The sequence below is a fragment of the Diplotaxodon limnothrissa genome, linkage group LG11 (genome assembly GCF_057381915.1).
Source record: "Diplotaxodon limnothrissa isolate DT_005_m linkage group LG11, D_limnothrissa_male_GT1.1, whole genome shotgun sequence".
Lineage (NCBI taxonomy): Eukaryota > Metazoa > Chordata > Actinopteri > Cichliformes > Cichlidae > Diplotaxodon > Diplotaxodon limnothrissa.
The window spans coordinates 20,068,669-20,187,109 of NC_140606.1; the positions used below are offsets into that span (position 1 = coordinate 20,068,669).

Genomic DNA, 118,441 nt, shown 5'->3' on the forward strand with positions numbered 1-118,441 from the left:
TAAAAATCAAAACCAACAGTTCTAGATGGGATACAAACCCATGTTTGTTTGTTTCTGTTTGTTTGTTTTTTTAGTTGGACTGTGTGTGAGATTAAATTTTTCTGATACATCATTATGATACCCATCATGTAAATATGAGTATGATACATGCTACCTCTACAGTTAAGGTGGGTCTCCCCAGCTCACAAACCACGACAGTCAAAGAAAGTTTGTTGGCATCTCCCTTCATTTTCATGTTCAAAAAGATGTCAAGCTTGCAAGCCAGTTCAGACATTCAGTTTAAGTTTGCTCCTACTCTTAAATAACACACTCTTGTGATCCATCCTTTTTTTTTATTTTTTATAATAGAGTACCTAAATTGTCAGCACTCTTGTTGCCATGCAAGATGGTTTGGACAAGCTGCTTATCAGAAAACCTACCCTCACGTTACAGAAACATTTCAGTAATTACTATTATTAAATCTAAACAGTGAGTAAACGTGGACGTAAAAAGCAAGTTTAAAAATAAAAACGTAAAAAACCAGCAACAGAACAGAAAATGGAAAGACAAAATATAACAGCGCATGTACAATTTTTCACTTAAAAACCAGTGACTCATAAGATAAAATAAGATAAAATGTATTTTAAAGGTTAAGGAAATTACTGAGTTACAGCAGCTACGATATGAATAGCCAAACTAGCTCAGGAAAAGAAATTTAACATCACAAAAAAGTTTTTAAAAATATAAAGAGCTCAATTGATCAAAATCTATTGCTAATCCAAGTATAACTGAATAAAGAGATCAGCAAGTAAAATCAAACAGGTTATCCATGTATTTACAGTCAGTCGATGTATTTAATTTTACATAAATCAAAACTGAATTCAACCAGAAACTACAATACAGATTAGAATTTACTTGACAAAAATGGACCCAATCCACCTGTAAAGCTATAAAGCCAAGTGCAGTCACACTGTGGTCCAGCTCCTGGAAATGCTGTGTTCCCTCTGGTCTTTATCACCTTACCTAGCTCAGGAACATGCTGGCATTTTTGGAGGTTTTAGTGTCCTGCCCAAAGGCACAAATAACCGGAGAAGCCAAAGATCAAACCACCAGGACTGGGGGACAGGAAAGAGAAAGAAAGAGAGGTTGGGAAGAAGAAGAAGAAGAATAGACGAGAAGAGGGCTAGAAAGAGAAAAGACACTGAAAATCTGCTTGATTAAACCACCAACTTTCCGACTAGTGGAATCACCTTCACATGTATGCACATGTATGCATGATTGTGTCTTGAAAACAGTGAGAAATGTTGGATGTAGACAAAGAAACATAACCTTGGAGTTATGCAGTGTTGTCTCAAGCATTGCGAGCTGCTCTGCATAAAGGAATGCACTAAAAGCCCAAAACCTAGGACCCTCACCAAAACCCAAGGTCAAATCTACAAGGTTGCTTGAGCTATTTTAAGTCATTACTCTGCTTCTCTCCTTCAAATCGGCACACATATAAAGGTCTTAAGTGACATTTTGCTCTGGGAGTCATGGCAACCATTTTACTCTCAACCCCACCATTACCACCTGAACATATCAGGGATGAGGCACAGAAAAGAAAAAGGCACCCGAGGGTGTGCTCTGTGTCTGTTGTTCCTCTGTGAAACATCCTTAAATTACTGGGACAGGTTAAGGCTGTTAGAAATACTTACTGACCTCAGAGAGCTAATGTTTGCAAGGAATTTGGCTGCTGTGAATCAACCCTCCCAGGTTAGAGATGTGGGGGCAGGAAGAGGAAAGGAGGAAAGTTGAAGCTCGTGAGTTGACCTCTACATGTGTGTCTGACTGTCCCCCTGGGAAAAGAAGAAGGCAGAGGACCTTTTGATGGCCTCCTACAGCCAGCTCTAGTCTTGCTGAGGACAATGAGCAATCAGGACTAAGTGTTGATGATTAGGGAGACACTCAGAGCACACCTGGCCTCCACTGAATCTACTGAACCCCCAAACAACAGACTCCAGCAACCCTTGAAGAACCATGTCTTCCTGTTCTTTCTAAAACTGAAAATAAAGCCTTTTCTTCTTGTTTCCCACTTCCACTTGCTAGTTTCAGACCTTTTTCAGAAAATAACTTTTAAGTTCTCTTACAAGTGGATACGACAAAAACTTGTGCTGGCATTATGATGTATGAGGTAAGGGATTTTGACAGCAATTACATAAACTTGCACTCGATAAAGTGTGTAGACATTTGCTCTTTCTTTCTCACTCCTAATTTATTTTGTCAGGAGGATGCTCAGTTTTAAATATTGATTTAATAAATATCACCTTGCTTAAAAGCATAACCAATAGGCGACGAAGGACCAACAGATCCACTAGATTCAACCAGATGTAATACAGCAGTCTATCTAAACTATGTATGTATTATTCTTGTGAAATAGTAGCTGTAATAATTTAATCCATAATGGAAAGAAAAAAACAAAAAGAAAGAAAGAAAATGAAATACATTCTTTCGGGTCGAGTGTAACCATATATGGATGGGTGGTAAACGCGAGAGACAAAACAAAGTCTAAATCACATACTTGTCATATATAGTGATACTTAGTTCTCTCATGGTATACAACCGGATATTCTTACAGCATCACTTTTCAAGGTGAAGGGCCCCACTACAACATGGCAAAATAGGGATGTATAAGAACCAACAAAACTCCAGGTTAGCAGATAAGTGGGCCCACACTGGCATAAGCCACAGGATCCACAAACACATTCATTAATGTGGAATCTAAAACTGGTGATTATGGATTTCTGTTGGACCACGCTGACTTTTCACGTCTCACTATCAAATCTGCTTGGTGAAGTTTAGAAACAGATCACATTTTTTTGATTTGTTTCACAGCTTTGATCATATATCTACTTGTAAATCCTTCCTACTGGCACCGGGCTTCTTCTTTTTCTTGGTAACAACCAAAGGGAAGCGCAAACAAACAAGATCAACAAGTTAAGAATGAGCTCTCCATCCTTAAACTTAACTTGAAAATATTTAGCTGTTTAATCTTTCTCATGTTTAATTGTTTGACACATGCTTGGCTCCATTTCTAAATGTCAGCCCTTGTGTGAGATCACTGACCTCCTATATTTGATTGGAATAGACCCTTTGATTTGTTGAAGGTGATATTTTGGGCTCTAGAAGCGGATTTATCTATGTGATATTTTTTTTAATTTTTTTTTATACATTTTTAGATAATTAGCCTCTTTTTTAAGATGTACTCTCAGCAGTGTGAAAGACTCTGAAACAACATTGAGACCAGAATGGAATATTAACATTTTCCATTGAACATCAGACTAATGAAATTCTTTCATGGTTAGCAGCTCTTTAAAGCTACATGACCCTATGACACTCACATGTATTCAATAGCTGGGACCTGGATGTCTAGAATAAATTACTGCATTTAAATGAAGAAATAATGTCAAAAGATTGTTGTAAATGAACAGTTAAAATGCGGAATAAAGGCTGCCATAAAATACCAGTTCAGTGAAGGATGTCTGAATGTGGATTTAAGATAAATTAAATAAGTAATGTACAATCCTAATTGATGTAGCGTAACAAAAAAAAACTGACTTCAAAAAAAGCAACCTCTGCAACTGAGGGAAAAAAAATCCACAGTTGATCAAATATTAATCTTTGCTGCTCTAAAACATCCTCACCACCTTGTCTGGATGATAATTAGGTACACATTTTTGAAAATAAAACCCACAAAAAAAACACATTTCAATGGTGCTACAAAAATTTAAAAACAACATCATTGCAATCAAAACTGCTTTAGTGTTAAAAGCAGCTGTGGTGATTACCATATGGAAACAGCAGCGCATACAAAGACATTCCTGGGCTTTGATGTTAAAACAGAGGACACCATTGATGCTGCCGTGATTGTGACGCACTCATAATATGCTGCGTATGTTTCTCATCCCGTTGCAACTCTGTGGGATTAGGCCTACAAAGCTAGACACGTGGACGCATGCACACACACATACACAAAGATATACACATGCAACAGCCTTGCAACTCAGGGTTTCCCTAATCATGTTCCTTCCATGGGTCCCCCTGTCTTCATTAAAACGCAGACAAGAAAAGGGGGTGCAGACAGGAGCAGGGTGGCAAAGAAAGGCTGCTGAGACGGAGTCCTCCAGCCTGTCTGGTTAAGAGTGTGGGAGCGTGTGTGACGGTGTGTGTTTTTGGAGAGAAGGGGGTGTATGGGAATTGACTTTGGCATTAAACAACTTGATTGAAAGACACCCACCCACTCTTCTTCCCCGGCGCGAGGACCGGAGGGGCTGTTGAGCACTGAGGGACCCGCCACTACCACCGCAGCAATTTGCCGTCTGGGAGGCACAAAGGGGAGGTCAGAGGTCAAATAAGTGCAGTGAGACGGAGGTGCTTTCTCATGATAATGCACTCACAAACAACTCTGCATCATTCCAAGGCTGTTGGAGAAGAACAGCAGTGCACAGAACGTGGGGGACTCTCGAATATTATGCTGGCCTGATTATAAACGACACCTTTGAGGAATCTATGTGAAGTAACAGACAGCTCTACACCAAGTTAAGCAAGTGACACACGAGCGTGAATCACAGTTACATATTTAAAATCGGCGAAAATACCAGCCGCAGTTTATAGTGGAGGTGGGAAAAACACACTAACTTCACCCGGTCGTCAAAGCCAAGTTATTCGTTTAAACTTTGTTTATTTAATTTATTTAGGTGAGAATAATTATATCATAAGAGGAATAGGTAATACGCAGCAGTACAGTGGTCTTTCAAATACAGAAGGACTCAGAAAAAGAAATGCTTTAGTGGTAGCTGTAGATTTACTCACATGCTGTTACCATTATTCTCTCAAACCAAGCAGCAATACTGTGACCTCCAGATAGACTGCATAGTAAAGAGGACAGATGTGTCTTTATTGAAGTTATGTGGACCCTATCACAGTTTTAAAGACTAAAAATCACAACTTGATCTAATACTCCAGCAGTTTGGACAACTGGAAACTTTTCCTGAAACTTTTGTAGGGACTTTGCCTACATTTCAGCTACAGGCTTTTGGCTCAGCTCTGTTCTTCCTGGCTTTATCACCTCAAAGAACTTTAGACTGTATTATTGTAGGGTCTCTACCTTACAATATAAAGCACCTTGAAGCGACTGTTGTTGTGATTTAGCGCTACATAAATAGAATTGAATTGAATTAAATATTGCTGTGGACATACAAACATCTGAAGTAGTACTACTAGCTTAATTTTTGTTCATTAAAAAAATTGACTAGACTAATATTTCAAAAGCTGAAAAAATGCAACCTCTTAAAATCTATTGTATAACTGTTTTCAGTAGACACATCATTATGATAAAGTAAAACTATTGTCCACATCTGGAGACATTTTATTTCAGAAAATGCCGATTTAGAACACGTGACCCCGAGCACAGCCACTCACTTGGTGTTTATTTTCGGGACAGTTACTACTCTCTGTATTCTAGTCGTACTGGACTCAAACAGCTCAACCAGGAGACATCTAAAAAAGCTCAGGGCTAAAGTTCTTAACTAGTTTTCAGTGTAACGTTTATTCAGCACTCAAAGACAGGATTCACTTTAGTTTCTTGTTTGGTTTAGGCAACATGTAATTTAGTTGAGATATTAAAAAGATTTTGATTAAATGTAAATAAAAGTGGAGTTTTTTCCTCTATTAGACGCAACCACAATCTCTCACTAAAATAAACTAAGTGTTTCCAGTGCATTTGCATAACCATAAAAAGGTTACATAATGGTGTAATTTAAAGTGGATACTTTGGCTGAAAAATGTGTTTTTACTGATACATTCAGTGTGTGCTTTAATTTGCCTTATAGGTTAATAATGTTTCCCAATTACAGTGATAGAAAATGTAATTTTGTAGCAATTACATTTTCTTTAGGACATATTTGCGATTGCAGTTTAGTTCTATAGAAACATAAATTGTAGGGGACAAGTTTGAAAAGTGTTAGCAGATCCTTACTAATACTATCTATCTTGCCTGCGTGATCTATACTCTTTCCAGCATATATTTAACATTACAGTTACTCAGCAAATGGCAAATACATGAATGATATCATGATTACTACAGCATCATAATAAACCATTGCTCTTGGCTAGCTCAGTCTGTAAAAGCAGAAATAATTTTTCCAAAATTTTCCACTGCTTCTTAAAGACTCTGAGTGTAGCTCCTGGGACTAAAATACAAAAATACTTACAAGTGGTCCTAAATAAACACAAAGATGCAGCAAAGTCAAGGAGCTGATTCATCCCACCCCTGCACTTTTTCACACACAGAGAGACCTCCACCCTTTTGTTGTTGGCTGGCTGCCTCTCAGGAGGTGGCTGTGGGATTGGGCCTGACTACAGAACCTCCTTCCATCTTGCTCTGAGAGACAGGGAGGCCCCTCCACAAGCATACATGCAGTATTATATTTGCAGCCTGCCTTGTTGTCTGGGTGGAGAGGCTGTTCAGACAGAAGGGAGGAGGCACCTCAGGCCTCATTACAGGGATGTTCATTAAAGCTGTCTCGGGTGTCGACAAAGACTGAAAGCATACTCTCCATACCTGAATACTTGTGTCCATGCGTGCTCGTTTCATGACGTCTCTAGCAGAGGAAGGAAGACATCATTAGAATCAGCCCAAAAATGACAGTATAGGTTAATTGTTTGATGGCGGTTAAAACAACCAGTGTTTATTTATTAAGGTGACCTCTTGTGGTTGTGTGAATACGTACAGTACTTGTAAAATCTCCAAACCTTTCAAATAAGCGATTTCATGGTAACTCATTTCCTCACAACCATCCAATGGGATGAGAGAAGGATCTAACATGTGGTCAAAATTATGAAAGGGTCTGTTTATATCCAAACCATTATCTCCTTCTAAGACTAAACTAATTTAACGGCCCCCAAAATCAAAAAAGCTAATTAAAAAAATATCATAATATTAACTAAAAATAATATTGTTCTCACATGGGGCACATAGCCACCAGCAAAGTAAAAAACTGGTGATCATAGCCTTGAAGCTTGGAAAATGGATTACTCTGGGTTTATTTTGTTTGTTTGTTTTTTTGTTGTTCGCTGATGGTATGGTTTCTTTTTGTTCAGTGCAGTAATCTTCATGAATACAATAAAATACTTTTTAAAATACCGCTTCCCCGAATCCAAGATCTACAGGCTGATCGCACGTGTTTTCAGAGCTGTTGATCATGTTTTTTCTTTCTTCACAGTGTGACTGGTGTCATGCTAACATTTCAGCCAGGGGAGGATCCCCGAAAGAGCCTGCCAGGCACAGGCCCAAGGGCCTGAGGTTAAGAGATCCTTGGACAGTTCTTCTGTTGACATTTCCTTTTAGAAGTTTAATCAACCAGCTACAAAGAGGGACAAGATAACTATAGCTGCCTTTTTAACTGCCTCCTTTTAGCCTGGCAGTGCCGTACAAACGTGTAAATGCAAATTGACATTTCTCTTCAGTTTCCATCAAGAGCTGTTTTCACCAGATCAAAACGTATTTGGACACAATGGGCTCAACATACAACCACACAGTGCAATGCACCATCTGAATGATATAAAAATATATACACAGTTCAGCAGGCTGAGATTTTGGTAACAGAACAGTTACGATCAGCCTGGCATAAGCAGAGCAAGTGATTTGTTTTGAGGTACATAAACGCGGTTCTTTGAATCAGCGTCAATTAGGGTTATGTGGGAGGAGTGAAGGGCCTCTTACATATCTGTGCCCAAGATCCCATTGTCTCATAGGCTGTGCATGGTGCCAGCTAGATAAAGAGTATAAAGACTTTTTTTCTTTTTTATATGTTGTTAGCGTACAACAATACCTCATTGTGAGTTGTTTTAATAGGAAATAATACTGATTTTTTTTTAAGAAAAGAAGAAATATAAACATTTCAAATTTCATAAAAATAGCAGTTTGGGGGGGAGGGGGGGTGGAACTTAACTGACTGAAGACCACGCACTATAGAAAGTATACTGCTGCTACTAGGTTATATGGCCTTGTACAAAACACACTATTATTGTTATTATTATAATTTACTTATTTAATTAATTAATGTATTTATTTATACAGAATCGGTTTTGACTCATATTTACCTGATTTTGTCACACTAAAAGACTGCCATCCGTTCGTATTCACATGGGTCCTGTTTTAGCGGTTGTGGCATTCATATGTTGTGAGTCTCTTGAGTCTTTTTAAAGCGTGAACTAATCCAATAATAACCAGAAACACATTCGTTATGCTGATCACGACTCATCAGCAGCACCAACCTGCTCCATCATGCCTCCTTAGCTAAGACGACGGAGGGTCGTACTTTTTGCTTTTGTGGAAAGTTTAGCGTATAATGTTTTGCGCATTCATGACCGGAATTGACTGATTGGTTGATTGATTTCTTTCCCCCCCCCCCCCTGTGTTTGTTTATTTAGTTATGTCCTTGACCTTTATTCACTGAAACACTGAAGCCCAGAAGTGATTTGAAGAAGGCATTTAATTTTTATTTATCATTTCAAAATAAAGTACCCGAGACTTTTTATTTTGAAATAAACTTTTAAACGATAATAAGGATTAATTCCGTGTAGCAACCCAAATGTAAGTAGATCTCCAGCCTCCTCGTTTTATTCAGTCTTAATTCCTATTTTGCATCATCCGATAGCTCATGTGTTGGTATAATATGATATCGATACTTCAGAAATATAGTAGCAGGGTACTACAAGTATTAAGATTTTTTTTTTTAACTTAAATAGAGGAGAAAAAACTAAAAGTTTATCATAAATCAGCTGCTGGGATTATGAAAATTCATCTAGAAAAATGAGTTAACTCTGTCCTCTCTTAGGTTGGGAAATAAGTTTTTGTCCTCCATTTTTCAATCAGTAAATGTGCTTAAACTGAATTTGCGTCACATATTAATTTTTATGATGTTACAGTGACTGTAAAAGATGAAAAGATGAAAAATGAAGAAAATATACATTTTCCAATGAGAAAAAGATAAACTAGAAAATGATCATTTTTTATTAAGAATAATGATGAGTGAAATCTCCTGCTTCGGGCAACAGGAGTTTCAAGCAGCTCCTTGTGTACTAACAGAGCTGATCTGTGTGTCCTGTAATCTAATATGGCTGAAATAATCACAAAGATGTATTCAAATGTTCAAAAACGAAAAAGCGGGCCTTTATTTGTGATGGTCACCGGACAGGAGCTCTTCTCTCAGGGCCTTTTCTTTCTCTTTGCAGGCCCCGCACTCTCCCCATCTCTCTTTCTCTTGCCCTGTCTGCTGAGGGGTGTCTAATCAGGAAAGACAAGCGGCTGACGGAATGACGATGCTTAATTGGCATGGAGTCGTGGGAACGCGTAAACAAACAGCTGCCATTTTCATTTTGCTTGTTTCCCCCTCGTCCCTCTTCCTCATGAATAAAAGCCGCCGCAGAGAAGAAGTGGAACAGCAACCTGGCAGCTGCAGAGAGGCTGAACTGAAGGAACGAAAAAGAGAAGAAGAGGAGGAGGAGGCCCGGATTGGAGATTAGCTTCACTTTAATCCGCCCTCAACCTCTTCCAGTGATGGGAGGAAAAGAACACCGCACAGATATACCTTTCTGAACAACAGAAAAATCTCCTTTTTACATAAAGGGGAACACATTTCCAAGAAAAGTCCTGCATGTGATTATCCCTCTTTTATACAAGCACAGATATGCCCTGTAAGGAAACAAAATACCCCTCTTCCCCCCCCCAAAAAAAATCAAACATTTTTCTCAAGAGCCATAAATTGCTCCATATAAATATAGCGTATTGTCTGTCCTCATGGCGCTATATTCCTTTAATATCTCTGTTATAATGGGACACACAATTTAAGGTCATCTTTTTATACTACACATAAAGATTTTAATTGCTCAGACAACTTCAGTACACAAAAATTACTACAATAAATTAGAAAATAACTATAAAAGTTTAAAGATGCATAAATGAGGTATACATGAACAAAAATGCCAACTTTTCTTTCACAAAAAGAATGTTTTGTATGTTTTTTTATTTATGTATTTTTTACATTGAATACATTTTATTGGCTATTTAACTATAGTGTCCACCCAAAATCTGTCAATTGATTTATTTTGTGCCTGTGAATTGATCACACTAATAAACAACAGCCAAAATGATCCCATAACAGATCAAAATGTACAGAAAAAAGTGTACAACTTTAAAAAAGTTTACATATTACAACTGTTAGATTTAAAGTTCTGCATCAAAGGTAAGTAAGTACATTTTATAGTCCTACATAACTCTTAAAAACAAATATTTCAAAGTGCTGCATTGAAAATAAGAAAAACACCAGACTAATAACAGATGCAAGTGCATTTCACCAAAGAGATATGATGTAAGCCAAAAGACCAAAGAATCATATGAGAAAAATAAGGAATTTAAAAAAATATTTAAATATTATTGTTCATGGTAATGAAGGAACATGCTGACCAGTTCAGCAGTGGACCAAGTGAAGTTTTTAATTGTTCTATGCTCCTCAGGGACAATATATTTCTCTGTGGTATTCACTGGCAATTAGAAAAATAAGGTAGATCACCGATTTAAGTTTTCTTTGCATGACTTCTTGCTTCTGTGAACTGTTGTCCCTGATGTGAACTTTAGCCATTATAATGCAAACATATTAAACTTTACAAATAAATGCATGTTATCCTCCAGCACTGAATATATGAAAAGGACCTGTAAAGGTCTGACCTTCTATACATGTCTCTTTTCTGCTCTTCAAGCTTTAAATCACATTGGTCAGTTAAAGAAGAAACATGCATTATTCATCTGAGCAAAAGTCCACTAACATGTCCTGCTTACTTAAATTTATCAACATGAAACCAGCGATTGGAGACGTCTTCAAATTCATTATCTCCATTAACAATGCCATTCATTCGAATGGAAGCTGCCTGTTTCTTTTCATAATGTGTTTTGATGGAAATCCTGTAATTTCATCAACTTAACTGAACTCTGAATAAAGCCATAACCGCATATTAAAGTTAAAATGTCACATAAAGAATATTTTACCATCCATGTCTTCTGCGAGCCAAACTGACAACTGCACACTTATGGCACTAATTTATCTCTGAAACATGTTATTCAACAGTTAGTATAAATCTCCACATTAGCTGCTCTTCTTCTTTGAATACATTCTTATTAGCATTTCATTTTCAGCTATTTAATCCCCGCATATGTTCTATCAGAACGCCATATAGTGCCGAGCAGACATTAAGATTAAGCCTTGATTAAAAATGAGAATTAATTAATTCTTTTGAAGTTACACATGTTCTGATTGGCTTTTGTAGTGAAGCAAAACTTCATCCTGAAATGTGAGATCTGCTCTGACAGGGCTCTGCAAAGGTAGTACAAACAGGAGAGCAGTGCAATAACACAAATGTGATATGTAGACTGTATTTATAGAGAAAATCAAAGCAGAAAAGAGATATCCAAAGTTTCTCCTTGCTTAGCAGTTGATGCAGTTTTACACAGCTTGTCTATCTTTGATAGTGCCAGTTAATTAGCCCACTTAATATACACAAAAAGGGAGCTTGTGCAGTGGGATGGTCGAGTTAAAAGTCATCATGACTGATTCCTTTCTTTATTTTCTATCTGGATAAAATCAGAGCGAGAATCTGCACCTTCAGGGTTTGATTCTAATGTCTTAACAAGCTTAATGCATATCAAACTTATCTTCCTCAGCAGATGGGGTTTGCATAGCTTTTACTTTTCTGAACACTTAAACAGCTTCCAATATTTTGTTTGTAGTAGTTAGAAGTGTTTTACACAAAGAAATGTAACGCTTACAACATGCTGCATTTTCTATTACTTAATTTGTATATTACTATTACATGAAATTTCCCCTGTCAGAGGGGGCGATTAGAAATGTGACTGTATGTTTGGGATAAATGCTGTTTGGCTTGTCTTGTAGTGTACTATTCATCTCTGAAAAGGCTTATTGGTGGACATGAGAAATGTTTTTGAAAAGGAGTCCAATCAGTAAGCGAACTCCCACTGCTTGAAGCCAATGATAGGTGGGATGAACGGGGAGGGACCGTAAGCAGAGCTCTTCTTGTAAGGATTTAAGAGTTTGACGCACCTTTGATATGTTTCTTTAAATATAAGGGAGAATTTTCCTTTTTTTGTTTCCCGGAGTCGTATAATTGAGTACGGAAGCAGAAAGGGGACACCTCTGCAGAGACACAAATTACACCATTTGCAAAGCTGTGCTGTATTTTCTGCTCATAAGAACATGAGGTGGTGTTGGGGGTGCAATAGGAGAAGAAAAGCAACACGACCACAATTGGACCAATGAAGCATATCACGCGCATTCACTTTGCATTTGCCACTTCCTTCGAGACTTTTCTTTCTTTGATTTCTTTGATGCACTGCGGCACTCCTCACAAGCTAATAATAGACTTGTCCATCAACTGTCCCCACCCTTGGAGTTAATTGGCGTTGTGCAAAGGGAGCCAGTGTTGCTCTGAAGTCGGGCCATCATTAGATCAGTGGATGCTGACCATCCTCTGCTCACATACATCGCTCTGATCTGCACACGCTCCCCCATCTCTTTTTCACCACCCCACCTGCTCTCACAGCATGCCCCCACCCCTGCAGAGCTGACCCTCCCTTTTGCCATCCCGTGGTGTCTTCTGAGAAGGTCTTGAGAAGGCCGACCTGGCTCTTTTCACATCTTCGTCTCAGATGCTTCTGATCTGATCTCACTTTAACTAGATAGCTCTCTTACAGTACCCCCACACCCCCCTTCCCCCAAAAAGCTAGAAGAGGGTACTCATTCTGCAACGGCAGCTTGGTTTTACCTTCATAAAATTCTCTGAAAATGCTCAAATTTTTCCATTCAAAGTCTTATTGGATCACTTGTTTCTCTTATTCTATTCTCCTTCTTATCTTACATAAAATCTTTTGCCAGTTTGTTGAAATTACTCCCACATATTCTTACTGGTTTGGTATGACTGGCTACTTTTTTTTCTTTTTTTTCTTTTTTTTTACCATTTTTTTACCCTTTCATTGAAATGATTGATTAAAAAACGGATAGTTAGATTGATTTTTCTTCCCATGTTGAAAAGCAATGCTTACAGAAGTAGCCATGACATAAACACACTGACTGCCAAGTTCATGTGTGTGTGTGTCAGTGGGTGGGAGTGTAAACATGTGAACCTTTGGTGCACACAAATATACACAATGCATATGTGTGCCAGCAAGTATCGTCCTTGTTTTTGGCTTCTACTGTGATGTGTATGCACATCTCCAAAAGTGTGAATCTTCACTGGCGTTTCAGTGATTGATATTGGTGTTTTAGCAGGTTATGGTGGATCATTATTTAAACATAGAAGAGATGTGGTGGTGTCCACACAAAGGCAATGACTGGAGTAGTAAAACAAAACAAAACCCTCAGAAGAAAAACAGGAAAATGTGAGATTTTCATGGAGTGAAGAATTTGGACATCCAGCATAGGAATAAATTGTTTTTACAGTCGTTTATTTTATGATATTTTCTTTTTTACTCTCATTGGTTTATTTTTTGTTATTCGCCTGCCACTTTCATGAAAAGAAAGAAAGGAATTGAATCTATGCCAATAACAAGTATTTTATTTGTATTCAAAGCCTAAAATATCTTGCTTCTCTGTGCCATCGAGCTCCATTGTTGTCCAAAAGCACATTAAAAACACATCAGTGAACCATACTGTTGCATTGGGTGACATGATCCTTCATTACCATGAGAACGCACAAATCTTTTTCTATCCCACATGCACTGCGTTGCACAAAAACACTCCGTAGATCACTAAATGTTGATTAACGCACAGCTGATAAACCCAACAAATGTCTTTCTGAGAAATATGTCACAAAAACTGCAACAAAAATGATTTGGATTTTTTCTATGACAATATATAGATTTCTGTAGAAGATGTTGGTCTTTAGTAAAATAGTAACTATTACTGGCTATTAACATGTTGTTGGTCCCTGGAATTTCATTATTTGAATTTTATATGGCAACAAAAGAAGGGAATAAGATCAGTGTTTTATTCTTAATATGTGTGAATCTGTGGGGTTGTATTTAGATAGGCGGTTTTTTGAAAAGTTCCATAAGAAATGTGTTAATAAAAAAATTGTGCTGAATACAGAATGAAAAAATAATAATTCAGATCTTTGTTAGAACAAAACCTCTAACAGCTAATGCCTAAAATATTGGCACTAAACTTAAAAAGCCAGCAGTAGCTGAACCCTGCTACATACATGCAAGCCCCAATTTGTGCGTGCAAGAGAATAAATGTGTCCTTTTGGGAGTTTGTGTATGTATATGCACAGCAATGAGTTTCGAACACAAAACACTGCCTCATGCCCTCTTTGTCCCATCCTCCCCTGCCCTGGCAGCTCTCCCAAGATGCCCCTGCCCCCGGCTTCCTGCCTCTAATGGCCGTCTCTGTGTGCCATCTCGGGAAGCCTGACATCCCCTCCAGAGGCCGAGGGCCTGGCGTTAATGAAAGCCATTGACGGGCGAAGAAAGCCTCTTTTGTGGTGCCGGGGGCAGGCGTGGGCACCCGTTTGCTCAAACACAGCTTCCCCTCCGCACACACTGGGCCCACCGCTCAGAACTGAGTGCCAAGAGCGGAGATCGAAAGACAGGAGAAGCAAAGTGCCCCCTTACCAGGGAAATGGCAGAAAGCGATGGGTAAAGCCGAGGGAGAGAGGAAGGGAGGGGGAGTGCTGGTGAGAATGAGAGAGGGAGGGTGAAAATGACAGGGGGTTGCGTTGGCAAAGAAGGGGAAAGCAAAGAGGAAGGGATAGGTGGGGATAGGCCCGAGTGAGAAGAAAGGCCGAGAAAGAGCATTAGAGATTAGCCCAAGAAGACAAATTCAATTGGCGCATAGGAGGAATGAATAAAAAAGGGGAAATGGGGTACAAACCTCGCAACCAAACACAGAACACCAGAGAAAGGAAACCTGGAGAAAAGGGAAATTGAGCAGCAAAAACAAAGAAACGGAGGTTGGACTTGTCCATGTAAATGAAGCTGGGTGGCCTTGAAGGATAAAAAACAGTGGCAGGGTGCTGGAGGTCTCCCTCTGCCACTGTACAGCCTGTCAGCTTCTCACTAGCTCACACCCCTTTTGGTGATTTATAACACCTGAATTGTTCTCCTTTAACAGAGTTGTGAATGGGAGAGAAAGAAGAGAGCTGCCAGCATGCCAAACAGTCGCTCCATTATTGATAACCAAACTGATGTGTCCAGTTTGGATTTAACATCTGACGCTAAATCTGGGCTAACGGTTTTTGTTGTCAGGGAAATACTGTAAACTGGCACCCAGACGCTCAACAGAGATGCAGAGTTATAGTGTGTAATATTGGCTTCATTCAGTTCAAATCAAACCTGTGTTTGCTTGTACATTGCCTTGCAGGTGAGCTCCCTTCCTTGCTTCATTGTTGGCTGTGAAAAGCCTTCAGCAGAAATCTAAAATACACCTTTTTGATTACGTTTATTTAATGACACCTCAGGTTTGAATGCACATTTTGAGGTTTATGCATGGGGAAAAAAGAGCTTTTGTGCAGCTTTAAGCTTCTTTGACTCAACATCGCCACCTATTGGTTTGACATTCACCCCATCAGCCACCTCTTGTCTCCCTGCTGTGCAGCACACAGCCTACTGTATTGTTCAGGCCACTAATTCATCCCAACAGCCCCTGCTGCTAATTTCCAACCACTGGCAAAATGCCATTGGCAGAAGTGGCAGTGTGCACTGCCTGTATCCATGCGCCACCGTGGGAGAGCAGCAAGAAAGTAGTGCCATATTTGTCCCAGTATGTCATCTGTTTAACACGCCTGATTGGCTTTCACACCATAGCCTTCTAATTAATATGCAGTGGCCCCTCGCCCCGCCTCTCCTTGCCATGCCCTAAGACAAAAGCGTATTGTGTGAGCACCTCCTGTTTTAATTACGCTCAAAAGGGAGCTGTGTGAAGGTTTTCAGTGTGTGTTCGTGCTGCATTTATGAATGCATGAGCAGCACTTGTCCACTTGTTTGTGTATATGTGTGTGTACACACGGTATGAAAAAGTACAGTATGTGCACCAAGGGAATCATAAAACAAGCACATTCGTCGTCATGTCATCCTGCACGTATGCTCCTGCTTGTGTGTGTGCGTGAGTGTGTGTGCATACTAAAATGAGAAGAATTGCAATTCCATTGCTAGGGGAGGAGCTGCTGCTGTTCTCTCCCACAGGAGAGAAAAAAGTGTTGTTGCTTGTTGCTTTTATGCAAATAGGCATCCAATAAAGGTTTTTTGGGAGAGCCACAAAGAGGGTTTGTGATCGGAGCACTGGGGAGAATGGGAGAGGTTAGGAGGGGTTATGGGGAAAAGACAGGGACAAAATTCCCATCGGCGTACCCAGACCCATCATGTTACATCTCTTCTCTGACTTTCTTTTTCCTCCTCTTTCTTTTCATCCCTCTTTTCCTCACATCCATGACCCAGTTATTAATTTGGTTGAGATTAGTCACTCGTTAATTAACGCACCCCCCTCAAATCTTTTAGTCTTTCATTCTTTCCTTCTTTTGATTGTATCAGATTCTGGCTATTTTCTTTTCCCCTTTTTTGTCTTTTCGGTGATGAGAATGAGGTAATGCACGGTGTGAGGGGAGTAAGAGAAGAGGCTCCTCGATTCCATCAGGGAGCCTTTCCAACACAGATAGTGAACACTTTAAAATAGGATGGTCTGAACTACTGAATTTAAAATTTGATTTCATAGACAGCTGAGATCTGGACTGATTGCTTAGATCTTCAAACAAATTCACTGAATTTCATCCTGGAAAATGACACACAGAACACGTTTCCACCTCTAAAAAGACCTTGTCTTGTCTTTATTCTTTTGTAGCTCTAGGATTTAGTGAAATTGAGCTCAGGGGTCTCTAATATGAGGCATACAATAAGATATATGCAGTAGTATTGAATAAATCGAGTCTGCTGTGTAAACAATTAAACAGTGAATAGTATGACCAGGAGCAAGATTCAGCTTGGAAAATTTTAAATTTAAACCCCCAGAATCTAGCTGGGAATATGTGTGGTTTGGCAAAAGTCTCTGACATTGTCCTGATTCTTCTGATTCATGTATGGCTTCCTGTAAAGCGGTTGTCTTGATGTCTTCTTCAATTCTCATGAACCAGCATGTTTAGTTGGTAGATTATGTATCGTAGTATTTCCTTTTTGGTTAAGCATATAGATGATTAATATTTCAGGCACACCCTTATCAGTAAGAACTTAAAACATCTAAACATTCCAATAAGACAACATTTTTTCTGAAACCAAATACAAAACGTTCCCTATGGACATAGAAACAATATTGTTGTACGCTATATATGTATGTATGTATATATATATATATATATATATATATATATATATGTTTTATTGCTTAATTAAACTTTTTCCCAGTCATCTACTGTGTATATCCTGTGCGCAGTATTCAGATGACTGCTGTTCTTCCAACTGTCTCAAGCTCTTTAAATTCAGGTATTCAGTAGTTTTTATTAACATGTGGCCAAGTTTGAGGATCAAATGCTGAATACTGAGCGTCATGATAACTTTAGACCGAGACCTGAGGTCAGCATTATTTACTTATATTAGCTTTTTACTTTGTTGTTAAAAGTCAGGCACAATAAAATGTTTATTATCCAACAAGGTGATGTTATTGATAAGGTCTCAACAAGAACGTCTTTACAAAGGAATTTCATTTAGAAAGGGCAGGTAAAAATAAATAAATACAAGAGTTTCTTTTATATCTGGATTCATAAGGGCCCAAATTAACATTAAGCTCAATACTGTAAAAGCAGACAAAACCAGAGACGTGATGGGTTCTGCTGTTCATTCATACTGTCATCTCTCTCTCTCTCTGAGCTTTTCCTGCTCTGCCAGCTAAACTAGCGTGACTTCATAGCTGCTCTCAGCCCCTGGTCTGGACATGCTGAGCCACATGCTCCCTCAGTGGCTCACTCAATTAAAAGGCCACAAAGCCCCCAACCTCTCCGACCTCTGCCGACCCCCTTGTGTCACGTATGTCCACAATGCAGCACAGTGGGATGCGTGCGGTGGAAGTGGCTGATCTGGAGCAGAGGGCTCATGAGGGGGTTGGAGGTTTGTGGTGCTGGGGTTGGTCAGTCCGCTTTTGTTCCAGTGGTGTCCAGCTTGCCCCCCCCTTCACCCCTGGTGTCTTTCATAAGGAGTGTGTAATAACTGCCTTTGTTGGTTTTTCCTCTTGTAATGGGTCCAGTGGGAGGCCTTGTTAGTGCACAGGGTGCTAAGCCAGGGGACCTCGCAGGAACTCTGGGATTAGAGGCTGCCCCATTCTGCCCTAAATGTGATCCTTCTCTGTCAGAATGGTCATTCAACCAGTGGATGAATGTTATTCTTTAGATCTTCCTAATTGCAAAAGCCTTTTTTGTTCTATCTAAAGGTCTTACGTTTCAGTTTACTTAGTTATCTAAGGGAGAATTAAAGGCCCAGTACGCAGCCTGAGGAAGGATAAAGAGAAGTACGAGTTATAGAGTGGCACATCAATGATATACTGACCTCAAAGAAATGAAGTAATAGAGACTTGTGGAATGAGGTCATAAGAAAGCTGTTTAGTAGCAGTAGCAGAAATTGACTTGCTGTTTCTGTGGATTTGAGATAAGACTTGGATGCATTTTGGTGTTGATGGGGGAGGGGGAGGGGGTAATTCCAGCACTTGGGTCTTAGTTTTAAAACAACAAGAAACTTTGGTTTCAACCACTTTTTATGTTTGATAACATTTTTTTCTTTTTTTCATCTAAGCTTGCTTTAAAATGACTTAAATGCCTACTTTAATTGCATTTTAAATAGTTAGCAACACTCTCAACTCTAATATCTATAAAATGGTGTTGAATTGATACAGTTAATTTAATCGTAAAAACCAAGAGGATAATAGTATTAAAACAGTGCTAAACAATGCATCCCTAACAATTTGCAACACCTCTATTTTTGAATCAGTTGCTATTAAGTTGCAAGTGACACAGTGATTATAACATATATATCAGGTCTTTGAAGCTAATGATGGCTAAAATATTTATCTTGGTTGAGAAAATTTTAAAACACACTTCCCTTAATTTCCAAAATGCCCGGGGATAGGGTGAGATAGATAGCTACATGTGCCCTACAAATTCATGGTGAATTTCTAACCCATGTTTGTATGTAATTTGGGCCATTATGAGTTCAACAAATCTTGAATTTTGTTCAAGAGAGAATATCTTCAAATCAGTATTTGCTCATGCTGGACTTGACGGGAGGTCCAGGTGTGACGGGTTGCACTCTGCTTTCACACGCAGGATTTGTCGACCACAGGCAAGCTATAAAAGAGGCCCATATTTGAGGGGCCCGAAATTAACACTGCCTCTACTTTTGTTGATTTGGCATTCATACAGCTAGCCATTTTTCAGGGAGGAAATTCAAGTGAAGCACTCCCATGTACTTGTGAAGCACACTGAAGGCAATTTCCCCTCAGTCAAGAGGCTAAAACCCACTCAAACTGAACTACTTCCTGCATTTAGTCAACACCCCACCACCGACACTGCTGCTCCATCATCACCCTGCTTAGCTGGCATCAGTCATAACCTCTTACTGGGGCTCTGCTCTTTCCAGAATGGTGACAAGGAGGCTACAACAACAGCTTTGTTTCTGAACCTAAACCACAATCACAGACATAAATCTCAAATGTGCATTTAAGTTTAGTTTTTGCATTACATCCTATGGTTTGTTTTCCCCTGCGAAGATTTTAAGTTGTAACGCTCAAGCAAAAATGTTTTCTGTGGTGTGGTGATTATACACACAGCTGACAAGTGCTGATTGGAGAGCTGATATGGCTTTTGGGATGACTTCAAAATTATAAGTGTGTGTTAAATTAACATTGATGAGTGTACACTTCTAAATGTACCTACAAAGTGTTTATATTTGTACTTGTGAGTGCAAATCGCAGCAAGACGTTTGCTTTTGAGGGTCTCAGCAAAGGCCATAAGCAGATGGAATAATCATGCAATCAAAAGATTATCACTGTAAATTAAGAAGTTAGGTAACCAAAGTGCATGAAGTTTTGCACTTTTAGATTTTACTTTTTCACTCAGGATTCAGAATTCATCATGGAACAAAGAAAGCACTGCGGGTTATGAAGAGACTCATCTCTGTGCTTGTCGTGTTAGGCCTCAATGCAGTAGTGCTCAATATTGTTGATTTTAATACATAGACTAAAATACACTATTGTTATCAAAGTAAATGCACAACAGTGGTTTGAATTATATCCATCATTCACAGTTGCAGAGTTCCACAGGTTTCTGTACTGGGACCAATAGTTTTTACATTATACATGCTTCCTTGGACAGTATCATTAGGAAACAATGCATACACTTTCATTGTTTGCTGATGATGTCCAGCAATGTCTAGCTATGAACCCAGATGACAAAAATCAATTAATTTAATTGAAGGGTGTCTTAAAGACAAAAAGCCCTGGATGTCCCACTATTTTCTGACAAAACTGAGCTTCCTGTTCTTGGCCATAAATATATTACAAACATGATGTCTAACCAGGTACTTACTCTGCATAAAATTACTTTGGCTTCCAGCAACGCTGAGAAATCCTGGAATCATTTTTGTTCAAGATATGTCCTCCAGTGTTTACAAACAAATGTAGGTATCGCTAAAATTAGAAACATTGTGTGTCAGAGTTATGCTAAAGAACTAGTTCATGCATTCATTACTGCTAGGCTAAAGTATTGCAATTCATTATTATAAGGTTGTTCTAAAAGTTCCCTAAAAAGCCTGACAGAGATATACACTTCTCCCATACATGCTTCTCTTCATCATCATCATCATTACTGGCCAAGGTGGCTAGCAAAACGACACTCATCTTTTACGATGATGTCAATGAAGCTCATTTATTTGCTAATGCTAGCTGTGTTTCCACGCAAAGTGCAGATAACTGATCTCAGAGCAGTGAAAGCTGAGCCAGAGGCAGTTTGCCTTGCACACTTGTCTCCTATCAATTTACAGTCAAAGACAGGAGGTTTATCCACAACATGCATCTACAACCAACCAGAAAAATGCTACCTGCCAAGCAGCTTGCCCAGCTCTAATCACTGTTAACAGGAGACCGACACGCCCATACGACAGAGAGAGCGATAGTTCCTATGAGCGTGAAACACGTGCAGTTTCCAGTGACAATAGCTGACTGTGGCCACATGATGGCAGTATTTTAAAGGATGAACTTTATTGTAGCCCTGTCCGAGATAAGAGGAGAGAGAAATCAATTTACTTTGGTATGTTAATTTATGTCTGTTGTTAGATTTAGCAAGGCAAGTACTGCTTAACTTGCTTGTCCCAATGATTCAGAGAATTTGTAATTAAAGAATGGGAGGTAAAGCCAACAGCTATTAGGCCATTTCCTGTGACGCCAGCTCCCAGTTTGGATTAAAGAGACAGATATTCGTTATAATTTTCAGATTAAACTCAAAACTTTACTTTTTAAAAAAAACAAAAACAAACAACCTTATAGTTAGACCTGGATCAGATAACCCTAAACTATCCCTTGTTTTTCTGCTATAAACTGACCTGCTAACCTGAACCTGAATTTTTGTACAATTTTTGTATTTATTTTATTTTTTAAATTTACATTTAACTACACTGGATTTTACACTTTTACTGCTCTATACTTCTGGATGTATTCCAAATACCACATTATAAAATTATCAAACTCTGATGGCCTTGTTTGCGAAAAACATTTTGAATTTCATGAATTAATAATTTGTGGTTTGAGGTACATTTCATGCTATCCCTTCATAAATGATGTATTTTCTTATAAATCTTATCAGGGTCTGATATCCTGTCAGTGTGTCAGATCAATATAGCAGTGTAAGCCTTACCCCATTATGGCCTCCACAGGACTGCAAGCAGACTAAGGGCTCCCACAGGGGACCAGGAGATCCTGAGGGAGCCTATTAATCCATTATGTTCACCTCCAGAGCAGTGTTAAGGATAACAATCACATACGAGCCGGAGGCAGGGCCACAGGAGGCTACAGCTGCTTAGGATGACCCGTGTTGCCTGGGGGGACTGATCAGCATCATTCCCATGCTGTGTCTTGCCCAGTGACCACATGTAGAGAAGTACAGTTATAAGGTCAAGAGCATATTATTTGTAGAAATTTGGATGAGATGTTATACTGAAAAGTGAAAAATCATGTGTTTTTAAAATTATATTTTACTGCTATATCAGAAAAAGTTAATATATTTTAACAATTTTACCAAAAAAATTCCATCATCATAATAATTATAAAAATGAATGAAGACAAAGACCTAAAATGTCCCAAAAAAGGAGAAAATATGGCCTTTCCTGTCCAGGCTTTATTTAGATTTATTATATATTTATTTATATACCAGCTCCCTAAAGGATCTACTTTGGGCAGTAGAGATTTAGTATCACCATTTTTTTTTCTATTATAATGATAGCTTTTGTACAAGCTTGACAACCTCAAAGGATCTTTACTTTTTTTTTTTTTTTGTCATTGTCTTCAACATATTGCAGGTATGATGCCAAAGAAGCACATCACCAGAAGACATATTAGACAATAGAATAATTACCATAATCATGATTATTTTTCCTTGCATTTTAATTAGCCCTATGAAGCTCAATTAAGCTCTTCACTATAAGCGCCTATTCAGTAAACAGCTGTCCACCTGTCTTCTAGTTCTTGGGAAAAGGCTGTGGTGCCTGTTCACGCCAAGGAAACCATCACCAAACTGGGTGGGGGGTAAAACAAGGCCCCTGCAGCCTGTAAGGGGCCTCTTATATGAAGGGTGATTAATGCAATACAGTGGCAGGAAAACAACAGGGACATGGACTATATGCATGTATATAATCCAGACTGAAATTTGATGTGACTGATCAGAAAAAAAAAATTATAGATTGAATTTTGCTTGTTTAAACAAGCAAAAAGTGTTCTTGGCAAAGTTATCGGTTTGAAGAATACAATAAAATAAAATACATATATTAAAAAAGAATTAAATATTTTTTGTGAAATAGTATATAATATGTAACAATATGATCCAAAAAAATAAAAGTTCCACTATAGTGGACATAGTTATTATGATTGGAGCAAAGGAGGAAGTTGGGATGTGGTCAAACATTGGACTGGAGGTGGTCAGTTACCTATGTCACTTCTTGTCTAAAGCATGACATAAAGCATGTTGTTCTGTTTTACTTGTAATGTTCTAACTTGTTGGAATAAAATCAGGTAAAGTGGTTATGTTTCTAGATATAAACCATACTGCTGGAACATCCATACTAGCATCTCTTAAATGTATTGATGCATAAAATGAAGGCAGAAAAAAACCCCATTGTAGCTTCTGTTTGTATTCTTCTTTCCATTATTTGTAATAAACCTGTGTGTGGTTACCATCAATCAGTCCTGCAAAGAAAATATAAGGTTGCTATTTTTGTATATGTGCATTGTGAAAAGACACGCTGCATTAGGTACAAGGGTTCCTCATTGCATTCTAGAAAAAGAAACAAAGATGTGTACAAGTATATCTTAGGCACTGTAGACAAAGTTTGATAGTCACAAGGCAACATTTAAAAACTGATTAAAAACCATACAAATAAGAAGAACTCTGTTTTTTACATGATATACCATAATTATATTTATGGACAGTCATCTCAATGGACAAAACTGGATACCAATTGATAACTGATTCTACTGACTGGGGGCTGATGCAAGGGAATAAGTTATTACAGTATGTGTCCTTTTTTAAAAGTTCTTCATCACGATGCAAATCCTGTCAAGTCTTTGTTGCTGCCAACAATAAAACAAAGTTTGCACACATGCTTTGTTTTTGATAGCGTTTCTGCACTTCTTTAGTGGCATTAAGCACCTCTCATACAGAGGTGACCATGTCTTGTGAGGACACCTGCTTTCTTTGGTTGTTTCATCCTTGAAACAGAAACTGTGTAAATTACTTGTGAGAGACAAATCCCATATGAATTGAAAGCATTAACCCATCCTGTCATTATTGCTATGCAGTCATTAAGCCTTCAAGACAAAAGAACTAATGATGACTGGCCTTCATCATAATAAGCAGAGACTTGATTACATAGCTCCTTGCCTTCCTACCATATTCTATAAAATTACTAAATCTTATAAGAGGCTAAAGAGAGCCAGACCTTTCTATGTTTCATTCTGATGGCCATTTTTTGATTATGATGATCAATAACTGAATGCAATTTGTTTTTATCCCTATTGTTTTTGACCCCATTAACAAAAAAGTGCACCCACGTAGTCATAAATATTAAATGAGACACAATGCACATTTGAAATATTTATTTTGCCAAAAATATTACGATATTGCTTTTCAAAATTATTTAACTTCAGATGTAACCTTCCTTAGGTCAGTCTCGTAAATGTTAAAATGTGTGTCATACTAACCAAATAGATGTACATAACTATAAAAAACAACATATTGTTGAAGAATAATAGTGGTAATATGTAATGTTCTGAAGGTATTTTTTATTAGATGTCTGTCTTTGGTTTGGATTGTCTGTAAAACTTGTATTTTGTAACAATACTTTGCTTTAGGAAACAATTACAAAGCACCTCATTTGGAAATGCAGCCTTTCCGCAGGCCAGTAGCACACAGTGATGGAGCTCTAGATCGACATCTAGTGGTTGAAACTGTCTAGATTAAATGGACACGTGTTCTTTTTAGTTTTAGTTTTTTGGGGATTTTTTGAAAAGCAAAGATGTGAATAAAAATGTAAAGCCAGCACATTTTGACAAATTTACATTAACATTAGTACAACATAGGTAGCTTTATATATTTTCTTAGAAGGGTCTATAATCTCACAGTGTGTGTGCCTGGTTCTGTCTTTCTGTGTCTTTTTGTGTCTAGTTGAGCTTCTCAGTCTCCTCTGGCTTTGCGAACTCTTCTGTCTTCACAGTGGTCAACTGGCCCTCATGACCTTCCTCGTCCCCTGGTACCTGACAGATAGCAGGAGATTATTGAGTTTCCAGACTTACGATATCAACTGGTCTCAAACATCCTTCCATTTCCCACTATGTCACGATTCAAGGCACTCATTAGTAGCTGCTTCTTGGTTTAATGGTATTAATTGTCTACTGGTTCACTGTATCTAAATGTCAGATGGATTGCAAAAATGGAACAAATTCTTTTAAACGTGTGGTAATTCAAATATTCATATACACAAACTCAAAAGCACCAAGGGCAACACAAATCTAAATGACGTCAGCCCAAAGTAATCAGATTCTGTGTAATAAACCAGGCTGATCATAAATTGTAGTGGTGAATTTGCTCCACCTGGTGATTCAACAGCTTTACTAGCTATGAACATATAACCGTCTTTGACATCTGATTGTTGGTGAAACACTCCCATCTTGTGGCAAAATTAGGTACTGCTCTGTTTGCAGCAGGGAAGTCTGAATCTTAAACTCCACGTAGCCTGTAGTATAGTTGCAGTGTTTCTTTGGCTGTGGACAGATACAGAGTTTAGAAGTTTCTAAAAGCTTCTTTGAACTTACTTCCCAGTAGATGCTGTCCTCAAAACACGAGGCGTCAGAAGGAGCTCCATAGATGGGCAACTTCATAATGAAACCTAAACAAAAGATTATCTGTATTAATCTTTTTTTCTTAATTAAGATTTTTAAGAAGTTATTAAGATATAAGTTGAAAGCAAGGTTTTGGGTTTCTGCTGACTATTAAATTATAAATCTTGAGATATCGTTTACATAACATTTTTTGTTTTTTACTGATCTGGTACCTCACAGGTCACAAAAGTCCAGTAGATTGTATTTTATGTTTTGTATCAGGTACTTTAAAAGTACCTGATATTCAATCAAAGGAGTATTAAAAAAAAAAAAAACTAAAGGAGGGATGTGAACCTACCAACAAGAAGCCCTCCCACCAGGGCCATGCCTAAAGTGACAGCAAGGGAGATGGCCTGAATCCCGCCTTGGGAAGATGCGCTTCTCCCATCAGGTGCCACCATAGGGAACACGTCTTCCAAACTAAAATTGGCACAGAGGAAAAATATCAAGTAAGTTCACATTTAATTTATAGAATGGCTGGATGGATTTTTCACTCTAAAAATCGCACACCTCCACATCCAAAATATTTCCACCCCATTGCAATCCCCAACAATGAAAGGAGCAGGTTGAAGAAAGCCTTCAGTTTTCTGCATGATGATTTCTGATTTGTAAATCATCAAAAGAATGATTAATATGTGTATATGATTACATTTTATATATATATAACATTTTAAATCAAATATTTTTAATGTTCTTTTATATCCTGGTCTTGACAGTTCATAACTTAGAACATATGCTAAAGTACATATTTGTTTTGTATTTGTTCTTACAAAATTATGTTTCAAATTCAATTTTCACTCGTGTTCTTTGCCATATGCTCTCAACTCAGATCGCTTCAAGATGTTTATTGGTAGTGCTCCTTTTTTCTCTATACTAGTAGAAGTAAAAAATTAGATGTTGCTGTGTTCCTTTAAATCAACATTCTGTATTGTTATTTATGTTCTCCCTTATCTTTTATTGCAATATTCTTTGCGGGGGGAAAGGTCAACATAATATTTGACCTTACACCTTTTTCTTTTTTTCAAACAAATACAAAAAGAAATTTTTACCCGTCGCCATAAATCTCCTTGGTAGCCAGAGAAGCAGTGACCGCTCCCACAATAGCGCCCATAACACCGGGCATACCATGTAGGTTGTGAACCCCACAGGTGTCTTGGATCTTCAGCTTGCTCTCCAGGATGGGCTGATGGAGAGAAAACAAAATGAGAGGATTATGTGGCAGTGTTTGTTTTGTGGATGAAACTGTTTTGTGGATGAAACCCATTCAAGTTAATAATATTTTCAGTAAAAATGAATTCATTTTAGTGTTTTTTAACCCACTTTTTTAATAACCTGAAAACATAAATTAGCACATACATATTTTTGAAAAATTCACCAAAATTGTGTGTTTTAGCAACCAGTTTTTGTTTCTTTCCCTTCCACAAGTACATCACAGTTCCTTGTCTGATTTATTAAACATGAAAACTGAATCATCCTTACTGAGAGGTACTTGTAGCCCAGAACAGAGATGATACCAGCCAAGAAACCAACAATCATGGAGCCAAAAGGAGTCAGCATCATTTCTCCAGCTGTTCCTGCTGCCACTCCACCGGCCAGTGCAGCGTTTTGAATGTGGACCTAAAATAGTGACAGAAGGACTTTTAATAATGCATCACATAATGCAGAATGTAAAGATTTTAATATCTGTAGAAGAGACCTACAAAATAATAAATGAACAGATGAGACCATCAGACGTGAGCACCAAGAACTGTAAGATAATTCATCTTTCTCTAGCATACTGGTTTTGCACCACGTGCTAGTAAATAGGTGGACGATATTACAGACAAGCTGATTCCTTCCAGTGATTGGTTTGTCTTTACTGTCAGCAGGTTGTGTGGCATGTCTGTCCCCTTTGTCAATTTCACGAGCTGTTTATATTTCCCTCTTTGGTTTGATTCAAATCAGCACGGGAATGTCTCGCCTTGACTTCTTACTGTTAACGGATGGGCTTGACAACAAGCACATGTGACTAACTGACAGTGTCATCTTTGAGGAGGGAGTGTACCGTCAGCTGACACGTTTGTCAGTTTTTATCACAAGTGACTCTGTCGTGCCCCGGATCAGCTGACTTTGACATTGCTGACAGGAGGGAAAGACCTAGTTCTTTCATTACTTTGTCTTGACCACACCCTCCCTTCACCGTGTTAATACTGATTGTGCACTTCTTCTGACCTCTACAGATGTTAAGAATATTTTTAATTATATTTTTTATTCTTAAACCTTTACCCCATAAAGAAGACATTTGACAACCTCCCCTAAACCATTATAATAAGTTTCACACCTTAGTATGGATCAATAAAAATGTGGATTGATGTCCACTAGACTGCTTTCTGTGTTTTACTAAGGGTAGCTGCATAGGCAGAGACCACCCAGGCTAACTTCTAATGCAATCTCAGTTCCACATCTTTGTTCCAAAAGGAGGCCTGAAATATGACAGTTTAGAAATAAGCTTCAAGGGAAACTCCTATTAGGCTTTCAAGTGGTAAAGAGTTAAGGTGAATTGCTTTTTGAAGCTACAATTCAAGTCATAAATTATAATTTTGTATCCTCACCATGTCCAGTTTGCCATCATGAGCTGTGAGGGCAGACATGGCATAAGTAGACAGAGTGCAGGCTGCCAGGGAGTAGTAGGTGTTCAATGCTGTACGATGCTGATCGTCTCCGTGAGCTGTGATGGCAGAGTTGAAGCTGGGCCAGAACATCCACAGGTAGAGAGTACCTATTTACAACCAGTATAGAAAAGACAACATTTTAATATTTCATCAATACAGTAGTTTTGATTTAAATATACACTTTGAAACTACTCAAAATATAACTGTTCCTGTTTCAAATACTATAGAGTGTTTCTATGTGTTGTTATTTGGGTGATTACAGACAGTTCATGATAATAGCGCCTGGCAAGCACCTGGCAGCACAAGTGACCAAAGAGTTACTATTAAATTAGACAACTATACATATAATAAGGAACATTTAGTATTTGTATTTCACAGAAGTAGTTGCAGGTGTTTACCGATCATAGCAAACATATCAGAGTGGTAGACTGAGCTGTTCTTGTGTTTGCTCTTGTCCAGCCTGGGTCGGTACAAGACTCGAGCCACCATCAGGCCAAAGTAGGCTCCAAATGTGTGAATGGTCATCGAGCCACCAGCATCTCTGGTCTGGAACAGGCCAGGAGTAATAATGATGAAAATAGGTGACAATTCAGATATGCATTGTGCATTTTAGGCCAAAGTCTTCAGTCCCAGTCTTTAATTATGTAGTTAATGTTTTCATAATATGAATATCTTTATACAGTAACTTACTCCAAGAAGGCTCAGCAGGATGAACTCATTGACTGCAAACAGTGTGACCTCAAACACAGCCATAACAAGCAACTGGACAGGACTTGTTTTACCCAGAACAGCTCCAAATGAGATCAGCACAGAGCCGGTGCAGAAATCAGCGTTGATCATACTGAAAGAAACAAAAATGTAAAAAAAAAAAACCCCAAAAAACAATTGAATTCATTCAAAAAATGAATTTCAGAAACATAAACTTCACAGCACAAAGACAACATAACAAAATACAATGCATCTCTTCTAATCCACAGATTTATTTTGTAATTTGCATGATGTGACATATTTTGTAGCATTCCAGTTTTTCTCAGCATTTAGAAAACCTTTTCAGTATGTTCATACTCAAAACTACTCTTGCTACCTAGAGTGAATACCAATTTTTTGTTTTGTTTTGGGTTTTTTTGCATTCATCAAGTGATAAGAGTATTGACAGTTTACTACATCCAGGTAACCAAAGATGTATTCGGGCTGCTTTAAATGCAGGATATGCAATTGGTCACACAGTGAAGGTGAACAATATTTCTAGGAATTGCTTAACCATGAGGCATTAACACTGCAAAAGTAGTTAGCCACTCCTATAGTTTTGACAAAGAATATTCTGTCCCCCTTGTCATAAGAAAAGGCTAAAATAAGACCTTTATTGCCATTATTTTATAGTACACAATGTGCCAGTCTCACAGGCAGAAATCAAGACTAGCTCTAGAATAACAAATGAAACTGATTTGTTTGTACATGTATTTGCACGGGTTAAATTGTTTGCACTCGTGTTTATGATTGTAACTAAGAGGATTAAGCGTCAAGAAAAAATTCTATCCTTATCCTATGTATTTTGCATATTCTGTATGTGTTTGGGTGCACATTCATATATGCATGGTTATCCACATACCTCTCCACTCCAACGTGGATTTTGCCTCCATGCATACCATGGAAGAAACCCTGCATAAGTGTGGCCCACTGTAAGGCTAAAGCTGCAATCAGGAAATTGAAACCAACACTGCTGAAGCCATAACGCTGGAGGAAAGTCATGAGGAAACCGAAACCAATGAAGATCATTACGTGTACATCCTGGAAACCTGGAAAGTGTGGATGAAAAGAGTTAAAAAATGAGAAACCAAGTGGTGAAATAACGAAGTACCTATGGCATTTAAAACATTTTCCCCTCATGTTTTTTTTTAAATCAAACTACAATTAATTTTTTGTTGGTCAGAGGAATTCCAACAGCACTTCAGGGAGGATATCACTCGCTTGGATTGGTCTGGAATGTTTTCCTCAATAGCTACTCTCAACAAACTCACTCAATCATTGCCAGCGACACTATGACTCGAGGGCTTTGTAGTCTAGAAAAAAACACAAACTGAATGGCTACTTACATAAGCTTTGGTTAACTGGAACAACAGGTTAAGCTGTGAAACATCCTACTGATTCTTGGATCATCACTTTATCACTTGTATTGTGTGAAAAACTAGCTTTTGCGACAAGAGAGCATATGAAACTGAACTGTCTAAACTTGCACCCGGGTGTTTCCATGTATGTTTATCTATTTGTCTGATATTCCCAAACACAAAATTGCACTGTGCTTTGCCTGCTGTCACTATGGTAATGGTTAACTGGCAGGACCATGCAGAGGTGTTGTCTTCATTGCTGTTTTGGCCCAGATGCAGTTCTCAGTAGTTCCTAGTTGACGCCATACAGTAAAAGCAATAATACGCTTCACTGGGTTGAGTTAGATTCTATTATTTGGCTTCTGCTTAACCTTTAGTAATAACTATATAACCCAGCTTATTTGTATGTTTCCACATTGCATTGAATTCAAAACGCTAATATTGTCACTCATTTATTTATTTCTACTTTGGTTTAAAAAAAAGAAATAGTTCAGGTAAACTATTGCACAAGAGTTTGTTCAATAGCACAGTTCTCAACTATAGTTCCTCGGTTAGATCATTTCTGTTTTTTTTCCAAACCTACCCATGCAAGTGTTTTTCCAGTGAAACTTATATGTCACTGGTTTTCATAAGAGCATATTTCAGAGAAAGTCCACATTAGGTCTTCATTTTAACTATAAGTTGTGACCTGTGTGTTTGTCTTTCTGGAGGACAGTCCAGTAAAACACAGGCTTTGTACAGTGTAAACTTCTATGTTTACTGTACATTTTTTTTCCTAAGAATGAAATAAGGGTAAACCATGTAGGTTTTCCATACACACAGGTGAAGTTTTCTTTCATCTCCCAGGATATTGAGGGTGTCAGACTTCAATACACCACTATGAACCTTTTGTCTCTGCTTATTTTTCTTATTTTATGAATTTTAATCTATTAATCCTGTACTGTTTGAGGCAGAGCTGAAGAAAATAGTTGTTATTTGGTCAAAGCTTTGTTAAAAGTACAGTTTGTAATGTTTCATTTTGTCCTGCGACATTTCACATTGATTGATGTGTCAAAATGCAGTGGCTATGCTAACCAACTGATAACAGTCAAGTTATTAGTTTAGCTCACCAAACACATTTCCCACGTGTGGGACTAATAAAGGTGTATCGTCCAGTGCAAAATTAGAGGGTCATGTAATAACTACGTAAAAAAATATTGCTGACCTTGTGGCTTTATTAGTTCCTGTAATTCAGTTTTGAAGTCACATGTAACCTAATTCTGCTGCAGTGTTCTGAAAGGTGACTTACTAATAGGCCAGGGCAGGATCAACACCCAAGTTAGCTGCCTGCAGGTGGGAGGTGGCTTGTAAAGACGAGGGAATTCATCTCCCCAGATTCTCTTCGCAGAATGCTGTCTGATTTGTTAACACACGCCCAGCCTAACACAAAGCTCCATCTTAACGAATATGCCCAACTGCTAAGCTAGAACTTTGTGCTCCCTGACTTCTAAGAACTTCAGTGTTAAGTTTACCAATGTAAATGAAAGAAACAAAACGCCTATTTTCCATTATTAAGTCTACAACATTTCATTTTAGGTTCGGCTTAAAATATAATTCCTTCCTGGAAGTCCTATATATTGTCCTCTTGTGATAAGCAAAATGTGTATTTTATTATGGCTTCATGTTGATTAAATATAAATAAAATTAAATGCAATAAGAGTGGAAATACAATCATTTTAAGTTACTACTTAAAACTGACCACAAATCTATACTTTTATGTATCCAATGAGTGCCCCTATAAAAGTTTTTTGTTGTTGTTGTTTTTGCCACTACTGGGCAACGTAAATCACAAAGTTAACAAATAGCGAGGACAATGTTTTTGCCTGCATGCGACAGCAGTGGACTGGAAGACATTTCCATGAAATGTTCACTCATAATGAATAGGACTCTTCCAATTAGGGAAAAGAGAGCTGGTGAAATGCAATTCAGCAGATTTTTCCCCTTTAATGCAGATGAGAACATTTGTGTTTTGTTGAAAAAACAGTTGCATGCAATGATGAATTACGCAACAGTCCTAAAATAAGTGCACAGTGAGGCCATGTCTCAAAACAACAGGTAACAAAGAGAACCACTTTAACATATATCGGCCTTTGAAACTCTTAAATAAATTGCCGATAGGCTTAAGAACAAGGCAGAGGCAAGCTTACTATTACTACAGTATTATTTCGTTTTTTGGTTTACACTAATCTGTAATATGCTATGTGCAAAAATAACGTTATATTAAGTAGGAGCAATGCACAAATTTTCCTTTCCATATCTACAAAACACTCACTTGGGTAGCGGTAGTAGAAATCGTTGTCATATTCACTGTGGTTCGAATGGTGCCACTTCTTTGCATCTGTCTCTTTGTCATACTCCACCAGCACCCCAAAGAGGATGATGAGGATGATCTCCAGGATGAAGCAGGTGATCGGCAGTTTCAGCCGCATGTTGGTATTTGTGTCTGTCATGTTTTCTTTCCGGTGAGATGAAGACGAGAAATTTAATGAGGCTTGTTCTTCATGAAATTAATTACAGCTCTAGCACAGAGCGTTGGACACACTGTCTCTCTCACACTCAGGGGCGTCCTGCAGAGACAAGAGGATGTTTTGTGTGAGAGTGGAAGAACTAGCTCACAGACAAACACAAGCGCTGATGTGTTTTTCATCTCTTGGGACACACCTACTGGACCTAAAATGGCATAATTAATATTATTCCCGCCCCCTTCTACTTTACTTTTTAAGGTGGTTTGAAGTGCTGGAGTTCAGCAAATACGTTTATAATAAGTAATAATCCAGTACTTTTGATAGATACAGCTTGGTAATTTGTGTTTCTAGTGTTTTAGACACTAATTTATGGCTAATAAGTTTAAGCTAGTTTAAACTAGTAGCTTAACACTTAGTTAAACCACTAGTTTATGGCTGCTGGATTACCACATTTTAGCCAGCAGCATGAGATTTAAGTGTCATTTTTATTTTCTGTGTGCACTTGCCATCATATATTATTGCAATTTGGCAGCAGCCACTCCTTCATTCATACAGCATACAGTTTGAGACAGTTTCTGTTCTGTATTTGTGTTTCATGCTAAAAGCAGAGATAATGCATGAACAAGTTCCTGAAAGTTCCTGAGACAATTCACTCACACACTCACTCTGTTTGGATAGGTTTGCCCACAAAAACTACTTTGCTGTGGTTACTGAAAAAATATACCGTTTGGTTATGAAGCACCCCAATTAGCATTAAAAAAATTAAGCCACTGGAGTTCCTGAATTAGCCACTTAGGGCTGACTCATATGTTTACAGATGGGTAAAGAAAAACAAAAAACAACAAATAAGAGGTGACAAAAAGTCCAGACTTAACAAAACTTAAAGCACAGCTCTTTTACTCAGTGTGATTGTTTTTAATGTACTCTTAATTTGATCTGTTATTGTATATTTTACACATGTTTGTATGGGATATTGTATTTGTTTTAAATGTTATATACCTATGTGGTATGTGACTTTTGTTGCTATGATGCCAGGTCTCTCTTGTAAATGAGATTTTTAATCTCAATGAGATTTTTACCTGGATAAATAAAGGATTAATAAAAAACAGTCATCCTGTCTTTGAGGATGCACAGCGGATCTTCTGTTCTCTCAGCGATCAAAAAAACTGTAGCCACCACGGCCTACTACTCATACAACTGTCAATTAAAATCACACAGGATGAGTTCAGAAGGAAAGGGGCAAGAAGCCAGAATCAGCAAATACATATAGGGTTTTATCATTTAAAAGATTTGTAAATGGTAAATGGCCTGCATTTGTATAGCGCTTTTCTAGTCCTTAAGGACTCCAAAGCGCTTTACACTACATTCAGTCATTCACCCATTCACACACACATTCACACACTAGACCATTAAAAGAAAAAGAAAAAACTTATTTGCACAAAGTATTAACACCAATTGCCCTGATTTAATTACAAATCCACTATAAATAAATGGGATCCCACAGGAACTCAACACCTCCCCACTGCAACTGTTGCTAGCACTGCAACCAAATTACACAATCCTATACACAGAAAATCCTTACATCACGAACAATTATACAAAGCACAACACCTAGTATTAGCTCCGACTCAGGAATTGCACCATACCCAACTATAATATTGCACCATTGCCAGGTGACAGAAAAACAAACCAAAAAAACAACATCCACAGTAATAAAACAAGGGCCTTTTATCCTATTTGAAAGTAATACCATGGAAAAAAAGGAAAATGCGGGGGGGTGGGGGGTGGGGGGTGGGGGGTGGTTAAAAAGCATGAGAAGAAGAAAATAGAATAAGTATCATATAAATAAATTACACATAATTATACTTAGTAAAAAGTATACATGACCTAAAACATTCATTTTGCACCTTAAACCTGTACTGAAAGGTCTGTATGGCAATCAAATCTTCTCTAACGAGTCTCTGTTTGAACACTGCTGAGATAAATGCACATAGTAGAAGCAATAATCGTGATATTCTCACGTGATAAAGCTACAGTTCTTCAGCTGCTGCATTGCTTATCATGACTTTGTAGCATCCCACAAGCACATTTGCGCATAACCACAGTTCTGCATCAGAACAAGAGAGAAACGATGAGCCTCGCTACTACTTCCAATATATACTATTCCTTCTATCTCCTGGTTCCAAATAGAGTCTGTTTTGAAAGGTCACTGTCCCTTTGATAAGTTACAGCCAGGGCTTAAATAAATGTGGGACCATAAAAGTACTGACACCATCAAGGATCAGTGGGTTTCTAGTTGGGCCATCTGCAGTTTTATTTACACAGTGGAAGATGAAACAGATTACAGTGGTTTCCTGCGTGGCGTTCTCACTTGGGGTTGGCTCTCACAGTGGTGTTTTTGTGTCTGCTTAGGTGTAGCAAACTTAATTAAAAACGTATAGATAATATCTTATTTCATAGTGTAATCTTCACATTTTTTTTTATCCAAACACAATCTCTGTTGATTCACCCATTAATTATATTCACAGTATGGCCCCTATAGCCAGTGTAGCCAAAGGTAGTGTGGCCACTATTAACTCTTCTCCAGCAGATTGTACCAAGCAGCAGGAAAAACCTGATCACTAGGTGCCCGTGAGGAGGACGTGTAGTCCTAAACAGAGGCCCACAGCACACGACCAACCCATTCATGTCTCTCATCCTTGTCCCCCAGTCTGTGACACACCCACTGAAGAGACGGTAACCATCCTATTTTGGATAGAGCAAAATGTGACTAAATAGTTTAGACCAGGAAGCAAATGTAACAGTGTAGTATTATTCCACTTGCCACAAATGTTACTGCAACCTAGCCTCACCTAACTGGCCACACCAGGGGGTGTGGCCAGTTAGGTGAGGCTGGCTGCAGTAATCGCTGCCAGTCTGCCGTAGCCGTACGACAGTGTGCTATGCGGAGTGGTGTGGGGTCAGCCCTTTGATCTGATACAACACCGTTGTGCCCATTCAGGAAATAAAGTAGCAAGGATAGATCAGAGACTCCTTGTCTTCTTAAAAACGCAACACAACGCAGAGTCGAGGAGTCTGTTTGGGCTGAACTGTTGCAGCGGGGTGAAGCAGAAACCGGTTACACAAAGTTGCAGTCTTACACGCCTCTCTGCAGCTTCGTTCCTCTTGTTATTCCCCTAAAACCATATCCCCTTAGAGACTGTGTCTGCTCTGAATGTGTGCTAAAGAGTAAAACAGTAAAATGTGAAACATTAAGCATTAGGTCTCTTTCTTCTGAGTCCTTGTTAGTACAAAAACGAATAATCTCCTGTTACTGCTGCTTAATGCAATTTACCGCAACACTTGCATGCACGTACATTTCACACTTTAAAGAGGTCTCAAACAAAGACCTGCTAATTCACTTCTTATGCTTTTGGCATCCTACTTATGTTGCCAGACTTTAATCACATACAAAAAGACAAGATAAGGCAAAATGGCAATGTCCATCTCCGCCTGGTGAGACATCTATAAACTGGTGCTCACTGCTTTGTACTTTTAATGGATTAAAGTTTAGTAGACTGCATCAGTTTGTTGGAAGATGTAATTACACACTAATCAATGTATGTTTATGGGAACAATATGACTGATTGCACCTAAATAGCATCATACCTTAAATTTATGGAGTGACCATAGATATCAGTGCTGATTTTTTCCCCCACAATTGCAAGTTTTCTTCCTTTTACAATAGAATGTCTGATATCTGAAATGAGAGAGTTCAACAGAAACAACAGAAAATTAATTCACCAATGTTGGTATCACTCTTTTTTATGTAAAAATCATTCCCATGAGTGTTATCACTCAGGCATTTTTTCCCAGAATCAGTAAACTAAAACCACAAGAGCATAGACCATTTGCTACGCTGTTTACACTGACAGAGCTGTGACAGACACGAGAGAAAACAGCTATATATTTGTGAAAGGACTGGACAAGCTGAGGTTGTACAAAGCTAAAGGAAAATTTCATGTGCCTTCTCTTCCTCTTGCTATAATGTTTCATAACATATGTCACTCACACCTGTATCTTCATCTTCTATCAGCACAGGCTGCTTTTTCTTCGGAGCTGGCAAGAATGCAGTTATGTTTTTGAAGTATTTAAACTATTACCACGAGACACCAGGAGAGTCAAAGAGAAGCCATAAACTATGCAGATACAGATAACTCTTTCTGCCAGGTTCCTGTCACAAAATCAAAACATCACTGATCGGTATTCTCCTGCATTTCATTCAGTCACATGATGTCATGTGACTAATTCAACATTATATAGTAATATAAGCTTTATGTCAATGAAAATATTTAAATTAACTGTGAATTCCTATGTGTGACATAATATTATTTGTTATTCCTCTGTACCAAAGATTTAATCTAATATGTTGCTTTTTGAGCTGAAGTCATAGAAAAAAATATTATATTCACAAATATGCACTCTTTAATGCGTAATTGAGTCTTCCAACAGCTAATCTTTTTGTAAATTTAGAATTAGTATCAGTGTTGGCCCGCAATCTTAAATGGAAAACCACCATTCTATTTGGCTTTTATGTGTGTGGCACCACACACATAAAAGTTTTGAGTTTGTGTGCCATGGAGGTCTTTTTAATTCATATCTGCACCTCCAGAAACCAAATATGAAAGATCAGGCTTGCAACTACTGTTTCTATCTGTTCATGTTTCTAAAGTAGAATCACTGTTGCAGTCACTCTGAAGGCTCTTTAGGCTGGTTTCCAGCTTTGCTTTGCATTTTTGGCTTTATGTTCATATGTTAACAAGTACAAGAAAGATCGTATCCCCCTTAAACTTTAACTTCAAGTTTAATGTGTAATACATTCCTTTCTTTAATTTCGAGCCCAACACTGCTCTGAAATGAGCTTCATGACTCATCAACTTGGTTTCCTTTAAAGCCTCCTCCAGAGTAAATACCTAAATATCTCCTTTCGTGCCTTCTAACAAAAAACAGAAACATTTAATTCAACATTCAAGCAAGTATAGTGTTGTTTATGGGAAAAAAGCCCCATTAGATATGTCATGTTTTATGATTTATAATCCCAATGAAACATAAAACTTCAGAGGTAAGGACCTACATGCAGACATGCCTCATCTTGTCTTTGCTCTTGAACTGATCCTGTTCCTCATCGCTTTATCTTAGCCGTTAGAGGTTTACATTTAAAATCAACAAGCTTTCTAAACTTGAAGCTGAAACTTTGATTAAAGTTCACAACTGCTGCTGCTGTTTGCAGGAAAATGACAACATAGAGACCTCTCAGCTATATGAATGTGATGAGTGATGTGCAACAGTCTGAAACAGAAACTGAATGAGAAAGATCTTGTTAGAAATGTAAAAAAGAGAGGGTTGTTTAGATATCACAGGGAAACTGACATCTATCTCAACAAATGCAATCTAAACCTGGGACAGCAACAAAGAGACATAAAAGAAAATTAAAGTTTTATATAAAACAAACAAGGAAATGATTTACAACCAATATAGGGAATGAATCCCCTTCTCTAATAAGCATCCATTACTTTAGAGAAAAAAAATCATTATTTATCATGGCAGTGAGATCAATATCAGTAAATCAGTATTTATCACATTACTGTAACTCCTTGTATGTCAGTGTTAGCCAGTCCTCCGTGTCTCAAAATGCTGCTGCACGACTTTTAACTAGAACACAGAAGAAAGAGCATATTACTCAAGATTTATCCTCACATCAATGGCCAGCTTTCCATTTTAGAGTTCATTATAAAATTATTTTCTTTGTTTTAAAGTGTATAAATGGATAATACAACGTGGCACAGAGCAGGTAAACCCAAGCTGACATATATCCACATATCGCTCTTCACAATCAAAACATCTTGATAATCCTTAGCCTTGCAACTTTCAGTGTTTATTTAAATGGGATTAACCTGCAAGTGATGCATGTGTAAATCTCACTCCAACAGGTGCATCTAAAAGTGTTGAGGGAGGGGAGCCACATGTAATGAATGTAATAATCCAACTATATAATGAGCAACAGCAATTATAAAACACAGTTGTTACCTTGCTCAGTCGTGGATCTAGAAAATTTTCCAGGTGGGGGGGCAAGACGTCTAGACAGGGTGGCACATACCTCTTCAGTGAGGTATGTAAAAATCCCCTTTAAGTAAATGGAGTCAACAAAGTACCCACAAAAACACTATTTCTTGAATCATTATCTCATCTAAGAAATGGTAAATGACCTGTATTTGTATAGCGCTTTACTAGTCCCTAAAGCGCTTTACACATTCAGTTATCCACCCATTCACACACAGGTGATGGCAAGCGACATGTAGCCACAGCTGCCCTGGGGCGCACTGACAGAGGCAAGGCTGCCGAACACTGGCGCCACTGGGCCCTCTGACCACCACCAGTAGGCAACAGGTGAAGTGTCTTGCCCAAGGACACAACGACCGAGACTGTCCAAGCCGAGGCTCGAACCAGCAACCTTCCGATTACAAGGCAAACTCCCAACTCTTGAGCCACGATCGCCCAAAGGTTACAAGCGGCATTTGTACAAACAAGCAATTAGTTATTAACACCCAAACACTTTTCTGACTGAAGTGAGTAGTAGCAACAGTGCTGTATAAATAAAAATGAATTGAATTGAATAGCAATAAATAGTAACTTCATTGTCTTCATGAGTAGATTTAAGCTAAATGCTAACTGTGGTGTGACAATGTGCCCACAACCAGCTGGCCAAGTTCAATGCCCTATCGTGTAGTTATAAGTGTAGTGCAGTGTAGAGAAGCTCTTCCTCAACCATGATTTGATCAAAAATTTTGGCCAGTTAGCTTTCCTGTCCTCTGATGTCAAAACAGACAAACCAACCGACAGACAAATGGGCACCAGACTTAAAAGATACCTCCGCTGCACTTCTTCAACGATAAGGCTGAAACGCTGCTGTGTGAGATAAATTTAGAATGTTTGATATCTTTTCCAGATCTTACAGGACAGAAATGCATGTGTGTCACCTGACTCATTGTGAATTAGCGGCAGGGGTTCAAGCGTGCATACCACATTTTTTTTTGTAGTACTGTGTTACTATTGTCATTCCATCAGTGCAGTACTGGCTGCTCTGATGCAATGATAACACAATCTCCCCATCAGAGGCAGCATAGTAACAGCAAACAGAAAGAGCTCCAGGACCACATGAAAAGAGATAAATGCAAGCCTAAGCTTGCCTGTTATGTAAGACTGAGATAGTTGATAGTGGGAATCTATACTGGTACTTCACACTTTTATACTGTACTCTGGGAACTTTGCCAGGCCTATGTGACCTTTTAAGGTGCATCTATTAATTGATCTTAATAGATGCATAAAGTTTCTTGTTATAGCGTTTTTGTTATAGACACAGACAGTACCTGAAAAAAAAATAGCTTCCTGTACAAAATGCCTTAAAATGGCATGAACACATATGAATTCCTAATGAGTTCATAGTGTCATTGCTGGTTTCACATCTTGTTGAACACAACACAATGTGCAGTTTGAAAAAGAGGATCCCAGTAAGAATAAAATAGTCGACATAGTATGAAGCAGGGTATGCTTTAGGGTGTGGCTATTTTTGATGGACAATCCGCCGCTGCATGAGCATGCAGTGCTCCTTGGTTTCTCAGTCAGATCCACCTCTCACGCATCACATCCAGCTTTCGAGACGTCAAGGTGGAAATGACCAGAATGCTCAACTTGGTTGACATCACACTGGCTATTTTCATTGTTTAAATTCAGTCCATGTCACTCATCTGGATGTACAATATCATATTTTGCAAAATCTTCAACGATTTTTTTCTTTTTCATTATAATACCATGTGTTATACCTGCAGCACAAAATGTCTTGTCGCAGTGTAAAAGTGACAAAATATATGTCTTTAAATGGTAGCAATTAGTGGCAATCATTGCAGGAAATACTTAAAGGTTAAAAGGTAAATGATTGATATTTGAGCTGAAAATATCGACTATATATATACTAGTTACCTAAAGAGTGTCCCTACACACACACACACACACACACACACACACACAAATAACGATTCTGCACTTTGTTGTTTTTGGTTTCCAGTTCTGGCATGAAACAACCTGGAGGTGCTCCATGCTCAAAGGGGGAAAAACATGTATGGGAACGTTAAGTTCTCTCTCTCATCTTTGCTGTGAGATTCATATCTACTTCTATGACTGTCGTATGTGTGTTACACAACTAACTCAGCTTGTGCCTCAGGCTCATTATTAAATCACTCCATTTAAAGGACAAGGGGTCAAACAACTCCTGTCGTTTTTAATATATTTATATTTAATATATTTTTTGTTGTATTATGTACAATGCTGTACAAAAGTATCCCCCCCCCCCCCCCCCCTTCTTGATATAATGCAGATAAAATGATAAAATGTCATTTTTAAATTATTATTTCATTTATGTTTCAGTGGTGAGGCTTCCCAGGAGTGGCCAGCTTATCAAAATTACTGACACTGACAAAATCCAGTGCTGATCAAAAAGAACACCAAGACATATCTCACATTTGTCAAACAAACAAACAAAAAAACCCTTCTTCATCTTGATGTTCCTCAAGACCTTTGGGAAAATATTCTGTGCAGTGCAAAACAAAAATTGAATTTTTTGGAAGCTTTGAGTCCTATTACATCTGGCTTAAGAACATCACACCAACACGCAAACATGGTGCTGGTAGTGTGATGGTGTGGGGTTACTTTATTGCTTTAGGACCTGAATGACTTGCTCTATCAGTGATTGGAAACACATCAGCAAGTCTACCTCTTATTAACTTCAAAAAGCAGTGTTAAGGACTGTAACAGTGTGTGCAGAAACTTGAAAATGTCTTTATATAAATAAATAAATGTGTAGCAGTTTTGTTGAAAGATTTTGTTCATCAAAACTAAGGAATGTTGAAGTGTGATAGGGTATGAGTACTCTCATTAGAATGAGGTATCTGAGCAGCCAACCAATGCATGATCCGCATCAGTGCTTCGAGACTAGCAAGTGTCACATGTCTTATATCGCAATAATCAGCATACCATGAAAACGTGATTTGTAGAAAATAATGGACAGAGTCAAATGACACACCACACCGATAACTTGACAACCATCAGCGTACTACAGAAGTGGCATTACGGGAATGTTTAAATGCTTACAGCACGCTACTTAAATATGACACTATCCTATTGACATTCCAAACGCAACCTTACACAACGTTAATTTGTATTGATGTGAAACAGTAACATCAGTGATAATGTGAAAGGAAAAATAAAGACACAGTCAGCGCGACTGGCACAGAGAACAAATATCCTATTCAAAGTCAATGTCGTTTTTTTTTTTGTTTGTTTATTTAATTTTTACACAGTGCAAACAACAAGAAAATGCTGCTAAATGTTCACTGGTAACATTTGAGTCAACTGAGCATGGAAAATGTGAAGGGATGTGAATGGGTGAATGATAAGTATACAAAGATAAGTAAAGGACTGATAATAATGACTGGTGTTTCCATCCGGCAGCCTGCATGGTGTAAAATGTGTTTTGTTTCATGTAAAAACATTTGCCCTTACTGATGAACTCATCTAAAATTACAACCTGACTCTGTAGTACACCTCAGCTCTACATCTTACAAGCTTGTGTTTGTTTTAAGTACCAGCAACTTCATTTTCAGTGTAACAGTCAGTTGACATTTCCTGATAACTGTTTTCTAAGAAACAGTGTGTGCCCATATGGGGTTTATGGTTACAAGGACGGTGAAAGTTTACAAGGACCTCTGAAAGTAACAGGGAAAAAAACCTACATTATTTCTCCTAACAGCTGTCTGTGAAAAAGAGACATGTCACTTTTGGTCTCACACATTTCTGCTGTAAACTAATGCACATTACTTGGTGTAAAATTATACTAGCGCAGGAAAGGAGTGGAAAACAGCTTTCACATTTCTTATAAAAGATCATTATGCATTATGCCTCATAAGAATCAAAAGGTCAAAAGGTTTTATTTCAGACTCCTGGTACTTAGATGAAATGCAAAGACAAAAAAGCCACCTACACACAAGGAAGACACGGGAAACCTAGTCAGACAAGGAAGTGCCTCCAGTGACTCCTTAGCATTGGATTTTTTTTAAACTGTAAGGAAGGTAAATCTGTCACAAACTGTCACTCTCTGCAGTGGATTCAAGAAGAAGGGTATTTGTAAGTATGTTAGAAGTTAGGGTGATGTGTCTTTACATGAAGTTTCAGAAATGTTGGCAAAAAGTACATACTTTTACCATGAGGCACTTTCATGACCTCAGCACTTTTTCACAGATTTTGTCAACAGAGTCACGCATCAGTACTACATCAGGGCTGCAGGCAGGTCGACCAGCTCTCATATTAGCCCCACTCATCAACTCTAGATGGACTGAGTGGTTATCAAATGTGTAGAGATTAAAATGTTGAATGCTTTTAACTGACTCTGTGATTTGCAGCCCTGCTTAGAGCTTCAGAAGTAAATTGCGAAACACCAAAAACACATCCATCAACAAAATTGAAATGAACTGTCACAGAGTGCAAGAGCATTTACCTGCAGGCTTTAATAAGTAGCTTTGAGCCTTAGGCAGCTGCCGAGTATAAGAAAATGAGCCAAACAGTTGAAAAGTGAAAAAAAGAACAAAAATAGTTTTGTGAGGCTTTTTGAACTGTATATTTTTCAATAAAGAATAATTTAAAAAAATGTTGAAAAATATAGATCACAGTTTGGCGTAAAAAAAATGTATTAAAACTACCACATGATGGCACTATGACAAAATAAAGTTACTTATTGTCGTTATTATAGTTAAACTGCAGAGGGCAACATTTCTTTCTATGCAACATAAATTCACACTAACAGCACAAAGCCCTGCAAGCAATATTCAGCTATCTGTTACAATGCAACCAGAATCTGAAGAACAAATATCCTGATGATTTTTGATTTTCTGTTCTATGATAAATTGGTGTAGCTGCCCCAAAATGGCATAACATTGTGTTTCTATTCATAGACAGGAGATCAACACTCACAAAGACCATGAAAGGCTGCATTTTCATAGGAGTCCATACGCTTGATTAGCTGATCATCAACAAGTGTGATCTCCTATATATACTGTAAGCAGGAGTATATGTAGTTTGCTGATCTGGAACATTCAGGTCTGTGTTAACACAATGCAAGACTCTTCATAGGCAGTTCACCCAAAAGAGGTTCTACAGCAGCGGTCCCCAACCCCTGGGCCTCGGACCGGTACCGGTCCGTGAGTCGTTTGGTACCAGGCCGTGAGAGTTAAGGCTGAGGTATGAAATGTATGGTTTTCAGGGTTTTTATCGGTTTTCAGCGTTATTTTGTTATCGTTTTTATCGTTAACTCGGTTTTCCTGGGTCTTTTCACGTGTGTTATGAATAAATCTTCTTTTTTTCGGTACCGGTACTAGTTTTATTTTGTTGTATTTATCCGCGACACCTTAAAGGCCGGTCCGTGAAAATATTGTCGGGCATAAACCGGTCCGTGGCGCAAAAAAGGTTGGGGACCGCTGTTCTACAGGATTTAGTTTGAATGCTAAATATTAAACCTATGAGAGAACAATTATAAAACAAGCCTGAATATATTGGACTTGTTGGAAGGGTTACCAGAAGAAAGCTTCTCTCTATTAGGAGCATGACAACATAGCATAGATTTGAAAACTTTGATTTGAATAAATCAAAAGACTTCTGGAACAGTGTTGTTTGGGGACACCAGCCACAGGACACATTGAGTCAACCATGAACTCTTCTGTATACCAGTAGAATGTGAGGCCAGGTAAAGCTTTTTTTTTTCAGCAGGCAAAGTTACTGAAATAAGAAAGAATCAAAGAGTTGTAATCATCCAATCAAAGTGCAGAAGATAGCTGTGCACAAAAGAATACCTTCAAACCTTAACAAACTGAAGCAACGTAATGAATGCATTGGTACTGTATATGGAGAGAGTTCTGTAGAGCCACTTGGTTGTTGTCACCTAGAGGTGTTTGTGCGAATACTAATTGGAGGACATGAAAGAGTCCCATTGATGACGGAGCACAATAGGGAAGCAACACCAGCAAAAACAGAAGAATCCCATCATTTAATCTTTTTTTCCACATTGGACGCTGTTTGTGTGTCTCCTGCCTGCTGTCACTGTGTGGAGAACATAACCCTCACAATGCCGCCCTTGTGCCGAGGACCGTGGTGGAATAGGAAACTAGGTCCGACACAGCTTCCTCTCCCACTGCCCCCAGAGCCATGTGGGCAATAACAAAGATGGCTCAATGCGCACTATAGTGCTCTTTGGCAACGACCTTATGGGAAAGGTTAGAATACACAGGCTAACTTGTTGTCTACAGGGTTCAGAGATGGCTCATCACTCGGTGCACTTTATTGTACAATATGTTTTTTGACAGCACAAGAGAATGTAAGAAAAGTGTGCAGATTTGATCAAAGTTAATACTTTTCTTTGTTTTAATGTGTAATATTAAGGTTCTCCTTCTTAAGTGTTCTTAAGAAGCAACACACAAAACTCATCTTTGTATATATTCATTGTTTCTTCAGTCATCTAAAACAGGAATTGAATAAGATTATAGATACTTTGCTATCTGGTAATTGATCAATCAAGACATTGATGGACAATTAATAAATAATTCATTTATTCATGTTCTAAAGGTAACGTCTACCACTGACAGATTTAGTATGTGTCAGCTCGAACAAATCAGATAATGGCATGTTTTACAAATCAGTGTTTGCACCTTGACCTGCAACACCAAAATGTAGAATTTTAGGTGCTAATGCTGGTTTCATTCATAGTTATAATCCTCTGAGAAAACTTTTTGTTTTTCATATTTTGTCTCACATTTAATAAAAACAAAGAAAAAAAGACTATAAATGAAAACAAACACAAAAGCTTGTGAGTATCAGATCTTCGTATGGTTACAAGAGTCCAGTTTACACACTGTCGATTACAGAGTGGACCATATGACCAGAGCGAGGGAAGAGAGGGAGTAAGAGTTAGAGACCGATGACAGCTGAACATTTGATGATTGGACAGAGAACCCAACAGAGATAAATAGTAGAGAAACAAAGTCAAGCTTTATCCAGAGAATTTTCTGATTGGACACTGAAAACATCGTGCTGGAGGATGCTGGAGGATGACCGAACGGCTGTATCTTCTCAATTACGCAGGTTTTTGTCTTTGTCTTTGTCTATTTCTGATTTAAAATTTGGGAAACATATTGGACTGTAAAATGTACCACAATTTTTCTTAACTTAAAGTTTTATTGATGATGCCAGGCCATCTGTGACAACAAAATATTATTCTGTTTTCTCATGAAACACAGGAGGAGGAAGAGTGACACCCTTCATAATGAACTGTGCAGTGATTCTTTTATTGATATCAAGGTGCTTCACCTGGTCTTCAGCTTTATATACACCGGAGAGAGCAGGTAAAATCCCATTACTCTCACATGATGGGTGATGTTTTGGCAATGGTTTGCAGTTACATATTCATGTACTGACCTGAGATTACTTTACATACTTGTTAATTTACTGCCTAACGTACGTCATGTTTAATGATGCAATCTGTGAATTTATCTGTGTAACAGAAGAAAATGAATTCATATTTGATGATGTTACCAATATTGCCCAGTATTGAACTCCTGATTGGTTTGTCTTATGTAAAATGCAAATATAGGCTATATTTCATCTTCAGCACAGTATTTATTATGAGGAGAATATTTTTTATCAGTGCAGTGAAGTAAAGAAAAGAATATATGTTACTGTATACAATGTAGACGGCTACTTCTAGTCATAGATGGAGTGGAACTCAATCAGAGCACTTAAAGTGCATCAGGGAGAACTTGGGGGTTTAGTATCTTGCTCAAAGATACTAAACTTTCTGGTTGGTACTGACACGCTATCAATGCAAATATTTTTGCCAAAAAAAGTGTCTTGTGAAGAAAATTTTAAAGCTTTAACCTGAAAGGGTAAAAATCTAACTTTTGCACTGCAGAAAAATTACACTGCACTGCTCGATGTGGTGCAAACAAGTTGTTCTTTTACCCAAAAAGGTTGTCACATGGGAGGTTGATGTTAGTGTTCTATTTATGATGTTCGATTTTCTTTTGCCCACAGCTTCCAAGAAACTAAAGTATCTTCTTGAGCCGCCTGTGTCTGCAGACGTCACTGGTCAAAGAGGAGATAATGTCACCTTACCATGTATCCTCAGAACCAAACCCAGCCATTACAAGGTTAAATGGACAAAAATTGAACCAGAGAAGGTTGGACCAGAAAATATTATCATGATATCCAATGCACATGCATTCAAGCCATACGGCCATCTTGGACAGCGAGCTTCTCTGCGGAAGGCTCATGCCATGGACGCCTCCCTGCACCTCGGCCGTCTTGAGCTGGAAGATGAAGGCACGTATCGCTGTGAGCTGGTCAATGGCATTGAGGATGAGAGCGTCACCATTACTTTGAGGATTGAAGGTAAAATATTTTTTGTATCTGCTTTTCAGGATTTCGGCACATGTCTGATTATTCAATTATTCGTGTGGTATACACTAGCTAAAAAAGGCTATTTCTGGTAAAATAGTGGTTTGAGCTATTGGTGGGTCATGGGACAAAAACACACACATGAGAATAAAACTGATTTTTTTGTAAAGAAAATAAGGTTTACCCATGTTTTTATGGTTCAGCTTGGATATTTTTTTCTCCTGCTTATCAAGAAAAATAGTCTGAGAACCACTGATGTGAAAGATATACAGGCTATTTTGAAATGTTGTCATAGCTTCATAGGGGCACTCATTTTGCCAGGGCAGAGAAAAACCAGCACTGACAGCGGGCCTTCTCTTTGTAGGTGTGGTCTTCCCGTATCAGAGTAAAGATGGCCGTTACAGATTCAATTACCAAGAAGCAAAAGAGGCTTGTGCTGCGCAAGATGGCACATTAGCCACATACAGCCAGCTTTACAGAGGTACCCCACAAACTGTTCAAAGCATTTATTCCGAATCAACAAATGCTATCTACTGCTTGTCCAGCTTTATTATTTTGTCTCTTCCTGCAGCTTGGACTGAGGGTTTGGATTGGTGCAACGCAGGTTGGCTCCATGATGGCACTGTTCATTATCCGATTATTCACCCACGACCAGTTTGTGGAGGCGAGTTGCCTTCAGGCATCCGCAGTTATGGCCCAAAAGATAAAAACAATGATCGGTTTGATGCTTTTTGCTTCACTTCGCAGACATCTGGTAAGATAGGAAACAAACTTTTCTACTCTTCCATTTTTTTGTGTGGTTAAATATTTTTCAAATCTCAAACTGTTTGAAATATAGAATCACTGATCCAAATGCTATTATTTATTTATGTTGTAATACACTTGTTTAAAATCACAGCATCCTGCGTTTCATTTACAATCCTTCACATAAATTTCTTTTTGGGACACTGTATCTTCAGAAAGAACCAATGAGCAGAAGCCGAGAGAGTCACATAACAAGGCGTGGAAGTATTGAGAGGCTAGTGTGTGTTTGGTCTTCACATGGGAGTTCTTCAAAATAGAAAAGGAATCAAATAATACTAAGTCTTTAAGAAATAATTTAACACCAGATAAAGTACAGAATGTCACACAACAGACTGTTTATAAAAGATGGACATAGACATTGTGACCATACCCAGTGGTTTTATATCCTCATTAGCCTTTTGACTCCTGGAATGTTGGTTTTGTGAAACCTAAAACAGCCTATTTTATTTGTGAGGGTGGAGTGTGAAGTTAATTTAACTCACCAAAACTAAAAAACAAGCTTCATGTACCACACAGCAACAAGTTATATTTTGTGTAATTCAATAAAAATGACCCAAGTTGTCTATATCAACACTTAACAAAACAAGTAAATTGCTGAAATAGAAAAAAAAACTGTCACTCATCTTACAGCTGTTACCAGTTGAGAAACAGCCTTGTGTGACTTTTCCAAGAAATGCTTTTAAGCTGGCTTCCTCATCCTGCCTTAGGCACTCCTGTAGGCTGTATGCAGTCTTGGTTACACTCGTAATTATGAGAAAACAATTCTGAACTTCTATGAGTCAAAGTGACAAAATAAACTGACTCAACCCACAGTACTTTTGATGAATCCTTAGAAAATATAATATTTTTTGTATACAGTTATACAGTGTTTAACAAATGTATTAAACTGCCAGAAAAAAAGTCATAAAAACAAGAAAATTCAAAATTCAAAAATCTATGCAGTGATCATTTTAAAAAAGAGTTCCCCCTTTAGAAACCCGAGCAGTGCACCTCAAACACACCCAGATCTCAGAAAGTCACCACACTTTGGATTTCTTGGTGACGCCAGTAGAGCCATGGTCTAAAGGGTGTTGCTTCTTAATTTTTTATTGATGATTGTTTATGTTTGAGTGCAGTGATACTGAATCCAGATTCTCAGTAGAAACAATCTGCCCTTTAATACCTACCACACAAAAGCAGTATTGATTGTTATATGTCCACTGTAGTGTCAATACACTATTAAAGATTATGCCGAGTCAGACTGCACATACAACAGTTTGTTTACAAGTTGACTTCTTCTTTATTGGGATCACACAGAAGTAACACACACACATAACTGGGCGTGGTGCCCCCTACTGGCGATGGCTTGCATAGCACACAATAATTCTTGGTTCATACATAACATCTCCTCCCCACTAAGCTATGCGACCGTGGCACCACCCGCAGAAACATTTCCCATAACCAACGTAGCACCTTTTTTTTTTTTTTATATTACAACATTCATGAAAACTGGAACTAATGTTGCTTTCTGTATGAATTTCTTTTTAGTTGAGAATAATGTCTCTGAACGCCAACACTCTCACTGAACTACTTAATACGCTCACCCATCACAATAACGAGCGGGTGGCTTGGTGACTCTCACTGGGTAACGTCTTACAGGCTCTGTAACCTGTGTACAGTCAGTCAGTGATGATTTAAGAGACTGGGGTGTATCTGGAGGTACGGTGGTCCCCATAACTTGTTCAACAGTCTCTTCCTGCAGAGTTGTACAAGGGTAAAGCATGGTGTCACTACCACTCTGGGCTGGTGACATCTGAGAGCTTGTCGGAGGATCCACTGTGACCTGCTGAGATACTGACTCAGGTCGTGTCAGCATCTGATCCACATGACGTTTCCACACCCCTTGGGCTCCCACATTCACCTTGTATGACACTGGCCCAGTCTTCTCCAGTACGACACCGTGCGTTCACTTGTCCTCTCCCTTCCTATAATCGCGCACCAGGACAGGCTCGCCCACAGTGAACCGTCTGTCCCTGGAGTGTTGCTGTCGGCATTGTTGTTGCGCATCCTGTGACCGACGCACAGCTCCGGCCACACTGGGCTTCAAAAAATCCAGTCGAGAGCGCAGCTTGCGTCCAATGAACAATATAGCTGGCGTTTCTCTAGTTGTTGCATGCGGAGTGTTGCGATATGTCAAGAGGAACGTGTCAAGGCGTTGTTGCACAGGTGCTGTACCCCTGGAGGCTTTCAGTGCATGCTTGAATGTCTGCACAAAACGCTCAGCCAAACCATTAGTGGCAGGATGGTACGGCGCAGAGCGGATGTGTTTGACTCCATTAGCTTTCAGGAACACCCTGAATTCCTCAGAACAGAACTGCGGTCCGTTATCACTCACCAGGACGTGGGGAATGCCATGGCGACTAAAGAGACCCCGTAGCACTTGTATGGTTTTACCAGCTGTGGTGCTATCCATAATATGCACTTCAGGCCACTTGGAATGTGCATCTACCACCACCAGGTACATGTGACTTTCAAATGGACCCGCAAAATCCACATGGATCCGTTCCCATGGACAGGAAGGCCACAGCCAAGGGTGTAAAGGCGCTAACCCAGGCTCTTTTTGCACACGCTGACAAGAGTGGCAGGCTTTAGCTTGAAGCTCAATTTGAGAATCAATGCCAGGCCACCAAACATAGCTGCGAGCTAAGCTCTTCATCCTCACCATCCCTGGATGTGCAGTGTGGAGCTCTTTCAGTACATGAGAGCGCAGCTTAGGTGGCACAACCACCCTCAAGCCCCACATGAGGCATCCCTGCTGTATTGGGAGTTCATGTCTGCGCATCAGATAGGGTGACAGCTCTTGATCTGTGTCCTTTGTTGCTGGAAAATGTCCAGTTATTACCATTTCCAGCACACGAGACAAAGTGACATCAGACAAAGTGTCACGTCTGATCTCGGCGACACTGACTGGTAATGTGTCCAGCTGAGATGCGTAGAATACCTCAACTGCTCCCTGTTTCTCTTTCTGTGCAAGGGGCAGAGGTAAACGTGACAGACCGTCAGCATTGGCGTGATGTGCCCCCTTCCGATACTGTAAGGTGTAATTATGTGCTGACAGAAGGAGCGCCCAACGCTGCATTCGCGCAGCTGCCATTGATGGTGTACCTTTTACTGGACTCAGAATTGAGGTCAGTGGGCGATGATCAGTGAGCAAGGTGAACTTGTTACCATGGAGATACTGGTGAAACTTGCGCACTCCAAAAACAATTGCCAACGCCTCCCTCTCGATCTGAGCATAGTTTCGTTCTGCTTTGCTGAGGGTTCGTGAAGCATAAGCAATTGGCCGTTCTTGGCCATCAGGCATGACATGTGAGAGCACGGCTCCAACGCCATATGGTGAAGCGTCACATGCCAAATGGAGAGGCAGTTCAGGATTGTAGTGGGTGAGTATTTTTGGTGAGGCCAGACGTTCTTTAGCTTTCTGGAAAGCTGACTCGCAGGCTGATGTCCACTGCCATTTCTTCTCTTTACTGAGTAGCTCATTCAGCGGTTTCAGGACTGTAGCTAAATCAGGTATGAAACGTCCATAATAGTTGAGCATTCCCAGAAAAGAACGTAACTGGCTGACATCAGCTGGTGCTGGAGCTTCCATAACGGCACGCACCTTTTCTGGTGATTTGTGTAACCCTGCCGCATCAATTATGTGGCCCAGGTATTCCACCGATTCTTGGAAAAACAGGCACTTCTCCTGTTTGAGACGCAGGCCATAGTCCTCCAGCCTGCCCAAAACTGCCTTAAGGGATCTCAGGTGTGTCTCTTTATCTGGACCACTGACGAGGATGTCATCCAGATAACAATGGGTGTATGGTAGGCCGAGAAGCACTTGATCCATAGCCTTCTGAAACAATGCAGGTGAAGACGCCACTCCAAAAGGCAAGTGATTGAAACGGAACAGCCCTTTTTGTGTCGAAATAGTCAGCAGCTTCTTAGACTCCTCTTCTACCTCCATCTGTAAGTAGGCATTTGCTAAGTCTAGCTTACTGAAATGCTGACCTCCTGCTAGAGAAGCAAACAGGTCCTCAATGCGTGGAAGTGGGTACTTATCCACACAGAGCTGCGAATTAAGAGTGACCTTGAAATCACCACAGAGTCTCACTGAGCCATCCTTCTTGTTGACAGGGACCACGGGCGTAGCCCAATCACTATGCTCCACTGGTGTGATCACCCCAAGCTCAGTCAGGCGTTTCAGTTCTGCCTCCACCCGAGAGCGGAGAGCATAAGGCACGTTACGTGGTGGACAGAATTTGGGGACACTATCAGGCCTAAGAGTCAATCTGGCTTTAATTCCTTTCATTGTGCCCAGCTCCTTAGAGAAAACGGCAGAGTGTTTCTTTAGCACAGCCTCCAGATTGTCATTTCCGCTTTGCTCTCTGGCATGGACCATCTTTAAGTCTTTCCAGTTCAGCTTAATCACTCTCAGCCACTCCCTACCAAACAGTGGTGGAGCATCCACCTTTACCACGTACAAGGGTAGAGTTGCACGCTGCTTATTCAGTTCAACTTGCCAGCGGCTCCCCAGTGTACGTTTTCAGCATGATGTCAGTGGGTTGCAGCGGCAACTGACTCAGCATACTTTTATATTGTTCCCATGGAATCAAAGACACAGCAGCCCCTGTATCCAGCTCCATCTCCATTTTCTTCCCGTTAACTACAGGCATTAGGGAGATACGTGAATATTTCTCTTTTCGTGACAAAGAATACAGCTCCAACTCACTATCAGTGTCGGGTCTGGTTCCTTCACTTTCACTCTCCTCTGCGGCAACATGATGAATTCTCCTCTTTTTGTCCTTTGCTCTGTTTTTAACTGCATTGCCTTTCAGCTCATGTTTCCCCTCTTTCTCTTTCCTGTTCCAATCTTGGCTGCTTCTGGCTCTACCTTTGCACATGCGTTTCGTGTGGCCCTTCCTTCCACACTGGTGACAGTCACGGTCTTTGTACCAGCAGTTATCATCAGTATGATTCATTTTCCCGCAGCGGCGGCATTTTTCACCTCTTTGTGACAGCACTGCATTCACTTTAAGGGAACCACTCAACTGCTGCACTTCACGTGTTGCTGTCTCTGCCGACACAGCATAATCAACTGCTTTGCGAAACGTGAGATCCTTCTCAGTCAAAAGACGCTTCTGCACAGTTTCACACTTTAATCCACACACAAATCTGTCTCGTAGAGCATCTTCCAGATACGCACCAAACTCGCAATGTTCTGACAGTCTTTTCAGCACCGCCACATACTGTGCGACCGTTTCTTCTTCCCCCTGATTCCTCTTGTGGAACCGGAACCTTTCAGCTATTACCAGCGGTTTGGGAGCAAAATGAGCTTGCAAAACACCCACAATATTGTCATACTGCATTCTCCCAGGCTTGCTTGGCGCCACTAGATTACGCAGCAGACCGTACGTCTTGGGACCCGTTTCTCAGGCTGAATGTCATTAGCAAGGATGTAATGCTCAAAACGTTCAATATACGTCGCCCATTGCTCACCAGCATCATCAAAGGGGTCCATCTGCCCAATCATTCCAGCCATGATGTATCCGCTGTCCACAGCCAACACTGTCGTCTCTGACTCGTCGGCGAAAAATCAGCTAGCAGCTAGCTCCGATGCTAATTCACCACGCGATTGTCCGTTTTCCGTCCAAACTCGGCCACGCAGTCAGTTCATGCTCAGTAGACGGCCAAGTCTTCCAGACGTCACAACTCGTCGCCAGTTTATGTTATATGTCCACTGTAGTGTCAATACACTATTAAAGATTATGCCGAGTCAGACTGCACATACAACAGTTTGTTTACAAGTTGACTTCTTCTTTATTGGGATCACACAGAAGTAACACACACACATAACTGGGCGTGGTGCCCCCTACTGGCGATGGCTTGCATAGCACACAATAATTCTTGGTTCATACATAACATTGATAGTAGGTGCTGTTGTGACTAGTGATGGGTGAACGAAATGGCTCTTAGAGCCGGGTCTTTGAAGCGAACGATGCGAGTCGGCTCCTTATTGGGAGCCGTGGGGTTTTTTCTTTCTCTTGCCCTCTCTTTCACTTTTTTTTGCTTTACGCTGCAAGTCACCCTTGTGTTTGCGCTGAGCAGAGACGCCAAACAGAGCCTTGCGTTTGCGCCCCTCTGCTCAGCGCTGAGCTGAGCTGAGGGAGCGGGGACGGTAGTTACACTCGCAACAGCAGTAGCACACAACAAGAGCAGGAGGGAAAGAAAGACAGCCGGGAGCAACAACAAGAGACAACACTGGAAAGGTACAGTAAAGTAAATGAGTGACACCAAGAAAAGAAGCAAAGTCTGGAACCATTTCAATCGTATTGACAAAACAAAGGCAGAGTGTAGAGTCTACAAGAAAAGGATATCATATAGAGCTCCACAAACAACATGCACAGGCACCTAAGAACTGTCCACCCATCAGTGCAATGGGAAGATAAAACGCAGTCAGTTGAGTGTGATATTAATATTCCTAAATGCCAACCTTTCCCTTAATTAAAGATCTGGGCGTTCTTTTTTTCCCCCTTTTTCCCATATTTTAATTTATATTTTACTGTGTTGTGGTTTGCAGTGTTTTGTGTTGTTTCATTTTAAATTTGTTTAAAAGGAAAAAGCTGAAAATTTAAGTAGTTAAAAGTTGAAATGTATGAAATGTAAATAGTTGGTTTTTGTATTTTATAATTTATTTATTACATCTTATATGGAGTGAATAAATAAAAGTATATTTACAGTGACCCCTAGAGACAAAGCACGTACAAACTCCAAAACACAACGGAAGTGCTCCAGGATGCTAGGAGCTGTGTTGAGCTTTTGTTACCTAGTGGCTACACGAGCCAGGAAGTACCAACAATCGGATTGGGTGTTCGGTAGTAACAGGTAAATGAACTTTTTTTTTTTAATTATTTGAAAAAAAAAAATAATTATATATATATATATATATATATATATATATATATATATATATATATATATATATATATATATGCTTTGGAGTTTGTACGTGTTTCGTCTCTAGGGGTCCCCATAAATATTTATATATAAACATACATAAAGAAAACCACGTTTTTTTACATTACTAATTCCTTTTGTGCATAATTTTATATTGTTGTTGATAATTAATTAATTAAAGCAACAAAACAACCTGAAGAGCCGGTTGGGAGCCGAAAGAGCCGGATCTCTAAAATCCCATCATTTGTTGTGACATGATGGAAACATGTTCAGTGGGAAAATGCTTGTTTGTCTCTCCAGCTGGAAAGCCCTACTGATACTCCCACTCTTACTGTTGAAATTATGACAGACATGTTTGGACTTGTAAAACAACAAGGACATTTAAACAGTTGCAGATTTTCTTTTTGTCAGCATTTAAATAATTACTTATTCTCTATATCTCCTACAAATGTTTCCTGCTCCCACAGGCTCCGTCTTCTACATAGCTGGGGCTTTCTCCTTCGAACAGGCCGGACACACTTGTAAAAATCAGGGAGCTGAGATGGCATTGATCGGCCAGCTTTATGCTGCCTGGCATTTCCATAACTTTGACCAGTGCGATGCCGGTTGGTTAAAAGATGGCAGTGTTCGGTTTCCCATCAGTAACCCCAGGGAGCGCTGTGGAGGCATTCCAGAGGCAGGAGTACGGTCATTTGGATTCCCAGACAAGAACACACATGTTTACGGGGTCTATTGCTATAGGTAATCCAAAAGCACGAGCAAGAAAGACAGAGAGACCTGAGAGACCACAATACATGTGTATACAGCTTTATATACCAAAAGATTGTCCCAAATAAGAAAGTTCATATCTGAGGCTACAGACACGTTGCACTATTGTTATTTTCAACATTATAGTAAAGTAACTATGAGTGGGTATAATAATGATTAAAAATAACTAAAAGAATGAAAGTTCAAGGAAAGTTCAACAACTAGTAGATTGCAGGTAAATGTTATAAAATAATGTTTATATGCACAATCATCTATCACTAAGCCTTTAATAATAACAGCTCTGCAAACACGTGATGTGTCTACTTAACATAACTCTTGCTTTTATATGAGCATACTCTAATGAGAATAAACACAAAGGATAAACTGATTTATGTGTAAATTAATGACACATAATTTAATTTGCTGAATAAAAAGATGACCTGTTATCAGTTTGGATGTTTTTGTATATTTTTTTCCTTACTTTCCAAAAATATCTCAGCTGCTGGAGCCTCTGTCCTTATTTATCATAGAGTGCCTGGATGTAGCCTAACTTTAAAATACTCATTTTTGACATGCATCTAGATGCCATCAGTCGTTGGAATATAAATGAAGAAAGGAGTAGCCTCTTTCTAAACTGCACAGATAAGGTCATGATGTCAAGTTGTTAATGATTTAAAGTAGCAGCAACCAGTTAAATTGCAGTTTACTGTTAAGTTTTCAGTTTCAGTTTAGCTGCTAGGTTTCAATGTGGGTCCAAGGGTGCAAGGGAAAGCTTCCTGCCTCAACAATGCATTGAAAGAAAATATTAAAGCAAGGAGGGACTTATTTAATGAGCCTTGCAATAGAAGTTAAAATAACAGGAATTATACATTTTTACACATATTTATGAAAAATATATAAAATAAAATAAAATATAGCAGTGATCTGCTTTCCTATTAAATCTCTAATGAGTACCGAGACAACCTGGTAGCTTTATGCATTTGTCTACATGAAATTTCTCTGATTTCAGGGTTGGTACTTTCCCTCATCTAAAGAAATACCAAAATTAAAGGGAATCACTGATGTCCCCTTCAAGAAAACGTTAACATAGTTTCCACATGGTGTTTAAATCAGTTAGACATGTTAGAAAACAAAACAAACTGCATCTGATTAAATCTGGAGCTAGTGTGACTCACGCTTTAATGTGACCTTATCTACATGTAAACTGTATCTATACATTCTTAAGTGATATAAAAAGAAATTTCCAAAGAAGTTCCCACCTCTTCCTCTTATCTCTGCCTTCAAGCAAGAAAACAACAACAGATGAACCAGTCCTGTGAACACAGAAGAAAAGGAAGAGCCCAAACAAAAGGGTTACTCCAGGACAGTCCCACTGTCCTGGAGTAACCCTTTTGGCCCACAACATATTACCCACAACATAATCGTGTTTCACCTTTATTAAAGGTGGCCCACAACATATTACTCCATATTGTTTGGATCAATGGATAAATTTGTCATCAGTGGGCAATCAGTGGGCAATCCTATGGCTACAAATGAGAGAAACTTAAATATTCACACTGTTTTTGAGACATAACGTCTTTAGCAATAAACCACTTGACAACAACGCTGATCATGTTTGGGGTTTTTTTTTGTTGCTTTTTTATGTTCACTGTATTTAATGTTGTGGTTAGTTTCGTTTGCTATTATAACTAATATTACATGGAAGATATTTCTCAGTTGCAAGATTCTTCAAATTCAAATATTGTATCGCAAAATATACAGTTGACTCACAGTCAAGTGAGTAGCCAAGTCTAAGCAAAGAATTTCCAAATCTTCGTTGCAATCTTGCTTGTTGTGTTGACAATTTAATCACATTGTCTAAAGACTAACACTACACATTGCCTTGACTTACCATTTTTAAGTTTGCTTTTCAAGCCCACACATTTTTTTGTAACCTATAAGGATCTTGCTACAGAGTATACCACATAATTTCCTTTTATCTGAGATGCACTGCAATTTGAGATCTACTACCCACTTTCAGTGAAAACAGAACGCACATGAAATCCCTTTTTTAATAAAGGTGAAAGGTGAAACAAGATTGTGTGTTTGGAAATCAGCAAAGTTATAGCAGCTTCAAGAGCAATTTATAAAAGTAAAAAAAATGTGTCCATTTAATGAGCAGTTACATGCTCTTTCTCCCAGTAAAGAAGCATTGTGCTATATTAGAACAGAATAGCAGCACTTCCTCGAGTGCAGCTACTCTAAGACCTCATTTGAATTTCTTTGATCGTTAGATATGTGTGAGCTATCTTAGGTTTGACACATCAGGTGGAGTTTTCAATATTAAAATTCACAGAAAACCTTCACTCATAAAGAAAAACAAGAAATCCATCAGACTGTAAGAACAACAGATTTTAGTGAATGTCAGACCAGCTGATGCTGACAATCAATTCACACTTTGCTACATTTAACACCTATCAGAAACTCATCAAACTATCATGAACAGCAGTTTGTTACAAATATGTTAAAATTACAGTGTGTGGTAGCAGCAGTCAAATTCAAGAATTCAACATTGTCAACAGGTTGATTTCAATGTCTGCTATCATCACCTAAAACACAACAAAGGCCAGCTACAGAACGGCTGATTGTGAAAGTAAGTTACATCAGTAACAGTGTTACTAAGTCATAACTGGCTACAGTTACTGGTTCATAAATATTCCTTGATCTCTTAGCCGCCCATATCGTATTAACAGCTTGGGTCAAAAAAAATCTTTCTATATCATCTACTTGGTACTTGGTTTCCATTTGATTTGGTGTATTTCAGGTATTACAGGCTAATCATCATACATAGATACGCAAGACCTAATTGTTTCCATAATCTACAATTATTGTTCTAATTATACAACAGATCTCTCATCTTCTAACTGATTCTAATTGATTTGTATAAAAGTTGTCCACCTGCTTAAAAGTTGTCCTTCTGTATTAAAAGTAAGAATGTATTTCTTCCATACATACGCTAGCAAAAAATAGATTTTTTTTTTCTTTTTAAACAGAAACCCATTTATTCAAAAAAGGAGGCGGATGATTGTTGCACCAAAGTGTCGTCTACTGATCCAAAATGCGTGTTGGATCCTACTTTATCTTTTGATAAGGTTCACTGGAAAATTATTCTGGGAATCATATTTTTTTCCATGCATGTCTAGATCGAACTGCATTTTTAAACAATATGAACAGATTTTCCTTGATTTCACAAACATTTTAGACACGCTTTGGTCAACACTGTAAAACGCATATTTAGATTAGAGCACTTTTCCAGAATTGTCCATTATTGCAGGAACTGTAACCTTGAGATGATGTTAAAATGAGCAACTTGTTTTATTCGGGGCAATTTAATGCAGAAACTGGGCAGGACTAACTTATAAGAAACAAGAAAAGTGTGAAAACAGGAGAAGGAATGTTTGATTTTTGCTTTAAATAAGGCAGGGTGGCTTTAAACATTCCAGTTAATGTCCCAGTAGAGCGGGGCTGCTTTCTCTGTGGCTGTACCCATGGCCTCCTCGCGCTGCTCAGCATGTACGGTAACTAGGTCCTCTTCTTCTGAATGAGCTAAATGTGTAAGGAAACAGGGAAAAAAGAAATGATTGCAGAGATTAAAAGACTGATTTACCATATTTTTAGGACTTTTTTCCATGTAAGCTGCTTTAGATTAGTTTGCTCTCTATAATCTTTGTATAAATGAGCTTCCTGTACTCAGCTGACACTCCTACAGCCTCATAATTAGGGATGGGTATCAAAAACCGGTTCTCGTTGAGAACCGGTCCCACTGTTTCAATTCCTTGGAATTGTTTGCCATTTTTGCAAAGGATTCCCTTATCAATTCCAGTCGCCCCAAATGACGTCACCACATTGCGGAGCATCATTTACCTGGCAGGAAACATGGCGGCTCAAACGCTCAAAAGTTTGATTATGCTTTACGAGAACGGATGACATCAGGGCAACTTGCAATACTTGTAAAGTAGATATTTCATTTAAGGGAGGAAACACTACGAATATGCAAAAGCATTTGCTCACAAAACACACGATAACCTTAAATGAATGTCATGTTTTTAATTCCACTCCGGACTCGTGAATCTCAACCCAGCAGCAGCGGTAACGTTTGCACGTCCTCTCCCGTTAATGTGGCAGGTAAATAATCAACTAACAGTGCATATTATGTTAGCGCGATCTGCCTTATTACAAATCCTGCCATTACTGTGCATTTAGGTGACCATGATGAGAGAGACAGACAGAGTCTGGCTCAGATGCTGGCAGTTCTCGCTGCAGTCTACCGGTAGCGTCTCCTTTCAGGCCAGGATAGACGAATGTCACCGAGCAGTGACTAAGTTTGTGCTTAAAGGCTTGCACCCATTTGCCACAGCAGATGCCCCCGATTTTCGGTAAGTGAATGTGTTTAATTGTAGGCAGGGACATTACTGGATATTCTTGTGTAATTGCTACAAAATAATTTATGTTATACTTTGTTATTGCTACAGAAGAATATTTATTTTATTATTTTACATTTACAATTTTTTTCCTGGGGACCCTGTGACACCCCATTGAAGAGCCACAGGCTGGATCTCTTAAGATCTCACTGTTGGGTTTGTAAGGCCATGTTACTCCTAAATTTCTATCTTATTCAAAGAGAAGATATAAAACAAAGTTCTAAGCTATTCGACCTTAGTGTTCTCCTTTTTTAAAAAGAATCGATAAGAGAATCGATAAAGAATCGAATCATTAAACAGAATCGAAAATGGAATTGGAATCGTGAAAATCTTATCAATACCCATCCCTACTCATAGTGGACAGTCTCAGCTGAATCTAAGATATTCTTTCTTGCCCAAAGTTGGTATGTTCAGTACACCTTAACACCTGCAGACACTTTCTTTTAGTCCCACTCTTGGCCATTATGTCACGTTACTTCTTGTACTACAGAGGTCAATACATGCATGTCTGATTTTCTATTATATTGTTCACTCAGACTGAAAAAATATCTTTTTTAGGGACTAAAAATAGAGCAATATTTCACTGATCTGATATCTGAAGATATTCTGTTGTAAGGCTTTTAGGTAAAAAAAAATATCAGAAAAGTGCTTTTGTATGTAATTTACATTATAGTCACATATTACATTGCAGAAGCACGTGACTGTTTTATAGTAATAGGTGTAACTAATCATGCTCAGACATATGATGGACTTACTTGGCATGCAGGTAATTTGAGGCTCTTCCCACTGGCCACCTGGCAGGCATTTAATGACAGGATTCATTTTCTGGACAAAATCCTCTTCACAGTAGTATCGCACTTTGGTGTTTGTCTCGTAACGCAACCGCTTTTTCCCAAACACCTTGGCATGGGGAACATGGGGGGGCTCACCACAGGAGGCTGTTGGAAACCACTTTGAGTCTTAGATCTTTACTCTTTTTTTTTTCTTTTTTTTTTTTTAGAAAAGGAGTTTAAAAAAGAAGGAATTAGGGGAGATTAAAATGAGGTGAACTCACTGACGCCCTTCTTGCAGGTGTATGACAAGTGGTAGTTGCATGGCACGTCGCTCCAGCGGCCTCCATCATGCCACACCATCACCGCACAGTCCTCACCAGACAGGAAGTAGCTGTCAGGCTGCCCTTTGTACCAGTTTTCATAGAGCTGACAAAGAGAAGTGAGCAGATTTGAAATTACATAGTAATCTGGTTGATTGTGCTCTCATTCTCACAGTCATAAATCAGGTGACTAAACAAACCAAATGTAAGAAAATCATGTTAAACAGCTGATAAATCCTCTGAATCTCAAACATGTCAGGTCAAAACTAATAAAACTCACCAGTGGGTTTCCATCTGACCAGCGGAAATCTCCCTCAATGGTTCTGTCATTTAGTCCAATCCACTGATATTCTCTGTATTTTTCTAAAATTAGCATAAGAATATATGTATTATATATATTGTTTATTAAGTCATTGCACTTTTTTAGGACAATTTGTAGAAAGTTTTCTGTTTGTTGCCATTTTTTTTTCAAATTAGTAAACCCTATTTTTACTTCTGAGAAACACTGCCACTCTAAGATGCTCGTCTTATATCCAATCACCTTTTGCCAATTAACCTAATTAAATTATGTTTGTCCAGCTGTTTCTGTGTTGTACTGTGAATAATGCACTTTATGACATTTGCAAATCATTCTGTTTTTATTTACATTTTACACAGCATCACAACTTTTTGTTGTGATAAAAAAAATGCTTCATGTTCCCAATGTAACATTTATCCACAGCATGTAAACAATATACTAATATATTTTCACACTTAAACTGTTTGTCAGCAACAATAATTTGAATTAAAGTATGTTTTGTGAGAAAATTATGAAAGAAAAAAATCTTTTGTGGTACACATTCCTGCTTTAAAGTTCTCTGCTGTTTTGGGAAGCCGGCTGCTTTTCACATCCTTACATAAGAGTATCAGTTAATAGGATCAGTGCCCACTGCCTGCCGAGCACAAGGAGCCGCCACCACAGCGATGTCAGATAACGATGTCATCGCCCCTTAGCAAGACAAAATACCAACAGCAGCTGTGAGTCACTGCCATGTTCTTGGAAAGAAAAACAAATTCCAAGTGATGAAAGACACGAGAGGTTATTGTTGTGTCTTGTCTGGAGAAAATCTCAGCGTCTCGTTCCTAAAACAAACTCATGACTTTTCATTTTTTAACAGTTTGACTCATGTTGAAGCATGAAAAGTGACTGGTTTGACACCTGCCTCTGCATGGCAAGGCACAAAACCCAACTGCACAAAACCCAAAGAGAACTCAGCTATTAGAAACAACAAAATTCATACTGTCCTTTGATTGGGAATGTGACTGTTTTTTACAATGAATTTTAGATTTTATGCGTGGAGAACAAAATATATTATGCATTACTGACCACTGTGCCAGCATCTACCAACGTTTCTCCACCTCGATTAGGTTACGGACATTTGAAACAAATGAGCAAAAATATTTGTACTTATTTCAGTAACTAAACTTAACAAGTACCATTAAGTTTTTCATGGGAGCAACCCTCATACTCAACTCTGCTGCTCAACCCACACATGTGGGGAAATAAACAGGTTTTCCAACTGTATAGGACTTACTGCCACAAAGCATTATTACAACAAAGAAATAAATGACCAAATACATACTTTCTTACTTTTTGTGACAGGTTTATTTTTTAATGTTGTGTAATTCAGTGTATGCTTCTTAGACATGAATTGCATTTTTCAAGTAAGTATTTCAAAGCTTTGCAAGATTACCCAGTGCAAACATTAAAAATATACAGACAATCTAAAACTTTGTCATCATTATTTGTGTGATATACTTGACGTTTCTTCAGCTTCAAGAAGTAACATTTAACTCGTGCAGTCAAATGATGTTTTTGCTTCCTGATTACAAAATCTTTGATAATCATATGAGTCACTTGAGTCATGTTTTACCATTGATGTAGTCCTGCTCCTCAGGAGTCATGACAGAGAGCAGATGCCCGCCGCACATCCGACAGTGCTGCTCAGCTGCCTCCCAGCTCTGCCGCTTGCTAAAATGACGATAACAATATCCTTGAAATTTCTCCCAGCCTGGCTCACACATCTCCAGGTCTGAGACAGAAGAAAGGACAGAAAAATATCAAGAAATGTATTAAGTCTGAATAAGTAGAAAGGTTGGCTTATGTTTGGAAGATTGTACATCTGTATTTTATGGTGCTATACCTTTCTGGCAAAAGTCTCCTCCATAACCAGGTAGACAAAAGCATCTTAACGATTCACCGTCAACACAAGTGCCTCCATTCAAACAGGGATTCTCCAAGCAGGAGTCTGTAGATATGAGAAATGACAGTTATAACAGAGATCCAGAAATATTTCAGATGTGTGCATTATTCTGTATCTGTGAAACTAATATTTATGAAATTTAAAAAAACTGCATACTTTATTCATTGTATTAAATTGTCAGAGTCCATGTATACAAACATTAATTTCCCAGCTGTTTTCTATGTTAATGGGGATAAAATTGCATATATGTGTCTTATTTTATTGACAATTATACAACTTATTGCTTAAAAACTCAAAATACACTTAAAAAAAGGAACAGATTATAAAGATAAAACTGCTCAATTGACTAGTAGGCTGTCTGATTTTCAAATGTAAAACCCCTTCAAAGACACACCAGCAGAGGGAGCTGTTGCCTCAAACATGGTTTCTCCAAATTAGTTTCCAGTATTTACTCTGTTAGTCAAATTTTAATATTGCAAGTCATTTAATGTCATTTTAAAAATGGGTTTCTTTTTAAAAAAAAACAAAAACAATCTAACATTTTTAATTCCCTGAAGTGATCCTGCACATTAAGAAAGAACATCCTTCATTCCAGACTTACACATGAAATACAATATTTGAACTATAACTACAACAAAATCAACTCAAGGGATTTATGAGTCCGTGATGACATGACCTGGCTGTTCTTTACACTAAAATAACGAAATTATGTAAATAACAAATCTAATCTAAACTAATAACTGATCCATCCGTTGAGTTGCGTCAGCCTGAAGTCTTAAACCAGCAGTATAGGACTGGGCTATTTGATGAAAATCTAATATCGATATATTTTGGGGGGCTCTATCACAATGCACGATATATATCGCAATATGTCTTGAGCCGCAGTGCCCCTGGTACCGGGAGCAAGCGGGAAGCTACAGTTTAACCCTCTGTGCAGTATAAAATAAAACTCCACATTTGGCATTTTCCTAATCACACCTTACTCTTCCCAAAACACTGATAAGCATCAGCTGCTGTTTCTATTTGCACTTCTTTCTGGAGTACAGATACCTGAAAAGCCTCCTTGTCCTGCAGCTGAAACTTTGGCAGCAGGCAGGGAGGCAGCCATGGCAGTCTGCTCGTTCCCTTCAAAATACACAGGGTATATGGTGGGAGCAATGATAGTCATATCACTGTTGTCTGTGGTCAGTGCTGAGCTGGAGATCTCCTCCTCTTCAGGACGCCATGTGCATATTTTAACTGAAGGCTCGTCTGTGCCGGTCACCTCCATACTACCATGGGATCCATGTTCTGCTGAGACATTTCACAACATGTTCACAAGTTAATTTTAAAATCAGACAACAACTTTCTTGGAGTTTGTGTAAGTTGTCTAGCTCTCCGTGAGTAAATAAATATGTGGCTTATTAGAAACAGATATGTCCAGACTTCAGTACAACGCACTATGTAAGACGGTAGAAGAGGTTACTGTTAGATAAAGAAAATATTTTTTGTGAAGTATCTAATTAAGACCTTTAGAGGAGACATATTATTCACAATCTACTTTGCCACTGTTGTGTGCATAATTAGGTATCCCCAATGTGTCAAGACACATAAAACATGAGAAAATAATATTTCTTTGATTTCTTTCATTTGGATCAGCAATCATATCTGTGGACCAATAAAATTTGCAGCTGTGGTGGCAAGCACAGCACTCCATCCATAAATAGATATGCCTGAAAAGCAAGAACTCATAAATGAAAGACAAACTAAGGCAGTTTGCCACTGTTATTTCACTGCTACAGCCACCAGAGCATGTCAAATGCTGTGCTTTTGCTGAACGAGCAAAGCTGGGTCCAAGTATTTGGAGGACATTTGAAAAGAACAGAAGATTCATTGATTTACTATTATTTTGATAGAAAATGGAAAATCTTAAGTGTGCCATTACCTTGATAGGCCGAAGATATGCCAAAAGAAGTCAAGAAGCAGGTTGCAAGTTTTTGCTTAATAGGTTAATAGGGCACAAAGTCCTGCTGTTAGAGTGATGTTACCAAGGACGAATGACCCTAAGGTTCATTGATGCTTAGATAGAGTGGCATATGCAGTAGTCACATCCACATGAATGCCAGTATCTGAACTGTCAGAGCAGAACATTGCTTGATCTCTTCTAATAGAGGTTTTCTCATCTACATTTTTTTCTTAGTTTCTTGTGACTGAAATGTGACATATGGTCTAATTAACCACCCAGAAGCCGCTTTCCATTTTTCTATAATAATACTATGTCTCACACATGACTTATGAATGACAGTGATTTCATACAATGGTCACTTAAAAAGTAAAAGTTCGTCATTAAAAGGTTACCATTTCCATCAATGTCAACTGACTCACAGTCAACTGAAGGAGCTGTTACTCCCGTTTGCAGCTCTACTGTGTCTGACAGAGATGTTATTGTAACAAACAGCAGCTCTTTTGGAGTTATAGCTAAAAACATGTTAAAAAAAAAACCCCAACAACAAAAACTGGATGGTACAGGCCTATAAACAAGGGTTTATGAATGATCTGCATGGTTTCTTCAGCTAAAACTTACAATACACATACTGGGAACATGTGCGCCCTACATTTATTTGTTAGAAAGGGGTGTCGGACCCTTTTAAACTTTACCATTAATGGTCCCGGTGTTGATCTCTTGCTCGTTAGAAGCATCATCAGTTTCCTCAGGAGCAGCAGGAGGCTCAGCGCTATATTCTCGATCAGACCGAGACTCCTGTGGTGTGGCAGGAGAAAGCTCAGGTTCCCAATTGGGTGTGAGTGTTAAATGAGGGATCAGAGTGATTTTTATCTCTGAATGAGGTGCATTCGTGCCAGCATCACCATTAACTCCTTCTGAATTGGTGTCCCCTGAGTTTTCTGGGTTTTCTCCTGACGATTTACCTGGTCCTTCTGTGACATCTTTATCGGTCTCCTCTGGTGCAATATTTGTGATATTTTGGGCTGTATGGAGGATAATCACTGAGCTGTCTCCTAATCCCTCCATTTCGGGTTTATCCTGAATGTCGTCCAATGGCTCAGCCCCAGATGAAACGTTGCTTTCTGGTATGTAGGTTATTATCTCTGAACTGGCTTCAACTTCAACAGGAGGAGGAGATAAGGTTGCAGAGATTGGGGATCCCAACAATAAGACAGGTTGGTTTTTTAGAACAGGAGCGTCGATGCTGAGGCCTGTGTCGTCTGAGAAAGTGATGACCTCCGCAGTTGAGATTACAGTTGGAGGGTTGTGTCCACTCTGCTCTGCCAGATCATCTGTTGCCACGTCTCCTGAAGTGCTACTCAATTCCTCAGCGCTATGCTCAATTGGGATGGAGGACTCCGTTACATCTGAGTGGGCTTGAGTAGGATCGTAACCTGCAAACAAAAACAAAAAAATCTCTACACTTCTGAAGCAATTTAGACTGATAATGGGGAAACACAATGCATGGTATAATGCTAAAAACTAGTAAAGTAGCAAAGAAAAGTAGCATTTTGGGTATTGGAAATATAAAAACCGTTTACAGGCCTAGACAGAAAATTGTGTTTAAGATATACATAATGTCACTGTGGGTCATTTGGGCAACTTTTTGTTGGATGCAGATGTGGACAGGCAGGTGGGCTGACAGTACCATTTAATGGTGCTCAGAAATAATGTAGCAGTGTGCAGAACAACATACACACACACACAATCTCTACCAGTAGATGAAATATACAACCTTTAGAACTCTAGAAACTCTAGAAAGAGTAACTCTTAATGAAAATAGACTGCCATTTACTCTGAATGACTAATCAAACAATTTAAACTACAGCTCTTATTTAACCATGTACTATTTTTTCTATATTTTACATATTTAACCACATCTAATCCATGGCTAGTTTTAGAATCACTAGTTAACACTTTTGGGAAGAAACCCCCAGACACAGATGGAGAATGACTGCAGCCAGGGTTCAAACCTTCCTGCTGTGAAGGCACAGTGCTAATCACGGCACTACGACCCGTCTTATGGGCTAAATTTCACATTTAAATCTCACTTACTTGAATCAAGGTTTGACTTAGTGACCACTTTGGTTATGGCAGTGGTGTCCAAATCGACTGTCACAGAATGCTCCTGTTCTTCATCTGGAGAATCATCAGCTGTACTTTTATCAAAAGCAAAAGCTGGCATCGGTGAAGTGGCAAGAACATCTGTTACCTCAGTGTGGAGTGAAGTCATTGCCACTGATATCTCCTCAATAGTACCAGTGCTGGCTTCTTCTGGCTGTTCTGAAGCATCATAAGAGGTGCTCACATAGACAAGCTCAGTCACTGAGGCATTTTCCTCAGGGACATATGGAGTGTGGTCCTTTTGCAAAACAGGTAAATCCCACTCTTGATGCACCTCATCAGCTCCAGATGTGGCATTACTAACTGGCACATCTGGATTTTCAGTCATAGAAATATGATGCTCTGTGGGTTCTCCACTTTCTGGATCTGCCACATCAGTTATGGGTATAATGGAGTAATAACCAACTGTAACTACATTATCTGTGTTTGGAGAAGGGGATGAAATTATATACGACTCCTCGTGATCTGTGTCTGGATCCTCTTCGGGTGCTGGCTGATAGGACTCAGGGTAGTTGGCTTTCTTTACCAGTTCCCAAGTGTCATTGGTGGACATGTGCTCTTGGTGATCAGACAGAGGAGTTGCAGTCTGAGGAATGTCTGCTGTCAATTGTGATATTGTCACTGTGTGAGCATCGACAGTACCCTGCTTTATTGGATTTGTAGTCTGGGCAACTTCATCTGTCATTGCTTCACTTTTGCTGACATCCTCCTGCGAGGACGTAGTTACAAAAACAATATCTTGGCCAATATCCTCTGGCTCAGTGGCTAAAACCTGGGGAGAATCTGTGTAGGGGCCATTATCACCTGGAGAAAGAAACATAATTTGAAAAAAAAAAAAAACTGAATTCACAATATCCTTATGTTTACTGGGATCTTCATGGCAATAAATGTAAAATACCAAGTTGAATTTTACGTAATAAAGCTATATTTCTTTTCTGTCCTTTTATCCATGAAACTACCTACAAAAGCACCGGCACTGAGGGGACAGAATAAACTCAAATAGAAATTACACGACTTGCTCTCTTACTTCTGAAGCAGTAGACATCATGTCGAGAGTGGGTCTCAGGAAAGCCCGTCTGGTTGCTGTATCTGTAAACGGTTCTGACCCCAGGTTCACCACCTCCACAGCGCTCTCTAGGGGTGACAATGGGGTACCGCACACTCCCGTCTGCCAGCCACCCTGGGCTGCAGTGATTTAGTCCGTCATTCCAAGCTGCATAAAGCTGAGCAGTGGTGGCCAACTCTGCACCATGACTGAGACAGTAGGCCTTTGCCTCACCAAAGGTGAAACGCTGGGGGGTGGAGCCATGGAACACCTCACCTTTCAAACAGAGAAACAATAATGTTGACATGTTACTTTTGCTACATTTTTACTAGTGATGTGCGATACCACTATATTTCCTTTCCGATCCGATACCAAGTAAAATTCAGGGTGGTATCGACGATACTGATCTGATACCGATACTCTGTACAAAAACTTAATGCTTCATTGTATTTCATAATACAATATATAATTGTATTATGTAATTGTAATAATAATATAATAATATAGCTTCATAATGATTACAGGACATCAGACTACTTGTTCTTATTGCTTAATAATGCAGAATTATCATATAGAAATTCAGTTCGACTCAACATAAGCTCATCATATTCTGTGATATGATTTACTCTGAGGTGTTTGACGAGGTCAGTGGTGTTGCCACAAAACCTCACTGTCTTGCCACATATATCGCAAACCATGTCTTGGCTGTTTGTGGCGGTAAAATACGTCCACACATAAATCAGTTTACGCTCAGCTATTGTTGCGAGTGCGCACGACAGGGGCTGTAACACATTTATACAGCCATATTTCGCATATGACTATGAAAGGTGTAAGAAGTAGTTCCTTCCAATTTAGACAATCTGAATGATATAGTTTCTTTTCACTGTGTTCCTGTTGATGAAAAACTACAAATTTACCCCAAAGTACTAAAATATGAATATTTTAATATGAGAATCGATTCTAGAACATAAATTGTTGGTATCGGAAGAAGATCCGCACACCACTAATCTTTACATACTATGTCTAATAAAGCGGGCAATTGCCATAAAGGTATTTTTGATCATTAAGGGTTTCAAGGCATGCTTTAAGTGCAACTAGGCGGCGATATGCTTGCTCAGATTTAGCAAAAGTTTTTACCAAAGTTTTGAGAACCCCAGTGATCCTCTAAAAATAAATTGTTACTAATCATAGAAATCGCTTTTATGCTAAAAGGAAAGAAACAAGCAGGTTTTACACATTTAACACATCACAGAACCATATCATATTACTGAATCTGCAGTTATTAAAACTGGTGACAAAATATACAAAAAGAGTACAAAAATAAGACACAGGTTTTATCATAAAATACATTTAACATTAAAAACTTGTGAAATGCATTTTACAAGTTTTTAATAGTTGTATTACCATGAATATTCTCCACATAGCAGTACACGTCATATAGCTCATCGGGCTCTAATAGTCCATAGTTCCTCACTCCTGGCAAGCCATCCATGTCTCCAAAACAGCCCTCTCTTGGCATCTGAATGGGGTATCTGTGGATGGAAATGCCAAACATCACTGAAGCACCTCTTCTTCTCTAATGGCAGCACTCTAAACATGGCACTTGTGTAAGTACATTTGTGAGTAGGTCTTGAAGAGCTGAAATGTCTGGTTTGAGATCAGATGAGTGACTCTCAGGTACTTGACAATCTCTGTGTTATAATGTGGAGAGCATATCAAATATTAGCTATCTGAGTGGAGCACTATCATCCCCCGAATGACTGACCTCTACACTAAATGCTCTTTTTTCTACATAGAAAACAACAAGTCAATCTACAATGTCAGGCCTGATGTTTGTTTGGAGCTGAAGAAAGGATTTGGATTGATTGCAAATGTACGCTGAAAACAACCTTGAATTAATTCACATAAAATGCTTAAAAGGCCAAACATTGCCAAGTAATGTGCCCTGTCCTCTCAGGTCCTCACCTCACAGAGTGGTCTGAGAGCCAGCCTGCATCGCACTGCTCATATCCGCTGTTATAAGAAGCAAGTAGCTGCTCTGGGGTAGCGATGTCAGCCCCGATGTCCTCACAAGCCTCTTTAGCCTGCTCAAAGGTAAAAGCGTAGCGGCTGGATGCATCGCGGTAGTGAAACACCACACCTGCAAAAAAAAGAAAAGCTTTGTGAAATCTGTGCAGATCTTGTAAAACATGTAGTACTAAACAAGCACTCACATAAACAGATATCACAAAGAAAAGTACATTATTGCAGAGCACATTATCAACATGATAAAATCAAATCATAAAATTATAAAAAAAAAATAACTTAACTAACTGCGATAGAATGCACTTTGCAGTTTAATCTTTTGACTTAGCTTTAAGATTCCTGTAATGGTTTCATTACTCCATCGGTGGCTGTTCCAAAACACAAGTATTTTTAAGCTTAATTGGCTTCAGCTGAGCATATGCTGCTTGGCTACCTGCTGAGAATGTCACCACTTAAACAAAAGATGGGCTGCATGTTGTATTCACCGTGATTGGGATTCGTCTTGTATATTAGAAGGGGACATGAAACGCTATACATATAAAGGCTAATATACACCATTGAGCCTGCTCTTGAAAAACAGACATAGGTGTAACATTGTCTGTGAAGCTGGATTTAAGAAATAAGTGCTTAAAGTTTTAAAAACATGTTTACGACCATCTTGTGTCTGTGAGTGTGTCATGACATCATGTGTTTGGTTGGTTGCGGCTAACAGACTTCGTTTAAGCTAAATAGTGATAGAATCAATACCTCAGTGGAAAACAAGGACTAATGTAAGTCTATTAGCCGCAGCCAACCATTCAACCACATGACGTCACGTCCCCTACTGACAGAAGACAGCAGTAAACTTTGGCTTCAAGGACTTTTCCAGCTTTAATCCGGCATTACATCTATGTCGGTTTTTGAGAGCAGGGCTCAGTGGTGTATATTAGCCTTTATATGTGTAGTGTTTCATGTCCCCTTTAAATTAATTAAATGGAATCTGAAATGAATTCCTTTCTTCTGTTAACTACAAGAAGAAGTTGGTTTATTTCCTTAAATTTACATCCCAACAGCCCAACCTTATTGTGACCTTAGTGAGCAATACAATGGAATTCTTGTCATTATTTAATGCAAACTTCGTGAAACCAGCATTCAGAGCCTGATATATTAGCTCACAAATTACTGTGGTCAGAATATCCATATTGTATTGCTTTGAGAGGGCAAAGTCATTCATCACACATGCTGAAACTGTGCATACTATTGATACAGAAACAGGAGAGAAACAGCAGCTTTTCTTTTGTTCTTTAGGGAACGGTTGACCTTATTCCTTTTCATCGTATTGACTGGGACACTTTTCTTTGACTCGGAGTCAAGACACACCTGACTTACACCACCGACTCACTCATACCTGGGCAAGGCCATTTCACTATTTTACTAAGTCATTGTGACATTATTGCTTGTGGAATAACTACATGATGTGGTTCGCTCTGTTTATTTTAGTACGAAAGGTGGCACGCATTGCTTTTTTGTCTGTGTAAAAAAGTTGTGCTTTGAAAAGCATCACGCACAGCAAAATGCACTAAAAAGACATTGAAGGAGATTTTGCCATTCATCTAAAAGAATGTTGATATTTATTTGAAAAGGGAAGGTGAAAAACTTTCAGGTCGCTGAAAACATCTCTTTACATAAAGTCAAACTCCACTACAGGCCTGTTAAATAAACTCCCCGTGCACAGATTTCTTGATAACAGCTAGATATAAACTCCAAATCTGCTAAACTTTCACCTCTGAACCAAAGTTAACCTGATTCTAGCCTTAAATGATTGGAATTATGTTGAATTCAATCGTTCCCTGTAGTGTTTCAGACTAAAGACCAGATTTAGCCCAGAAAACAACATTCATGGACAAGTGATGCTGGAGGTATATCTGTGTAGTATCTATCATTATACTGTTAACAGTAGGAACATTTCACAGCTAAACAGATAAAAACAGATGTTTTAAATCTCAAGTAGCAAAACCTTGACCATCAGATGTATAAATAAGTCAGTTTCTAATAGATTCACGACCATCATTGATAGAAATTACATTTGCGTGTTATTCACTGTGTGAAAGCAGCTAAGAGTAAAGTTTCTAAAATGATTCCGAACTCACTGCACATGTTCATAGTATTTGGTCCATGGCCATTAATTCATAAACAATTTAAGTGTAGCTTAATTTTAAAAGGGAAATTCTTAGTATGTTCATTTATTGACCACATTATATTATGTTGTTGACTGACAGTCTGATAAAAAAAAAATATATATATATATATGTCTCACCTTTGACCTTGACCTGCACAACATCATTAGCATCCTCGAGACCTTGCTGCACCTCACAGCGGTAAAAACCAGTGTCGTTCTGCCTCACGCTCTGAAGACGCAGGGTGAGGTCAGCGGGGGAGTAGGCATAGTTGAACAGAGAGGCCCGTTCCTTGTAGGCCTCACTGACCCTCACTCTGTCACCACGGGCCACCAGGATCTCTGTCTCCATGCCATGATTCAGGATACTCCATTTAATCCGGGGGACAGACAGCACAGCGTGGCGACCATTGGTAGAGGGGGATGGCGGCGGGTGTGCCAGAGACACCAGGCAGGGTAAAGTCAGAGAGCCACCGAGCACCGCAAACACAGGTTGGGTGGCTGGGATGGTTACATGGAGAAGCTTCGAATCATCTGAGAAGAGGCAAGCTTTAAAGTAACAAGCGACCTTTTGTAATGCACTCTAATTTTTTATAAGAATCAGATGAGAAGGTCAAGACCACTGTCATGTTTGTGTGTTAAGTACATATCCAAACCCTCACAACCATGCCTTTCTAACTTTCTCTCTAAAATGCTCAACCTGAGATGCCCCTTATATACATTCATATCTGGTCACTGTACAACTCTGCTACCTTTAGTTTTACCTCCTGTCTTTTTGCTACCATATCCAAACTAGGCATCATAGTGTAGGTCTCACTGCCACCTTCTAAACTGTCCTTTTTCACACTTGCTGCTATCCTTCTGTCACATATCACCCTTGACACACTCTCTTCTTCACCTCTTTTATGCACCGGCTGACCCCAGGCACTCATTCACCTTCACTACCACCATATTTGCATTATCTACCACTGAAGCAGTAGAGAGCAGTGATGTGGCTGTAGTGAACACGTATTTCAAGGTGGATTCGGGGGGAAATGTAACTAGGCGTAGGGTGACCTTGGACGGGAAGAAGAGGTAGTGAGTGAAGGTAGATCCAAGGATGAAATGGTGGAAGTTGAAGAAGGAAGAATGTTGCAGGGAATTCAAGGAGGAAGAAATTGGGCGATATGGTAGAGTTACCAGATGCATGATGAAGGAAGCTGCCAAGATGGTGTTTTGTATATCCTATGGACAAAGGAAAGTGGATAAGGAGACTTGGTGATGGAATGAGAAAGTACAGATAAGCATTGAATGGAAGATTTTGGCAAAGAAAAAGTAGGATAGTGAAGGAGTAATTTGAGGCTGTGGTTTACAGCAAATAGAGAGGTGGTAAAAAAATGAAAAAGGCTTATAGTGATTTGTATGTGAAGCTGGAGACTAAGGAAGGAGAAAGAGACTTGCAGCATTTGGCTAGATAGAAAGACTGAACTTGAAAGGATGTGCCGGAGGTTAGGATGATTAAAGATATAGGTGGTAACATACTAACAAGTGAAGAGAGTGTATTGAGAGTGTTGAAGGAGTCGTTTGAGGAACTGAGGAATGAAAATGAGAGAGAGAATAAGGCAGATGGAAAAAACGGTTCCTACAAAGCAAGTGAGGGCAGCTTTGGAGAGGTTGGAACTAGGAATGTGATTTGTCCAGAGGATATGCCTGTGGTGGTGTGGAGATGTCTTGGAGAGAGCGTAGTGGACTTTTAAACCAGATTTCTGAACACAAATTTGGAGAGTGAGAGGATGCCTGAGGAGTGGAGAAGTGAACTGGTACCGATTTTCAAGGACAGGGGTGATGTACAGCGCTGTAATAACTACAGATGGGATAAAGTTGATGAGCCATATCATGAAGATATGTGACAGAGGTGTTAAAGCTAGGTTAAGCAGAGAGGTGACGATCAGTGAGCGGTAATATGGCTTCATGCATTACAGATGTGATGTTTGCTTTGACAGGAGCTGCGCTGTTTCTTTGCGTATCTAGTGAAAGCATATGATTGGGTGCCAAGAGGGGAACTGTGGTATTGTGTGAGGAAGTTAGAAGTGACAGAAAGGTATTTGAGGTTGGTGCAGGACATGTATGAGGACGGTGAGACAGTGCTGAGGTGTGTGATAGGAGTGACAGATGAATTTCAGGTTAGCACGAGATTACATCAGAAATTGTCTCCAAGCCCTTTCTTCTTTGCGATGGTGATGGACAGGCTGACAGATGTGGGCAGGCAGGAGTCTCCGTGGACTGTGATGTTTGCGGACAATGATGTGATTCAGTCACTGGTAAGTTCAAAATCAAACTCTGGTGGGTAAAATATGAAACATGGCTGAGGTTTTAAATAACAGTGTCGGTGTCCAAAGCAGAGGAAAGTTGACTTAAAGAGAGGGAGACATTACATTTAATTCATGTTTGTCAGACAGTGGATGAACCGAGGATGTGCACCAAAACGCAGAAGGAAATGTGAATCACATAAAATTACTCTAGAAGAGCCCAAGAATAAGAAAGAAATGAAACTAGAAATGAGCATAAAAGGTCAATTTTAATTAGCTACTTCTTGGGTTATTATACATACTATTCATTGATGACAATTGTGTAAATATTTGTGTTTTAGTAATATTATATAAATTAGGGACACACAAACATGGCTCAGCCACTTCTCTTAAACGTAGACACAATGATGTTTCAACAAAATCTAATGTTAGCTAAATACAGTTACAGCTTTCATCCTGATGATGGTACTAGATGAAAAGTTAAGGGATTGCCTGTTGATATACAAAATGAGCCATTTGATTACTTTTTCTTTAATTTTCTTATTCTTTTGCTGACACAACGAAAGAGCTACATTTACATAGCGGTATCAATTAACCTTGATTTTTAGCTGGAACACTCAGATACCTTTGAGCATGGCTTCCACAGGGTGCATGTCAGCAAAAACAATAGATGACATCAAATGATTTAAGAGGACCCTACTGCCCTAAAATGTTAGAGGTCAGGTGTGATTTAATGAAGCTGTGGATGTCAGTAGTGGATGGCAGTGGTGAAAGTGACGGAGATAGAAAGGGAGAGGTGCATACCAGGCTCATGGAGGGAAGTAGAGGGCGATAGCAGGACAAAGAAACAGATGGCGCACAGCAGCGCACGCAGAGGCACATCCAGCCTGTGGGTAAAAGACAAGAAAGGAGACAGAGGGACATAATGTGTGAACCTGAATATGACAAGGAGTTCTCCAGTTTGAACAACATGTCTTTTAGGCATACTACTTCCTAATACCCTATCTTCACTTTCAGTTATAGTACCCAGTGCATTAAATTTAAATCCCTTTTCATCAAACAAACAAAGAAAAAATTCTAATTAAATTAAAAAAAATAAATGATGAGTTGAAGTGCAAAAGAAGCAAAGGTTCTGTCACAGGAAGGATTATTGTCATTATTTTTCTTAATAAAAACAAATAAAACATATTTTTTGTGTTACAATATTGTGAATTAATCTAATGCTTTACATGTTATCATTTGTTTCTCAATTTTTGTCCAAAACCTGCTAAAATACATCACTGAGGCTTCCCAACAACAACAGTAAAAACAGATAACTCTTCTCTCTGGATGATGTAACATTCAGAGCTACTTAGGTGCTTGCATGTCTTTGGTAACTTCAATTTCACAAGCCGATGAAAAGCCTTTTTTTTTTAACATTGACACTTTTTCAGTTTTCTTTCTTGTTTCTATTTTGTTTGTTGTTAGGTTTTTATTTGTTACTAAAAATGACAACTGCAGTCACCCGTTTTTGAAAGGGTCAAACACTTTTGATGTCAGCCGCTGAAATGCAGCTTTTAAAGAACTACAAAACAGTGTGAACTTGACTTCTTGTGCCAATAATGCAGCCTCACTGAAAAACTTGAAGGCAACTTTTTAGAGTGCACTACTTTTATCCTTTTTTAAGCATTCTTGGTTCATGACATTGTAGACAGCTGCAGCTGCTGTTCCACAACACCTGACAGCAAGTATCTGCAAATATGAGTGTCTCACTAAGGAGAGAATAAAAAAGACACGCACTGATTTGAGAGATTCATCAAACTCAAAGCAGACAGGTAGTGACACCTGCTTTCATATCATGTTTAAACTGTCTAATAAAGCCAGTGAGCGGATAACATGAGCATCTTTGCAGGAAAAAATGAGAGAATGATGAGCGTAGCCATCAAAAGTAATGCTGATACAACCACAAAAGATACAATTTAGAACACTGCAGATAGGAAACACAAAGGACTTTTTATAATATTATTAAAATAACACCTTCAAGAATAAACTAAAAGCCACGAGAGGCTAAGACTGGGCCTGCATACTTCAGTGATGCATTCTCCAAGAATAATGATTCACTGAGATAGAACAGCTTCAGCTGTTTCACCTTACTGACTTTTAGTTAATGATTTCCAGCTTTTTTCATTACTTTAGCTAGCCAGATTCATTGTGTTTATAACTAATAGTTTTATTTGTTTACTCTAAGAAAATGATTTTCAGCTGTTAGCCATGCATTTAGTGAAATGCTTCAACCATTATTTACAATTTCTGACTACATTTTCTATTGACTATGTGGGAAAAAGAATCATGCTATTTGTGGATAGAATCAGAAAATACAGAAAAACAGAACAAATTTATTTATTATTTAGCTCATGATATTCATGGGAAACTACACCCAGGTGTTCTGAGAAAAAAAACACAACCTTGAGTCATGATAAATAATATTAAAACAAGTAGTTGTGCAGATTAAATTTTTATATAAATTAATTATGAACAAGTTTGTCACAATCAAATATTTTTCATCAGCACTGTTGTTTGTGTTACTAATTTTTAGTTATATTGGGTAAATATTTTGAACTTGTATGTGTGGGTGTGTGTGTGTACAATTATCATTCTTATTCTTAGTTTGAGCTTGATGTGAGTTTAGTCTTCAAATTACAATTACAATGGCAACCTTCTCACAACCCTTTCGAGGCCTGTTTGAGAGTTAAAACTTGGTTTTAGGGTTAAAGTTAGGATAAATTTTTAACAGACTTTTTTTCAAGTCACGGTTAGACTGTTAGGTGTGATAGTTAAGGTTATTTTAAGGGGCTATGCAATGTATTATGTGAATGAATGTTCCCATAAAGCTAGCTTTTCAAACATACCCGGGTGTTTTTGCTTTTGTGTGTGAGTCTGAGTGTGTGTGAGTCTGAGTGTGTGTAGGAGACAGAGAGAAGGACTGCCTGTGTGTCCTTGGAGCTTTGTGGCTGCTGTGAGTCAGACTTCAGGAGCTGTGGAGTGTGAGCTGAATTCTGATTTCTAGAAAACTCCCCGGAGGGTCAGACTGAAACCCAACCTCCAGCTTAACTAGAGTTACCATTATTAGCACCCGTGTTACCCTGAGCATATTGTCTTTTGCTTTCGGTGTCCTGTTTTCCTTTGTTGTATTTTTTGGTAGTCCTAAGGGTATGTTACACCATTTTATGTTATCTCCTATCTGCTTTTTCTTCACAATGGCAACTAACAAACAAAGTGTCAAAGGCTCTTATCCAAGAGGAAAAGGCCTTTATATTACGAAGAGTTGCAGACAGGCTGCCGAGCTATAATATTACATTCTTTCCTCAAGAACTCGTCATGCAAGTTAAGACCAAAACTCAGTCAGTTATTGATTATACTTTAATTTCTACTGTAACAGCTTGTGGCCTTAGGACTTAAAATAGTCTTATAATCTGTTTTTTAGTAAAGAAAAACCTTCATGAGTTTGTAATTTATTTCTAAAGCTACGTTGAGAATAAAAAGCAACAATTAAATTCAAAACCTCTTCTATCTCTTTTTTCTTTTTTTTTTAGTTAGAATTATCAACAGATGGCAGATTATTGGCCAGATGATTCAACCACAACCAAGCAAAAACCGAGCAGGTCACTCCTTCCCACAGGGGACAAAACCTGACAACACTTCGCCGGTGGGTCTGCATTAACGAGAGGTTCAACAGGAGGAAATAAATGAGGCTGAATGAGAGTAAATGGTTCATTCAGACTCTTAGATCTTTTATGCAAGCTCTTTTTACAAGTTGCCTGTGGAGAGGAGAAGAAGGTGGACTGTCTGTCTGCCTTAGCTGAAGATGAATGTGCAACTCTGGAATCAGACAGTTGTGTCAGTGAACGTTTCCTTTTGACTGAAAGGAGTATTAAACACGTGATGACGAGAGAAACTGAAGTTTGTTTTATAGTCTCAGCAGAGACAGACTTCTAATCAAAACAGGATTAATAAATAATCGCTCAAAGGCTCTTATAATGGACAAATATGAAGGCTTTGAAGGCTTTGAAGGGAGAAATGCCACATGGGATAAAGCTGGCCGTTCAAATCAATTTAACCGAACAGAGATTTAGACTGACAGGTACCGATATCCACTAAACTTAAATGGGAACGGGCTAAAGAAAAGAAAAGTGAAATTCACTAAAAATTTGTCATATGAGAAAGAGTGCCCTTGAGAAACATTTACATGTTACATAAAGATTACCAAAGTACAGCTCAGCGCATAAAAAGGTGTGGGTAACAAAATAAATAAATGTAATTTAGACAATTCAAACAAGTTTGATTTTACATGAGTATTTTTATTTTATGCAACTTAATATTTTACCACAGAATTTACACGGTCCCTTCCCCTGCTTTTGTTTAGCGTACATCATCACTATAAAAGAGGGTCTCCAACAGCTGCTCCTCAAGAAATCCCATCTGTCGCTGGCATCAGCATTGAAGCCTGGGCTGGCTTCAGTGTCGATGCCAATTACGAAGCACGATACTCAGTTCTGTCTATTCTATTGCACCAACTATTGCACTTTTTACAAAAAATAAATATGTGGACTGATTGTCTGCTTGATTACCAGCTATAATCTTAAAAAGTTTAAACATAGTTGCACAAATGAAATGCTGATGTCTGATGTCTGACACCTTTTAGTCAATTAGCTTATTTGACTGGCTGACTTCAATATCTCCTGGCCAAATAGATAGAACTCAATTCTATCAATGGGAATTTTGCATATGTAATATTACTAAGTGTTACTGTTAAAGAGTTCCCACATTTGATGAGCAAAGTAACCAAAAGCAGAACACTTTGCATGACACCTTAAGGCTGTCAAAAGCAAATGCATTTCCAATTTCACCCACAATCTTACTGGTTGCTGTTTTTTTTTTTTTTAATATAACTGGGATGTCAACATCTCATCTACAAAACTAGGATTTATTAAATGAGCACAACACCAGCTAGCTTGACTTGCTGATAAAATCTGAGACGCGAGAGATTTAGATGTCTCACATAGAGTATCAATGAATAAAAAGCAGCATACAAATATGAAAATATTGTAAAAACAAAAGAAGAAGAAGAAGTTCTTACACATAAGTATTCACACAAAGAGATATTTTATTAAGATCATTTCAAATTCTAACATTAATAACTTCTATAATAGTTGAACAAGCTTGAGTAAATAAGACAGTAATTGCATCTTCCATGCTCATTTTATTCATCTTCAGGTCACACTGATGTGAAACTTTCTGCAAACTATCAGCTATCTGTCTCCCTCACTTGATAATTCAGCTCCTCTGTGGGCGTAGCCTCCCACCATGACCACATTTCCACAGGGCATGAAGTTTATAGAGACACACAGAGTGAAGGAGAAATAACAAGAGAGAGAGCTCTTTTTTGCCAGGCAATGGATGCATTCTGGTCAACAACAGAAGTGCAAAGTCAGGCATCACAAGTGACTGAATAGTCAGTGACTTCACCTTAAGGGAAATGCAGTGAGGGCCAAGAGAGAGGATGTTTGACCGCTAAGTATGCCAGGAAAGGTCATTTGAGGCTGGAAGGGAGGTAGAGGGGGTGAACTACATTCTTAAGGACTGCACCAGCTTTGTGAGAGTTTGGCCCATTTGTCACTTTACCCAGGATGTGATGAGAGGGCTGATGCTCCAGCAGAAAGCTAAGTGCAGCACACATGCTGACATTTCTGTAAACGGGTTGACTGCATTACTGCATCTTTAGAGCATCAACCACAGTTAAGTGTTTGCAAAAAAGAAGACATTGGAGTTCTGTCATTGTGAATTTCAAGGAAAATCTACCTTTAGAATTACACTAAGCTTGACACACTAAAGGTTTATGACAGCAGTGCTAAGTTTACAGTTTTTAGAATTATTTCACACTTTTTGGAGTTTTTTTGAGTGTTAGGTCTTAGAATACTGCCTCAGATATTTGTAAATTATGTGATGCTCTTAAGTTCATCAGTGCTCCAGCCTGATAAGATTATGAATACGAGGGGTAAAAATTAGCTTCCAAAAGGTGTCTTAGTCTCACCCTTACAGATCGTTTTCACTTTGGAGAAAGAGTTTGTATTTCCCGAAAAGAACTGGAGGAGTTGGCTGAGGAGAGAGCGGTCTGGGCTTCTGAGCTTGGACTGCTGCCCCGGTGACCCAGATCTTTACTGGCAGTACAAAGGGGGTGGATGGATTTAGCTTTCCTTAGCTCTTTTATTTACAGTAAGGAACATGCAAATCTACTTATGTTAGTTAGCATCAAAGCTGTAAGAAGAATTTACACAATAGTGAAGATCAAACAATTTTTTCTCTTACTGAATCATATTAAAGCTGTGGTATGTGTGCTTTAGTGACCAGTAGAAGAAGCTACACTTCTGAAAGACACTAGGACCTTGAGTTGTAATACAATCAAAATCAACTTAGAGGTTGTTATTTCATGTATCTATATAATGTCTATTTTACTACTGTAAAATCTATATTTTACTACTGTATTTTTACAGCAAAAACATCCTATTGTAATAGCATTTACAATAAAGTCGCTTTAAATTTTTTTCATTGTACTGTAATTTCATTTGCAAGAATTGTATTAAAAATAAAAACATTAAAAACGTGTTAACATTTTTTTTTACAGTATCTTACTGCTATCTAGCCTCCAGTAAGTTACTGCTGAACTTATGATAACCTGTTCACAGTTTGTGTACAGTTTAAAGTTACTGTCACTTTTTTAAAAAAGTATTTTCTATATATATATATATATATATATATATATATATATATATATATATATATATATATATATATATATATATATATATATATATATGCTAACCGACATCAGAAATTAATTATGAAAAAAGAAGAAGTTTAAACAGAATTTATAAGTACTTTTATTAAAGGATTCGAAAATAATAAATGCAAAGGAACTCAGTAGCACCGAAAGCCTTTCACCACACAGTCTAAAACTGCCTCTTTTTGCTGCTGTCATTCAGATTTAAGAATGGATTCAAAAACTACTTGCCAGCCCATCATTGGTCAAACCTGACCTCCACTGTACCCCTCCATTTTCTCTAAGAAAGGACCCCCACAGTAAACTCCTGTCGCCCCTCGGCAGATCCTCACTACCCCATCCCACCAGTCCCACATCACACCACCTAGAATGGATCAGCCTGCCCATCTCCAGGGGCAACCTGAACACCCCCACCTCCCACCCCGAATAGACACAATCTGACAGGAAGCAAGGAGCAGCCAGGGAGGGCTGGAAGCAAGAAAAACCTCAAAGAGAATAGGGGAGGCAGAAAAGAAGAAAGAGGCTCCATACAGCATGACTGAGTGCTGAGAGAGATGTTAAGTTCACAGGAATGATTTGGAACAGCTCACCAGGCAGCCTCAGGCAGCAGTCATGTCTTGTTAGCTGTTAGCCGCTGACTCTGTGCGCTGAGGGCAAAACTTTTAAAGCAGTGACAAAAGCCATAAGCTACAAGTCTCTGGGTGTTAGCTACAGCAGCCGTTAGACTTGTGTGAGTTTGTGTGTGTGAGTGTGTTGTAGTCTGTGTGCCACAAGCCGATTAGGCAGATCTGCTGTGAGTTTTAAGGGCTTATGCCTCAGACAAAGTGAGAAAAAACAACAGCACTGGTTTCATTATATACTTTTTGGAAGAGATAGAAACTTGCTGCTGCTTTAGAGAAGCAACACCTTTTGAAGTTATGGGAAAGGGCAGTGAACACAATGACCTGATTGCTTATGGCCCCCACAGAGAGCCAGCTGTATCATCTGTTGCTGAGAGCCCACAACTAATTGATTGAGTTAAAATTTACCCTATTGGAAAACTCCACTCGCCACATGCTTAAATAGAAATTAACAGCAACATTTACATTACATTTACCATATCCACTCAAAAAATGAAAGGAAGTGATCAGATATGCACCAAGATGTAATGCCTTTTACGATTCTAGAATAAAGTAAAGCTGATCAATACAAACAGATTAGCCAAGTCAAACCTTGGTCCTTACATAAAAGTGGTTATATAAACATGGAAGGGTTGTTACATTCTCTAAAATCTATTATGTGCTGGGTTTGTACAGATGCAGTAATTCCATTTGTATAACAGCCATTTCCTTGAGGCAATGTGTGAACATTACATTTAAAGGTCAAAAGAATAAGTTTCTTAGTGACTCCCATATGTGCAGAGCAATCTGCATATCAAATTTAAGTTGATGAGTTTCTGCAATGTTCAGAGATCAAATTGTTGGTCTTAATTTCTCTGCAACAGGTTTTTAAGAACAGTGCGTAATATGGTCTGTGATCGTGTAAGTATGTGAATCAGTATGTAATGGATTTTAACAGCGCTATAAATTGTCTTTCCAGAACTCTGTTGATCTACTGAAACCTCTAAATTTAAACCGCTGGATCAGGCTTCACATATAGAAGATGAATAGACAGAAGTAAAAAAGTTCACGGATTATGATACTGTACACTTTAGATGTTCAGAATTTGGAATGAGAAATAGATTCTGTATAAAGGATTGTTGGTTACACAGAATTCAAATGAAGGACTGTTTCTTTTTATTTTTTAGTTATCGAAAAGGTTTGACTTTGGAAAATGAACTTAGTAGTTTGTTAATATGTAAATTGGCCCCTAAAATAAACAGTAGATCTGCATGAGTTCTGGTGCTTTTCTTTTCCCGATTGCAAACGTTCACCTAACTGCCCAAGTTTAAATCAAAGTTTTTTCCATGTGGAACAGTAATAATAATAATACCCTATTTGAATTCCTATATATGAGACTGACAAGAAAAGACATTCAGTGATGCTGTCTGAACAAGTGCAAGCTGACTTATATTATAGAGAAAGGTATTTTCAATTATTATATGAATATTCAAATTAAGGCCTGTATAAGTAAACAAAAGTGGAGAGCTGCAGGATAACAACCAGGTAACAATTCAAACTTTTCTCATTGAGTGTGAATGTAAACCCAAGATTCAGCACTTTACATAAATGCTGAATTTTGTATTTTTGTATTTGTAATTTCTGATGCAGCACTGAAAATTGATGCATACACTTGTACATTGTGTTGAATATATGTGACGTTTTTACAGCTAAATGAGGAGAAAACACATCTCAAACCTGAACTAATTAACTTTGAAACTGTTTCTCCAAAGAGAAAATAACAAAAAAGGAAATACATCAATAAATAAATTTTTAAAACTTTATTTCTATTAAGGTATTGATTGCATGTTAATGGCACAGTTATTTCCACTGGCTTATACTTTTTTCTTCTTTTTTTTTGTGCCATAATTGATTTATTTACTTACTTACTTACAGGTTACATATATTTATATCTACCAGGTGCAACATAAGGATAACAAATTTGGCTAAATATATAAGACACAAAACCCTGAAAACAAGTAATTCTGCAAGATGGGCATTTCACCTTTGATGCCTGATGCACAATGTGCTGATTCTTTTCCTTCTATTTCTAGCCTATTTTTAAATTGTGCTATCACTACTTTTTTCTTTACAACATCCGATTATTACATCTAGCTCTGCACATGCTATCACTAAACATCTCTGGGGTAACGTTGTGATGCTGAGGTTGTTAAGTGATGCTGTTAGCGCACAACTTTGTATTACCAAGCTGTATCACTCATTGTTCGGCATTTCAAGTGTAACGATCCCAAAAATTCGTTCCATAGAAATGCAAACGGTGTTTCGAAATAAAATGCATGCGTAGCAAGGTCAGAGGCTTAAACAAATATCAAACACGGCACAAAAAGAAGTCGAAAACCTAAAAGCGCGTTTTACACTAATGAAATTCGCAAAACAGATATAAAGGACTTACTTCATGTTTAGACTTCTCGGCTTGGTTTTGCAGAAGTTAATCGGCGTCTCTTCTCGAAGAAGCCTCGGCACAGGTGCAGGTGTTTGTATCTATTTCCCGACCGAAATTCCTCCAGGAGTCTCTCACTGCTGAAGCGACTGCAGATGAGAAGTAGAGATTTTCACTCCCGTCCTTCCCCGCCACCAAAATGAGAGGAGGTGGAGAGAGGAGAAACTGGGATGTGAGCACTTTTAAAAGCCCAAGAACTCCCTCCTCCTCCTCCTTCTGCTAAAGAATGAACAAATGAGGATACTTATCATCAGTATCATAAGCGGGTCGTCCCCATAGCCCATAATTTGATGCTGGTAAACGAGTTCATGCATTCATTACATCTATAAGACTATTGTCATTCAGTGTTATCTTTCCCCCCCTAAAAGTTTCCTAAAAAGCCTCCAATTAATCCAAAACGCTGCAGGGAGAGTGTGACCAGGTGCAAGAAAGAGAGGTCATATTTCTTAAATACTGGCTTCTCGTCATTGGCTCCCTGCTAATTCCAGAATATATGCTAAGTTTAAAATAGTTCTCCTGACATATAAAGTGTGGTCTCAACTTTTAAGACTTAAAACTTTCCTTTTGATAAAGTTTATAGTTAGGGCTCAATCGGGTGAGCGGAATCATACCTTACTTATGCGGGACTTCACGTGATACACCATGCAATTATTCAGAGGTGTGGACTCGAGTCACATGACTTGGACTCGAGTCAGACTCGAGTCATTAATTTTATGACTTTAGACTTGACTTGAAAAAATGTTCTAAGACTTGTGACTTGACTTGGACTTTTACACCAATGACTTGGGACTTGAATTGGACTTGAACCGGTTTACTTGAAAAGACTTGATATTTTACCCCAAATATAAAATTTAACATGCATATTATATAGAGATTGAAAATGTGACGTCATTCACGGGTAGAACCGCAAAGGATTCTGGGAACTCGTGGCAAGCGGTACTAGCGCACGCAGGCTTTCAATTAAAATCAGTTATACAGCGATAAAAAGAAACACAAAAATGTCAAGAAGCCGTTGTATTATTAACTGCAATAGCCGGTCGCATGACAGCCACGGGAAGCCGACGGGTAAAGAGATCGGTTGTTATCGGATTACGTCGTTGAAGAGAAATTGTTCAAGCCATGTTTCCGAAGTAACAAAGATGCGACGGATGGCCTGGATTGCAGCCATTCAAAGATCAAATATAACGTCCCAGAACACTCCAGCTCACAGGTTAGTCTGCTCCAAGCATTTACACGAAGGTCAGTGTTTTTTAGTAGTTAATACGTCATTTTCATAACATAACTGGTGATATAGGTTACAAGCAAGTCTGGCGCTGAACAGAAATTGTCGCGCTATGCTCCTTTATTTATTGTGCATAAATAGTGAATTGTCCTGACACAATATTGCGTTTCGCTTCTGTTATTATGGTACATTGACAAAAACATATGCTTTTATTCACAGGATAAAACAGGTTTTTTGTATCACTAATTGCCCAGTACGATTACAGCATACAATATTGTTGTCACTGCTACATTTCTGTGATGCTACCAGAAATTATTTCCACTACTAATTAATTACCGTTGAGCTCAAAGGTCCTATTAATAAACGGTTAAGGAATGTATATTTATGACGACGATTTGTGAGACTGGTAAACTTATGATACGTACGATGGTCTTTCGTTCTACACGGTGCATTTCAAGGTCCTGTACCCATCCGTCGGTAAACTGTACCTGGGCTTGTTGCAGTGACCGGAAGTTACTAAACTTCATGAGTGTGTGCACTCACTCCAAGAACCGTATGATTATAAATATGCATATAAATATGCTAAGATGAGATAGCTGACTTCATCTAACTAGCAAATGTTGTCCAGGCTATGTTGGTGATACAGTTTTTTTTAAATGTGTATGATATTTTTGTCATGCGATTTTAAAGCTGGTCCTACAACCGCATCCAAGAATAACATGCAGCGTATCTCAGAACTGTCGGTGAAAATTATTCTTGGAGCTAAGTTTAATTGAGCTGCATTTTAAAGAGGTGCAATTTCACAATTTGTGTATATTTTCTAAGTTCACTATTTTGTCATGTGTTGAGAAAAACACAGATTTTAAAATTACATGGTCTAATATTTACATTTAGCATAACTGCAACATTATTTTTTCGTTTTTTTTTTTTAAAGACTCGAAAGGACTTGAAATTCAAAGTTTCAGACTTGTGACTTGACTCGGACTTTTACACCAGTGACTTGAGACTCGACTCTGACTTGCCTGACATTACTTGAGACTTGACTTGAGACTTGAGGATAAAGACTTGAGACTTACTTGAGACTTGCAAAACAATGACTTGGTCCCACCTCTGCAATTATTCATCTCTTACCTCTTTTCACCCCACTGCAGCATGACATTAAATGTTCTTCTTCTCCCATAGCGTCGACGGTTAAAGAGTCAATAATTGACATTTATGGCCACTAGGGGGAGGAACAATTCCACAAGAATCTGACAAAATGCTCTAATATATAATGCCCTTATTAAGGGCTAATGCCTGCAGTCTAACCCAGATTTCCAGCAGACTCAATAAAATTAGCATTCAGCTGTAGTCTCAAAACATTACCACTCACAATCATGTCTGGATCTCCAAAGAAGGAAAAAAGTGACACATTTTCTGATGATTTATGCTAGAATCTTGGGAGATCTGCATCTCATTTCACAAACTGTGTGTCACATAATTACAAGATAACATCTCAAAATATAATTAGTCAGTATTCTTGCATAATGATATTGTGGTTATCTGACTTCCTGTTGTTTGTTTCTTCACTTTGGACACAAATTGATGTGACTAATTCATCAGTGGCAATTTGAATGTCAATTACAAATTGCAAAGTCCGTCTATGTGCTCACTAGCTAATTTGGTGTTTAATAAATATTTTTCTCTGAGCTTTTGTTTTGGCAAAGAGCTCAAGAGTAGTGATGTTGAGCCATATAGTAATATGTGTATCAAAACGAATGCTGTAAGAGACTAAAGCGCCACAAAGCTGGAATATGATTGTAAATGTAACTTTAGCGACCAAATATTGAGGTAAGCTAGTAGTTTTAGCATGTTATAAGTGCTTGAGGTCATGAGATCACCATCCAAAAATTAAGCAATGTTCATGGAATTTGTAATTACTAAAAATAAACATGTTTGTTTATTAGTTTATTTATAAGGAACCCCATTAGCTTCCACAACAGTGGTTGCTAGTCTTCTCGGGGCCCAAACCATCAAATACAATCAAATAAAATATTACACAAAAAGTGGATGCTAAATATCTGCAATAAACAATAATAAACTGTTAAATAAGAAAACAATCCAAGGGTCATACTGTATAAACCAGTTTTTCCACTCACAGGTTAGCTCTTTGACCCTAGAGTGTCCTAGTTCATGTTGCATATTTATTAGCAAAGCTTATACATTTAATTATTCTATGAGATCTTTAAATGTTACAGGGGAGCAGCAAGAACAACTTTGTATTCACTGCTGGGCACTTGAGTGTCACTGGACACAGTAAAAACCATTAATGTGAGATAAAGTGAATGAGTGAACGAATTATAGGGGATTCAATATGCCTCTACCCTATTTTATAGTGTATTTTAAACAGATTTGTAATAAATCTAGAAAGTTGCTTATTCCAGAGATTTCTATTTCCTCCCGCATAGTTTTCATAACCCACATGCATGACACTATAAGAACTTAAGCTTCCACATATCCTGACCCTTCTACCAACCCACTGTATGTACTGTAGGTTAACTACTGTAGAAATCTGCAAAACAGACAAATTCCTGATGGCTTGGACGTGAGCAATAAAAACTGATTATGCACATAGAGCTGAGGCTGGGCCATGACTAATATATTTGCTGTGTGATATGTCTGAAAAGGGTAATCTGCAGAGTCTAGCTCCCAATAACTTGACCGCGGGGCAATAAATTCCATAAAATCCATATTGTATGGCATAATGACACACACCGTGGTCTTGCATGTATTCCAAGGTCTAATTAATCCAGCAGGTAGTCACTTAATCTTCTTTAATTTCAAAATTCAAGAATAATTTAAATCAACAATGTGCAATCACATTTAACAAAGGGAAATGTTGACCAAAAGAATCAGTGAGCCAAAAGTTGTTTCTCATTTGAAATGGTCAATATAAAAAAGATTTCAAAAATATTAGACTTAATACAGCTATAGAAGAAAATCCAAAGCCTCTTTAATTTAAAGCTCTGGCTTTCACTTTTGAATCTAATAACAGGGAATAAAATCAAAGTATTCACATTATTGGCCAGATGCAAAGAGATTAAGAGGGGATAAACAGCATGGGATAATCTAGAGAATGGATTAAACCACATGTCGCTTCACAGCAACAAAGGGGCTGTACGTGGTCTGCAACTATATTTACAGTAGATGGATGATAGTGTCAAAGTTAAATCCACATGAAAGCCAAGGCCAAAAGTTTCCCAGTAGAACAAGATGAGATGAACGATAGTCATTCCACTTGTCAATTATTTTAATGTTCTGGCTGACTGGTGTACTTAATTACAGTGGTCTGTGGGGGGCACCTGCTTTTTGGGACATTGATTGATTTCCTCTCACGACTTCTGCTGGTTAAACACTGTTATCCTACTCTGTAATGTTACTTATGTGCTTTTTTGTTGTAGCAAGTGTCTTAGCCTCTGTATCTAAAACATGTTGTGTTAATATACATTCATTATATTTGGAGTATTGTTTCTTGGTTGGTTCTGGCCTTCTGATATCTATGTATCAGTTTAATATATTTGTTGAAAATAGAGGAGAGAAATGTTATGTTATATTACTTTCATGATTTAAATAGTTGTGTTACCAGTTGCCTTTTTAACAGTCTTACATTTGTTATTTCAAATGTAAATTTCCCAGCATTGCACATGAATTGAATAGCATTAAATTTGGCAGTTAGGTCAGCAATAGTTGTCTACTATACCTACCTTGTTTTGCCAGAATTTTCCAGATACAAAGTTACGAGCTCAGTTTGCCAGCTGAGAAGCCAAAACAGCTGTTAACAGATTATGAAAAGAAGAGCAAAGAAGGACGTGAATAGCTTGGTGTTAACTCGTCTGCCATGGATGAAGTGTTACATCCCTGCAAAATTATCGAGATAAATTTGATTAAAAACCTGTTAAAAAAACACATAACATTAAAATTTCAAGTTAGGACATGATTCTTCAAGGCTTCCTGCTCCTTGTGAGTCCCCTTGTGCTACCACAATCACATTAAACAGATCTGACCCACTGTTGCTAAGAAATTACCCCAATTAATACCAGTATAAAACAAAGTGGATGTGTGCTGAATCCAATAAATCTGTGCTGCTGAGCTCTCAGGGTGTGACAGCATGGTGTTTTGGTGTATGTAGAGATTTTCTAACAAAGACCTAGAAAGTGCTGGTGAATCACTGTTGGTGTTTGTGTGCAGTATTGCCTGTGACGTTTGGTATGTTCTTACTATTTTAATGAGCTTCTCTGCTATAGCAGATGTGTCTGGTGTTGCTTTCTCAGGAAGGATGGCATTCTGTATAATTAATTCACTACAGCTGAATTCACAGTGGGGGAAAAATGCTGATACGTTCACCTTTAAGGACAAACAGCTGCCAAAGGGGACATAAAGTGGAACAGTATGAGACTGTGGAAGAATCGTATGCTTACACCAGCAAAGTGGTGTAAAGTTGGAAGAGTAGAAATATGTTGATGCAGCTGCTGATGTGCTCTGTGGAAAGGCTAGCCTTCAATAAAACAGGGAATTCATACGCTTTGTGCCATTTGTCAGATCTGACATTTGACCAAGGTCTGTTCTGTCAAAAGACTTTTAAAAAGGGGTGAATTCTGAGACGAAAAGCAACACTAACAATAAGTAATCTCAGAACTCAGCTATCAGGCCATTGGAGCCATAATGATTGCTGTTTTAGATATAGACATCAATTCTATGCATCTGCAGGATGTACCAGAATGCACTGGAACATACAAAAAAGAATAATTATTTTAAATTTTGTCCTTCAATCTTTGTTTTGGTAAAAGAATCATCAACTGGCAGCGATTATACTCTTGTAGACCTTTGACATTCAGCATGCAATTTATTGAAGGAATCTGGAACAACATAAGTTAGAATTGCTGTGCTCTGCTTTTCATTTTATGAGTTTTTTGTTTGTTTGTTTTTTTCAAATTAAAAGCCAGGATATGTGGAAAACAATGTTATGCATATATATGACTATGCCGTAGACACTAGAAGTCCAGACGCTTTTCTTTTCAAGCTCCTTAGACTACGATGACCTGGACTGAGAACCTTCACAGACATACTGTAGACACTATTGACAGAACATGTATGCACTATATGGTGGGCTGGTTGCCAAAAGTGCTTAATGGGGTTGAAATCCAGTGACTTGACTCCAATACAGAGTACCAGCCCACAGCTTCTTTACATACTTTTTGCATCCTTTGGAGCTTTGTCATTGTCCTATTGGAAAACAAACCTGCTCCAATCAACTAGTATCCACACTGAAAAATAGTCAAACTTTCCTTATCATGATGCCTTTGATCATGCACAAATCTCTCACTTTGCCTTTATATTTCCCCACCAAAAGGAACTGGAAATGTAAAGGTATTTCCTGACAAATGGCATCTAGTCTTATAAATAAACCCGTTAACCCAAAATCTTATTTTCTTCTTGAATTTGCCTTGCCCAGTGTTTGCACATTTTTGCCCATCTTAACCATTCCCTCTATTGGCTAGGGCCAGACAGGTCTTTTTTTTTTTCTTTGCAACTCTGTCTACAAGGCCAGTTTCCCGGAGTCGACTGCTCACTGTTGATTTTGAGACTAATGCTTTGTAGAGGGTAATGAAGCTGCCAACAGAGGACCTGTGAGGCATCCGTTTTTCAAACTGATGTACTTCCTATTCCTCAGTCGTGTATCAGAGACTACCATAGAGCTCATTTATGCTGTTCAGATGAGGAGATAGTATCAAAGTCTTTCTAAAAGAATTTTAGAAAGGTGCAGACATCAACAGACACTTCCAGGCACCTTTTTTGGGAAGCAATTTTAACCTTTAATTTAAATAGGTCATGAATTCACTGGGACAGGAAATCTGCATTCACAGACTCACTAGCTTCATGGTCATATTTGGGGCTCTTTATGTGCTGCCACTTATGAAGTTTCTACACACTGATGCAAACGGGCACTACAAAGACATCTTTCACTACCTCAAATGGCCACAGATGGCACCGTTGCTTGTTTTTTTTCCACATTAAAAAACGAATGTGGAAAAAACAGCAAGGAGTGTTTCAAACTGAAAAGTTAAACAGTGTTTTGTGCACATAAGTATTTGAACGTTATCTCAGTTTTGTTGGTTTCTTTACACCCAATTACAGTAACGCCACAAAATTACTGCTGTAATGATTTATAGATTTTAAAATCAGGATGACAGTAGAGTGAATAACATATTCCAACAGACATTGCATAGAAAATTGCACAAATTCAGAAAGTCACCACTTATGTTTCTTGAACTTGGTGGAAAAGAAGTTGAAAGAGGGAAGATGATTAACTGGGCACTCAGACCACTCCTGTAACAGGAGAAATGGAAGATCAAACCAGTGGCTAGCAGTGTGGACCCTGAAGTCTAAACAGAAGTATTTTGGGGAATGGGAATGAAGTTGATCAATTCTTGATTTTTGTGTTTTTTAATGATAACTAACTCCAATAAATTTAACAATGCACGCTTTATAGATGTCTGTGATATTAACAATTCGGTCCTTAAAACATATTAATAAAGTCTACACAGATGACTCAGGGGTTAAGTCTTTGTTCTATGGTCCTGAATAAAATTAGATGTTTGACTAACGCTCTTTTAGTCAGGGCTCACTTTCTTTTTCACTGGCGTTCACATGGTAAGAATATAAGACCATTTATTTGCAGTGTTTACATGACTCTTGATAAAATGCGGTCCTACTACAGCCCAGTGCTGATTTAGTAAAAAAACAACAAAAAAACAAAAAACATGTGAAAAGCTAGAAACTGTTTACATCACATAATAATGTTCCAGCAAAGACATGACTGCCCCCAAGTGGCATGAGCACCATTTGAACACAGTGTAAAACCCTGACACAAAATGTAACTACTGCAATTAAAGCTTGATTTATAGTCCTGCACTGAATCTCTGCAGGACCATAATGGCCATTGCAGCTTTTGCATGTTTACTTTTGGAGTTTGGACAAATGCGTCTTCATTACTCTTCCATTAAGGATGACACTGAGCTCATCTTGTTGGACTTGCAGCAAATACATATAAAACACTCATCTTTACTGAAACAGAAAAGAGAAGTGTCTTCAAAAACACCTGCCTCTATACCAACACCAACGTCCTTCTAGAAAGTCCCAGCAGTGAGCAGACTCCTCCTGGAATTTACTTGTGCAATTATTTACAAGCATGTACAGAATTACTTCTTACATCTGATTAAACTTAATTTAAAAGCCTTGGTAGTTATACTTCTACCAATATTTCTGCTGCAGTGCTACCATATATTTCAATGTAGGCTTCTTTAGGTCGATAATATATCTGTCTGTATACAGACTTTCATGGTTTAAAAAAAAAACACTGGCTGAAAACTGGCAACTGTGTTAGCTTTTTTGAGAAAGCCAGATACAACACATTGTTTCAATGAAACAATATCATTGTGTGACTCACATATTTTACTATCAAATGGACCAATCTAGATACACTTCTGGGACGATACAGATGTAATGGTAAGGCATAGATTTCATCAAGTAGTACAAATCAAGCTTAAATTGATGTAGAAGAAGTTTCAGCTCCAACAGATATTCACATTCTTCCCCTCCACTGACAACAGTACAGTTTTATTTAAATTCAGGCAGCTGGTAGAAGGTTATCCGGTTTGTTGAATGAGCAATTGCAGTTCTCCTGGTTTGGTTATTCACACAACAATGAGACAGTTAAATTCCGCTGTCCAAACTGCATGCCCGCCATATCAAGTGTTTTACCCCAACATGGCCGTTGAGTTAGCAGCAAGTTGCGTCTCCCACTCATGTTCCACCACTTTGTAAAGCTCCATAGTGGCTCTAGCATCCTCCACAGAGGAGTGGCCTTTGTTCCCAGTCTGAGGACACAAGAGAGGACATGTTAAGCATTATGTTGGTCACATTTATATAATCATGATGACATTACATGATATTAACCTTTTAGTTGAAAAACTGGTTTTCTACCCAGGTTTCAGTTTAAATTTGTCATTGACAACAGCCCACTACATGAAAGAGGATTCCAGGGTAAAAAAAAGAAGAAGAAAATAATTCAAAACCAAAAATCTTCTATGGTAAATATTTGTGTTGAATTCGATATAATTCTGTGAGAAAAACACTGCTGTTAGTGATTCACATAAAAAAAATTACTGGTGTCCTGGTGTGTAATTAATGTCAATTATTATAATTTCTAATAAACTAGCTCCACTAACTGTACATATCTTCCATTTTGTATTCAACCAAACAGAGAACTCTGTCTTACCTGAATGTCACGGTTGAAAATGGCCTTCGTGAGCGTCTTCAGTGAAGTGCACTTATTCCCTTCAATGCCGGCCATCTGGTTCAGGAGAGGAATTCGAGAAGTGTCCCTGGTCAGCTCGGGGGGATGACAGTAACCAATCACCTTGAAGTCATTGTGGATGGCATGGCCAACCACCACCTTACCCTTAATCAGCGACAGTATCTGTAGTACCAACGGATAAAAAAAAACATCTTATTTACTAAACTCATATGGTTTATACAGAGTAATGGACGCTGCAAAAATCAAATCCTACAATGGAATGAAATAATGTCTAAATTAAAGTTAATTTGGACATCTTAACCCAGTTGTGATTCTTTTTTCAAATTAAGACCATTAAAAGGAACCAGTAAATAAATTTAAACAGTAAAACATATATAAATTAACAGTTGGTTTACCTAAACAAATTAATTAATATTAGCACCGGTCTGCATGAAACTGTGAAGTTCGTTTCAAGGATACCTTACCTGACCATAAGTGTGCTCCCTTTTTAACAACAGCTTTTTATAAAACTAACAACAAATACATTTAACTACCATAAGTGTTAGGAAACTTAATTATCATTTCATTTTATTTTTGTATTTTTAATTTTCATTAGTGGGTCCATACTCCAAACGCATACATGTTAGGTCAATTGGAGATTGTATTTTGTGTGTAAATGGTTGTCAGGCTCTTTGTTGTTAGCCCTTTTAAAACCCTGTGATAACCCTGTGATAGCAGCTAGACAGCTACAACAGGCTCCAGACCAACTGTAACCCAGAACAGGATAAACGGACAAAAATGGATTAGGATGATAAATTATTCCTGCAGTTGTCTTTAATTGCTGTTATTTACTGTGTCTTTACACTAGCTGCAACTTGTATGGTACCTCACACATGCGTTGTGCGTTCATCCGGATTAAAATGTGTTTTATCTGACAATATATTTTAGTGCTGGTTAGCTGTCAAATTAATAACTATATTAACTATAACTATATAAATTATATATTAGCTATAATAACACTGGTACTTACATATCTTCCAGCATCTTTGCAGTTGTTGAGTTCTCCTTTACATTTAAATTCAATATTTTTGCCCAAATCTCTCTCTCTTAACTCCTCTGATGACAAGCATTTTACAATGTAAAAGAACATGCTAAATCGTTTAAAAAAAAGTACACTTTTCTCACCTCCATCCTGGCCTTGGTGAATGGCATGGCATTGACGAGGTCACGGCGTCGGATGCCGCTCCATCGAGTGCGATAGTCTGTGACTCGTGCAGAGGGCTTGATAAACTTATCGTAAATCACATCTCCTTCATAGGAAACTATACTGCAGCGTGCAAGCTCACTGAGGCTCTTTGGTCCCGTGCCAACCATCTCACAGTCAATAGCGACATACTTAGAAGGGTTCCCTGATGACATGGTGATGGGCTTACAGGTGCTTGATACTGAGGAACCAGGGCTGCTGGCTGATGATTTCAGGGGCTCCTTTGGTTTTTCACCACATGGAGGCATGGAACTACTGTGTGCACTGGCCAGATACGATAAACTTTTGCTTTGTGTGGAAGTGGAAGCTGGTGGGCATTTAATGGACGCACCATTCTGAAGTGGTGTTTGGCTCTGTCTGAAGTCTTGCCTATACTGGTTGTTCTTTTGTTTACCTTCCCTGTACCCCTTTGCTCCACGGTTGTGCCTCTTTCTACGCAGCCACTCTTTTTTCCTGTTTACCTTGCCTGCTAGAGCTTTTTTCGGTGCAGTTTCATCATGAGATAAATTAATCCAAATGTCTGACATGTTTACATCAAATTAAATAATTTCAAAACACACACGTTCCCACAAAACAATCTCATAGATCTGCTTATTTGTAATCCTTCAACAGGTCCTTGTTGGGTTTAGTCCAGTTTAGAAGTCTCATCCTGCAAGGCAAACACAATATTATCAAACTGTGCCTGGATTTGCAGAATTATAACCAATCAGACCGAGTGCCTGAAAATGCCTGCAAATTTTCAGATACTTTTCTAGGCAAAGAACACTTCAGGAAATCATTGTTACTGTTCTCTGTGGAACTGTCCAATAACTCTTCTTTCTGTGAGGTGAACACACTTCTCAGGCACAACATTTTACAGATATATCTCAGTATTTTACTGTTATACAGTCGTTTGTTAGATTTGGAGTGTATATATCATTCACTAATATAATTTTCACTAATTTCTTGCACAATCTAAGTATTATCTTTACTTTTTAACTCATTTCATTTCTTAAAATGCTGTTTTTAATCCCTGTAGTATATATAAAAATTTGTGCACTTTTTTTCACTCAAGTTGTAAAGTCATCACTATGAGCATGTAGCATTTTGGCTTCAACTATGTTGCTTATAACTGTAGACTGTACTATTTTTATTCTTTATCCTGTTGTTATAACACAATAATTTTGCTCGTAAAATTGAATAAAGTATCCATATATCTAATTATCTAACCAATTTGGGGACGTAACATCAATCTGGACTTGTCCGGGAAACTAGAAAACATTGAAGTTGCCAGATTGACAATGTAAACATTGGTACTGTTCCATCCTTTCACAATAGATGTTTTCTGTTTTAATTGTTTACTTTTTGCGACCTGATAGTTTGTGGTCGTGGATGGAAGGGTCAACACTTTTCCCAACTTAACATGGCAACCTGAGGGATTCTGGAAATATAAAATCTTAAAGCTAACTTTATACGGGATTTATAAGCAACTGGTAAATGAGCAGGCACAGTAACTGTCCCATCGTGTCGCAGATTCAAACTTTACAAACCGTATTGTTTATAAAGTTGGGGAAACCTGAAGGTAAGGAAACCTGATTTCCTTACCTGGATGACTGAGCAGGCATCAGGAAACCTCATCAGCTGCACTTGGTGGATGCCACTACTGCTAATACTGCTATATCTTCTAATACTAACATTAGCTAATAACTGCTAAGGTTAGCCCGCTAACGCTAACGTTGGACACCAAACACTGTTTATTGACAGTCTCTCTCAATGGACAGTTTCTCTTTCTGCTTGTGAACATTTGGTCGGTCGATAGCGATATATGCCCTCAAAGGAAATGTCTAAAATTAACTTTTAGAAACATAAAACCAGACCTGCTACACGTGAACCGAACGAATCCTCCTGCCCAGAACAGATGATCTACATCCGGGGCATGTTGCCTTTGGATACCCTTTGTTCATCTTGAAAATTCCAGATTGGTTTGAATACTTTTATCTCTGGTATCTCAAAGCCTCTCTATTATATTTCTTTGAAATCATAAAATATTTTAAAACTGACATGCACAATAACTTTGAGTAATATACTAAACTAAAACTCTTTAAACGTCTTTTGTAGTATCCTTTCCACTAATTCCTAAATAATGTACTATTTGCTCACAGTAGGGAGTGATTTATTATAAGTTATTAATAAAACCCCATATCAGATGCATATAAGGAACCAAGTAGAAGACTGTTTTCTAAAGTTTAAAATTAAGATTCTAATTTTAAAAAAATTTTGTGCACTTGTGTCTAAAATTACGGCGAGTACCTAAATGCATCACGATTCTATTGAAAAACGTGAAAGTTGTAGGTAGCGACGGAAACAAGCTAGTGGCTAAAAGCAATTATCAGTTCAGACATTTAAAGGAAATACTTTTAACGTTAAAATTGTATTTTATAGAGATGGTTGTAATAGTTTTGGTATTTCAGACACACTCGGTCTTAACTAGAAAAATAAAATAAAACGACGTTAACGAGCTAACTTGTTAGCATTACCTTCAGGATGTCGAGATGTTTACAACACGTTTCACAGCGGAGCAGCAGAGGGAACTAGCCAAGCAACTGGCCACCTTTCTGTCTCAGTACAGCCACCTCTCCGACTCCTACATAATTGTGCGTATCGATAGATATTTCTGAAGTATGCAGCTTGCCCAGTGGTTTTGTTTTTTGTTGCGTTTGGAATAAGTAAATAACCAGGTCTCTAAAACTAAATGTTATTGTGCACATTTATTTACTTGTTTTGTATATGTCAAAGCCAATAGTGCCAGCTAGTGACGAGTGATTGTTTACCTTTGCGAGACAAGTAGATCAGTGAAACTGGGGTTTGCAAGAATTTCTTTATGCAAAACTCTCTTAAGGCTCTATCACAGCATTTCATTCAGGTTGAGGTCTGGACTTTGACTGGACCATTGGAACACATTGATCCTTTTCTTTTTCTGCCATTCTATTGTAGATTTGCTGAGGGCTTGAGATCATCAGTCCCTTGCATAACCTAGTTTAACCCAGGCTTCAGCCGTCAGACAGATGATCTGATAGTTGGCTGTAGAATACTTTGGTATACAGAGTTCATAGTCGATTAATGACTGCCCAGATCCTGTGACAGCAAAACAAGTCCAAATCATCATCCCTCCAGCACGGTGCTTAGTAGTTGGTATGATGTGTGTTGTGCTGATAATCTAATGTGGTGCTGTTCATTAGGGCCAGCTATCTCCACTTTGGTTTCATTCATATGTCCAAAGGACATTGAGGAATTTTGTAGAGATCCAGTTTTGTAGAGATCAAATTCTGCAAAATTAAGTTGTTAATTTTCAAAACAAGTGAAAAAATTACTTGTTTTCAAACAAGTTAATACTTGTTCAGTCTTTTTCTTGTCATACTGACATGAGCTTTAACATTTAACATCTTAACTGAGACCCGTAGTCTCACTCTAAGATGTAGCTCTTGGGTTTTCTTGGGAGTTTCTCTAAGCACCGACCTCAAAGTGAATTTGCTGGAACGTCCACTCCTCGAAAGAATGTATATTACACCTAAATGCTCCAGACGAGCAAATTGCCAAAACCTCTGCTTTATTAAGGGTGGTCATGCTTGCTGATGATCAGTTAATCAAGTGCATTTAATTAGCACTGAGTGGCTGTTGTGTACCCTTCTAATTTCTGTGGACGTAGTAAGGGTTTACTTAGTTTTTCACATGACTGTAAAGTATGGTATATGAATTGTAATCAAGCCTTATTTACACAGTGCAACAGCTGGATTCTTATCAGTTTGTTATCCCTTCTACAGGAATTTTTCACAGAAGATCTGTGGCACACATTACCCAGCAGCTGGCAGCCTGTGTTGCAGGACCTGTCATATCCACAGATTGCAGACCTATTGCTGGATGCCACTCATGAAGACAGGAGGTACTACTGGATTGTTATTAGGCCCTTTATATATCCTTAAAGCAAGGTTGCAAATATCCAAATCAAACTCAAAAAAACTAAAGAATCAAAAGCAAAGTTGATTTTAGCAAAGCCCAGAAGGTTTGGTTGCCTTGTTTTACAAAATTGAATTAATTCATACATTCATTTGTTTATTTAGGCAAAGTAAGCATAAATTAGACATCCTGTGCTCTTCATATAATATCATATCAATAAAAACATCCCCTTATTGGGTAATTAATTGCCTAAAAACTTTCTCATTACAGATATCCTTCAGTGTGGCCTCTGACTCTCTTGGCTTTCCGTGCCACAGCCCATGCCCTGGCATTTCCTAGGGAGAGCAGGAGTGAGGGATGCAGAGTAGGTGGGTCAGTGAAGCCAAAGGAGTTCCTGGAAAATCACAGTCAGAGCTCCCTCCTGGGTCACATTTTCAGGAAGCATGTTAAACCCAAGAAACAGCATGAGATTCGCAAGCTCGGCACAGTATGTATGCTTACAGGTGGCTGCTTTAGCACGTCTTGGCTTTTCTGCTTAGAATGTTTTTAATATATATTTTTATATTTGCAGCTGGTTAAGCAACTTTGTGAGCAGACTGATTGCAACAGAGTGGTCGATGTGGGCTCTGGGCAGGTATCACTCATAGTCGCATGATTTTAACCCATAAGCACATCAATACATTTTTTAAGGTAGCACTTTAATGTTAATGGGAATGGAATTAGATTTCATGCTTCTGTAGTAAAAGTCTATAAAATCAATTTTCATGCAAATTTTTAAGAGTTGAAATCAAAAATAAAGCAGTAAATCTTGCCACAGTAAACCCTGAGTTCCATTTTTGCCTAACCAGGGTCACCTGACTCGTTTCCTGTCCTTTGGACTTGGACTTTCTGTGACTGCTATTGAAGCTGATCCAACCCTGGTTACTATGGCATCCAAGTTTGATGGACAGTTGGTGTGGGCCTTGGAGAAGGAGAAGCAGAAAAAGGTTAGTGATTTTCTAATATTATTGCACACCTATAAGTTTCTAAATAAAGTTTGGATCTCAGAGAACTCTAAATGTCCTGTAAGGTTAATAGAATACTTAAGTATTTTGTGTAATGCTCTACCATTGACTCTTCCTTATTAATTATTATTTACTATTTTCAAACATAGTTTTTCCATGTTTTTCCTCTTTATAAAAAGCTTGTTGTCAAGAAGAGCATTCTGGGTCCAAAAAGTCCAAACCTATAAATAAGAACTGAACTGTGTTGAGTTGACAAAGCACTGTGAGTTAAAGTCGGCATCCTCCGTGATGTCTGTTCAAAGGCAAGATTAAGCCTGACACTTCCATTTTTGCCACTTGGGGGCAGCAAATACAAAGTGTAAACACTGGCATATCACCCTTCTGGATAATTTGTTGACCCTCTTAGCAAACGGTGGGCTTTTCCACCTTTAGCAGACGCAGGGCAACATTGCCATTCACCTGGAATTTGTTTATTTCTACCTGATAAATGTAAGCACAGTTATTCACTCTTTAAAGTTGTAGTTTCCTCTCTATCAACTCTTGGAAAAATATGAGCTTCTTTACCTGTTAGATACCCTCTTCACTAGCTAGTCTCAAACAGTAGTGGTTTCTGGATGCTTTTTCACTGAAAAGTAAGACTGGATAAAAACACAGTTAATGATCAAGCTTTAAGTTTGAAATGTTGACCTCAGATTTGCGTAAACGCTCTTTAAAGCCTAGGGGAATAACATAGTGATGATTTAGTGATTTACCAATCAGTGACAGTTTTAATTATGATTATATTTAATGAATCCATTGTATAGACATTTTACCTCCTACTATAGTGCATATCAACAGAAATATTAATGAACATCTTTTGCTTCCTAGAACTGCTCCTCTCACATTCCAGCACAAAATTTTCCTCGCCACATCGCCGGTTGGGTAAACCCGAAGGCATCGTGGGAGGCTTTCATCGGACAGCTAAAAGCTGCAGATCATGTCAGTGAAGGTCCCCCAACTCCATCTGGACCCAGCAAAAAGAAACTGCGAGGCTCTGTGCAACAAGGAGGCCTCCATGTAGTTCAGACTTCTTATGCTCGTTCTGATTCTAACTCTCAAGAGTCTGAACTGTCAAAACAACAAAAGTCAAAAAAGATGTCCGGAGTGGAATTCGTTGATGAAAAATGCTGCTCATGCATCCACTCTGACAGTCACGAGGGGGTATACTCTGAGGAAGACAGCCTTCAAGGCTATCCAAACTTTGTCCTGACTGGTCTCCATGCCTGCGGTGACCTCAGTGCGACCCTCCTCCGCCATTTTGTCAAATGCCCGCATGTGCGCGGCATCACCTCAGTGGCATGCTGTTACATGAAAATCACAACCAAAGAAAACCCCACCCCTCCAGGACTGGTCATACCGCCTGCTCCACCAACACTGGATCAAGAGTCAGTTCAGTCAGAGTTTGGCTACCCGATGAGCTCCTGGGTGTCAGGGCTGTCGGGACATCAGTTGTCCTATAAGGCCCGAGAGGGGGCGTGTCATGCTGTTGAGGACTATGTGCGGCGACTCAGGGAAGAAAGCGAGTTGCTCAGGTCGCACTGTTACAGAGCGATGCTTGAGACCTTCATCAGAGACACAAGGCCAGATCTGCGCAGGGCAGGAATCCAGACCATCAAGAAATCCCACCTATTACCTTTTATAGAGTGAGTAAAAATTGCATCCATCAGGTATTTACACAGGTCTTTCATTTCAGCTGATATGGTTTGTCAGTTGTCTGAAAATGCAGCAATAATTGGTACAACAGGAGGAGGGTCACTAAATTCATAATAACAGTGCATGCCCATGTTATAGTATTGTTTGGCCTTTCAGTGCGTAAATGCTAAAATGTGGTCATTTTTGCCCAATGCTAGGTGGTTGCTAGGCAACATGATTATAATGTTTTACTATATGAAGTGTAAATCCACTTTTGTGGATATAAATAAGATGTTATAGTCATGAAATGTAAGTAATACATTGTGCTCATATTGGTTTGTAAAGGCAAAGTAAAATTTATTTATACTGCACATTTAAAACAACTGTTGACCAAGGTGCTGTACAATTAAGATAATCAAGAAAAATAAAAACATAGGAAGACATTATAAAAGTTAAGAAAAAGAAAAGTAAAGCCGTGAAGGCTAGAAAATTTTAGCCTGCTACTAGATGGTTGCCAGAGAACATGATGGCGACATATATATCTTGCATAGTTCAACTTTTGTGGATGTGAATTATATGTTATTGTGAAATTAAAGTGACATGAAGGTGTTATACAGGCCATGAATTGGTAATTTAGCCCTGTTTGCTCAGTAGTTGCTAGGCAACTGGATGATATCATAATATGTGATATAGATAAAAACCTCTTAAGAGGCACATGTGTTTGGTTGCTCTGCCCCTGGAGGAGTACTGGACAAAGACAGGCAGAGATTTGGTGTCATTTCTGCATGTATAATTTGCGTTCTGTAAGAATCATTTTAGTTTCTGACTTAAGTATCCTGTCCTGTTTTGTCTACATTTGTTATCCCTCCCAGATATGCTCGTTTGGGTCTGGCTCGGGTCGGACTGCCTCCTGAGTTGCCCCTGGACCTGGGGCGAATGGAGGCCATGTTGAAGGAACAGGGCAGGGTGGTGGTGTACTTCAGCTTGTCCCTGCTGCTGGCCCCTGTGGTGGAGACAATGGTGCTGCTGGATAGGATGATCTACCTCCAAGAGAATGGTTGGACAGTTGATGCTGTCACATGACTTAAATATTATGATTGCGTGGTGTAGCCATTTATCTCAAACCTCTACTGTCTCTCTACAGGTGTGAACAGTCAGCTTGTTCCTCTCTTCAACCCAAACTTCTCTCCAAGAAACTTTGTGCTGGTGGCTCTGAAGCGTTTTGGACAATGACAACAAAAGGAGAATTCCCACTTAACCGCTCTTTGTTTTTAGGAATTTTAAATATTAAATATTAAGAAAGGTTTTAAGCTTTTAATCCATCTGAACATCATGATCCTGACACATACATGTACCACTGTTTATCACTTAAAGCCTCTATGACAGCTTAGAGACATGCATGTGTTAGGTATCAATTTTCTCTGTATAGACAGACATTGTGTTTGTGGTTTGTTTTTATTTATTTTATTTCTTGCGCCATTTTTAGTAAAGGAGAAAGGGAACATCATATTTTACTGTGTGTAAACAATATATCCATCCATCTTCTTGTGCTTATCTAATCCAGGGTCATGGGGAGGGATTAAGGATAGATGTGGGCATCGTCATCACCAAGAAATGTTAAATCCTAGAAATTGTGCCAATAAGCTGCTTTAGAGCAGGTTATGTTCAGGATAAAAGATCAACAAGTTGCAAAATCACATCTTACCATCTCAAAAATAGAGTCACCATTCTTGGAAGATCACTTTGATCTTGGTGACCAAATAGTAACATGACCTAAACATTTTTACAACCATATAAAGCAGGGACACTAAACTGATTTTACATTGTGGGCAACATACAGCCCACTTTGATCTGAATTAGGCCGAACCAAAGAAACTCTTCTTGCTTTAAGTATAAAGAAGTTAAACATAATGCATTTAATCCCTGCAAAAATTGTAATATTAAAAAAGAGCAATTTCAGCAGTATATCTCAGTTTTTCTACATGACAAAAGAAATGCGCCTATAAATCAAAAACAAATCTGTCACGTTTGTAAAGTCTTTAAAATTACAGAAAAAGTTGTAATAGCTCAATGCTAAGAAATGTTGGGTTTTTCTATAGTAGACAGTGAAAAAATAGAAATTTTTCTCATATTTATTATTTATTTATTATGTAATTACTTTGGTGTATTAGTAGGAATGGGAGAGGGCTTTATGAGTTATGTTGTAAAGCTTGTGAAAATACAGTAAAAACTTCAAAGTTTATGTCCTCCTTAATATTTCCAGTGGGCTTGATCAAGTCTTTACCTGGCCAATTCTGGCCACTGAACGTCTAAGAAATATAGATATTTTTTGGAACAGCTTTGTTGATTTTTTCCCTCCTGCAAGCAATTTTAAAACAATTTTGTTTTTCTGTAGAAGTTAATATACAAAAAAAAAATACCTGCAATACCTGTTCTTACTGTTCGTACTTAACTTTACATTAGATTTGCACTAAATTATAATTTAATTTATATTTATTAATTCTATATGTATTCTTTACTTTTGCTCAGTGCTGAAAGTTTGAAACTGTCTTACACAAATATAACCATTAATTTAATGGAATAAGCAGGTCTAATCTGTCAGATTCTCCCATGTCTTAATCGTAGCGCTGATACTCTACTCGCCCCCTTGGCGTTATCAGCACCTGCAAAGGGAGTTGTTGTCTTCAACTATTGAGGCTGAAATAAGTTCATGTAGTTCTAGACTGTTCAGTGGAAGTTTACATTACAATGCCACACCTGAGCATGAACACAAGCATTTAAGCAATTTGAATGAGAATAACAAATTTTCCATTACATTTCCAACCTTTTGATCAATCACACTAAATCATACAAAGGTAATTTCTAGTCTAACATCATACAATATCAACAACATTGCATACTCAGAGAAGTTTCGCGATGTGCATCATTCTACAGTATCAGATACAATTTTACACTTAATGTTCATCCCACTCTCACTATGACCCTTTGGTCATTTATAATCGTTCTTATAGTCTAAAATTTGTATGCAAAATAGCAGTAATGATCCAAAAATTCCAAAAATATCAGATTACACATGGAAATATGAAATAGCATTAGTTGTTCAGCTTTATCACTTTAGTTAAATTAAGTTGTTCATTTATGAGAAACTGTTGTTAAGATAAGGAAGCCATTTGGTCTGAGACATGTTTCTCAAACTTCATCATTAAATGCATCAGGCAATGTTTGTAATTTAGTGACTGTTTCTGTAAAAGAACCATTTTCAGCAGTATTGTTAGGGATGGAGTTACACATGCATCACCAAATATCACACACACTCCTTTGTGCTGCTTTATCAATCACATTTAGCTCTTTAAGAAGAAGTTCATTCTCTGGGTCCTCAAAGCATGTTCTAAGCCCAATAAAATTCCTTAATGAAGTGGAATGTCTCCAAAATCCTATTTTTAGGGTTTCAGGTAATGTGTCAGAATTTAGTAGAAATGTCAAAGGAACTTAGAACTGTTGCTGCTATATTTACTAGGGTAATGAGGATCGAATGCACTTAGGTGTCAGGAACTGGCTTACTAGAGAAGTGGTCTAGCTGCCATACAAAATGTGCGCATGTCAGAGAGGGGTCTCTCTCTTAATCGCCCCCTGATTGTCTTCAACTTACTCACAATGGCTTAACTGTGTGTGTGGAACAAAGCACGAAACATATGTGATGTTATCCTATATGTATGTAACTAAGTGACAAAAAAGTAATATTACTATTACTAAAGTGATCATTTCAGAAAATGAAGAAATTTCCACACTGGCCATTGAGTTGGCAGCAAGTTGCGTCTCCCACTCATGTTCTACCACTTTGTAAAGCTCCATAGCGGCTCTAGCATCCTCCACAGAGGAGTGGCCTTTGTTCCCAGTCTGAGGACACAGGAGAGAACATGTTAAACATTACGTCGTTCACATTTATAAAATGAAAATGTGACTGAGCAAAAAATGAAAAATCTTAAATGTTCACGATGTTGAGTAAAACTGAAGGACGAATGAAAAAAATCAAGTGCCTTTCTTTTAATTTTAGGATCCACTTCTAATAAACTAGCTCCACTAACTGTACATATCTTCCACTTTCTACTCAACCAAACAGAGAACTCCGTCTTACCTGAATGTCACGGTTGAAGATGGCCTTCGTGAGCATCTTCAGTGAAGTGCACTTATTCCCTTCAATGCCGGCCTTCTTTTGTTAATTTGGCCATCCTCACCCACTTGTGATTCTTTTTCACATTAAGACCATTAAAGGAACCATTACCGTATTTTTCAGACGCACTTTTTAATGTAAGGATTTTAAGGTGCACTTCAAATCCTTAACCCCTTTTAGCAACTGTAAATGAGGACGGAACAAATTAGTTTAATTTGACCGTATTCACTTGAAAAACTATTCACTCGTCAGGACCTGTTCATGGAAAGAAACAAAACACTATGTTGTTACCAGTGTTGGGCAAGTTACTTTGAAAAAGTAATTAATTATAGTTACTAGTTACTTCTTCAAAAAAGTAAAGTAAGTAAAAGAGTTAGTAACTGAGTTACAATATTCTAAAAGTAATTAATTACTTGAAAAGTAACTATTGCATTACTTTAAAAAAACGTTCACCCTCTGGGGTCCAGGGTATAATTGGCCATTTTTAACTACTTTTGATTTTCCCTCCACATTTTACCTTTAAAAACGATTTGCTTTGCCTTGTTTGGTATCGTCCTTTTCAGCACAACCTCACGTGTCTGAATTTACAATCATGTTTTCATTTTTTACATACTGTATTAACACAATTGATCTAAAATCAGACAAAAAACATAAAATCACAGTAGAAAAAGTTATATTTTTTACTGTAACAACCACAAACATGTTTAATGAATCATATTTCATAACTTTAAATGCAAATATAAATTGTCAATTTTAAAATCATATGCACAAGTTTTACAAACAACAAAGTTATTTGCAGCCATTTACATTTTACCCTTTTTTTTATAACCACTTCAAACTATTTACAGAACAATCAGCTGTTCTGCATTCAATAAGATGCCACACAAATTATTTGTGCCACTCCAAATATTTCTGTCCACTATAAAGGAAAACATCACAGCCTGATACCTGCAGGTCTGACAGCAGCAGGTGTATCACTCCTGTTTCTACCTGGAGACAGCAGTCTCCTCATTGTTCTGACACACAACACAAAACTATCCACAACACTACACCTAACTACACAAGACAACACATTAACTACACACCCCAAACACGCTAAACGTCACAAATCTCTCACATCTCAAAACTCCCTCTCTCTCTCTTTTTCTGCTCTCTCTCTCTCTCTCACTCCTAAAACGTCCCCTGTTTTGTTTTTTGTTTTTTTGTTTTTTGTTTTGCTCATAAGCAGAGCGTGCTTGCTAGCACTGTCCTTAGACAGTAAACGTGATGAAACTATTGAGGAAAAAACACACGTATATATTGTTTATCATGACTCTGGTTTTACGTGGCCTATCAACACAGTTTAAAAACTGGTATATATCACCTTGTTGTTTTGTCTTTTAGTGGCCGTGTGATTGGCTTACCACGACTACTTAATTCTTCCTCAGTCAAACAGCAGCACTCATGCCATTGTTTTGCCCCCTTAGCTCCAGGTGTTGTGCTAGACAGTGATTACCGTCCGCAGGAGCGTGCGCAGCTGCTTAAAGCTGTAGCATCCAGATTACTTACAGCTACTTCCGTGCAACTGATATAAGATGCTGAACCAGCTGAACACAGCTTCAACCGTTTGTTTGCTGAAAAATAGTAACGGACCGCATTTTCTTGTTAGTAACTGTAACGGCGTTGTTACGATATAGTAATTAGTTGGATTACTCTTTAGTTACTGAAAAAAGTAACGCCATTTTTCCCATCACTGGTTGTTATATCCTGCATACTGGAATAGGTAACTGAAATCTCTGATTATGCTTGTGTAAGCTTGACCTAGGTCAAAGCTAAGAGACAGTCTGGTACATCAGGGGAGAACAGAAACTGAAAATGGGGAAGACTTAGCTTGACCTTGTTCAGTGGAAAAATACCCTCTATTCAACAGTGTGAATGTAATTTTGTATTGCAATGCAGTTTAAAGTATAAATGATTGTAATCCCAATCAAATCTAGGAGGCATCCTTGCCTGACTCTCAAACCACTTCAACTGGCTTCTAAGCTTTTCCTGTGTGGATCTGTCCTTCACAAGGGAGAGACCAGCTGCCCTTCAGATCAGTCCTCATGGCCACCATAGCTGAAGATAAGAATGTCGACTCATCTGCAAATCTGCTGATTTTCAAATATGGACATATTGTCAAAGTCAGCCAATGCATATGGTGTTGGTACAGAGAGAAGTGTATACAGTATACCGAAACTAGGTGAACAAGGGAGCCTTCTCTTCCATAGGGCCACCTTAAGTGAGATAGTATGTGACAGCTGCAACTGTATAAGTTTAGACAGGAGAGTTTGCCTTTATTCTGTGTTTTAGCAAATGAGAACCCACACGTGTAACAGCATCATGGACCGACTGGAAGTCTGTTTCTTTATTGTCTCAAGGATGGAGTAACACACAACACTACAAAACAGGACAACTGGATACCTGGTGAAAGAATTCAATTTTTTCCCTCTCCTGGAAAACAGCATGCAGAAGAAATCTTGGCAGTTAAGCTCAGTTCAGAAATGCAGAAAGCAAATAGGACATTTGAGAGGAAGCACATTCCTGCTGCTGCTTTCACTACCCACAGCTCAGAGTCACAGTGAAAGTACCCAACTGAAAATAGCACTAATCATTTTTTAGTTTGCTTTATTAGAAGTACATTAAGTGTGCTAATTAAAAAAGCAATGTTGATACAATGCCAAACTGTATTATTGGAAAATTGTGCATATAATACCAAAAGTAAAACTAATTAAAAAAAGAAAAATGTTTCCCATCATTGTTGAATGGCTATTACTGCTGCACATGTTTACATTGCGTTCACTGTAATACTTTATATTATATCCTATTTATTATATTTGATTTCAAAACAATTTTATTTATATAAAGCTTATCTTTAAGTTCAATAAGGAAGATTTGTAGTCACACATCTGTCTGCTTCCCATGTGTTGGTGGCTTATTTATGCCACATCACTTCCACTTTCCCATGCTGTCAAGCTCATTGCGACATCACTGGTGTAGTCCAATCATCTTTCCACACGTCTTCTTAAAGGCATTCAGAACTTTTCCCTGCTGATGTTTTTTAACTAGAGTATTTAATAATTGAAACTATAACCCATGTTTCCAGAACTCTGGTGTCAGTCTTCATTTTATGTGTCATGACAAAGTGATGCACTCTGGAGATTTACTGAGGTCTTTCAATACAATCGGGTCACCCTTAACCGCTCTTTGTTTTTAGGAATTTTAAATATTAAATATTAAGAAAGGTTTTAAGCTTTTAATCCATCTGAACATCATGATCCTGACACATACATGTACCACTGTTTATCACTTAAAGCCTCTATGACAGCTTAGAGACATGCATGTGTTAGGTATCAATTTTCTCTGTATAGACAGACATTGTGTTTGTGGTTTGTTTTTATTTATTTTATTTCTTGCGCCATTTTTAGTAAAGGAGAAAGGGAACATCATATTTTACTGTGTGTAAACAATATATCCATCCATCTTCTTGTGCTTATCTAATCCAGGGTCATGGGGAGGGATTAAGGATAGATGTGGGCATCGTCATCACCAAGAAATGTTAAATCCTAGAAATTGTGCCAATAAGCTGCTTTAGAGCAGGTTATGTTCAGGGTAAAAGATCAACAAGTTGCAAAATCACCTCTTACCATCTCAAAAATAGAGTCACCATTCTTGGAAGATCACTTTGATCTTGGTGACCAAATAGTAACATGACCTAAACATTTTTACAACCATATAAAGCAGGGACACTAAACTGATTTTACATTGTGGGCAACATACAGCCCACTTTGATCTGAATTAGGCCGAACCAAAGAAACTCTTCTTGCTTTAAGTATAAAGAAGTTAAACATAATGCATTTAATCCCTGCAAAAATTGTAATATTAAAAAAGAGCAATTTCAGCAGTATATCTCAGTTTTTCTACATGACAAAAGAAATGCGCCTATAAATCAAAAACAAATCTGTCACGTTTGTAAAGTGTTTAAAATTACAGAAAAAGTTGTAATAGCTCAATGCTAAGAAATGTTGGGTTTTTCTATAGTAGACAGTGAAAAAATAGAAATTTTTCTCATATTTATTATTTATTTATTATGTAATTACTTTGGTGTATTAGTAGGAATGGGAGAGGGCTTTATGAGTTATGTTGTAAAGCTTGTGAAAATACAGTAAAAACTTCAAAGTTTATGTCCTCCTTAATATTTCCAGTGGGCTTGATCAAGTCTTTACCTGGCCAATTCTGGCCACTGAACGTCTAAGAAATATAGATATTTTTTGGAACAGCTTTGTTGATTTTTTCCCTTCTGCAAGCAATTTTAAAACAATTTTGTTTTTCTGTAGAAGTTAATATACAAAAAAAAAATACCTGCAATACCTGTTCTTACTGTTCATACTTAACTTTACATTAGATTTGCACTAAATTATAATTTAATTTATATTTATTAATTCTATATGTATTCTTTACTTTTGCTCAGTGCTGAAAGTTTGAAACTGTCTTACACAAATATAACCATTAATTTAATGGAATAAGCAGGTCTAATCTGTCAGATTCTCCCATGTCTTAATCGTAGCGCTGATACTCTACTCGCCCCCTTGGCGTTATCAGCACCTGCAAAGGGAGTTGTTGTCTTCAACTATTGAGGCTGAAATAAGTTCATGTAGTTCTAGACTGTTCAGTGGAAGTTTACATTACAATGCCACACCTGAGCATGAACACAAGCATTTAAGCAATTTGAATGAGAATAACAAATTTTCCATTACATTTCCAACCTTTTGATCAATCACACTAAATCATACAAAGGTAATTTCTAGTCTAACATCATACAATATCAACAACATTGCATACTCAGAGAAGTTTCGCGATGTGCATCATTCTACAGTATCAGATACAATTTTACACTTAATGTTCATCCCACTCTCACTATGACCCTTTGGTCATTTATAATCGTTCTTATAGTCTAAAATTTGTATGAAAAATAGCAGTAATGATCCAAAAATTCCAAAAATATCAGATTACACATGGAAATATGAAATAGCATTAGTTGTTCAGCTTTATCACTTTAGTTAAATTAAGTTGTTCATTTATGAGAAACTGTTGTTAAGATAAGGAAGCCATTTGGTCTGAGACATGTTTCTCAAACTTCATCATTAAATGCATCAGGCAATGTTTGTAATTTAGTGACTGTTTCTGTAAAAGAACCATTTTCAGCAGTATTGTTAGGGATGGAGTTACACATGCATCACCAAATATCACACACACTCCTTTGTGCTGCTTTATCAATCACATTTAGCTCTTTAAGAAGTTGTTCATTCTCTGGGTCCTCAAAGCATGTTCTAAGCCCAATAAAATTCCTTAATGAAGTGGAATGTCTCCAAAATCCTATTTTTAGGGTTTCAGGTAATGTGTCAGAATTTAGTAGAAATGTCAAAGGAACTTAGAACTGTTGCTGCTATATTTACTAGGGTAATGAGGATCGAATGCACTTAGGTGTCAGGAACTGGCTTACTAGAGAAGTGGTCTAGCTGCCATACAAAATGTGCGCATGTCAGAGAGGGGTCTCTCTCTTAATCGCCCCCTGATTGTCTTCAACTTACTCACAATGGCTTAACTGTGTGTGTGGAACAAAGCACGAAACATATGTGATGTTATCCTATATGTATGTAACTAAGTGACAAAAAAGTAATATTACAATCTCTAAAGTGATCATTTCAGAAAATGAAGAAATTTCCACACTGGCCATTGAGTTGGCAGCAAGTTGCGTCTCCCACTCATGTTCTACCACTTTGTAAAGCTCCATAGCGGCTCTAGCATCCTCCACAGAGGAGTGGCCTTTGTTCCCAGTCTGAGGACACAGGAGAGAACATGTTAAACATTACGTCGTTCACATTTATAAAATGAAAATGTGACTGAGCAAAAAATGAAAAATCTTAAATGTTCACGATGTTGAGTAAAACTGAAGGACGAATGAAAAAAATCAAGTGCCTTTCTTTTAATTTTAGGATCCACTTCTAATAAACTAGCTCCACTAACTGTACATATCTTCCACTTTCTACTCAACCAAACAGAGAACTCCGTCTTACCTGAATGTCACGGTTGAAGATGGCCTTCGTGAGCATCTTCAGTGAAGTGCACTTATTCCCTTCAATGCCGGCCTTCTTTTGTTAATTTGGCCATCCTCACCCACTTGTGATTCTTTTTCACATTAAGACCATTAAAGGAACCATTACCGTATTTTTCAGACGCACTTTTTAATGTAAGGATTTTAAGGTGCACTTCAAATCCTTAACCCCTTTTAGCAACTGTAAATGAGGACGGAACAAATTAGTTTAATTTGACCGTATTCACTTGAAAAACTATTCACTCGTCAGGACCTGTTCATGGAAAGAAACAAAACACTATGTTGTTACCAGTGTTGGGCAAGTTACTTTGAAAAAGTAATTAATTATAGTTACTAGTTACTTCTTCAAAAAAGTAAAGTAAGTAAAAGAGTTAGTAACTGAGTTACAATATTCTAAAAGTAATTAATTACTTGAAAAGTAACTATTGCATTACTTTAAAAAAACGTTCACCCTCTGGGGTCCAGGGTATAATTGGCCATTTTTAACTACTTTTGATTTTCCCTCCACATTTTACCTTTAAAAACGATTTACTTTGCCTTGTTTGGTATCGTCCTTTTCAGCACAACCTCACGTGTCTGAATTTACAATCATGTTTTCATTTTTTACATACTGTATTAACACAATTGATCTAAAATCAGACAAAAAACATAAAATCACAGTAGAAAAAGTTATATTTTTTACTGTAACAACCACAAACATGTTTAATGAATCATATTTCATAACTTTAAATGCAAATATAAATTGTCAATTTTAAAATCATATGCACAAGTTTTACAAACAACAAAGTTATTTGCAGCCATTTACATTTTACCCTTTTTTTTATAACCACTTCAAACTATTTACAGAACAATCAGCTGTTCTGCATTCAATAAGATGCCACACAAATTATTTGTGCCACTCCAAATATTTCTGTCCACTATAAAGGAAAACATCACAGCCTGATACCTGCAGGTCTGACAGCAGCAGGTGTATCACTCCTGTTTCTACCTGGAGACAGCAGTCTCCTCATTGTTCTGACACACAACACAAAACTATCCACAACACTACACACTAACTACACAAGACAACACATTAACTACACACCCCAAACACGCTAAACGTCACAAATCTCTCACATCTCAAAACTCCCTCTCTCTCTCTTTTTCTGCTCTCTCTCTCTCTCTCACTCTCTCACTCCTAAAACGTCCCCTGTTTTGTTTTTTGTTTTTTTGTTTTTTGTTTTGCTCATAAGCAGAGCGTGCTTGCTAGCACTGTCCTTAGACAGTAAACGTGATGAAACTATTGAGGAAAAAACACACGTATATATTGTTTATCATGACTCTGGTTTTACGTGGCCTATCAACACAGTTTAAAAACTGGTATATATCACCTTGTTGTTTTGTCTTTTAGTGGCCGTGTGATTGGCTTACCACGACTACTTAATTCTTCCTCAGTCAAACAGCAGCACTCATGCCATTGTTTTGCCCCCTTAGCTCCAGGTGTTGTGCTAGACAGTGATTACCGTCCGCAGGAGCGTGCGCAGCTGCTTAAAGCTGTAGCATCCAGATTACTTACAGCTACTTCCGTGCAACTGATATAAGATGCTGAACCAGCTGAACACAGCTTCAACCGTTTGTTTGCTGAAAAATAGTAACGGACCGCATTTTCTTGTTAGTAACTGTAACGGCGTTGTTACGATATAGTAATTAGTTGGATTACTCTTTAGTTACTGAAAAAAGTAACGCCATTTTTCCCATCACTGGTTGTTATATCCTGCATACTGGAATAGGTAACTGAAATCTCTGATTATGCTTGTGTAAGCTTGACCTAGGTCAAAGCTAAGAGACAGTCTGGTACATCAGGGGAGAACAGAAACTGAAAATGGGGAAGATCTTAGCTTGACCTTGTTCAGTGGAAAAATACCCTCTATTCAACAGTGTGAATGTAATTTTGTATTGCAATGCAGTTTAAAGTATAAATGATTGTAATCCCAATAAAATCTAGGAGGCATCCTTGCCTGACTCCCAAACCACTTCAACTGGCTTCTAAGCTTTTCCTGTGTGGATCTGTCCTTCACAAGGGAGAGACCAGCTGCCCTTCAGATCAGTCCTCATGGCCACCATAGCTGAAGATAAGAATGTCGACTCATCTGCAAATCTGCTGATTTTCAAATATGGACATATTGTCAAAGTCAGCCAATGCATATGGTGTTGGTACAGAGAGAAGTGTATACAGTATACTGAAACTAGGTAAACAAGGGAGCCTTCTCTTCCATAGGGCCACCTTAAGTGAGATAGTATGTGACAGCTGCAACTGTATAAGTTTAGACAGGAGAGTTTGCCTTTATTCTGTGTTTTAGCAAATGAGAACCCACACGTGTAACAGCATCATGGACCGACTGGAAGTCTGTTTCTTTATTGTCTCAAGGATGGAGTAACACACAACACTACAAAACAGGACAACTGGATACCTGGTGAAAGAATTCAATTTTTTCCCTCTCCTGGAAAACAGCATGCAGAAGAAATCTTGGCAGTTAAGCTCAGTTCAGAAATGCAGAAAGCAAATAGGACATTTGAGAGGAAGCACATTCCTGCTGCTGCTTTCACTACCCACAGCTCAGAGTCACAGTGAAAGTACCCAACTGAAAATAGCACTAATCATTTTTTAGTTTGCTTTATTAGAAGTACATTAAGTGTGCTAATTAAAAAAGCAATGTTGATACAATGCCAAACTGTATTATTGGAAAATTGTGCATATAATACCAAAAGTAAAACTAATTAAAAAAAGAAAAATGTTTCCCATCATTGTTGAATGGCTATTACTGCTGCACATGTTTACATTGCGTTCACTGTAATACTTTATATTATATCCTATTTATTATATTTGATTTCAAAACAATTTTATTTATATAAAGCTTATCTTTAAGTTCAATAAGGAAGATTTGTAGTCACACATCTGTCTGCTTCCCATGTGTTGGTGGCTTATTTATGCCACATCACTTCCACTTTCCCATGCTGTCAAGCTCATTGCGACATCACTGGTGTAGTCCAATCATCTTTCCACACGTCTTCTTAAAGGCATTCAGAACTTTTCCCTGCTGATGTTTTTTAACTAGAGTATTTAATAATTGAAACTATAACCCATGTTTCCAGAACTCTGGTGTCAGTCTTCATTTTATGTGTCATGACAAAGTGATGCACTCTGGAGATTTACTGAGGTCTTTCAATACAATCGGGTCACAGGGGTAAATTCTTTCTGTGTTCCTAGTGCTGTGTTATCTCCAAAAGTCTCTCCCCTTCTCTTCCAGAACAAACTCATTTATTTTCTGTAGTTGTGTAACTCTACTCTGTCCAACAGAAACACAATGTTGTTATAATATTGTGCAGCATTCCAGCTGTCCACCGGAAGTGACAGCTGGAATCTCTCAGATTCCCCTGTGTTGAAGCCACAGAGATATCCTCCTAAGGATTGGCTTCAAAAAACCCTACTATGACTATCCTTTCCAGCCTTACTGACTAAAGTGCTCAAACCTCACAGATATAACATGTGCTATCCTAAAGCTGTTTGGTTGGTTTTTTTGTACAGCTTTTGTAAAATTACACATTAAGACTTTTTTTTTTTTTTTACTTCACTTCAGTCTTATATACTAGACATATCATTCATACCGATTGTGTTTTTCTTTTCAAAATACACATTCTGTAATGTCAGTACATTGTTTTATCGTGTAACTATAGTCTGACACAATCACAGGCCAACAAAACACAGTGTTAGCTTCAACCACTTGCATAACCACCTTTAGCAGCAATAACTGGAAGTACTGGTTTTCTGTATGGCTTTATCCATCTCCAACATCATTGTAGAGGAATTTTGTCCTGCTGTTCTTTACAACATTTATTTGTTTCACTGAGGTTTATTCATTCTAGGTTCTGCCACAGCATTTCATTTAGGTTCAGGTCTAAACTTTTACTTAACCACGATTGCAACTATTTGATTTTTTTTAATCTTTTTTTTTTTTAAACATTCTGTTGTAGATTTCATATTCAAAACAAGTAGAGAGACAAGTGATGGAGCCACCAAACAGCAAGAAAAATAGAAAAAAAACCCACATGACAGGAATTAATGTTGTGAAGGAGGGCAAGCATAGTTTTTATGTGGCAGACGAGGGCAGGTATGAGGTGTTTTCGTTGATATGCAATGATTTTCTCCAAATATGGCACTGGCCAAACATCTCTACTTTGGTCTCGTCTGTCTAAAAGACATTGTTCCAGAGGTCTTATGGTGTTCTAAGTTGCAGCTTTGCAAACCAAAACTGTGCTGCCATATTTCAGAGAGAAACAGTCTTTTTCTGGCAACTCTACCAAACAACCCATAATTGTTCAGTCTTTTTCTGATTGCGCTGTCGTGAACATTAAGCATGTCTCCTAAAACCTGTCTGAGATGTAGCTCTTGAGTTTTTTGCCGCTTCTTTGAGCACTGCACAACTTGACCTATGTTTTGAATTCTCCTGGGAAGACTGAAAACTGTCATGAAGGTTTTGGTGAACAAAATCTTGTTCTTCTGAACAATCTGCAGAACGATGAACCCTATAACACTTTCGAGGTTTATGCAATTCAAGGTCGTTGTTGAGGTTTTTCCTCCTTGGCACTGCAACACAAACATCAATGCTCCAGACTCGCAAACTATCAAAGCACTGCTTTTATATGTCTTGATGGATGCTTAATTATCAAATATGTTATTTTCATTCAGTACTTTAAGAAGCTTTGTCCCACCAAACCTGTCATGGAAGTTAAAGCTATAATTTGTGAGGGTGTGTGTGAAACGGCAAATATGATCACCTATGTGGTTTATTTTGTTTTTTTATTTTGTTGTTTTTGTTATAACAGAATTATATTCGTTCCATCAAAATCATTTTTTCACATAATTTTTTGCACTGATCTCGTTTTTTGGTTCATATTGCAAGAGACAATCCGACTAATTCTCTTAACGGTAAAGCAGCGTGCACTTGTCGAAATAAAAATCCCATAGACCCAGCTGTTTTTGTAAAGTATGTCAACAGTTATATGTTGTGTGTATGTATATTTCAGCTCAAAATCTAATTTATTACAGCATTTTTATGCAGCACATTCTCAGCCCCCCCAAGAGACCAATAAAGCACATAATCATAACCACATGTTGTTCTTCTATAGCTCTTAACCTCTACGATGTAAGACTGCTGCTCTGAGACCAGTTTGGTTCTCATTTTGTGTTGAAGTTTCACATGTGGTCTTGGCATTGCTCCTAAATCAGTTTTGTTTGTAGAAACTCCATTGGTGGAGTCGTACAGAGCCATGATCTGTGCTTAGCACAATGAGATCGAGAGGCAAACCACATATAATTC

General features: G+C 38.3%; 5 protein-coding genes across 6 annotated transcripts; 2 read left to right on the forward strand and 3 right to left on the reverse strand.

Moving 5' to 3' along the window:
* Positions 1 to 24,933: 24,933 nt before the first annotated feature.
* Positions 24,934 to 32,971, reverse strand: rhbg (Rh family B glycoprotein). Its single transcript, XM_085365307.1, has 10 exons — positions 32,768 to 32,971; positions 29,961 to 30,147; positions 29,042 to 29,192; positions 28,750 to 28,897; positions 28,292 to 28,458; positions 27,180 to 27,317; positions 26,750 to 26,883; positions 25,999 to 26,120; positions 25,635 to 25,708; positions 24,934 to 25,076 (listed from the first exon to the last, which is right to left on the reverse strand). Exons 1-10 carry the CDS (start codon positions 32,943 to 32,945, stop codon positions 24,984 to 24,986), a joined length of 1,392 nt encoding a protein of 463 aa, XP_085221433.1. The 5' UTR covers positions 32,946 to 32,971; the 3' UTR covers positions 24,934 to 24,983.
* A 13,154-nt stretch (positions 32,972 to 46,125) lies between these two features.
* On the forward strand, positions 46,126 to 56,118 carry hapln2 (hyaluronan and proteoglycan link protein 2). The gene is made up of 6 exons (XM_085365308.1): positions 46,126 to 46,178; positions 46,334 to 46,438; positions 47,127 to 47,483; positions 47,854 to 47,970; positions 48,061 to 48,243; positions 55,739 to 56,118. The coding sequence occupies exons 1-6, from the start codon at positions 46,145 to 46,147 to the stop codon at positions 56,014 to 56,016; spliced, it is 1,074 nt and encodes a 357-aa protein (XP_085221434.1). The 5' UTR covers positions 46,126 to 46,144; the 3' UTR covers positions 56,017 to 56,118.
* Positions 56,119 to 59,487: 3,369 nt separating this feature from the next.
* Positions 59,488 to 85,995, reverse strand: bcan (brevican). The gene is made up of 17 exons (XM_085364892.1): positions 85,963 to 85,995; positions 85,430 to 85,570; positions 82,509 to 82,720; positions 76,240 to 76,322; positions 73,289 to 73,681; positions 70,933 to 71,107; positions 70,372 to 70,499; positions 68,950 to 69,243; positions 67,854 to 68,726; positions 66,452 to 67,192; positions 64,865 to 65,104; positions 63,755 to 63,859; positions 63,485 to 63,643; positions 61,852 to 61,934; positions 61,533 to 61,677; positions 61,234 to 61,416; positions 59,488 to 59,603 (listed from the first exon to the last, which is right to left on the reverse strand). The coding sequence occupies exons 1-17, from the start codon at positions 85,993 to 85,995 to the stop codon at positions 59,488 to 59,490; spliced, it is 4,104 nt and encodes a 1,367-aa protein (XP_085221018.1).
* Positions 85,996 to 92,725: 6,730 nt separating this feature from the next.
* On the reverse strand, positions 92,726 to 98,078 carry isg20l2 (interferon stimulated exonuclease gene 20-like 2). 2 transcript variants are annotated; one of them, XM_085365310.1, is made up of 4 exons: positions 98,029 to 98,078; positions 96,094 to 96,821; positions 94,891 to 95,091; positions 92,726 to 94,489 (listed from the first exon to the last, which is right to left on the reverse strand). In XM_085365310.1, the coding sequence occupies exons 2-4, from the start codon at positions 96,697 to 96,699 to the stop codon at positions 94,370 to 94,372; spliced, it is 927 nt and encodes a 308-aa protein (XP_085221436.1). In that variant the 5' UTR covers positions 96,700 to 96,821; positions 98,029 to 98,078; the 3' UTR covers positions 92,726 to 94,369. The 2 variants fall into 2 exon arrangements, with proteins under 2 accessions (XP_085221436.1, XP_085221437.1); XM_085365311.1 differs by lacking the exon at positions 98,029 to 98,078 and adding an exon at positions 97,757 to 98,012.
* A 545-nt stretch (positions 98,079 to 98,623) lies between these two features.
* Positions 98,624 to 104,013, forward strand: mettl25b (methyltransferase like 25B). The gene is made up of 8 exons (XM_085365312.1): positions 98,624 to 98,805; positions 99,973 to 100,091; positions 100,376 to 100,592; positions 100,677 to 100,739; positions 100,954 to 101,091; positions 101,977 to 102,791; positions 103,653 to 103,837; positions 103,925 to 104,013. Exons 1-8 carry the CDS (start codon positions 98,704 to 98,706, stop codon positions 104,011 to 104,013), a joined length of 1,728 nt encoding a protein of 575 aa, XP_085221438.1. The 5' UTR covers positions 98,624 to 98,703.
* Positions 104,014 to 118,441: the final 14,428 nt, after the last annotated feature.

Excerpts from the sequence above, each read along its gene's own strand:
- hapln2 (XM_085365308.1), top strand. The coding sequence starts at position 46,145 with ATGACCGAACGGCTGTATCTTCTCAATTACGCAG. Across the intron at positions 46,179-46,333 it reads GTATCTTCTCAATTACGCAG|GAGGAGGAAGAGTGACACCC; the intron begins GTTTTTGTCTTT and ends CATGAAACACAG. Across the intron at positions 47,484-47,853 it reads CATTACTTTGAGGATTGAAG|GTGTGGTCTTCCCGTATCAG; the intron begins GTAAAATATTTT and ends TTCTCTTTGTAG.
- bcan (XM_085364892.1), bottom strand. The coding sequence starts at position 85,995 with ATGGTGTATCACGTGAAGTCCCGCATAAGTAAG. Across the intron at positions 71,108-73,288 it reads TGTGCAGGTCAAGGTCAAAG|GTGTGGTGTTTCACTACCGC; the intron begins GTGAGACATATA and ends TTTTTTTTGCAG. Across the intron at positions 67,193-67,853 it reads TAAGTCAAACCTTGATTCAA|GTTACGATCCTACTCAAGCC; the intron begins GTAAGTGAGATT and ends TTTTGTTTGCAG.
- mettl25b (XM_085365312.1), top strand. The coding sequence starts at position 98,704 with ATGTTTACAACACGTTTCACAGCGGAGCAGCAGAGGGAACTAGCCAAG. Across the intron at positions 98,806-99,972 it reads TCTCCGACTCCTACATAATT|GAATTTTTCACAGAAGATCT; the intron begins GTGCGTATCGAT and ends TCCCTTCTACAG. Across the intron at positions 103,838-103,924 it reads GATCTACCTCCAAGAGAATG|GTGTGAACAGTCAGCTTGTT; the intron begins GTTGGACAGTTG and ends GTCTCTCTACAG.
- isg20l2 (XM_085365310.1), bottom strand. The coding sequence starts at position 96,699 with ATGTCAGACATTTGGATTAATTTATCTCATGATGAAACTGCACCGAAA. Across the intron at positions 95,092-96,093 it reads TCACCAAGGCCAGGATGGAG|ATACTGTCGCTGATTAAGGG; the intron begins GTGAGAAAAGTG and ends TTGGTACTACAG. Across the intron at positions 94,490-94,890 it reads TTTTCAACCGTGACATTCAG|ACTGGGAACAAAGGCCACTC; the intron begins GTAAGACAGAGT and ends TTGTGTCCTCAG.
- rhbg (XM_085365307.1), bottom strand. The coding sequence starts at position 32,945 with ATGACAGACACAAATACCAACATGCGGCTGAAACTGCCGATCACCTGC. Across the intron at positions 29,193-29,960 it reads ATCCACGTTGGAGTGGAGAG|TATGATCAACGCTGATTTCT; the intron begins GTATGTGGATAA and ends TGTTTCTTTCAG. Across the intron at positions 25,709-25,998 it reads GGTGGGAGGGCTTCTTGTTG|GTTTCATTATGAAGTTGCCC; the intron begins GTAGGTTCACAT and ends TCTTTTGTTTAG.